The sequence below is a fragment of the Momordica charantia genome (genome assembly GCF_013281855.1).
Source record: "Momordica charantia cultivar OHB3-1 chromosome 8 unlocalized genomic scaffold, Mcharantia_2.0 BLBB01000008.1, whole genome shotgun sequence".
Classification (NCBI taxonomy): domain Eukaryota; kingdom Viridiplantae; phylum Streptophyta; class Magnoliopsida; order Cucurbitales; family Cucurbitaceae; genus Momordica; species Momordica charantia.
The window spans coordinates 24,855,219-24,997,612 of NW_028275166.1; the positions used below are offsets into that span (position 1 = coordinate 24,855,219).

The 142,394-nt window shown below is 32.8% G+C and overlaps 12 protein-coding genes and 2 non-coding genes across 28 annotated transcripts; 5 read left to right on the forward strand and 9 right to left on the reverse strand.

Moving 5' to 3' along the window:
- Positions 1-25,528: 25,528 nt before the first annotated feature.
- Positions 25,529-29,870, reverse strand: LOC111023852 (boron transporter 1). The gene is made up of 12 exons (XM_022301335.2): positions 29,309-29,870; positions 29,114-29,196; positions 28,766-28,958; positions 28,480-28,618; positions 28,194-28,359; positions 27,902-28,068; positions 27,629-27,802; positions 27,416-27,511; positions 27,145-27,282; positions 26,571-26,890; positions 26,218-26,485; positions 25,529-26,059 (listed from the first exon to the last, which is right to left on the reverse strand). The coding sequence occupies exons 1-12, from the start codon at positions 29,410-29,412 to the stop codon at positions 25,757-25,759; spliced, it is 2,151 nt and encodes a 716-aa protein (XP_022157027.1). The 5' UTR covers positions 29,413-29,870; the 3' UTR covers positions 25,529-25,756.
- A 14,422-nt stretch (positions 29,871-44,292) lies between these two features.
- Positions 44,293-49,347, reverse strand: LOC111023851 (GDSL-like Lipase/Acylhydrolase superfamily protein). Its single transcript, XM_022301334.2, has 5 exons — positions 49,002-49,347; positions 48,728-48,913; positions 47,989-48,161; positions 45,630-45,900; positions 44,293-44,609 (listed from the first exon to the last, which is right to left on the reverse strand). Exons 1-5 carry the CDS (start codon positions 49,285-49,287, stop codon positions 44,377-44,379), a joined length of 1,149 nt encoding a protein of 382 aa, XP_022157026.1. The 5' UTR covers positions 49,288-49,347; the 3' UTR covers positions 44,293-44,376.
- A 5,365-nt stretch (positions 49,348-54,712) lies between these two features.
- On the reverse strand, positions 54,713-57,117 carry LOC111023837 (GDSL esterase/lipase At1g09390). Of its 2 annotated transcripts, XM_022301317.2 has the most exons (6): positions 56,879-57,117; positions 56,551-56,708; positions 56,270-56,455; positions 55,992-56,149; positions 55,144-55,414; positions 54,713-55,056 (listed from the first exon to the last, which is right to left on the reverse strand). In XM_022301317.2, the coding sequence occupies exons 1-6, from the start codon at positions 56,884-56,886 to the stop codon at positions 54,824-54,826; spliced, it is 1,014 nt and encodes a 337-aa protein (XP_022157009.2). In that variant the 5' UTR covers positions 56,887-57,117; the 3' UTR covers positions 54,713-54,823. The 2 variants fall into 2 exon arrangements, with proteins under 2 accessions (XP_022157009.2, XP_022157008.2); XM_022301316.2 differs by lacking the exon at positions 56,879-57,117 and having other exon boundaries at positions 56,551-56,872.
- A 1,217-nt stretch (positions 57,118-58,334) lies between these two features.
- On the reverse strand, positions 58,335-60,630 carry LOC111023850 (Pentatricopeptide repeat (PPR) superfamily protein). 3 transcript variants are annotated; one of them, XR_015792861.1, is made up of 3 exons: positions 58,806-60,629; positions 58,633-58,717; positions 58,335-58,473 (listed from the first exon to the last, which is right to left on the reverse strand). XR_015792861.1 is itself a non-coding variant. In XM_088127649.1 (2 exons), the coding sequence occupies exons 1-2, from the start codon at positions 60,232-60,234 to the stop codon at positions 58,692-58,694; spliced, it is 1,455 nt and encodes a 484-aa protein (XP_087983775.1). In that variant the 5' UTR covers positions 60,235-60,630; the 3' UTR covers positions 58,536-58,691. The 3 variants fall into 3 exon arrangements, 1 of the variants encoding a protein (XP_087983775.1); XR_015792860.1 differs by having other exon boundaries at positions 58,410-58,473; positions 58,633-60,628; XM_088127649.1 differs by lacking the exon at positions 58,335-58,473 and having other exon boundaries at positions 58,536-58,717; positions 58,806-60,630.
- A 2,162-nt stretch (positions 60,631-62,792) lies between these two features.
- LOC111023843 (uncharacterized) lies at positions 62,793-64,220 on the reverse strand. The gene is made up of 2 exons (XM_088127007.1): positions 64,209-64,220; positions 62,793-63,875 (listed from the first exon to the last, which is right to left on the reverse strand). The coding sequence occupies exons 1-2, from the start codon at positions 64,218-64,220 to the stop codon at positions 62,793-62,795; spliced, it is 1,095 nt and encodes a 364-aa protein (XP_087983133.1).
- A 2,357-nt stretch (positions 64,221-66,577) lies between these two features.
- Positions 66,578-73,850, reverse strand: LOC111023844 (flowering time control protein FCA). 5 transcript variants are annotated; one of them, XM_088127708.1, is made up of 14 exons: positions 73,240-73,850; positions 72,705-72,766; positions 72,216-72,294; positions 71,468-71,550; positions 71,233-71,284; positions 70,893-70,957; positions 69,879-69,945; positions 69,375-69,454; positions 69,202-69,266; positions 68,418-68,471; positions 67,996-68,335; positions 67,442-67,603; positions 67,183-67,347; positions 66,578-67,003 (listed from the first exon to the last, which is right to left on the reverse strand). In XM_088127708.1, exons 5-14 carry the CDS (start codon positions 71,279-71,281, stop codon positions 66,941-66,943), a joined length of 1,110 nt encoding a protein of 369 aa, XP_087983834.1. In that variant the 5' UTR covers positions 71,282-71,284; positions 71,468-71,550; positions 72,216-72,294; positions 72,705-72,766; positions 73,240-73,850; the 3' UTR covers positions 66,578-66,940. The 5 variants fall into 5 exon arrangements, with proteins under 5 accessions (XP_087983834.1, XP_022157018.2, XP_087983835.1 ...); XM_022301326.2 differs by having other exon boundaries at positions 67,177-67,347; positions 73,240-73,848; XM_088127709.1 differs by lacking the exons at positions 72,216-72,294; positions 73,240-73,850 and having other exon boundaries at positions 67,177-67,347; positions 72,705-72,723.
- Positions 73,851-77,643: 3,793 nt separating this feature from the next.
- LOC111023835 (Zinc knuckle (CCHC-type) family protein) lies at positions 77,644-83,407 on the forward strand. 2 transcript variants are annotated; one of them, XM_088128085.1, is made up of 7 exons: positions 77,644-77,813; positions 77,966-78,049; positions 78,732-79,062; positions 81,143-81,590; positions 81,978-82,276; positions 82,460-82,830; positions 83,133-83,407. In XM_088128085.1, the coding sequence occupies exons 3-6, from the start codon at positions 78,760-78,762 to the stop codon at positions 82,805-82,807; spliced, it is 1,398 nt and encodes a 465-aa protein (XP_087984211.1). In that variant the 5' UTR covers positions 77,644-77,813; positions 77,966-78,049; positions 78,732-78,759; the 3' UTR covers positions 82,808-82,830; positions 83,133-83,407. The 2 variants fall into 2 exon arrangements, with proteins under 2 accessions (XP_087984211.1, XP_022157006.1); XM_022301314.2 differs by lacking the exon at positions 77,966-78,049 and having other exon boundaries at positions 77,646-77,813.
- A 2,607-nt stretch (positions 83,408-86,014) lies between these two features.
- Positions 86,015-88,367, forward strand: LOC111023856 (uncharacterized). Its single transcript, XM_022301338.2, has 4 exons — positions 86,015-86,233; positions 86,823-87,496; positions 87,732-87,873; positions 87,971-88,367. The coding sequence occupies exons 2-4, from the start codon at positions 86,926-86,928 to the stop codon at positions 88,044-88,046; spliced, it is 789 nt and encodes a 262-aa protein (XP_022157030.1). The 5' UTR covers positions 86,015-86,233; positions 86,823-86,925; the 3' UTR covers positions 88,047-88,367.
- Positions 88,368-89,060: 693 nt separating this feature from the next.
- LOC111023830 (long chain acyl-CoA synthetase 1) lies at positions 89,061-94,620 on the reverse strand. Of its 5 annotated transcripts, none has more exons than XM_022301306.2 (20): positions 94,301-94,620; positions 93,267-93,430; positions 93,057-93,120; positions 92,880-92,969; positions 92,723-92,779; positions 92,556-92,604; positions 92,033-92,109; positions 91,890-91,929; positions 91,721-91,815; positions 91,474-91,641; positions 91,264-91,374; positions 91,069-91,156; positions 90,902-90,968; positions 90,734-90,809; positions 90,535-90,652; positions 90,192-90,437; positions 89,952-90,091; positions 89,673-89,855; positions 89,392-89,511; positions 89,061-89,315 (listed from the first exon to the last, which is right to left on the reverse strand). In XM_022301306.2, the coding sequence occupies exons 1-20, from the start codon at positions 94,316-94,318 to the stop codon at positions 89,271-89,273; spliced, it is 2,016 nt and encodes a 671-aa protein (XP_022156998.1). In that variant the 5' UTR covers positions 94,319-94,620; the 3' UTR covers positions 89,061-89,270. The 5 variants fall into 5 exon arrangements, with proteins under 5 accessions (XP_022156998.1, XP_022156999.1, XP_087983729.1 ...); XM_022301307.2 differs by lacking the exon at positions 94,301-94,620 and adding an exon at positions 94,139-94,286; XM_088127603.1 differs by lacking the exon at positions 94,301-94,620 and adding an exon at positions 93,849-93,871.
- A 10,521-nt stretch (positions 94,621-105,141) lies between these two features.
- On the reverse strand, positions 105,142-107,455 carry LOC111023831 (insulin-induced protein). 2 transcript variants are annotated; one of them, XM_022301308.2, is made up of 5 exons: positions 107,066-107,453; positions 106,812-106,930; positions 106,531-106,719; positions 105,548-105,599; positions 105,142-105,447 (listed from the first exon to the last, which is right to left on the reverse strand). In XM_022301308.2, exons 1-5 carry the CDS (start codon positions 107,348-107,350, stop codon positions 105,328-105,330), a joined length of 765 nt encoding a protein of 254 aa, XP_022157000.1. In that variant the 5' UTR covers positions 107,351-107,453; the 3' UTR covers positions 105,142-105,327. The 2 variants fall into 2 exon arrangements, with proteins under 2 accessions (XP_022157000.1, XP_087983164.1); XM_088127038.1 differs by lacking the exons at positions 105,142-105,447; positions 105,548-105,599 and adding an exon at positions 106,322-106,389 and having other exon boundaries at positions 107,066-107,455.
- An 870-nt stretch (positions 107,456-108,325) lies between these two features.
- On the forward strand, positions 108,326-108,426 carry LOC148209843 (U6 spliceosomal RNA). The gene has a single exon (XR_015793353.1). It is a non-coding gene; the product is annotated as a U6 spliceosomal RNA (small nuclear RNA).
- Positions 108,427-116,711: 8,285 nt separating this feature from the next.
- Positions 116,712-116,814, forward strand: LOC148209844 (U6 spliceosomal RNA). Its single transcript, XR_015793352.1, has one exon. It is a non-coding gene; the product is annotated as a U6 spliceosomal RNA (small nuclear RNA).
- A 5,306-nt stretch (positions 116,815-122,120) lies between these two features.
- Positions 122,121-126,398, forward strand: LOC111023854 (gibberellin 2-beta-dioxygenase 2-like). Of its 2 annotated transcripts, XM_088128066.1 has the most exons (4): positions 122,121-122,623; positions 124,613-124,949; positions 125,045-125,176; positions 125,884-126,398. In XM_088128066.1, the coding sequence occupies exons 1-4, from the start codon at positions 122,196-122,198 to the stop codon at positions 125,896-125,898; spliced, it is 912 nt and encodes a 303-aa protein (XP_087984192.1). In that variant the 5' UTR covers positions 122,121-122,195; the 3' UTR covers positions 125,899-126,398. The 2 variants fall into 2 exon arrangements, with proteins under 2 accessions (XP_087984192.1, XP_022157029.1); XM_022301337.2 differs by lacking the exon at positions 125,884-126,398 and having other exon boundaries at positions 122,122-122,623; positions 125,045-125,615.
- An 8,697-nt stretch (positions 126,399-135,095) lies between these two features.
- Positions 135,096-136,364, reverse strand: LOC111023840 (transcription factor MYB78). The gene is made up of 3 exons (XM_022301322.2): positions 136,075-136,364; positions 135,835-135,964; positions 135,096-135,745 (listed from the first exon to the last, which is right to left on the reverse strand). Exons 1-3 carry the CDS (start codon positions 136,178-136,180, stop codon positions 135,283-135,285), a joined length of 699 nt encoding a protein of 232 aa, XP_022157014.1. The 5' UTR covers positions 136,181-136,364; the 3' UTR covers positions 135,096-135,282.
- Positions 136,365-142,394: the final 6,030 nt, after the last annotated feature.

The following is a 142,394-nucleotide window of genomic DNA, read 5'->3' on the forward strand; positions in this document are numbered from 1 at the left end:
AATAATATTTTGGTTACTTTTTTTTTTCTTTTTTTTTTTAGCATTGGTTACTTAAACTATACCAATTACTTCAATAATATTGTGCCCAAAAATGCTTTTACCTTTTTAAAAAATAACAAGAAAGAAGATTGCTCTCACATGTAGGAGAGAGAGTCAAAAGCTGAGTATATTTTATGGTCGTTTGATAACCATTTGAAAAACAAGCTTTATTTTTTAAACTCATTTCTTCACCTATACTCAACTTTTTTTTCTTTTTCATATTTATCTTTAAAAAATTTATTTTTCATTCTAAAATTTTTTTATTTTTAAATTTCTATCTCCAAACTTTATTTTTACGCTCTCTAAAATTTTCATATTTTGAATATTTATTATTATTTGTCTCTCTCTAGATATTTTTGTTTTTTTTCTAACAGCTTAGTTTCATTTTTCTCTAAAAATTTAATATTTTTACTAACTTTTTTCTCTCGAAAATTTCATATTTTATAACTTTTATGTCTCTTTATAATCTATTTTTCTTCTAAATATTATATTTTATTTTCTCGTTCAATTTTCTTTCACTGTAACTTTTATTTATCTTTGTATTTATTTATTTTATATAAAAATTATATTTTGAATATTGTTTTTATCTCGTAATTTGTTTCCACTATAATTTTTCTCTTTGTTTATAATTTCTTTTTTTTTTCTTTAACATATCTTTTACTCTCGACTTTATTTTTTTCTCCAAAATTTTTCTCTTTTTGTCTTTAACTTTTCTTTTACTATTTTTTTTTCTAAATATTTTTATTTATCTCTCTAAAATTTATTTTCCAAAAGTTTATTTACATCTATATTTTCATGTTTCTACATTAGGGGAAGACAAAAATTTCCGTAGGGTCGGGTCCCAAAAATAGAAAATGCACGTCCCAACCCCGTCCCCGATTCTATTTTTTAAATAATTATTATATATATTACACTTTTATATATTTAAATTCTAAAAATAATTAAAAATATTTATAAAAACGGATAATTTTTCTCGAGGACATCTCTCGGAACCAAGAACGAGGTGGAGACGAGACTAAAAATTTTCACGAGCCCGAGAATGAGGGAGAGCATCCTCACTCGCACCTACACCATCTCTACTCTACATAAAATTTTCTCACTCTAGCTAATATGTATTTTCAATTTTCTAACTTTTTAAAAACACAAAACTAAAAATGGTTACCAAACATGTTTTGATTTGTTGTTTTTAAAAACAAAAAATGAAAAATGGTTATCAGTTTTTGTTTTTTAAAAACAGAAAACCAAAACCCAAAAATTAAAACAATAAAAACAAAAAACCAAAAACTAAAAACAATAAAAACTAAAAACCAAAAACTAAAATGGTTATCATACGAGCCCTTAATAATCCAACATACATAGGCAAGGGTGTTAAAAAAAAATCGACCACTCAAAAAATTCGACCAATCCAATCCAAGTTGTGCAAATTGAATTGGATTGATTGGTCGAATATTTGGTCTAATTTAAGTTTAAGACAAAAATTTTCACACGGTTGGGTCCCAAAAATAGGGAAGGCATGCCCGGACCTCATCCCCATCCCCGATTCCATTTTTTAAATAATTAATATATATTTATTACAACTTAAATTCTAAAAATAATTAAAAACAATTATAAAACCTATAATTTTTCTTGAGAACATGTCTCGGACCCAAGAACGAGGTGGAGACGGAGACTAAAAATTTTCACGAGCACGTGAATGGGAGAGAACATCTCGCACCCACACGATTGTCATCTCTACCCTACATAAAAATTTTTCTCTCTAATATGTATTTTCAAAAAACAAAAAATGGTTATCAAAGTTTTTGTTTTTTAAAAACAAAAAACCAAAAACCAAAAACAAAAAACAAGAAAAATAAAAAACCAAAAACTAAAATGGTTATCAAACGGGTCCTAATAATAAACTCTAATTCAATTCAACATGAAAATATGTGAATTTTGTTTGGGGGTAAGCATACCCAAGACACGTGGAGGACCCCTATTAGTGTTTGAAGAAATTAGACAAAAAAGGATTGCTTAGGTCCACCTCGGTCCCGCCGAGGAGACCAGGTTTGCCCGCTATAAAAGACTAAGTGTGGGCACCAAAGTTCGATCTAACCGGGGACCGACCTGCTCGGAACCCGACAGGACCGATATGATAAAAGACATGTAACCGCCGGTCGTGTGTGCTGTCGGATCCATCACCTATAAATAGAGGAGTTCATTTCACGCTCAGGTATCGAATCTCACCTCGAACTAAATAAGGAGTCCGATCTATACTGACTTGAGCGTCGGAGTGCTTACCCTCTTGTGCAGGTCCACTCTAGTGTTCAGGTCGGAACTGAAGACCGGGTTCGAGCTCGATTCGTGAAGAACCGTTGTGTAAATTCCTGCATAAACATCACCCACTTGGATGGACCCAATCGTGGAGTTCATCATCGACGTACGAGACCGACCTGGCTAGATCGGTCCCGGTCGAGATCTTGGACACTCCTTCAATCTTGGAGCCAGATGTAATGGGGGTTGATACTCCATCACCCACTTGGATGGACCCAATCGTGGAGTTCATCAAAGGAAACCCACCGCAAGATCCGAAGGAGCAAAATAAGATGGCGCGAAGAGCAGCTCAGTTCACACTCCGAGAAGGAATGCTGTACCGACGTGGCTTCTCCCTGCCTCTCCTCAAGTGTGTGACTCCCGAAGAAGGCCTTTACATTCTTAGGGAAGTTCATGAAAGGGTGTGTGGAAACCACTCTAGCACCAGGTCGTTGTCGGCCAAGGTGGTTCGACAAATTGGCCCAGTGTCGAGCAGGATGCAAAGCAGTTTGTGAAAGCTTGTGACAACTGCCAGCGTTTCACAAACATTATCCATCAACTTCCCGAACTGCTCACCCCCATCTCGGCCCCATGGCCATTTGCGCAATGGGGGGTAGACATCATAGGTCCTTTTCCTCTGGGCAAACGACAAACAAAGTTCGCTGTTGTCGCTGTGGACTACTTCACTAAGTGGGCTGAAGCCGAGGCACTATCCCACATCACAGAGTCCAGAGTCACGTCGTTCATATGGACAAACATTGTGTGCCGCTTTGGCTTACCCAATGCTATTGTGACGGACAACGGAAAACAGTTTGACAATGCAAAGTTCAAGGACTTTTGCAGAAAACTGAGTATAAGTCACCTCAGTTCGTCCCCTACGCATCCAAAAGCGAATGGACAAGTTGAAGCAGTAAACAAGATCATAAAGCGAGGACTCAAGCTAAGGTTGGACTCCAGAAAGGGAAGATGGGCCGAGGAGCTACCTGAAGTTCTGTGGTCATATCGAACCACCCCAAGGGAGTCAACTGGCGAAACTCTGTTCTCGCTAGCCTTTGGTTCCGAAGCTGTTGTACCAGTCGAGATCGACATACCAACAGACAGGGTAGAACAGTACGAGCCAACAAAGAACGAGGAAGAGCTACTTCTTAACTTGGACTTATTGGAAGGGAAAAGGGAAATGGCTCAGCTACGCTTAGCAGAGTATCAGAACATAATGGCCAGACATTACAATGCCCGAGTTCGACCTCGAAGCTTCCAAGTTGGACATTTGGTCTTAAGGAAAATTCAGAGTCATGTCGGCACCCTTGACCCAAGTTGGGAGGGACCTTTCGCAGTCAAAGGTATAGTCCGACCTGGAACTTATATGCTGGCTGACCTGGAAGGAAGAGTTCTTGCGCATCCATGGAACGCGGAGCACTTGAAGCGCTATTACCCCTGAAATGTCAAAATAGTCCCAAAATGGGCTTGTAAAAATTTTCAAGGGGCGGAACTTTCAATAAATGGGGTTATTTAATTTCATAACTCCGAGTTCGATTAGAAATTAAATTGGGGCCACGGACTCCCGCAAGACTTAAAATCGGCAACCTCAAAAACCACGGGTTCGATGTGCGATGTCAAATTAATTACGATCCAAAATTCAATCCTTTGAACGCTTAAGTTAAAGGTGCGATGTTGAAGGTTCAGAAAATTCAATCCTCTAAGCCTACGAGTTCGAGGTGCGATGTGAGTATTAATTATGAACTTAAAATTCAAACCTTGGAACGCTCAAGTTAAAGGTGTGATGTAAAAAAGTTCAAATTGCTTGATTTTATCTTTTGGACTTACGAGTTCGAAGAGAAATGTTAAAGATTAATAAAAGACTCTAAAATTCAAACCTTATGAAAGAGGTGCGATGTGAAAAGAGTTATCTCACGAGCCTTTAAACTTACAAAAAGTTATGGGTTAGAAGTGCGAGATGAATCTGTTCCTTCATAAGTTCCTATTTATACAAGCAAGTTTAAAAAGATTCTTAAAGGGAAAAGCAGAAAAAGAACAGACAGAAATGGAAGTTTCATTGATTGAAAGGACCGAGCCAACGCTTATATACCTTGCAGCTCTGCCCAAAGACTTACAATATATATATATATATATATATATAAAGATTGAAGAAAATAGAGCCTCAGCTACTTCCGAGGTGGGACGATAGCTCGCCCTGGGACCCCAGAAGGTTGACCTCCTGAGATCCGTTCTGCTGAGAAGGGACTCCTTCTTGAGTGGTGCCGACCTCAGTAGGTTCCTGACTTGGGACCTCGTCTTCATCCAGTTCGGAGTAGTCAGAGTCCAGATCTCTGACATATTTGTCCACCAGAAATGCAAGACCTGGAGTGCCGTTAGGCCCAGAAGCTTATTTCTCAGCGTACCTCTTCTTCAGATCGCCGAGGTCAACCTGGAGGTGTGGCATATCAGCAGCAATCCCCTTCATCAAAAATTTGAAGCTGGCGTCGCTAAAATCTTTGGCAAACCCATCAAAATCTGGGTGTTGCCTGAAGGCTGCTTCAAGGAGAGCCCCGTTGGTAAGGCGCTCCTTCTCCGCCTTCAGCTCAGCATTGAGACGCCCAATTGCAGCGTCCTTCCCTTCAAGGGCCTGGAGCATGTCGTCCTTCTCCTTAAGGAGTTGGAACTTTTCCTTCTCCAACCCTTTTGTGATGGCGTGGGCAGCTTGGAGGTGGGCCTTATGCCTCTCATCCTCCCTCTTCAGCAGCTCGGCTTTGGCTTCAACCTCGGCCCTCAGTATATCCACCTCGCTCCGAGCCTTCAGTAGCTCGCCCTTGAGCGTAGTGGCAGCCTCAAAGGCAGCAGAGGAGTTCTCCCTCTCCTTCGCTGCCAAGGTCTCCCTTCCATCCAGCTCGGCCTTGATCATGACTGCTGAATGGATGGAGGCAGTGAACGCCTGTAAGACATAGAAGGCAAGCATATGTTAGACCAAATCAAGCTATAAGACGACAAAATAAGTGCTAAAGAGTAGGTCTTACCTCGACGGCGTGGTCGATAGTCCGCTGCAGCACGGACCCTGGGTCGCTCACAAACTTGGAGGCTCTCCTGAGACAGCGATCCAAGCAGGCAGCCGAGATGCGTGACACCTGGTCTTTCACCCCAGAGCTCAACGGTTCCATTCTGAACCGCATCTTCACGTCGGATGTGCCCCCCATCCGAGCTTCAGGGTCGTCTATCAGGTCGGCATGGCTTGAGGGCAGGGGGCCACGAGGTCCAACCTCCGAGGAGGTGGTGGCCTTCTTCTTTTTCTTTCTCCTCTTCAGAGGAGAGCCTTCTCTCACCTCACGAAGAGGTGACACGTCCAAGGCTTCGGACTCGCTCCTCGAGCGCTTCTCCCTGGAGCGTTCCCTAGTAGAATCCAACTCAATCACCGGAGTTGGAGCTGCAGAAGATGGACCAACCTGGTCTTGAGCTGCATTCTGATCCACAACATGTGTAGGTGGATCAGAGCTCTGAACTGTCTTAAGGGCGTGAGCACGACCCTTAGACTTGCGTTTCACGCTGCTCGTGAATCCACACACCATGGCTGCAATATGGATAAGATGAAATGTTAGACGTAAAAACTTGAAATTAAGATTGAGGTTGAGATCGAACACGGCTTACCAAGCTCGGAGTTTGGCCTCGAAGCTTCAATCGGACGAACTAAAGGATTGTAGTCCAATAGCCCAGATTCTAATAGCAGTTTGTCGGTGACCAAGGTCCCGATCTTCCGGCCCTTTGGGAAGTTGTCCTTGTAGAATTTGAGGGTGTCAAAAGTGGCTTGATCGAGCTCGGGAATCGGCTTGATCGATACTGCACAAAGTAAACAAAAGGTTCGAGTTAGATGCGAATATCAAGAAGCTGAAAGAAAAAAGAAAACAAGAAAGACTCCATAACTAGGTTCCCAAACCTAGCAGGCACGTCAAATAAGGGACGACCTGACTTATCCTTTGCCAGCCACTTTCCCGAGGCAAAGAACCACTTTCCTACCCATCCCTTGATGGAGGTCGGCCCCTTGACTATGCCACCTGCGCCTTTCCTTGCACACATATAGTACCGACCTGGTTTTTTGGCTATCCTCTTAGCCTCAAAACACCCAAGGAGCTGATCAACACTTAGCAGCTCGACCTCGTCCTCATCACGAGCTCGCAACCAAAAAAGAATGGCTAAAGCAAAAATGACACCCCACCCATTGGGGGCCACTTGAGCAGGAGCCAGTCCAGTTCGGTTTAAGAACTCCTGAGCAAAGGGATGAAGAGGAAGTCTGAGGCCGTACTCAAACATTTTCAAATAAAGAGTGACCCATCCCTCTGGAGGATTGTCAGCTCTTTCCCCTTCCTCCGGAATCCTAAGGAGGATGTCATTCGGAATGTTAAACCCCCTACGAAGGGGTCCAAGATAATGCTCGGGCATCCTAGAAGGGTACTCCAGACCCTGGCCTGAGGTGGAGGTATCGCTATCCTCTCCGTCATCTGAGAACCTAAAGTTCTCTATTTGCCTCAAGCTCAAACTCTAACCTACGAGCTAAGACCTCCCCAGAGTCACTTGGTTTGGGGGGCGAACTACTTATCGTCCGACCTACACTACCCAGGCTATCACTACTGGAGGGGGAAGATAAGAAAACTACCATGTTTGAAAGAAGAGTAAGAGCAAGGAGAAATGACTGACCTAGAGAAAGGGTTCGAGCTGGTTTCAGATCGAACTCCAGAAATTCAGGAAACGTAAGGTTTGACCTGAAGTTTCGGGACTATTTATAGCTGATCGGAAAAACCTCCACGCCGTACACGTGTAATCAACGAGCGGCTGGGATCTTCTCGGGATACGCAACGGCGAAACACTTGAGTGCTCCGACAACGTGGCAGGTCGAAACGTATTCCGCAACGGTCATATTCCCTCTACAAATGAAAAGTCGCCACGTGTCCAAAATAGATTCGAATAAACTTCTCTGCCAGGTTGAGATCGAACCTGACAGAGAGGGGGCCGATGTTTGGGGGTAAGCATACCCAAGACACGTTGAGGACCCCTATTAGTGTTTGAAGAAATTAGACAAAAAAGGATTGCTTAGGTCCACCTCGGCCCCGCCGAGGAGACCAGGTTTGCCCGCTATAAAAGACTAAGTGTGGGCACCAAAGTTCGATCTGACCGGGGACCGACCTGCTCGGAACCCGACAGGACCGATATGATAAAAGACATGTAACCGTCAGTCGTGTGTGCTGTCGGATCCGTCACCTATAAATAGAGGAGTTCATTTCACGCTCAGGTATCGAATCTCACCTCAAACTAAATAAGGAGTCCGATCTATACTGTCTTGAGCGTCGGAGTGCTTACCCTTTTGTGTAGGTCCACTCTAGTATTCACGTCGGAACTGGAGACCGGGTTCGAGCTCGATTCGTGAAGAACCGTTGTGCAAATTCCTGCATAAACAAATTGGAGTCACTCAGTTCGAAATAAATATTGTATAATAAAGATAGTAAATTTTAATATCTTAAATATTTATATACATATTTTCTAATATTTAATAAAGATCGAAGTAAATATTTATATGGTAAAAAGAGTAATCTAAAAACTTGAAAAGTTATTTTAAGGATTGGTTGAATAATAAACCATGCATAAATGATTATTGAATAAAAGAAAATTAAAATAAATATATAATATATAATTTTATAATAAATAAAATAAATTATTTTAAAATTAATAATAAATTCAGTCAGCTCAATTCATTTGAAAGATAAATTTTAGAGAGATAAATAAAAAATTTAGAAAAACAATAGTGAAAGAAAAGTCAAAGATAAAGAGATAAAAATTTTAGAGAAAAAGAATAAAGTCAAGAGGAAAAGATATGTTAAAGAAAAAAAAGAAATTATAAAGAAAGAGAAAAATTATCGTGGAAATAAATTTAGAGATAAAAACAAGATTCAAAATATAATTTTTAGAGAAAATAAATAAATATAAAGATAAATAAAAGATACAGCAAAAGAAAATTGAACGGAAAAATAAAATATAATTTTTTGAGGGAAAAATAAATTACGAAGAGAAAGAAAAGTTATAAAATATGAAATTTTAAAGAGAAAAAAGTTAGGAAAAAAATTAAATTTTTAGAGAGAGAAATGAAACTTATAGAAAAGAAAATACTTAAAAACTTGAAGAGGGCCGAATAGTAATAATTATTCAAAATATTAAAAATTTTAGAAAGAAAAAAATAAAGTTTGTAAAGAGAAATTTTGGAGTGAGAAGTCAATTTTTAGAGATAAATACGAGAAAGAAAAAAAATAATGGAATATTTAAAGAAAAAAATCAGATTTTAAAAAATAAAAACATGTTTTTAAAAATTATTATTATTATTATTATTATTATTTGAAATTTACATAGAATTTCAAAATTGATTTTTAAAAAATGAAAAAACAGAAAATTAAATTGATTATCACACCACTTTGATCTGAAAAAAATAAAAATAAAAAACTGTTGAGGCATGGATTTTGACCCTCCGACTCTTCTTCTCGCACACACTAACTCAATGATAAGGGAAGCGATACCTGCAAAATCAAACCGATCTAAACCGGCGTGACTTTAGTCACACGGGCTCCGATGCTTAAGTTAGCGATGGAGAGTTGAGAAAATAGTTAGCTACGGATAAGTCACTTGCCTCGTCAGGGTTGGATCTCACTGCTATTTATAGCCGTGAAAATGATTCTAGAACCTCTGTCGCCAAACCCTAATTCAGCGTTGCCGGGCTCGAGGGATCGTTGATCGCAGGCGGGAGATTCACGGGCTGGGACATGGGCCGAGCAGGGGTCGGGACCGAGCAGGGATCGGGATCGAGAAGGGGTCGGGACAGAGCCCTCTCGGGGCGATTGGTTCTTTGCAGGTCACTTTCATCGTTCTCTGCCTCGGCGTTAGGTTGTTTTTTGGGCTAGTCCCTTACGTTGCGGGCCGGTCTCCCCCAATAAATGATCTCAGATTTCAACTCCTTGTCCCGTTTCGGATCGTTTTGTTATCCATAACAAAAACCATAAAGAAAAAGTTATGAAACAGGTTGAATTATGATTATTTGAGTTCAACAATTAGGTAAGGTTAAAAGGGTAATTCAAGCATCCGTCATCATCATTACGTCATTAGTTTCGTGGGTCACGAAACTCCGCAGTACTACCGCATCATCTACCAATAACTTCGGTTCATTTTCTTTTACCCCTTTCCCAATAATTATTTTATTTGACCAAGTTAATTTCAATCGTTTAAAATATTATCTTTCTTTTTTTATTAAAAAATATTTTTGTTTCCGAGTAACGTTTTAATTCCTATAATTCAAATTCGTAACCATCTAATTCATGAACTAAGTAGGTAATAATTTAGTTTCGGTATTTCAAAATTTTCTTTTAAAGAAAATTCTTATCGCACAATTTTTTAATTAAAATATAATAATATTTCACGTGGATCGATAAACTAATAAAATAGATTTATAAATTCTAAAAAGGTTAAAATACATTATAAAAATATAATAATATTTCAGGGACTAAATCGTTACTTTTGAAAGTTGAGGGACTAAATCGTTACTTTACTGAAAGTTTAGAGATCAAATATCTATTTTAACCTTATAAAAACTAACATTATATTACAAAAATCGATACTTAATTTTGTAAGGACTAAACTGGTACAAAATTTAAATTATAGGAAGTAAATTGTTGGACTAAATTGTTATCTATGAAAGTGTATAATCACTGGAAATTAAAATTCACTAAGTAATTTTAACACCTCTAATTTTTTTTCAAAGTTTAATTAATATTAACACATTATAAGTTTCTCCTAAATACTAAATGTATGAACAACCACATTAATTATTGTCTGAATTAAAAGAAAAGAAAAAAAAAACTATTAGTAATTGCTTTTGAAGGTTAGAAAGTTTAAACTTTTATCTTATAATATAAAAGTTAACATTATTTTTTAAAATTAATTATTTTCACCATATTTCACGTTTATTGATCCAATTTCATGAAGATTTTAAATGTGATGAAAAATTTACGAAAATGTCGATGAAAATATTGATGTTGATAGATATTTCTGAAGAAGTTACAAAAATAAAAAATTCACAATAAATATTTAAATTAATACAGAGATATTTTATTATTTATAAATAAGTTAAAATTATTAATATTAATATTATGTTTATATTAATGATATTTTGTCGATTTTTTTTATATACATTGAACTCATAGACATATAAAAATATCGACAGGAAATTTTAAACCTCTAATTTCATGTGATTGATTAGTCAATTTATGAGAAAATTTCTAATAAATAACCTCTAATTGTTGCGCCATTCAACAATTTACATATATAAAAAGAATCTTTTCCTTTTGGAAAAAAAAAACATCTTTTTGAAAAATATGTTAAATGGTAGAGGGGGGGCCTTCGTGCGTGTCACACGATGGCAACATCGTGCCAAAAATATCAATTAGAAATAAAATTAAAATACTTACCTAAATAGTATGGACGTGTTCCTAAATCTAAATTACATGACAAATTAAATGCATATTTTCTAACTTTTTTTTTTCATGAGGAATAAAATAAAGTCAAAAGATGCACGACACGAAAAATTAAAATGGATTACTAAAGTTAGGGGGGAAAACAAACTATACACGTTGTGAAATATGTGTTCGAGTCTCAATTTGGACATATCGAGGATAGAGGAACTAGTAGTGTATTGAAAAGTAGAACTTAGCTGGGTCAAACTTAGGAGGAATATTATGTCAGCTAAAAATATGTTGACAATCGGTGTTATATCAATTTTGTTGGCAAAGAATCTCTCCGACAGCTGGTATAATAATTACTAAATAATAGGTACAGACATCCACATAGCACAACGCCAATTTCTAATGCCTCCTCTATAAAAAGTAGAATTCCACACTCTCAAAGATGCGCTATCTCTTTACCTTCAATTAAGCTTGGTTTAACACGAGCTCGAATTAATTACTAACTTAAATGTTAATGTTGGAGTGTATGTGGCTGAACATTTCTATAAGCAAGTCAACAACTTAAGAGATTATGAGTCATCTTGACTCGCATGATGACGTGTCAGCTGGAGCAAAATCCTACATCAACAACTTGCCTGGCTTAAAAAATGATTACTTACCATACGACGTAAAATATGTTTTAATTTCTAGTCTCTATTTAGCTATGTATTTTAATTTTTCTTAAATAAGTTTTCATAATATAAAAATCTTTTCTACTAAGTATCTATAATTTAAAAGTCTTGAACTTTGAATTGTGGTGTTGTAATTGTTTAATTCTTCCTTGAAAGTTGAAACACTACTATTATTGAAAGAGTTAAATTAAAAGTTTGGTTCGTGGGGATCCGTAAACTTAAAAAAAATGTATAATCAATAAACTTTAATAATAGCTCTCCGAAGAAAAAAACTTTAATAATATCTAAATAACTATTTTGTCTAATAAATATATTATTCTAGTAGATATACTTCTTTTGAAACTTTAAAGATTTATTATATACAAAAATAAGTTTTGTGTCTCATAAATTGCTATAAATTTCTAAATCTTGTGACTAGTAGGTTTTTATATTTAAAAAATATATATTTAAATAGGTTATTGACAAATTAAACAAAAAATAAAAATATATAGTTAAAGACAAGTAGCTATTACACTCTTTAAAATTCAAAAAAGAAATCATACACCTAAACTAAAATTGTTGCTCATGGAAATGTTGAATGCATGTAAAATATTGATAAAATATATGTTTCCATAAAAACATATAAAAATACAAAATTCATAAGAAATATTTAAACTAACAATAAAAATTTCAAACTTATTTACCGACTACTAATTAAAAATTCGTAGTTGTGAAAGAGCACAAGATAGGTCTTCAACGACCTAAATATTCTCAATAATATTATGCCTTTGATGCTTGGTCGATATTTTTTATATATATATTTCGTTGATATTTTTTACGATATTATCGAAATATTATTTACAGACATTATTATACCTTGATGCTTGGTCGATATTTTATATACATATATTTTGTTGATATTTTTTTACGATACTATCGAAATATTATTTACAGACATAGAAGAAAGTTTCGGACTAAACTTGTAATTTTCGCTTATAAAATATCTCTAAGAGGGCCTTTCCGGAAGCAGACTCGAAACTACACTTCGTACGGAATCCAAAATTACTCATTCCCTTCTGATTTCATTTTTCTTTCTTCCAAATCTCTCTTTCTCTCTGCAGAATTCAATCCGAGAGAATGGAGAGCTCCAGCAAGAGGAAGAGGATCGAGAATGACGACGGATCGGACAATGGCAGCGATGAGGCGGACATCGAGAGATTCAGCGAGATCGTCGAGAAATTCCGCGGTCCGTACGACTGGTTTAGGGCTAAAATGTCCGATTCCGCCATGGATTTGCTTCGCACTGATACGAATCGCGACGATCGGAGGCAGAGGAAGAAGAAGGAGAAGGCAATTGAAGACGATCCGAAGCGAGCCGACGTTTGGATGCCGTGTTTCCTCCTGGAAGATTTCGAAGAGGAGGAGGTGATCAAGTTCCGGAAATCCACGCCGCTGCGGAGATCGGAGACGGCGGCGGCGGCGGCGGAGGATTTAGTAACGATCGGCGGCAGAGGCGGAGGCGTGGAGAAGAAGGCGAATTGCGAAGAGTTAGACCTCCGACTCTCTCTTTAATTAAAATCTAAAACTTTTTACTGTTGAATTTTCCGAAAGGAAAAACATCCAAACAGGAATGCGAATAAAAGAAGCAGAAAAGGCAAAATCGACTAATTTTTAATTTATTCTTTCAATTTTTTTTTCTTTTTTTTTTCAACCGATCCGGAGATATAAACAAAAACATTAAGCTTAAGCATGTGTATATATGCTCTGTTTTATAAGCTTTATGCACTTTGGCCCTATATTATATTTTTATCCTCCATCTTTTAAAAAATATCTTAATTATATTTTACTCTCAACTTTTTTCTTTTAAAAATAATTATTTAAAAAGATGATTGTTTTTTACTTGTTGGAATTCTGATAATGTTGGCCATCTAACAAAATGACCATTTAAAAAATCTTTTTTTTTTTTGAAAATTAAACTAAAATAAACATGAGACTTTAATCTTATTTTTTTAAAAAATAATAATTTATAAATACATTGCTTTTGCAAAAAGATAGTTTGCGGCCAAATCCTCCATGGAAGTTCGAATTCCCTCCCTAACTTGTTATATCAAAAAAACTATTTCTAATTTATCAATATATAAAAATGGGATAAAAGTAATTAATAATTAAAAAATAGATGAACGGAAAATTATCATATTTGTAAATTATTTTTTGGTATGACATATTTGCACCTAAGCCAACTAGTTTTGTCACACATCGAAATATTTCTTTAATAAAATCTGATCTTTAAATTCTTACACATTTTCTATTCTAATTCTGACAACTTTACATTAGGGAAAAAAAAAAACTATCTGTACTCCTATTGTTAATATTTTTTTATTAATTTTTTCAGCATAAAGTCTTGATTCCTTTCAAAACCCGACCCAGCATCTACGAAACATTTACCTTCAAAGTTCAAACACTGTGTGACAATTGCGTCTTAAATAAATGAGAAAACAAAAAAAGAAAATGAAATTGATAAATATAAACGAAGGGGGAGTGAATTGGAATTTTGTTTTGTTTGGTATGGCTTGTGGTCGTCGTGGATGAGTCAATGCGGTGGAATGTTTAAAAAGGAATGAAATTTCCACTTTATTCCTTGAAAACGGAGCCGTTTTCCATATTTCCATGAAGCGGCAGCGTGATTCACAAGCCCCCTCGTGACGTCATACCAAGTACGTATGCAGAAAAAGTTTTTTGACTCCACGCTAAACGGCCGATTATCATATCTTGTGGGGCCTCATTTTTATAAAGGGAATTAGTACGGCAATTTTGAAATTATAATTGTATAAAATGATTGAAATATCTACCATACAAATTACTATCATACAAATTATTAATACATCCTTTTGTAATATTAAATAACTTTGAAAATCACATAATGATAAATTGGAAGGTTACAACTTAAATCACTTAAAATTTGCTTAATTGGTAAAATATTAAAACCACAAAAATCCTCAAAATCATCCATTTTCGAAAAATTTGAAACCCCTTCCCCCGACTATTCTGCTTTCTCTGTTTTTCGTCTTTGGCCGACCGTCTTTGACCGACCGTCTCTGCATTCCTTCGTCGTCTGGGTGCCTCCTTCTCTGATTGTCGTATCCGTTCTTCTTATCTCGTCGTCGTCTTCATTATTCTTATTCAAAAACTCGCCGTTTCCGTCCTCTCCTTCGTCTACGGTCGTCGTTCCTTCATCTTCGGTCCCTCTCCATTACCGAAGCAAATAGTTTTCTCTTTCAGATTTGTACAATGTTGAAAACCTTTTTTTTTCGAGGGTTGTAGTTGGAGAGTGAGTTGCTAACAGTGATTTTAGGAAGTTTATATGAAATTTAGTTTATATTCGGATATATGTAAGGAGAGGTTAGTGAAGACCTGCACCCCTCAATAAGTGGAATGGTGGGAAATATAGAACAAGAGAGAATGATTTGGATATTTTTGTAATTAATAATATTGGTAAATCAAGAGAATCAACCTTTTTGAAATTGAATGAAGGGATTAGTGTTGAAAATTTGTATGAGATCCACAATAATTAAAGTACTATAATAATAATTTATGGAATTAAATATTTTATATTTCTAAAAAAATCCAAATAACTATAATAAATGTAAATGCAATAAATAAGGATAAAATCGAAATTAAAATAAAACCCTACCTACATTTAGTAAAGAAAAATAAAACATTTAACATCCACATTTAGTTTATGCAAATACAATAATTAAAGAAACATTGAAGTTGGATTTGTAAAAGGTCAAATTTATCCCGAAAGACCAAAACATTAATAGCACTGATGTATGTCTGATATATACTTAATATATCTATTATTTACTATTGATATACCATTAATATAAAACCAATTTATTTATGGTATCTACTAATTACTTCTGATATGATTATATGATTTATCATTGACTTATCACTAAAATAATATTGATATGTGTCTGATATATAGTTGATACAGATTTACCACTGATATATTTATGATATAACTATGATATATGTGTTTGATATATACTTCTGTGTTTTGATACTCTTCTAATATATCTACTAATTATTTTTTAATGATATCACAATTATATCTAAGGTATACTTATGATATACTACTGATTTACTACTAATATTGTAGACGCCGTTATTGGTCCGGCTATTTTTATTATTATTATTTTTAAATATCTTCATTAAAAAAGATTACTTTATTATTGTTTATAAGCTAAAGTTTTAATTTAATTTTTTTAAAAAAGTTTTGTTTTAAAAATTTGATAAAATTACAAATTAAAAAATAAAGATTTTATTTTTTATATTAACTGTTTTTTTTCTTTCCCTCCCTTTGATTTTTTCTTGGTCAAGGTTCTACAGGTGTCATGCTTTACGTTTTCCCTTCTTTTTTTTCTCTCTGGTTTTACTTAACTCACGCATGTTACTGTTATTTTATTTGTGTATTTAAGGGACACATAGAGGCACACAGAAGGGAAAAAGGAGAGGAAATTTGAGGCTTTCATCGCTCCCCTACCTTCTCCTCTCATCTTCTTCATAATTCCTCCATACACTACCCCCTGTACTTCTCAATCCATTTTCTTTACCATCCTGGACCACAAAAGTTTGACGCGCTCAAATTTACCAATTATTGTGTTCTAGCCTACTCCTCCTCCACGCCTCAATTTCATCATCGTCGTCGGAATTGGCGATTCTATATGCGGGATAGCTACGTAACGTCTCCGTGTTTGGTCGGTCGATCGATCTCGGTTTTTATTCTCCTTCCTAAAGACGGCAGTGTGCTTGATTGGCGCGAGTAGAGACGATAGGCTTGCTTCTGGTGGCACAATCCAATGGTACAGTGAAATCCAGGATACTTCTTTTTAATAAAGATTTTATTTATTTATTTTTTCTTTCTTTAAAAAAAATTATCTTCTGCACAGATTTAAGAGGAGGAAGTAAAAAGATTTGAAGATAATCTTTTAGTTTTTAAAAATACATGATTGAAATCTTTTTAAATTTGTTAATTATTCTTTGGGGAACCTCAACAAATAAAAATCTATTTTAAATAAAACATTTTGTTGAATTAAGAAATAAAGTTTTCTTTCAAAAATCTCTTTAATTTCGAATTAAATAAAATTTTTGTTTTTATTATTTTTGTTTTTTTGTTTTAATTTAATAAAATTCGTTTTTTTAGTTTTTAAAAATAAATTAAAAACGTTATTGTTTAAAAGAATATTATGTTTACATCTTAAGATGTTGGTACAGTGGTAAGATGTTCATTTTTCAATGTACATGATCCAAGTTCGAGCCTTTCCATGCCTTATTTTTACTAAATAATTATTTTAAATAAAATATTCCATTTAGAGTTAGTTTTTCGTAAACGTCACGAAAGGTTGAGGCGCGTTTTTGGAGGGAAATGACGTAGTGTTCCGAATTTTTGACTTTTTGTGACGTTTTTCTAACCGTCACGAAATGGTCGTCAAAAATTTGTTTTTTTGTGACGTTTAAAAAATGTCACAAAAGGTTGAGGCGCGTTTTTTGGCGGGAAATGACGGAGTGTTCTGAATTTTTTACTTTTTTGTGACGTTTTTCTAACTGTCACGAAATGGTCGTAAAAAAGTTGTTTTTCGTGAGGTTTAAAAGACATAGAGAAAAAATAGATAAAAAAAGTAATTAATTAACTTATAGATATTTGAACCTAATTTGATGGAATATACTATTTTTTTAGGGATGGTTAGAATTTAAGTTAACAAAACCTAAAATTTATCTGGTAGAAATTCACACTAAGTAAATTTTGAATCCCATTAAAAATAAATATTATTTTTATATTTCTATTTCATTTTAAAAGAAAAAATATTTAGGAATTGGTCAATTTCCATTATTTTATATTAGTCTTTCACCCTAAATGTAACCCCCTGCATTCTCGGGTTAGTTTGCTTTTAAGATTTAATTTGTGCTTTCGGTTTTTTCACTAAGCTGATAATTTAAATCCTTCGATTTTCTAAATTCAGCGATAAATTTAGTTAGCTAATTTTACAAAAAGAATTTTAATCAAGTCTTAATTCAAAGTTTTGGAAATTTAATTTTTCCTTTTAGATTTTATTCTTCTTTTTTTTTAAATTAAATTATTCTCTTAAATCCTTTCCGAAACACTTTTTATTTTAATTGGATTTTTAATTTTAGAAAGAGATTAGGAAAGTTCTATTCCTCCTAATTTTTTAGAAAATTAGTCTATGGGTGGTTTATCATGGATTGGTTTCTTTTGTTAAATAAAAGAAAAGAAAAACAAAAAAAAAGGGAAACAAAATTAAATTGAAAATGTAAAACCTATTTCTTCTCCCCCAGCGGCCTACCCTTCCCCCCTCTCTAATTGAAAACCCAAAACATATTTCTTCTCCCCCAACCGACTACTCTTCCCCCCTATCTTCTTCTTCCTCTCCAATAGCCCTCGCCGGTGACACCAGCGGTGACCTAATCCAGCAGCGACGACAACCCCTAAAACCTCTTTCTTCTCCTTCCTCCCTTCTCCTTTTACTTCAGCTGCCCATCCCATTTTTTCGTGTTTTCCGGCGATGAGTGATCTCCCGCCCTTTGCGGCGTCCAGTGGCGGTATCTCGACAGCAGAAATCGACAGCCACGAACAACCCGAGCAGGAGTGACTTCCTGCAGCGATGCGGCGTGTTTCCCCGATGGCTTTCTTCTCCCCGACGCGAACGAACACACAAATGACTCCCTTGTTGCAGCGTAGCCTCCGACCTGCAACGACGCTCAATGAACGAAGCATACCTATGACGAGCACAATTCCCACAGCGCCAAACGTACCAAATCCACAACGTTGTATTCCTCGGCAGCATCTGCGAGCAGATTTGGCTAGATCCCAGCAGCACTGGCGTTCTACAGTGGTTGTGCGTGACCCTCGTTGCAGTGGCAACGCTCGTAGGTTAGGTGCTGCTGTCAATTTCATCGAATTTTATGGTTGCTGTAAATTTATGAATGACATTGTAAATGCTAGTGATTTTCTTCTTCTAGTTTCCTCTTATGAATAGTTTTTCTTTGACCACTTGGTGTAGCATTGATTCAAATTTCAGCTAGTGGTGGAAGATTGCAAGTTTTTACTTGCCAAATTTGAACACCATAGTAACCAAACCATGACGAAAGTTTAGAGGTATTTTTTGTGATTTAGCCTATATTTTATTTACCATATTTATCATTTTAATTGTATCTTCTTAATTTGCTATTTTGTTGCAAACATATGGGTAGGTTGATTTTGAAACGAGCATGAATCCTTGTTATATATTTCCTTTTGGTTTGTAATTGTGCATTAGCTAAGTTTTAGAGTGATTTTGTTGACCATGTTCACTGATTGGAATACTTTATTATTTGAATGGTAGATAATTGATGTAAAGTTTGTTAAGTGCATGAATCACACCATTAATTATTTGAATGGTAGATAATTGATGTAAAGTTTGATAAGTTCTCCAACAACCCAATATGCTCCAACATTAATCAATTATCATTGAAACTAATTTGATGTTAAACAATTTAACTCAAAGCTTTAAAGTAGTTGTCTATATGTTTGTGATTTTTTGCTGTTGCATTCTTCCGACTATTCTGTTAGACTTGCTAATTGTTGGAACTATTTGCTTGTTTATGGTTGTGATATTTGATGATTTGATCTCCAAATAGCTAACGATTTCAACTATTTTTCTTGTGTATAAGTGTAAAATGTTGGGCTTTAGCTAGATTTTTCTCGAGACCTTGTTTGTTAAAAATCTGGAATCAAAACTTATATTTATGTGTAATATTTTTCATTAAACTTAATTATAATTGAGTTTTTGTAGTTGTGGGGTATGCATTATATTGAGTTCCAGTTCTTCAATCTTGGAGTCTTTTCCTTTGACCTTGGTTCTTCGTTTAGCTCGTTATTTGTTTGTTTTGCTTTCTTATTCTAACTATCATCTTGCATCAGTCTTTGAAGTTAAAACGTTTAACTTAATGACTCATAGTTTTATATAAACCTTATTCCAACTATGTTCTTTCTATCAGTCTTGTTAGTCCTTACTGTCTGACCCATCTCCAGTATGAATAACTCTCTGAATACAAAGTTCATGATTTTACTAGTATTTCTGCTGCTCATAAATATTTGAATCAATTGCTTCCCAAATTTTATGAACCATGCTAAAATCAATAATTTAATGTGTTCTATTTTGTCATTTCATTGTTCATTCTTATACTTGTTATGTTTCTATTGATTGTCATGTTATCTTCATTACTATATATATATCCCTAGCTTAAGTACTCAGTCAATAGGTTTAGTTTAAAAAAACCACAGTGTAGCTCATGATTTCTTAATACATCACACATCAATGAAGCATTTGTCTACTTTTCATTTAACTAAGTTTGTGAGATAGATCTTGTCAGGTGATAATTGCAGTCATATTTGATCAACTTCAACCTGCTACAATTGCAACACTAAAATAAATATAACAAACCTTTAGTAAGTGAAAAATGTTAGAACAATTTTAGCAAGCAGAGAACGAAAGATTGTGAGCTAATAGATAAGGTGATGGACAAAGTAGGCAAGGGAAGGAGTTATCACCATGGTTTTGGGGTTGCAACTTCAAAATTTTTAGCTTGGTTCCAGGTAAACACCGAAGATTTGGCTTCGTAACTCAATGCATATGCGGTACTGTATTATTTAAAACTTTGTTTGGATGTTATTGTTTATGTCAAGTTTTTTGAGAAAGCTCATTTTCCTAAGTTGCTTATTATTGGTTTATATGACAGGAGCAATCTTCACACTAGAACAAGAAGTCGTAAGGATTTGAAATGCTTTGTCGAACTGCGTCCGGATGAGCTGAAGCATGTTGTGGCTGTTTCATTCAAAGTTCCATCATAACAAAAGTAAGCTATTTTAAGCTTTTTGTCATCATTCATACTATAGCATTTGAATATTAAATACTTATGGATTGAACTTATTATATGCTGGGACTATAGCTATATTATTAAGTACGTTTACAAGGAATACTGAATATTGATTATAGACGAGGAATGTACGTTTACAATTCCTCTGCTATACTAGCTAGTTTATGTTATATTGTTTAAGTTCATTTTGTGCTATGCTGCTGAAGGATATAGAAGAAGTGTTCGGTTATTTTTGTTATTGTAACCTCTTCTGTGATGTTGGAATTTTGTTTGATCATTTTGTTGGTTATCATATCATATTAATACTTTCCTTACAGGATGATTGTACTGATATTTTGTGCTACGTAATTTAAGGATGTAGAAAAAGTGTAGGCATGTCGTTTATTTGAATCGCGCTTCTTTTGTTTGGTTGTTATGTTGGTTGTTTTATTATATTATCGAGTAAGTTAATAAGGAAGACTATGAATGTTGATGAGTAGGTTGGTTTTTGTTTAAATCATTTATCTAACTTGGGTATTGTTTTTTCATTAGGTCTTTCTTATCCCAAAGATGTCAACAATTAGGAATGCAACTAATCGGTGGCTGAGCATCATTGTTGAGGTTCGTGTGTAAGGAATATGTTTAATTCTGTAATTATGTAATTTGTGTTTGAGAATACTAGTACATTCTAAATTAATATATTAGCTTCCTTGTTCATGTTTAATATATTTCAACTTTGTTATGGTAAATTAATATATTTACGTGTTCGATCGACAATTTGACAATATGATATTTATATTCCGCGACATCTGCAATCAAAATTAAATACATATTCAGTGACCCTCTTTTTATTGTCACAAAATAAAATCATTAGTGACGTTTTTAAACCGTCACCAAAATATTTGTTAGGAGGATTATCAAACGTCACGAAATACACTTTTCGTGACGTGTAAACACTGTCACGAAAGGATGTCACGTGACCTCTCATTTCCTGTTCAAGGTCTTTCCGTGACATTCTATAACCGTCACGAAATCATTTTTCATGACGGTTTATGAACGTCGTGGAAGTCCATGTCATTCATGAGGCTAATAAACCGTCACGTGTGCTAATTTTTGTGACGTTTTTTAAACGTCTCGTATACCTTTCGTGATGGGCGTATACGTGACGGCGTTAAAAACGTCACGAAAGATTTTTGTGACGCCAGAAAAACGTCACGGTAGACCGAATTTCTAGTAGTGAGTGCAAAGCCGGAAGTTTCAATATGAACGAAGAAGAAGATTTGTAACGAAGTCAGAAGTTTTAGTCTGAGCCAAAAGTTTTAGATTCAACTTGAATAACGATGATGAGTTGCGAAGCTGAAAGTTTAAGTTTAAGCTTCTTTAGTGATTCGGTTTGAAGAAGAAGATTTGTAAAAGTTATAAATTTTAGATTGTGTAGCTGTTTGACGTGAAGAAAAACATTCGTAGAAATTAGAATTTTCAGATTTGGAAAATGACAAAGAAATGAGAGGAAACATGCAAAATCTGAAACAAAATAGAGAATGGTAAATTTGGAATTAAAAAAGGAAAAATAATATTTCAAATAATTTTACCATTTTTGTAAAATCCAAAACCTCTTGCTATATTTATAAGAGGTTATAAAAATTGGAGTAATAAAATTCAATAATGTATATCAAACATAGATTAGATAGAGTTTTGCAAATATTGTTAAAGATATAGCTACTCAATGCAATTTCCCTTTTAATTTCAATATAGTCATTGGTTCATATATTATATAATTGTTGTTGAACATAGTATTTAGATTGAAGTAGTGTCGAGTTGATTAACAATGACGATGTTATGTAGCGAATTCACCTGTACTAGAATCGCACATGAACCTTTGCAAGGAAAAATAAATTTTTTTAACCTCTCAGTTATGTTGACACGGACATTAAATTTTGTTATTATTCTTAAAACTTTGGCTAAACTTACTATATTTTTTAGTTATCTAGCACACATGACAAGTTATTTGTCGACATAACAGATGTTTAACTAAAAAATGATGTCATACCAAACATAACTCAAATGGTTAAAGCAGCTATCTATAACTGAAAGATTATAAATTCAAACCCCTACTCCCACAATTTTTTAAAAAAAAAACTACAAGAAATGATATTTTATTTTAATAATATAGACGTTTTTGCTTAAATGGAATGATTAAATTTATTAAAATCAATTATACTTAAAACTTTTTTTAAAAAATCATTAATTCTACCATCATCAAACACACCATTCGAATATTTGATACTGTATGGATTTTCTTCACGTCCCTCCCTCGTTTTTCTCTCTTTTCTAAATCATATTTTTCACTTTAACTCCTCTTTTTTTTTCCCTCTCTCTCTTCTTTTCTTAATTTTGGATCGGAAAAAATATGTTTATTTATTTATTCAATTTATATTAATTGATTAAATTAATCAAACTTTTAAATCTATATTAATCAAAATTAATTAAAATATTTAAATTAAATTTGTAATCAATCAGATATATTAAATTAACATAATTAATTTTTTCGATTGTAATAAATTAATTGGTTAAAATATATACTTAACTAATTTTTATTTATAAAGATATATTAGATGAATGCAATTAAAGTATTTTGTTGAAAATTTTAATTAATTAATAATATATTAAATTATCAAACTATTTATTTTAATTAGTTAAATTAATTTAGCGTTAGGATTTATTTTTTAATTATAATTAATAATTCAAAAATCGTTCATACATTACTAATAATCAATTAAATTGTACTTATAACTAGGGTGTGGATTTGAAATTGTTTGACCTTCAACATAAGTTATGCTACTTTAACTAGTTGAATTATGTTCAAATTGACTATTATTTCACATTTATGGTAAGAATTCTAAAGTTCGAATGATATGATATGGACAATAATGAAATTTGTAAAGATACAAGGACTACTTTCAAATTCACGTCAATATATAAGGACTAAAAATGTAAATAAACTTGTAAAATAATTTTGAGGGAGGATATAAAATATGTTAACCTAGGTATAGATTAGAGCATAATTATCATGCATTAAATGTGTCATATTTTCTTTCTTTCTTTTTTCTGTTTTCAAGAATATGTACTCTTTAAAAATGAAAACAAAAAAATGATTTTTTACTTTAGATTATTGGAATTTCGTTATATAATAAAAATAGACGTTATTTTTGGAATTTTAAATAGAACTCTTTTAAAAAATTATTTTGGCAGCGCTAGAAGTTTCTAATAAATAGATATTTTTCAGGGGTTTATTTAGAAATTTTGTATACCTATAGTAATAATATGCTCATTCCTTGGATTAAAAATAAGGGAAAAAAAAGAGAAAAAATAATATACTATTTTTCTTTTCTAAGAAGAATTGGACCAACGTAAATGACAGAAAGTGCCTCGACTGAAGCCCATTGGGCCTGTTGTCACTATAAACATGAGAGTGAAGTCCATATTTACATCACTCTTAAGGAAATTTGAGCTTTTGAGAAATTTAGGGTCCGTCTGTAAGTTCTTTTTGTTTCCAATTTTTTTTAAGAAATCTAACATTTTGTAACTAATTTTTTTTTAGAATATTTTATAGAAATTTTGGAAACTAAAATAATTTTTTTTTATTTTCAATTTATTCCAAAACATAAATAAAAAATATTGTTTTATCATATTTGAATTCATGGATATTGGAGCCATGCAATTCATTTTTTATTTATTAAAAATGAAGAAATAGCAATGTTACCAAACAGACCCATATTATTCTAATTCTAATCACAATCCATAATAATTTTTTAGATCTATTAGATTGAAACTTCATTAATAATTAAATATTTTAACAAATTAATTAAATCTTTAAGATTCTAAAAGCACTTTAAAAAAAATCAACAACCCACAGCTCAATCCTCCATCAAAGCTTAATATCAAATTTTACATAAAATTGTCCATTTTTAACTAGTGGGTTTCACTCACCACATGATTTTTTTTTTTGGTGGGTCAACTCTTGTGTCTAATCCAAACCCTAACTTCTGGTTCAGGTTTCTTCACATGTATTCAAACATCACCCTTTCCATTTAAGATAGCAAAAAAAAAAAAAAATAATAATAATAATAATAATGAATTTTTTGTTTTGGAGGTTTGTGTTGAATTATATGTGAAGACAGAGATCCCAAAATCATTTGAAAGAGACCAAAAAGTCAAAATGGAAATGACAAAACCAACCTCCTTTTGTTTTCCCTCACATTCTTCTCGTCAATTGATTGTGTGTAGGGACTTGTCGTTAGAGGATTTCTGTCCACTGCTTTTGCTTCCATTATGTCTCTTTTCAATGGCTCTTCCCTCTTTTTGTGTTGTAGCAGAGAGTTTCTGTCATGTTTGCAACTTTGAGAGACTTTGGTATGTTGTAGTACTACTGTTGGAATTTGACTTCCACACTCACTTCTATAACGACGTTTCCATGTACCATCTCCATTGACGGGGTGCTCACGATTCCTTCGTATCCATGTAAATATTTGCTTTTTGGTATCTGAGTCTTGTGCTATTGTGCTATTATGATTGTTCTGCTTGACTCTCTATGTGTGTTAACCATCTGAGTTTTGCATTAGAAAAACTGATGTGATATATTTTTTTTGTTTGTTATTTACGTGATGATAGATATCTATAAGAACAAGTCTTTGAAACCACACGTGCTAGGTCAGATGACAAGTTTTAAAATTGATCTAAATTTCAGTACAGTGATTATCAAAAATATAACCTGACGATAGGACAACAAATTTTAGAAAATATAAAAGAACATTTGAATGTATATGAACCAAATATCAAAATTTGTCAACCTGAATATAATTCGAATTGGTTAAGATATTATACCATTGTACTTTAAGCTAAAGGTATGAATAATCATGAAAGATCAAAATTCGATTCAATATAATGCATTTTTTGTGCATGTCATTGTCTATAAATAATCATTAACGTAAAGAAAGAATTCTTTTTTTTTTTTTTCATCTTTTGTTGAGATAGAAAGAGAAGAAAAATTGAGTTGAAAGAATGACAACGGTGCTAAAAATAGTGTTGAGAGAGAGTTTTGATTCCACTTACAAACTTCCAACAAATTCATATTCATATCTAACAAAAACACACTTGAAAATGACTTCCTTTACTACAGATCTTAGAGAAAACAATAAACTCTTATGAAGAAATCTGTTCTTGGAGAGAGAAGAACCAAGAGCAGAAGAAATAAGACTATACAAAGATGCTAGAAAGGAACCAAAAAAAAAAAACTTGAGTTACAAATTAATAATAACATATCATCGAACTTATCTAAAACTTTCTTATCACATGAAGAAGTCTACAAGATTCTTTCTGCATCTACTTTGATGCTGTGTTATTAAGAGGGCTCTTTCCCAGACTGGATGGTTTAGCTTCTGCACTTCTCTGTCCCGGTGTCCCTCGTCCGCCTGCTCGAGGACTGTGCTCTCCTCTTAGCTCGCTCAACCGAGGGCTGAAAGAGCGAAGGCTGTCTAAACTCTTTCGGTCACCTGTTGGGGTTGCTGTGGAGCTTGTGATCTTAGGACTGCTAATATGCCTAAACTCGCCACGGCTTCGGGTGATAACCTCATCTAAAATCTCCCCGTCTCCACCGAAAGAGGCTCCAGAACCCAGCTCGGCTTCCTGTTCACAGAATAATATCGAACTTGTCGATCAGCTCGGTGATTAGTAATCATATAACCACATCAAAATGCATATAAATCGAAGAATCAAATCGAGTGGCAGGCAGAAACCATAGGATGAGTTTAAGGTGAAGTTCAAGTGAGAATAGGTAATGTTACCATTGCGAGATTGAATGGTAAAGCCGGTGCTTCTTCATACTCAGCAGCATCGAGATCTTGAAGATGTGCACCTTTGAAAAACTTGGGAAGAAGGTACTGTCTTACTGGGACGAGGAGCATGATCATCAGAGGAAACATGACCCCGGCAATCGGAACCCATGTTAGTCCAAAACATATGAACAAGTATACAGTTTGGAAAATGGTAAATAGTGCAATCGACTTAAACGGCACGGTTTCGACGAAAGTTGCGTGGTAATCCTCAAGAACTCTGCAGGTGACAAGGGAAAAATGTTTATTACTTGGTGAAAGTTATCAAATTGAGAAGTAGAAATAGGATTGGAAGTTTTCATTACTTGTATCTTCTGCTGGGTGCAGTAAAGAGCAACAAGATTCTTTCCCAAAACTGGTTACCAGGCAAGCTTTCGATTGCCATGAATGCGAAGTAACCCCACAGAACCGAGGTCGGGATCTTCTTCAGGACCGGCATGGCTGCAACGCATCCCCCCACCATCGCAGCTTGAAGCAGATTACTGACACGCTGTTCTTTCACCTCAACAGGCAAGAGATCATCAATTTCCTTCTCGATGTCAAATATTGTCTCGTCGACTGGAGCATCGAAACTGCCCATACTCGAAGCTGCTTGAATGGTTGTTTCTTTTAGCTCATTCAGTCCCTGGTCACAAGTTTTTACATAGCTTAGGTGCAGAACACTTGGTGTATTAAGTTGAATAGTAACTTTCCTTTTCGTTTTTATTTTAAAGCTACAAGAATGCGACAAACGTGCTTCACCGGAGGTGAATTACTTGTATAAGTTCGAGCATGTTCGAGACAACTTCCTAGATGATTAAGATTGCCATATGTGAATGGTTTCTCTTGACCATGTGCAAAGAAAATCATCAACTTAAAGGGAAAAATCCGGTAGCTTACACGAACTGAGGGCTGTTGGTAGATAAGGGGGGTCTGCATTTGTTGATAAGCTTCTTGCATATTTCCATACAACTGTCCCAAGCTAGCATTCTTTCTCATACTACTCCGTGCCGTTTCGACAAGTTTATTCCGTAACAACTGCAAAATGAAACAGAATCTCTAAGTAAAACACCCCTAACGAAACAATGAAGTTCTAAATTGACAGTTAATTATCTGACACAAATTATCTCGGTTTGAAAAGATTATTGGAACCAAACCGATCGTTGTTCACCTGGTGCTTGAGAGTTGCTAGGCTCTTTGTATGCATTGGAGATTGTGGGATGACTCCATTAGATGGAGGGATTCCAAGAAGACCACATAATAAGGTCTGAAATAAGAAGACGAGATTCAAACTGTTATATCGATGTAACGAGCCAGATACCAAAAAGAAAACATGGAGATATCAGATAAGTAAAATGCTGCCGGAGTGGGATTCATTTCATACCAAGAATCCCAATAGAAGTAAATCATAATGGTATGAAGATGGTTTCCTCAAATTGAACTCTTTCTGCTGAGCAAGTTGAGATGCAACGCTGTGGTCGAAATAGTAGAGCACTGCAATCATCGTGGCCGGGATGAAAGCTCCACAGATATAAAGAACTGGAACATCAAGCATATCCTGCAACGTTGTAGTGAAAAATCGTCGGTGTTGTAGTTGAAGGAGAGAAGAGGGGAAAATAATGAAGCAGAGATTGAGCAGAAAAGTGATCAGCCTCACCTTAACAACAGTCCAATTTTCGTATGCACCGGGAGACCATGGGTTCGGGCTGAAGAGTCGCCTTGGGATACCATGTGGGACACTTTGTGAAGGTATATACGAAATACCTGTCCAGACAAGAACCATGAGCGGGACTCCATAGTCTGCAATCAAGCTTCTGAGCCAACCTGTCAAAACAATCCACGAAAATTATAAAATGAGTTGACTTTTTCATCTACTTCATGAGACAAAATTTCCAACTATGAAGAACTTGCTTGAACATCTCATCTTTTAGTTTGATTCCTGATCATACCAGATCCATATCGCCATGACCGTGCTTTTCGACTCCGTAAGGCAGTGAGTAGAAGGCCAAATGACAGTACCAAAGCAAACATCCCATTGGCAAACCTCCAAGAAGGTATAAACTCAATCAACTTCGGATTCTCTCGTTCCGGGATGCGAAACTCATCCACAAGTCCCTAAACACAAAGTCAAAACCTCAACTTATAAACGTTCTTCCTCTTCTTCTTCTTAAAGATTTAATGTACTAAACAACAAGCCTGTAAAATCAACAACAAAAGAGGGTGCATATTTCTTACTTTGATCGCTTGCTGCATAAAAAGCATTGCGATGAGCAAACCAAACAATTCACCGGCCAGACGTGTGAACCTATTGATGATGGAGCAAGCTCCCAATATAGCCATCAAGAACAGCAAGGCTGCAGTCCAAACACACACCCTATATAGATTTCACATGTTCAAACAAAATTGTATCAACCAGTAAAAGAGAAGTGCAATAGCGAAAAGAACTACTATATTTGTATATTCGTAACGATTTCAAAGGGATGATTTCTACTTTTCTTTGAAGCCAGTAGAAGAAGCATACCATCCACTCCATGCTAGAAACAGATTCCGTCCCAACTCGGGTCGTTCCTTTGCAAAATTAAACATGAAGGTGTACATAATGACGGTAGGCTCAGCAACTCCTAATATGAGCAAAGGTTGACCTCCAACAATGGAGTGTATGATCCCACAAAGAGCTGTGGAAGCTAAGGTTTGAACTGCTGTCAGCACCCCATCTACAAAAATCAATGACACAACACTTTAATAACTCAAAATGGTCCCATATCTTAACAAATCTCTTTATTTTCCCCTCTCAAATTCATTATTTTCCCCTCTCAATTGACAGATCTGACATGATGAACTTTCACAACAGTTTCTCAGTTGTTCTCACCAGTACTTCTCTCCAATTGTTCTCCAAATGAAATGACAGGAATGGCAGAGGCAAAAAATATGTAAGTGGTGGGAGCCAAAATCCTATTAAAACCAGAGAAAAACACCAAGAATTCCACATTCAATACCAGAACCAAAAGTCAAAAGGAACCAAAATTTCAAAAACTAAAGAACAATGGAGGAGAGATAATTATACCTATAACCAGCTCTCAATCCACCAGTCCAGTCCTGTGTATAGCACACTAATCTGCCTTTCAGGTCATTCTTGATTCCACGAAGAGGAACAAAAGTTTCCTCCATAACTTCAATATGGGTCTTCTTTCTTTACTTCAAAAACTCTCTGTAAGTAACAAAGGAAGAAGAAGAAGAAGAAGAGGACAAGTATTTCACAATGAATGAACTTCAACTTCTGGGGATCTTCAATGGCATTGCGATTGAACAAAGGGGGTTCTGAGAACTCGAATGAAAACTTAGAAATGGCAAATCAGTTACATGATTCAATGGGTTGGAGAGAATGAAAGGTGATTGAGGGGAGGATTTAATGAGGAACCGAAAGTCAAGAAATGGAAAAAAACTCAAATCTCAGAAACAGAGCAAATGGGTGTGTGGAGAAACAAGCAACATTGTGGATTATATAAGCTACAAAACGAGTTTGAGAATTGAAAAGGGAGAGGAAAAAAATAAAGGGACGGTGGAGGAATGAAGAGAAAGCGGGTAGATTTGATGCAGACATGGAAGCGGGTCAGAAGGGGGTATGAAAATGAAGCTCACTGTGATTTTCTTTCTCCTTAGTTTAAATTATAATTTTGATTCTCAACTTTGAGAGCCTGTGTCTAATATGTTCTTCACTTTTTTGGTTCTTTTCCCTAAATTTTAGAAAATATGTAACAGTCTCTCACTTCAACTCCACCTTTAAACAAATTTAGAATATAACAAATTTTAATTTTTGGAACCTATTAGGTATCATAGCAAAATGTTAGAGATTTATTAGTTATTAGATATTTTAAAGTTGGTAAAGATTTATGTTAAAATATATTTATGATCCTCTACTTTTATTAATTTTATCAAAGTAACGATTTAGTTTATAAACTTTTAGTTATGCTAGTAAGAAACACGTGCAGTGCACGTGAAATTTCAAAATTTTTATTTCAATGTCTAAAAATATAAAATTTATAATATAATTTAGTTTTTTTATCTCTAAATGTTTACCTCATCTTTTAATCGTGAGGGGGAGAAAACAATATTTTACTATAACCCACAAATTCGTTCTCGTGGCCCTCAAAATAATTAGCATCATTTCTAATGTGTGACTAAGACTTTTTTTATTTTTTTTCCCAGCCCAACATCGTATTTCCATCCTCGTTTTAAGTGAGGAAGCTAATAAAATGAGATGAAAGGATTGTTTTGAACCAAAACCTCGATAGTTAAGGATTGCAATGAAATTTTTTAAATGATAAAAGTATAATTGAAACGTATTCTAAATTCAATGCATGGATCGTAATCTTTACCATGTGTACAACTATTTTACCTGTTATTTTCTCCCTCAATTTTCCATCCCCATTTTAACAAAAAAGTTTGCAGAATAGAAAATTTGAAACAAATTTAAAGTCTTGGGTAAAAATGTAACATTTTGAAGTTTAAGGATATTATTGAAATGTACATTTTCAAGCCAATTTCTATAATTTAACCTTTTTTTTTCTTTTCATTTTTTTGGAGAAAGAATCATCTGTATCTCTGAGCAATCCAGCTTCCATGGGTCCCTTTTATTTGGGTGATGCCATAATGCCATATCATCAGCATTTAAAGTTTCAAGGACTGCACCCATATCTTTACAAAAAAGAAAATAATAATAATAATAATAATAATAAATATATATATAAATAAAGGAATGAAGTATATGGTGGTGAGACTTTTCAGATGATCCTCTGCCAAAAAAAACAATAATAATAGATAAAAATAATATCCCCGATCGATCCGATGAACATTAAAAATACGATTTAAGTCGATGACTCTACTTTTAAAATATTTTTTTTAATTTTTGTATTTTAAGAAGGTGATTTTGTCCTTCATTTTTATTTATATCTTGTTTTTTAGACTTAAATTTTAACTCCATCACTAATTTTATTGAATTATAGTCATAAATTTGAATTAAAAATTACTATAGCGTATAAAATTTTACAAATAAAGATAAAATTAATAATTTTTTAAAAGTTAAAAAATTAAAATAGATATTTTAAAGAGTATATTACTTAAAAGAGGAACAATCCAAAAGTAAAGTTAAAATAATATTAAAAAAAAAAGTAAAAAACAGACACTGTGCGCTAGTCTCCACTCTCCAACAGTACAGAGCATGTCTAATATATTGTCTCTGCCAACCACAAATGGGTGAAAATACTAAAAGAACTTGTTTTTATTTATTATTGGTGTTATTAGTAACTATTTGTGTAATTTTTACTTTATTATTTGTTGGAAAATTAACGGTATAATTTCTCCTCCCACAGAAATATCTAAACACAATAAAAAATATGTAAATAGAAAGAAAACTATAAAAACACCGTAATAACGATACAGTAAATTATACTGGTTCACCATTAACGACTACGTCCATTCTTCCACTCAGACGTGGATAATTCACTAATAATTATTTAAGAATTGAAATACAAAACTCTCCCCAAAGATATTTCTCAAGGGAGGCTAGGAAGTGATATTGCTGGACCTTTTTTTTTATTAAAAGTTTTTAAGGGAAAAATTGAATGTTTTGGAAAATATTAAAAAATTTTAAAGACTAAACAAAACTTTTAGATCAAATTAGAACTTAGGAGTAAATTTTAGGAATCAAACTACCAGAGTTAAAAAGTGCAACTTTCTTTTTCCCCCATATTTAAGATTAGGTTATCTTTTTATGTATTCACTTTTTTCCAATCATGTCAATAAACATTAAAAGAATAGGGTGTGAAAAATCTAAAAATAGCATTTTTTATAAAAAAATTTATCTCAATCTGATAGTATATCAAGTTTTTTTTTTCTTTTTTCAGTATTGTATAATAAATGTAATATAAGGATTTGAACCTGGTCATACATCAAAGGAAGAAGTAGATGTTATTTACTGTTAAGTTATTTTTATGTTGGCTTATAAATCGATTTAATGGAAATAATGTTAAGGATCCCACGTTGGAAAGATAGAGGTCTAATAAAAGTTTATAATATACGCTACTATTCTCATAGTCAATTGATTTTGAGATGAAACTTTATAGTCATTGTTTGAGTTTGTAGGACTTTGATATGGATATCTAATAAGAAAACGAAATTATTTTAGTATTACTGAATAAGTAAAATAGACCAAACATAATCTTGATTATATCATTTATAGGGTATCTTTTGAAGCCAATCAATACACAAAATGGTCAAATCAAACCAAGAAAATTCTCTTCCCGGTGAACTAGCCTACCCTTCATGATTAATCATAACCTTAGATTTTCATCGATGATACTACCTATAATTTGGGTCGGAAAATTTAGGGTTCATTGGGTAACATTACCGTTTTTTGTTTCTCGTTTCCAATTTTCATGAGAAATCTAAACATCTTGTAACTAACTTTATTTTTCACAATGGTATAGAAATTTTGGAAACAAACAAAACAAGTTTTTCTTTCTTGTTCCCATTTCCACTTTGTTTCAAAATATAACTAAAAATGTTGTTTTATCATACTTGAATTCATGGATATTAGAACCATGCAATTCATTTTTCTTCATTAAAAATCAAGAAACAGAAACGTTACCAAACGAGTCCTTAAAGTCTGTTTGGTTGTAAATCCAAATTTTGTTTGGAATCATTGAACTCACAATTAAGTGGATATGCGTTCCGTATAGTTTGACAAATATGTTTTTGAAAATTATTTTCAGATTTTGTATTTAAACTACGAAAATTTTAAAAATAACATTTTTATGTTTTTAGTGTTTTAGGATTTTGAATTTGACATTTTAAAATGAAGGATTACATTAAAAAAAAAAAAGAACTTTGATAAATATATTATTTCATGTTATAAACTCATTTCATTTTTGTTAAAATGAAAACATGTAAAAAGTATAATATATTATAAATTACACAACATTGTAATATATTATAAACCATCATTTTAAAAAATTACAACATTGTAAAATAATAATTATACAAAATTTATAACAAAAATGTTAACAAATTAATTAAAGTTATTTTAGATTAGACTAAATATTTAGTCAGTAACTACGACTAGTTTACAAATATATATTGCTAAATTACTAAATACATATCTGAAAACAATGAATACAATCTCGTTTTTTCTTGAATTTATTGTTTTCATATTTTTGTTACCAAACACATCCTTATTGGCTAGTCAATTTGTAGTTAAATTCACTAAAATCCTTCAAAATATATATATATATAGTTGAAGACAAAAAGTAAGAAATAGGTGCTTAATTAATAATGGATGACTATAATGATTCATATGCTATGGTGAAAGTGACATTATATTAAAAAAGCACTTGTTGTTTGTGGCCATGAGATGGATCACACAGTCCAATAAGGAGAGGCCAATTTATAAATTTTCTAACCAATCTTACATTATTTAATATCATATATAATGTTTTAAATTTCGATCCACCATAGCAAAAATGAAAATTATGCAAGTGAAATGAGATGTATTGTTATATGTTATTGTATTTTCTTTATTTACTATACAATTAGATGTATTGTCATCGAGCCCGAATCTTGTGCAAAAAGTACAAAAAATTTGAAAAATGTGTGGAGATCGTCGTCTACAAGTTGATCAATTTAAATACATTCCACGAATAAATTACAAGGTGAAAAGATAGATGCAATTTAAACTAATTAGACTTTATCAGTTGAATCGTATCTCTATATGCATAAACATTTCTTCGCGAAAACCGAATCTACTGTAGCAATCAATTGAACCATTGAAAGAGAGGGTTTTTGGTTGCATCTTCTCTTTAGATTGTGTTTGGACATTCTTTTTTCCTTAGTGGAATACAAAGTAATCAAAAAAGTTTCAATAATCATATGAAAGAAGGAATATTCCTTGCTTGTATGTTATTCACTCTCTTTTACCTTGTCTTTCAGAAGAAGAAGACAAAAGAGAACAAAAATAAAAATAAAATAAAATACATATAGAATAGTTTGAATTTTGTGTGATCAATATTCGTTGCTTAAATAATGTGAAAAAAAGGAGTTGACTCTGAATTCAATTGGTTCAAACTCCAAGAGTTTCCCATTTGCTCACCAAAAAACTTCAACTATAATTAAGATTATATTTTAGAGACAATAATGTGAATATTATTATTGAGAGAATATAGTTCATCCCATGTGCTTTTTTGAACAACTCATTTTGCTATAATTTAAATTAAAGTTGTGTTATTTAGGCTGATCTCAACCTAAGATTAAAGTATTTATATTTGATAAGAAAGTCAAAATCTTCCGCTCTAGATGTTGTACTAAAAAATTATGTTATTTAGAGTGAATTTAGTATAATTTTTGAAATTGTGAAAAACTTAGCAGACTAAAGGTAGTATTTGATTATACAACTAAAAAAGAGTTAATGGAAAGTATTATTCATATCACCGTCACAATGATTGAATGAAAAATTACCTCATTAAAATGTTTTTTCCCAACAATTTAATAATCTTAATTAATAGATGTATTGAACATTTTTCTTTGCAGTTTGCACAAGTTTAATTTTATTTAAGTAAATTCTTACTTAAAAAAAAATGGCAAGTCAATAAATTAAGATGAATTCTTATTGCATAAATTAAAGGAGGTCAGATGGTATTTTTCTTTATTATTCAGATTTGAATGATAGAAGCCCATAACGTAAGCCATAATTGATTTATTAAATATGATTTACTATATATATTTTTTTAATATAATATATAATTATTATCACTTGTGTTTTAAAATGATATCGAAAATATATTATCTTATCTTATAGTTAGTCCAGCTTGGTAATTAAGACAATTAGAAGTGTGACGGTTGATGTAAGGCACAAAACAATATTGAAATGAAACGATATTATTTTATAGCATAGTACCAAAAATAAAATATTGATATAAGTCTTCTAATAACATTTTTCCATACGTTCTTAATTTCGATGGTAGACTTTGCAGTTTATTCGGTTTAAAATTGGTTTAAATACTATTAGAGGGGTGTATTTTCAATTTTAGTGAATTTTGATCTCTATATTGTTAAAATGTCTATTTTGATTTTTGTACTTTTAATTTTGTTCTTTTTAGTTCATGTATGCGGTTTAGTCTATGTGCGTTTTTAAAAGTGACCATTCTTTGTATTTATTAACAAAATTTTAACACAAATTTTATACACCCGTGAAAACTCTTTAATACAAATTTATCACTAAATTTATTGAAATTTAGTGAGACAATTGTCATGCAAAAATTTTGATTAAAATAAATAAGATCAAACAAAAATGAAGAGGCAAAATGATCATTTTTGTATAGAAACAAAAATGAACGTTTCGAGAGTATAGTAATAAAAATAAACAAAAGTTAAAAATATAAAGATCGAAATAAACATTTTGAGAGTGTATAGACGAAAATGAACCAAATTCAATATAAAAAGAGTAAAATAGTACTCAAACGCAAAAAAAGATTGCTCCTTTAATCTTTATTAAAAATTTGTCATTTGGCCTCCTAATATTCTCCTATTCTCGTATCGCATTTAAAATATATTTTGCAATCTCTGATTGGTTTTTTATCCATCAAAAACAACCAAAATTAATAAATAAAATGAAGAGTTTTAAGGATTTTTTTTACCCTTTTCTAATTCTTTGAAAAGAATTATTGAAAAGGGAGAATAAATGTACATGAAAATTGAAAAAAAAAAAGAAGCTTATTGGACCATGGTGGGATCATCTCCATCCTGCAATTGTCTTAGGAATTATGAATGTCTTAGCTTGTTAATCTAAAGTTATCAACCTCACCAAGATTGCTGAAGGAAGGTAAGACGACTTGAATTTCGAGCTCGCCAGCACACTCCATCATCAACGCACCATAACGGCAGGATTGACAGAGCGCAAGAGTGTCATCGTCAGACTGACCGTTCCATAATGAAAGGCTAGAATTTCGGACTCACCTACCAAATTCGGTAGCCCACTACCACCTATAAAAAGGCGAAGGATATTGGTACTCTGATATGTTCGAATCTCTTTTGATACGTAATATTTGTAGTCGAATTCTACTATTGACTTCAGCATCGGAGTGCTCACCTCTATTTTGTAGGGCGCCCATTTTTCTAATGGGCAATCCGTGTTGCTTGTGCAGACCAAATCCTTGCATGGACGTTATGGTTTTGAAGTTTGAGTTGATATGATTTATATTCGAATGCGTAGTTTCAATATAATATCTACAAGTTTTAGAATATAATATAACATATGAATATTTACGTAAGTCGTAAAATTAAACCAAAGAATTATCTTACCAACCTAATTCGTGAACCTACTATATATATGTAACTCCAGTCGTTTCATATTTCTTTCAATTATTGAGAAAATAATAGTTTTTAAAGTTCTCTTTATTCAACTAACCAACCTTTTGTTTTTCTCTGGATCAAAAAATAAAAATAAATAAATAAACAAACCTTTTGTTTTTCTTAATCCAATTATTAAGATCGGTGACATTGATTAATGATTTTTTCTGATGGCCATTAAGAAAGGTCAAGACTCGAGAGTTGCCGTAATTTTTATGTATAAAATAATCCAACAAAAGATTGTAAGAGCAGTGATTTGAAAATAATAAATAAATAAATAATGCTTGTTTTCTGCAGAAGTAGCTTTTTATTTTCTGATTAAAATTATTAAAGGCATAAAAGAGAAAAAGGGAAAAAAAATACATCTTTTTGCATCAAAAAGTTATATATCTGAGAGAGAGAGACTTGTTGTGTTTTTTTGCGTCATGCTAGGCTAGTGCATGAGGCAAAGAAAAAGGCTGCAATTAAAAGAAAAAATTATTTATATTTTTTACACTTTAGTTTAATTTAATTTTATTTTTTTGAGAGATTAACTTGGTGTGTAGCTTACAAAAGGCTATTTTTTTCATTTATGAATTAAAATGATACCCTATATTACTCCTTTACCGAAGAAAAAACGTAGTTAATGTTTATCTGATTTAGTTTATGAAGCTCTTGAGGACTTGTTTGTGAATGTTTTTGTTTTTTGTTTCTCATTTCTATTTTGTGAAAAATAACATAAGCGTTTGATAACTATTCACGTTTATGTTGTGTATTTTTTTTAAGAAACATTTTAAAAAACTGTGTAGAAATAAAATTATTATTTTGTCATATTAACTTATAAAATGCATAATAAATATTAAAAATAAATATATGACAACAAATTTGAATATTTAATTTTCATATAAAAATTGTGACCTTTTAATTTAAAATTCTAGATATCCAGAAACAAGAATGGATTACCATACATTTTATTTATTTATTTTCCAATAAAAGAAGAAAGAACAAGAAACAATCAAACAATTACCATAAATGCAATTCTGTTTCTATTTATTAAAAAGAAAATAGAAACAAAAACCAATAAATAAGCAATAGAAACGAGAAATAAAAAATAGAACCGAAAAAAATAAACAAGAAAGGAGAACATTTACCAAATGAGTCCTTAAATTCTTCACCTATCAATACTTACCATAGCCGCCAGAGTTGGTTTGACTAAGAGATTTATCCATTTTAGAGATGAGGAAAAATAAGTCTTCGTAGGACAATTATCACTGCTTTATGTACCATAAAACCCATGTTGCTGGGAGGACACTTGAGTGTGGTTAATTTAGTGGGAAATTTGATTAATATAGATGAAGAATCCGTTAATAAATTGGTTTTTTTCTAGTACAACATGTGAGAGTAGGAATTCGAACTCACGAATTTATGATCATGATCAGAAATAGGTATTTTAATTAGGAACTATGATTAGGGTTGGCACAAGTAAATTGTGGTTAGGAGTGAATGTCAATCAAATCAACAAAACTAATTGGTTACCTATACAATGTATTAAGGTACAATAGTTGAATGAACATTTGAAAGTAGTTGTCAACTTTGAACATAACTCAAATGATTAAGGTACCTATCATCGATCAAAAGGTCGTGAATTCAAATTTTCCCCACCGATGTTGTACTAAAAAAATATTTTAAAATAGTTACTCACAGGTTAATTAATTAATTTAAAATGTATTTATTTTCTTGTTTTGCACGTAAACCAATAAAAGTTATATATCCTACTTGACCTAGCTAGGGCTTTTAGCATCTTTGGGGATTTCTAAACATAATTAATCATAGATTTGCCCCTAAAATTCATTTTGTTTCTTCACCAATGGGGTTGTAAATTTCTCATTAACCATCATAATACTTATATAAAATGTATTACTTGTTTGCATAAAGTAAAAAATTAAAGCAAAAGCCTTGTTTGGTTATCATGCTTTCTAATTGCTTTATTTGTCACTTTCATTAACATTATATTATATAATATCAATATCTTTACTTAAAAGTCTCTACCAAATTGCTTTAGGGTTTTCTTTTTTGTTTTTAAAAGATTCAAAGGGTATCTACTAAACAACCCTTTAACTTTTGGGCATTATGCTCTAATTAAAGCTTTATTATTTTTGGTTAGCTCCCTTTGATTCCTCACACATACATTTATATATATATATACAAACCTTAATCATCAAGGTGTGGCCAATCTAAAATTTTTTATTCTATTCAATATTATACCTTATCGACATTTTCTCTCTGGAGTGATTTCAAGTCTATTAATGTAAAATAGAGAGAAGAAAATAACATTTACGAGGAATATAAACTCTATAATCTCTTTGCCTTTATATTATGTTAAATTAGACATTATCAAAGATAATCTTTCAATATATACTAGATGCTTGTTTTGTAGAATTTTGGAGGACGAAGAAGTCCCAGCTTCATTTCCAGCTTCAGAATTACCATTAACGGTTTGAACTAATTACCTAGTCACTACCTTTATTAATCAGTTGACGTTGTAGATTCATCCTTAATGCTAGTCACAATCCTTTCCAAGATAGCCATACTTTCAACCATCAAAACTTTGGGTTAAAATTTTTGAAGAAATTTTGAGAAAAAATACTTTGTTAAATTAATTATAATTATGCATTAGTGAAAAGTATAGTTAGGAAGACTAAAACTATAATTTGCCACTATGGGACAAAAGTGTGGAAGTGGGAGGTATAAAGATTGGACAAATTTTAGAAAATGAAAAGGAAAAAACATAAAGAAGTAAGCTTTATGCTTTAATATTCTAGATGCACATTATTGCCCTATTTAACAGTTCATATGTATATATTCAATCATAGAGTTGCATCAAGCACAAAATTTTTGGTCAACCCACTTGCTTTAATTTGTAGCCCTACCTATATATCTATAGAATTATTGCCTTCTAAATTTGTAAATTAATGCGTCTTTGCCCTTGCTAGAGAGAGAGCATTGTTGTACTTAGAATCTGTTTATTATTTTAGATTTACTGAATTTTCACAATATTTTTGTAGAATTGTTTTTAGATTTCGTGATTGAATAGTAGAAATCCAAAAACAACAATTTTATGTTTTCAGATTTTGAATTTAAAATTTTAAGAGATAAAATTACTATTTCATGTTATAAATTCAATTCATTTTGTTAATATTAAAACAAGTAAATTATATAACATTATTGTGAAATAATACTTGTACAAAATTTATAACATTATTAACATTATTTTATATTAAGCTAAATATTTAGTTGGTAGCTACTCTTAGTTTATAAATATATTGCTAAACATCATTAAACAATTTTAAATTGAGATTCAGTTTTCAAATCTGCTACCAAGAAAACACTGCAAACAAATAATACAATTCTCATTTTTATTGAATTCGTTGTTTTTAGATTTTGATCACTAACCAAACATACCTTAAACTTTTTAGATTAAATTAGATAATTGGTCACGAACTAACCATATTGTTACTTATCTTCTATAATTTTGAGTGATTTCAAATACTAATGGAGATTCCAAATGAATTATGTTGTTTATTATCCCATGAAGCTCAACAAATGTTGTTTATAGTTTAATAAAAAAAATAATAATAATAACAATTCCAAACTAAAAGATGATAATAATTTCACATGATTTCGTTAATTATAACATGAACTGTTGATTTAACCTTATTGTAATTTTCTACAATAAATTAAGATAAAAAAATATGTTAGTAAATTTATTATTTTGTTTTCTTTTTTCTAAGGACATAAAAAAAATACATTTATTTTAAATAAGATAAAGAATTTCAAATTTCAAATCATAGAAATTAAAAACAAAATAATGAATATCTTTTTTTAGGCAAACAAAATAATGGATATGAAAGAAAAGATTAAACCGAACCAGGAAAAAATCCCAACCCTAACACTATATAATCAACCAGTTAAAAAAAAAAATTTACATTCAACAATAATATCCAAATCTAACTAAAGAGTTATCTTACATGACAAAAAATAATTAGTACAAAAGAAATATATATCATCCGACCAAATAATGCTTGTAACTAATAACAATTTTTTTGGAGTATTAATTTCATAATTTATCTAAGTTTATAGTTGAGTTTAATAAAATTGAAAATTTAAAGTTAAAATTGATTCGGGGTAAAAAGTAATTTATTTTTCCCTTGATGAGGACTATTTTTAAAGTTTAAAATTAATCCAAAAACAATTCAACTAAAAATAGCTGAAGGGCTATTATTTGGAAAAAAAAAAAAGAAAAAAAAAGTTAACATTGGAAACAAAATTATTTAAGTTATCAAACATAGTTTTTGAACATCCATTTTCAAACCTCGCTTTTTTATTATTATTTTTTTTTTTTTGCAACGAATGGCTAAAGGTTTTAGATGAACAACATGGATAAAAATATTTCGATCTGAATTGTTTTATGAGTATGATATATGGGATATGGATTCGAACTTTCAATATCGTGGTTGGATACATGTGTCTTAATCTGATAAACTATATTTTCTAATTGGTTCGAGATCTCAAATATATGAAACTGTCAATGAAAATATGATAAAATATCGATGTTGGATAATCAATCGAAATTAATTACTACCTGAATGGCCACGATGAAAAGTTGGAGCTCTTCTGAAATGTCTCTTCAATTCTTTTTGATTGTGTGGTATTAAACAAACATAAACATTAATGTTATTGTCATAATCATGATTAAAGGGAAATTCCCCAAAAGTGGAGATAACTAGGGAAGGTTCAAATTAAATGGTGCAACACTAGCTCAAAGGTTGGCCAATTCATAAGTTTATTTCAGTCTCTCTTTTTTTCACTTTTTTTTTTTTAATCACTATGCATTTGAATGATTTTGTCTAGCACAATCCCTTTGCTTTTTTTTTTCCTTTCTCATTATTGTAAATTGTGAGGCAAAGGGAAATACAAATGTCAGTTCAAGAGAAGATCAATGGCCAGATTATTTTAAATAAATCTAAGCCATTCATTATGGTAGGTCGTTCTAATCTTCAAAGCAATTCTCAATTTCGTCTTACATCTTTAAAAATTTAGAAGTTTACGTTTTATGTATGGAAAATTCTCAATTAGGCTATTAAAAAAAGTGTAAGGATATATATAGTCCAAAATTTTACAAAATGAGAATTTGATGAGGATGAGTTATAGTAAATTTAATCATTTCATGGATATGATAACAAAACCAGCCAACAGTAATTTTGTTGACATTTAAAAAAAGAAGAAAATTAATTATATTTTTGTAAATACATATTTATTGTAATTTCTTTAATTCTTTTTTTAAAAACATATTTTGTTAACCTATTGGCATATTGAGCATGCCACTTAGATATATCTAATTGGAAGAAATAATAGATTTTGTTGATTGAGATGTTAGGTTTCAATGTAGCAAGTAACATCCGAACATCTTGCTAGAAAATGCTAATTATAAAAATCAAATAATTTAACGATCCATCAACTTTTACGTTAATAAATTATAACCACATTTTTACATAATGATCTAATTGAAAATTTTTAATACATCGAAAATAATTTAAAAAGATTAAGAACCAAATCGAGAATATATAGAAATATTTCCGAAGTAAACAACTATTGGGTTTCAATTCACATTATAATGTAGGGTACCCCAAACATTTATGACCATAGTGGGTAATGTTTTGGAGAATGTTTGATTTTGACATTTTTGTAGAGTTCATTATTATGGTACATTGATTTATTGAAGATAGCTTAGTACTTTGAATATGCTCTTGGGATCCGAGCAAATCTTTTTCTTTTCAATATGTGTAAATTCAAGTGATTATAAATTTGTGGTTTCATATTTATCCTAGAAATGATCGTAAATTGAAAACATGCCTTTTCCTTTTACTTTCTTATAAATAATGTGGATGTGGTGTTGTCTTCTAATTAGATATCATACCTTTTTTCATATTTTTGGAAGCACATATGTAATCTTGTGATTTAATGCAAGTCCTCTTTAACATTATATGGCACATTAACAAGTGAAGCATATCTTATAAATTATTAAAATCATATAATTAGGTCCACAATGGCTTTGATACATGTTTCTGACTAAGATGTTATAAGTTTGAATCTCTCCACCCCATTTGTTGTACTAAAAATGTACTAAAAACAATGGTTATGTTTAGAGAAAGGAAAAAAAATTATGTTTAAGTACTCAACTACTTAGATGTTTTGAGTAGTTATATGCTCTGCACTCGGTTTGAGCAAGATACGACTTACTTATTTGATTGAAATTAATTGGGTATGTGTCCTCTCGGTTGCCTTGACTAATCACAGATCCGCCCAACTAACAGTACCTGCCTTTGTTGCTCCCACTAGAGGGGTTTCCAGAATGCCGTTGTCATGATTTTGATCCGGCGCTTCTGCGACTACGACATCCTTCGTTTGAATATTTTGGAGCTAAGACCCTTCTAATGCTCCCTTTCACCATGCATAAACTGACTGACAACCAGATGCTACCAAAGGCAAGAATGGTTACTAAAATGAAAATGAAAAGATGGAGTTCCAAAAGGTAGTTTCCGTTTTTCCTATAAAAAAAACCGATTAATTGATTAAAAAAAAAAATTGAACCCTACTTTAGTCTCTGTCAGTAGTGACATAAGTCCCTCCCTACCACTCATAAATTAAGAATTCTCGCAACAACAAGGTCTACTCGACATGAATTAGGAGTTAATGAAACGATTGCAATATAAGATCGCAATTGAACAGACCGAACAAGTTCAAATTGATGTAACATGAAACCTATTAGTCTGAAAGCACCGTGGAGAGCAACAAAAGTGAGAATATGTATTAGTATTACTACGTGCAACCGTATGTGAGATTAGAGAAAGAAATAAACGTCCTTCTATTTTAGGTAAATTTACCATGCTTTTTCTTGAAAAAAGTGTTTTTAATTGAATTATTTATTATATAAACACTTTTAATATAGAAATTACATCAGTTAATAGCTTACTTCTATAGAAGCATTTTAAATAAATTTTATATGTTTTTAGGATTTTTCAAACCACTTTTGATTATCAAAAAAAGTAAAGAAACAATTTTAATTAATCAAAAGTACGTTTTACCACACTCTTTAAACTTTAACCAAACATAATTACAAAATGAGTTATTATTATTTTTTAAATCCCCTCCTAGTCATCCAAAAGACATGTCAAACACACCCTAGATCCATCATCATTTATACCACATTAACAAAAAAACTTGATTTAATTTGCGGTGTGACCATTAAATTAATTTTGACCGAGTTCTAATATGATCAGATAACTAAATACTGGTGGGGCACTCACATCAAAGGCTAAATACAGATCTATTCTAAAGTTCTTTTGAAACTAATAGAGTAATCTTTTCAATGTGAGATTCTTAACATGCTCCTTAAGATCGTGGTACGTTTTTCTCATCGATCTTAGTCGGATCCCATTTTTAGACCAGATATTCGTTTGAGTGTTTTGGATTCTGATATCATATCAATATTCATGGAGTTCCATATTAAAACCAATTGACAATGAGATGAGCTCCTCATATATATTATAAACCTTTGTTATGTCTCTCATCTTTTTAATGTGGGGTCTTTCACACAAACGACACGATGTCGATCAAAGTTTAGAGACTAAGTTTACGATTATTATTGATTATTATTAATTAAGTTGAAGAGTTACATTACACACATGACAATAATCATGGTAACCAAAATTGGTGAAGTGTGAGGTTAGGAGTAGAGAAATTGGAAGATAAGATAGCTGAAGCCACAATGCGATTGGCAGCATCAGTGAAATGAACTCCATCCCAAACTATGGATTTTGAAGGGTTGGCGCAGAGGGAGTAACCAGGTTGCCCACATGTTGCCTTCACATTGTAGTTGTTTGGTGGCCCTCCATACCCACAACATCCCATCAATGGATTCTCGAACCCTTCGTAAATTCACAAACCAAACACGTTGTCACTTTCGTCATCGTTCTATTCCATATATGCTTCGAAACAAAACGAGTGGACCAAAATTTTTGGTTTAAATGCTAGTTTGGTCCATGCATTTTCAACTTTTGTCCATTTTGATCATTTGGATACTTCTGCAAATTTATGCTTTGATCTCTGTACTTTTAAAAAGTGATTGTTTCAGTCTTGTTTGAGACAAAATTATAACTACATTGTTTCTAGAAATTTATGGGGTGTAATATCGTGCCTAGTCTTTACAAAAATTAATAAAAATAAAATAAAGGAACCCTAAATAGTCATTATTTTTAAGTTCAAGTACCAAAACAAGAAGTTTACAAAAGTACATGGATTAAATGGACAAAAGTTGAAACTACGAGAATCAAAATGGACATTTTGAAAATACATGAACCAAAATAATATTTAAACTTAAAATTTTCCTATCTTAAAAATGACTAATGAAATTAAAAGTCACAGAAGAGATCAAACCCTATGTTTCTTTTGTTTCCCATTTTCAAACCTACTAGTGAATTTGTAGATTTGACTTCCCTAACAAGGCCAAGAAAATTTGTCAATGTGTTCTACCATATAATCAAACTTCTTTTCCTTTTCTTCTTTTCCTTTTTTTTTTCCTGATTTTTCTCTTCTTTTTTAGTGTTTATCTCTAAGTTCCAACTCTAATCAAGTATATATATTAGGATCAACCCTAATTTTTTTTGCCCCATCTTTTTATCTTTCAACTCTTATCTCATGGAATAGTTGGCTAGCTAGCTTGACAAAGACCATTCCTTCTTTAGACTAATGAAATCTAGTCACATTTAATAGGGTCAAATCCCATAGCTTTTTAATTTCTCTATCTCTTTCTAAAAGCCTCATCTTATGGACTAAGCATCTTCACCCAAGTTTTATCCTCATATATATATCACATTAACTTTGCATATTAATTAACTAACATATATATATAACATATAAAAGTGAAATAATAATAAAAAAAATCATACCATATGTTTTGGGATGAGCGAAGAGATTGTACTTGATAGTGTATACGTCAACGTAAACAATAGTTGCATCCTTCAACTGAGATCTGAGCTGTTTGCACACATTTTTTAGGGCTTTGTTGAAGGATTTGGCAACTTGATTGTGAACCCTAAGGCAGCCAATTTGGTCAACGTCCCTCTTGTTGTGTGGATGCAAAGCCAACTCTTTTGGAGAACATCCAATTGGTCCTGTGTTGTGTATCCAAAATTTCCTCCCACCATTGCCATATAAATTCTGTGTGCAAATATTAATCCAATAACCACTTAACTCATTACTACAAATCTAGAAATTACAAAGTGATAAAAAAAATCTAGAAATTACGAAGCCCGAGATGGAGAAATTTTCTACTGGGAACTCACGAGCTGGGATTTAGGTTAAGATTGTATTCCTATTCAGTTTTGAGGGTCCGTTTGGTAACATTTGTTGGGAAATTGAAGACCGTGAATAATTTCCCCTCCCACAGAAATATCCAAACACAACCAAAATATATGGAAATAAGAAGAAAAATGTAAAAGCACAAGAATAACGACACATCAAATTATATTGGTTCACCACTAAGGGCTACGTTCAGTCTTCCACTCAGATGTGGGTAATTCACTAATAATTGTTTAAGGATTAGAATACAAAACTCTCCCCAAAAATATCCCCTAGAGGTCCCAACAAAAGCCCTCTAGCTTCTAAGTATTATAACACACTATACTTAGGTACAGTAATGAAAAACACTCACGAAACCCACCGGATACAGAATTCTTTAAGTCCCTTCTATTTGGATTCTGTACAAATGAAACCTTAACACAAAAGCTCTATTTATAAGAAGCCAAATATCCTAATTCTTATACGAAAACAATATTGTAATCTTTATAAGTCAACAATATTATCCTACTCCCAGTAGAAATTGGTGGAATTGGTAATAGTGTTGAAAAATCTTTTTCTTAATTGGATATGGTTTCCTGTTTTGGCTCCATAATCCCAATAACATTCCCATTTTTTGTTTCTGTTTCCTTCTTTTTAATTATAGAGAAAAATAGAATTGCATGACCTCAACACCCATGAATTCAAGAATATTGATAAAACATATTTCTGTTTGTGACGTGGAACAAATTGGAAATGAGAACAAGAAGGAAGGAAATTTGTTCTTGCTGTTTCCAGAAATTCTATACAATTTTGAGAAATGTTTTTAAAAAACGAGAAATAAGAAACCTAAATAGTTGTGAAATGCTTAGGTTTCTTAACAAATTTGCTTAGATTTCTATGTTTGGTAACCTTACCGTTTGTTCTTTATAGTTTGATATTTTTTGTTTCTCGCTCCCTCTCTTTCAGTCAAGAAAAACGTAACCAAATTTAGTACTTGTTTCTTGTTCTTTACTTTTTATTGAAAAAATAAACAAAAACATGTTTATGGTAATCCTTCCGTGTTTTTTGTTCTCTGAAATTTTAGATTAAAAAAATAAAAGTTATATGTGAAATTTAATTTTTCAAAGTAAATATTCAAATTTTTTATGTTACATTTATTTATTTTGATATATATTAGGCATTTTAAAAAATAAAAATGATAAAAATAATGTTTTTTTTATCTGTGTTATGGAAAAAAACTAGAACAATAAAAAAAATTTAAATCTGTGAGTGTGTCTGGGCTCGCTTACTAATCTAACGGGGCAACCGTCTGACCCTACAATATTTGGTGCCAAAAAACAAATAAGAATTTTTTTATTCTTAAGGTAAGTGGCTTATATCATGAGATTTGAACCTAGTCATCCCCTTTCAATGCTTTTTGGACCAATGAGCCGTCGATGATGGTTTAGAACAATAAACTTGATTTGGTTGTTTTCCAAATTTTTACACAATTTTAAAAACATTTCTTAAAAATAAAAAACGAGAAACATGAGCAGTTACAAAACGTTTATATTTCTCAAAAATTTTAAACAGAAAAACGAAATATTACCGGCTCTTTAAGTAGCTTAAGAATAGAATTCCTATAGCCCAAAACTATCAGATTTGGACTAAGGAAGGTGAGGGCCATTAATTGGAACATTAAAGTTCTTCTTTTTAAGTTTTTAAATTGATAAATTTGACTAGGATTTCATTGAACATGACCATAAGAACAATGACACCATACAAACTCATTTTCTAAAGAAAGATTAAAGAATGGGAGGAAAAATTAAATAAAATGATTCCTTCAAGACCAAGAATACTCAATTGCACATTAAAAAATACTTCACATGATTCCTTGTCAAGAAGCTTTATATTAAATTCAAAAAACAGAAGGCAATTTGTAATATTTTAGAAGTCGAATTATGAAAGGAAAAGAGGAAGAAGTTTCACCTGAATGGCCAGCTTGATCTCTGCAACAAAAGAAGGGATCTTTTGGACCACTGGTTTGTAGGTTAAATTTGACGCATAGAGGGCAACCAACAGATCATTTTGTCCAATGTCAATCATGTATGCACCATTCCTAAAACCTTCTTCATCCATCATGTAATTCTCTCTTTTATAACCTGCCGCAATTTACGCTTCGAGTTTTCAAATAATTTTGATGACCCGAAAAGATTTTATCGACTTGATGAGCACTCAAACTCGTCATTTAGATCTAGTTGAACTATAGACTTGTGTGAGTCAATTTTGGTTTAAATAATCTGACTCAATTACCAGGTGAGAACTAGCTCATATATTCGCTTGAAATTAATTTTGCGTTATCATTGTAAACTCTTGAAACTCAAACTCAAGCATATATTTAGATATAATGTCTAATTTTCCTCTCATTTTTATTGCTGAGATCGAGAGATGAACCATAATTCATAAATATTTTTTTTATATATTACGATATCGCAAAACTATTTAGTTCAACATTGAACTAACTCAACGATGCAAATATCTCAAATTGAACTAACCTAAATATACTAATATATAATTAGATTAGGTTAAGTCCAATTAATCACCCATCTAAGATCGTTCAAATTTGATAAATTTGTCTCTCAAACTCATTCAAACGAGTTCAAACCCATCTTTTAATTCGACCTAATCCACGAAAACCCGAAACCGGAAACAAGAACAACATACATACCCAATGATTGAAGCTCAAGAGAACGATTTTTGAAGTGAATGAATTGGCGAACTTGAATATCAAGAGCAAAAGGGACAAATTGTGGAAGTGTAGTAGCTCCACTCACTGCAAAGTTCACTCCACTTGTGAAATTTGGAGCTAAGGACTCCAAATATGGGCTCAAATAGGTCAATTTCAGCTCTTCACCTGAATCCCAAAACATTTATCAAACTTTTTTCACTCCCTAATCTCAAAACAAACCCAAAAAAAGACCCTACTCATATATGGAACTCACAAAAGAAGTCGATTATGAGGCGGCCGTCGCCGAGCCGCCCGGTGCCACGGTGGAAGAACGTAATGCCGTGGGGGAGGCTGATCGGGAGTCCCGTGCCAGCGAGAACACCGCCGGTATCGGAGTTCGAGTCGCCGAAGTTGATCAAGGTTGGAGGTGAGAGATCACTGCAGCTTGATGGAATGAAAATGGCAAGAGAAATGACACAAACCAAGAAGGGATTCAGCTTCTTCGGATCAAACGATGAATTTCTTGATCTTGATATGGTCATCTTCTTGTTTTTCTTCATGACTTTTTTTTTTTTTACTTGCTACTTAAATTAATGGTGGTTTTGATTTGTAAACCTCCACACATTTTATTTGTGTTTTTTATAATCAGATGATGGGTTTAGGGTTTAACCTAGTTGTGTGTTAATTAAAAAATAAAGTTATGTGCTGGCAGATGTTGACTTTCTGTCGGATTTGATTCAACATTGTCGGAATTTTTATTCATATGTGTTATATATGAACACTCTTTTCTTTCTTCTTTAATTCACACGATATCATATCACACCCAAAATACTAATCCCAAAGAAAAAAAACTAGATCATATATATATATAACTTGAAGATCGATATGTTTTTATATGTCTCTAGGTTTGAAAACATAAAAAGGTGAACATATATCAACAAAATATTATTAAAGGTGGACGAGAAGTTTTAAACTTTTTTTGTACAATAATTGGGGGATACGAGGGATTGAACTGTTAAGAACAACGGTACCCCAAGAACCTCGAGTGTCGCAATGTGATCGCGACGCAGAGCCACCGACATCCTCTTTTAAGAGTCTCTTAAAATAAAAGATTTTGGAGTCGTCACCAATCATGTTGAGGGTGTGATTGGTCACCCAATTAGAAGAAAAAGCAAATTGGTCTGCATAAATTAGATCCAGTTCGGGAGTGACTTGTGTGTAGGGGAGGTGTTAGCACCCTACAACACCCGTAAAAATGGTTGGCAGTATTTTATTTTTTATTATCCAATTTATTAAATTATTAAAGATCCACAAAAGTTTATTGTTAGGAGAATGTGAGAGAGAATGAGATATTCTTAGGAGAGGTAGAGAAGTTAGGTTTACATGGCTCTGATACCACTTGTTAAGGACAACGGTACCCCTTGTATCTCGAGTATCTCCATAATGGTATGATATTGTCCGTTTTGGACATAGCCCTCACGGTTTTGTTTTTGGTTCCACCCTAAAGGACTTATACCAATGGAGATAATTATCCTTTCTTATATACCCATAATCATTCTCTTCCCCTAGCTAATGTGAGACTTTGTTTACACTCTTTACAAACCCAACAATGATTGTTGGGAAAAAAAATATAAACCAATCGATCCTCCAGTAAGTTCTTTAAACAAGAACTATTTGATTTTCCCTCCACAGGCTAAGTGACAATAACAAAGGAATAAGAGAGAGGAATAGAAAAACTTAACACCACAGGGATTATACTGGTTCGCCCCTATCTTGGGACTACGTCAAGTCTTCTGCGAAAAAGCAATTCAACTATAGTTGGGAATATTACAATGGAGATCTCACTCAAGATATTACTATCTTGCTTCTAAGTAGCCTAACAATGGCTGCCTAGGATTACACAACTGAAAATACCCTCACTAAACCCACAAGATACAGACTCCATTTTTTTTCACACACTGTCCACAACCACTCAAGTCTTTCTTATTTGGATTCTGTACAAATGAAAACCTTAACAAAAGGATTCTATTCATAAGAGGTCAAATATCTCAATCCTTATAGGAAAACAATATTGTAATCCTTGTAAGACAATAATATCCTACTTTTTGTAGGAATTGGTAGTAGTGTTGAAAATCATTTTCCTCGTAGGACATGGATCATTTGTTTTGGATCCATCATCCCAAAAATCTCCCACTTGGAGACAAAAACATCGATATTGTCTTCCATTGCAACAACAGTCTTTGATAATCTTGGAAAACTCCAAGGCTTCTTCTGCAACTACTTTTGATCTTCTTGAAAAAATCTTCAAGACTTCTCGTGCAAGTTTTAAAAACTTGTAAAACAAAATATCCGGAATAACTGGTCTCATCTGTCTTTACCCTGAGGTCGGACAATCTACGTGGTCTTGTCTCCCGGACGCAAGAGACACAACCACGTGCTCCCACTCAAACTAAGTGGCGATATTTGAAGTTTCCTTCTTCGTTATCAAACACTAATTCTTGAAGAAAGAACTTCCTACTGATGACTTGACAACTCTATTCAAGCTTACTGCCAGAATTGAAATTTCATTCTTTACTCAGCACCTACTGAGTTCATCTTCTCTGATGCAACTATTTGCTTACGCGACTTTATCAATTCACTCATTCGTCTGACAACTGGGGATAATCTCTAACAACCTAAAGAACTTGTTCTCGTTCTTTGACTTCCCAATTGTTATTCCTGAATTGATGTCAAATCCTCCTAATCTGTTCTGGTTGTCTTGATTGTTGTCTTAGTCCTACCTCTTTGGATACCATCTACAACTTGCATCCGTTGTTTCAATGATCCTCTGACAACACTCAATTGCGACGTGTAAACTGTAGATCGTTTATGGCCAACTGCCATCAACTTGGATCCTTTGATGAGCTTCCATTGGTTCCCACCAAACTCACTCTGATAACCATCATCGTCCAACTTACCTGTAGATATAAGGTTCATTCTGATACTGGGTACATACCTGATATCTCGCAGTAATAACTCAGTCCCACTATCTGTCTTCAATCGTATATTTCCAATCCCTTTAGTCTTTCCTCATCCTCATGTGGTCGCAATTGCCTCTTCTAAATGATGTGAATAATCTTTTATTGGTTTCATGTTTCTGTGTTGCTTTCAACACAGACGAGAGCATCATCTACAACTGCATTTGTCTCTGCCATATACTTTTTCAGATCCCCTTTTAATATTCTACAGTCTTGATGTGGTCTTTTTTGTGGCAGTGAAAACATTCCACATCTCTCTTCCAATCTCTCCTACTATGCTTCTGCTTGTCATCAGACGCAACCTTCTCTTTACCTTTTTCGACAGTCAATGCTGAGTCTTGTTTGGAAGTAGATTCTTTTCCATTCCCCTTTCTGCGAATTTCTTCAGCAATTGCTGCATCACAAATTTCTAAAAATTTCAAAGATTTGTCTCCTAACGAATTGGACACTACTGTCTTCATCGTTTCCCAACTTTCAGGTAAAGATGTTAGCAACTGAATAGCATTCACTTCGTCACTAAAAATAATCTTAACTGATGCCAATTAATTGAATAATTTTGTGACCTCATTTATGTGGGAATTGACAGAAGTATTCTCTTCCATTTGAATGTTAAAGAATATTCTTAAGAGATATACCTTATTATTAGCTAAGGGTTTCTCGTACCTATTCTCCAGTGATTTTATCAGATTTATTGTTGTCGTTTCGTTTGATACGAGACTTGCCACATTCATCGACAAACACAATCTGATAAAGGCAACTACCTATTCATTCGTCTCTACCCAATCTTCATCTTTCATCCCTGCTGGTCGTTCTTTTATATCTTTATTCAACTTCTTGCAGGTTAAGTAATCCTTAATCTGCATCTTCCAATATCCAAAATTGGCCCCATCGAACTTCATGATTCCTTCAAAACCTGACTTCTCTGCTGATCTCATGATCTCTAAACCAAACGCTCTGATACCAAATTGTTGAGAAAAAAATATAGACCAATCGATCTTTCTATAAGTTCTTCAAACATGAAGTATTTGATTTTCTCCTTCCACAGGCTAAAAGCAGATAAGTAAGTAACAATAACAAAGGAATAAGAGATAGCGATAGAAAAGCTTAACACGATAGGGATTATACTGGTTCGCCCCTATCTTGGGACTATGTTTAGTCTTCTGCGAAAAGGCAGGTTCAACTATAGTTGGGAATATTACAATAGAGATCTCACTCAAGATATTACTATCTTGCTTCTAAGTAGCCTAACAATGGCGGCTTAGGATTACACAATTGAAAATACCCTCACTAAACCCACGAGATACAGACTCCTTTTTTTCACACACTGCCTACAACCACTCAGGTTTCTCTTATTTTGATTCTGTACAAATGAAACCTTAACAAAATGGTTCTATTTATAAGAGGTCAAATTTATCAATCATTATAGGAAAACAATATTGTAATCCTTATAAGATAATAATATCCTACTTCTTGTAGGAGTTGGTAGTAGTGTTGAAAATCATTTTCCTCGTAGGACACGAGTCATCTGTTTTAGCTCTATTATCCTAACATGAACCCTTACCCTCGAGAGAAATGTCAATTAATGTTGAGCTATGCTCATGTTGGTAATTTTTGAACTTTTTAAAATAGGCAAAATGCTTATTTTTCAATCTATCGATATTTCTATTAAATTAAGATGAGACATTTCTATCAACATTGATATTTAATAAATTTATACCAACATGAGGCTAACTTAGCTGTAAAGGCATTCACTTCTTTTTTAGATCGTAGGTTCAAATCTCTGTACCTACATTTAGTTGATAGAAAAATGATTTAATTTCTAATGCTATTACGAGTGATTTGAAAGGTTGCACTTAAAATTTCTAGTAGAAAAGGTAAAAGGCATTCTAATGCTTTGCATGTGAGAGGCACGGGGTTCGATACCTTGTATAATCTTTTTCCCTAAAATAATAAATTACAGAAGGAAAAGGAAATTGAAAATCTCTCTTTTTCCCCCTTTTTTAGATAGAGATAATACTAAACATACACCACATGCCAAAAAGAAAGACCTGGCGATTATAATCAAATTTTTCATCAAAGTGTTGACCTATTTTTCCGTTTATTTTCTTTGAGTTCTCTAAGTAAATTCATTGTTTCTTCCAGATTCATATTTTCAATTTTTTATTAAAAAAAATCTGATTTTTGTAGAAAATTAGTATATTTTTTACCTATAGAATCGTCCAACGATAGGTATATATGCAAGCAATAACATCAAGTTGAAATGATGAATAAATTTGCAACATCTACAAAAAAATCCCACTTGATTAAACAGAAATAAAACTTTTAGCGTGCCTTAAAAGAAACTAGTTTTTCTTAAATGTTTTCACACACCCAATTTAAGAAAATTTCGGCCTTTTTGTTACCATATTGCCCATGTTTTAATTATTATTATTATTATTATTATTTTGAATACAAGTACAAAATTTAGAATTGGAAATTCGAACTCACAATCTTTTGGTCAGTGGAAGATATGCATGTCAACTAGTTGAGTTAAGCTCAACCTTATTTTTTATTATTGTGTCATCCATTTCAATTTGAAAATTTAAAGTTATTAATTGATATTTCTATATCTCATTAATTATCTTCCATTATAAGGAATATGGATGATGAATTTTTTATTGTATTTTATATGTGTTTTATTTTATTTTTTTTTTTTTTTGGGGAACATTGTGTTTTTTTTCCTAGTATTTTGTATGTACTAAATGGGCCGCACTTGGGCCCAATATCTTGAAAAACAGCCCATTAACAACGCCATAGTGGAGTCATGAATATATATATTTTGAAAATATTGACATGTTCACTTACATGGTTTTTTAATGAAGAAATTGTCCCTTTTTTTTTCTGTTTTTGTTTGTTTCAATAATATAACGTGGGGGTGAAAATTTTAACATCTGCCCTTTAAAACAGAAATATTCAATACTGTAATCAATTTAAATTAAAGGCTTTCAAGAAATTATTGTTTGATACCGTTTGGTTTTCCTTAATTATAGTTTTGCCAATACTCTTCAATAAGACAGTAAAAAGAGAATGAATCCAATCATCACTTGTTACAGAAGAAATTGAAGTGAAAATTTGGAGTAGAGTATTCAGAAGAAAGTATCTTGGAGGCAAACACAGCATTTGCAGCTTCTGTGTAGTGAACTCCATCCCAGCTTATGTACTTCAATCCTTCGTCGCACACGTTGAACCCGGTTTGCCCGCACGTGATGCTCTGGTTGAAGTTGTACGGCGGTCCGCCGTATCCACAGCACACCATCAATGGATTCTCGAACCCTGCACAATGTTTAGGAGGCAACTCAAGTCAAGATGATTGGACAGAGTTCTTGTTTGAAGGTAATATGATGATGATGATGGCATTACCGTTCGATGCGGAATTGGCAATGAGGTTGTATTTGATGGCGTAGACATCGACGTACACGATGGTGGCATTCGTCAAAGCGGATCTTAGTTCTCCACATGCAGCTTTCAACTGAGTGTTGAATTCTTTTGCAGCATTGTTGAGGGCTTGTAGGCAGCCATGATTGTCAATGTCACTAGCATTTGCAGCTGTTGTAGCAAGCTTTTGAGGCATACATCCCAATGGCCCTGTGTTGTGTACCCAAAAGTTTCTTCCTCCATGTTGATATATACTCTACATTTGGATTGGAAAGCAATTATGGGGAAGTTGCAGAAGCAAAAACACAAGAATCAATTGTTTGTATAGGTTGAGAATATCCGGATCAAAAGATGCATTTATTTAGTGTGTGTTTGACATGCCTTTTGAAAGACGTCTTTTTAAGTGAAACATTCACGCAAGAAAACGAGTTAAATACTCTTCCTGAAAACACTTTAAGCACTTTTTTCTCTGTTTTTAGAATTTTTCACATGACGGTTGATCATCGAAAACTTCTAAAAATACTTTTTTAAGTTTTAATTAGTCCTATGTACTTTTTACTCCAAAATTTAAACCAGAGACCAACTATAAGCACATTAAAAGGCATGACAAAGACACTTTAGTATGTTATTAAAACATGAGATCCTAACTTCAAGCATCTATAATGTCATTTCTTTCATATAATTAATAATCAAGAGTTAGCCTCGTGCTAATATTTGAGTCCAGACGTGAGGTAGAGTGTTTGGAATAAAATGAAAGATTTATCATTACTTATTAAGTTAAGCTTTTACGTGTAGTAAAAATTTAACAGCATAAAAATTGAAGGAAGACTAACCCATATGGCATCTCTAATCTCAGAAACAAAAGACGGGATTCTCTGGATGACTTGCGGATAAGACAGGTAAGTGAATGAACCAGCAAGATCATTTTGTCCAATGTCGATCGTGTAAAGTGCATTCTTGAATCCCTCCACATCAACCAAGTCTTTATAGCCTATATCAATCAACTTGGTTTAGAAACCTTAGTAAATGGTAGATTGAAGAGATTCAAATGGATACATTAAAACTATTGGGTTATCAGGTAAAAATGTGTCATGTTGAAGAATATACTTACCTTTCGAAATAAGCTCAAGGGAGCATGATTGAAATTGAAGGAATTGCAGAACTTGAACGTTCAAATTAAATGGATGATTCCTTGGCAGAGTGGATGAACCAGATATTGCAAAGTTAGCTCCATCAGTGAAATTTGAGCCCACAGATCGAAGATATGGGGTCAGATAATCAGAACTCACACTTTCACCTGTTGAAGAAAATGAACTTTAGTAAGAAAATCAAGATTCAAGACATTCTGTTACACATATAAGAGATTTTGTTCTGTTGGATCAGAGTACGTACATAGAAAATCAATCATTAGACGTCCATCACATAATCTTCCTGATGGTTTGTGGAAGAATGTGCGGCCATTTGGGGGTCCAAATCTGAGTCCAAGTCCCTCAGAGTAGCCACCTGTATCGGAATTCGAGTCCCCGAAGTTGAAAATAACCGGCTTTCGGCTGCACTGGGAATGAACACGAAGAGGATCAGGCAGAGAAAGTAGGAAGAAGATGACAAACAAGGAAAAAGGAAAAGACTTTCTATTCTTTTCAGCCATTTCTGTAATCAGATTCATTAAACCGCTTGTTTATGGTAACAAATGATCACAAGGACTAAAGAACGAACAGACAATGTCATATGTACTGACTAGTGGGTACTAAAGAGCCCAGTTGTTCCATGTGATTTGCTTGAGATTTCCTTGTGACTTAGCTAGTTTTTTTAAGCAGCCGAAGCCTCTTAAATTCACAAGAAGACAAATTTAGAAGTTCTAAAATATCTTATTTGATCTTTTTATATCTTTCATGATACATAAGATTCAGCCCAATAAAAAAAATGAAAAAACAGCCTCATTTTTCATCCATCCAACTGACCAGAAGGCAAAATTTCAAGATCCATATAATCCCTCAAATACAAACATTTTAAGAGAGAGAGAGAAGAGGGAGAGGGCATTACTTTCCGAGAAACTACAGTTTCTGTCCGACATGGGGCAATTTCTCTAGTTCTAAGTCAAGTTGGTGACAGCTTTAACTTGTAGCAGACTGTAGAACATGAAGACAAACTGCAAATCCTGTCTTCAAACAGAAGTGAGAAAACACAAAAAGCTGTTGAATATTGTTTAATTATTTTGTTTGGTTCTAGGCTCGCACTATTCCTTATGGTAGTCCGTGATTGACAGATCCCAGGAAAAAATAGAGAGACAAACTATGAGTGAGTGAGTGAGATGAATCTTATCCTGAATATCGTATTTTACTATATTATTCACAAAATTGTCATGTTTTCTTAAATTCAGACAAGAACCTCAGTTTTGTCCATACAGTACAGAGATTAAAGCCATCTATAGCAACTTCATATCATTTAAAAAAATATCACATAAACATCATGTTGAAATATAATAATGTCATTAAGATATCATACTGAAATAGCAGACATACCAGTACATCCCCCATGTCAGTTGCCCAGTAAAAGCTACCTGGAAATTTTCTCAATAAAATCTATAAGGAACGCAAGTGGAAAGGGATTCCTACAAATAAGAATATCGTCCATGACATCATTATATTCTAAGAGAACATGAGCACCTGAGTAACATGGAGATATACAATAAAGTGTACAAGAGTCTCTGAAATTCAGATTAACTTGAAAAATCCAATTTCAAAGTATATCCTTTTCACTTCTCTTTTTCTTAAAGAGATGAAAGATATAAACGGTAAAATAATAACTTGACACAAAATATTGATGTCTTCTCCACAATCTCAAGTGATCATTTTTATTCCCAATTTTTCCTGATGAATGAAGCATTGACAATGCAATATCCTGAAGCATGGCTCTTGGACACGAATGTTGTAATAGAACGAATCAATTACAACAGGTCACTACCCAGAAGATTCACAGCATCGAGATCCCTGGAATTTTTTCTACAATTACACCAAGGGTTCCAATGTATTTTACAAATTAAAACAAAAACAAGCTGCAGTGTTGTAGGCGCTTGGCTTATGCAGCCAGCCTAGAACCTTGAGCAGGACTTGGCTTGGTGATACAATACAAATTTGGAATGGCCAACTAAAGCTATTCGAGAAAACTACAAGCATATCGACCACCAGAAAGAGTTAGTTTCTCTGCTTTGGTTACTGCATCTATTGGGATAGGGCTGAAGCTTCGAGAAGGACCATAGAAATGAGGGAAGCTATTGGAACCATCCACAAGTTCATAAATCAATCCATCACCAAGCTGCAAAGAAAAAAGCTCATGTAATATCAAGTATAGAGAAGCGCAATGTAAGAACATGGAGAATGGAAAAAAAAAAATAGGCGGATAGAAAGCTGTACAACATCCCTGTGATAATAATTTTTTTAGAAAAATAATAGACTAAAAAAAGTCTGAAATCACCTTATTCTACATGGATCCTTTTCCTTTAGCACAGAGAGTGCCTTGATTGTTCGTTGGTTTTAATTGAAAATTGTAGATCCTTGACCTATGAAAAAGATTAATTTAACATGTAAATGAATGATCGGTTGGACTACTCATCGTTTCGGGAAGGCATTTTAACGGATTGGAAAAACCTTCCATTTTCTTTGCCAAGTTCTGGAGAGCCTCATGCTTGTTTGCCAGTTCCATGAGTACTTTGATCCTTTTAAACGAGACGTTACTAGGCTTATGCCCCTTATCTACCATCTGCAGAAAACACATCTCTGCTTCCACCAACTTTCCCAAATCACAGAGAAGATCAAATAACTCCTCAGATACTAATATATAAGATCCAAATCCCCTTACTACCATGTCATTCCATAGCTCCAGTGCCATTTCTACCTTTTCATGCTTCTTAAATAACCTCATTAGAAACAAGCAGGACTGCGTATTAGGCAAGCACCCCGTATCCATCATTCGCCGGTACAAGTTCCACGAGCTTTGCAAGTCATTTGACCAGAAGAAGATCCTAAAGAACAAGTTGTATGTAGTAGCATTTGGACTCAAACCCTTATTCACCATTTCATCCATCAAATCAAAAGCCTCGCGAAGCCTCTTCGCAATGCAGAAATTTCGTATCGCAGCATTATAAGCTGCAACATCAGGATAACATCCATACTCCTTCATTTCCTTCAAAATATTTCTCGCTTTGTCTGGTTGACCGATCAACCCGAGTCCCCCAATGATACTAGTGTACGTAATCACATCAGCATGTATATCCTCATCCTGCATTCTCTCAACAACCTTGTACGCCTTGTCCATTTCCCTGTTTTTACAATAAACATCAACCAAACAATTATATGAAACAACATCAGGCTTGACCCCCATTTCTCTCATCTCATCAAAGAATCCCTCGGCTTCTTCCGAGGACTTCCAACCCGACAATAATATGTTAAACGTCTGCAAGTTCGGTCTAAACTTACTCTTCATACCGTGATACACATTCCTCGCATCCGTCATACTCTTCTCCTGGCACAGAGTTCTCAACAAGGCATTGAAGCAGGCCACATCAAACTCAGGAACAAACTTCTTAAACTTCCTAAAAGACTCCACAGTCTGTCTCACAGAGCAGACTTTGGCAATTCTTCCCAAAACAACCATAACAGTCCGCGGCGTGATTAACGACCGATCTTTAAGCTTAACATCAACCAAAACGTCCCAAATCTTTTCAAACTTCCGGCTCCTGCCTAAGATATAAAGCATGCTATCCACAGAAAACGCAGTGTGATAAAATCCCCTTCTTCTACCAGTGTAATTAAAGAACTCCAAGGCCTGTAAAGGATTACCGTGACTAAACCTAACCCTCTTAAGAACCCCATCGATCAACTCATTTGAGAGGAAAACCCTAGCCGATTTCAGAGAATGCCTCATATTTGTTGACGAGTTTGAACTACTAATTATGCGGAAAATTGTTTCTACTTTGCCGTTTAACGATTGATTTTCATTTGCAGATGAAAATGGATGCGAGAAGGAATTGGATAACGGAATAGGTGGGAAGTACCTGGGCGTTGGCCGGAGAATCATCGCCGTATGAAACTGAATATGAAGTATTCGATGAGAAGAAATTGGATAATGGGGTTCCTCTGATAGGTTGGCCGGATGAACGCGGTGATGATGACGGAGGAGATCAAGGCGGCGTTGAGACGGAGGAGGAGATTGCGAAAGTGGTGAAGTGTTTGGAAGGCGAAGAGCGGAAGAAAATGAGTGCTAAAAATGAAGTATTTGAAAGATGCGGCGAAAACGGGGGTTGTTGTTTGTTGGAGAAGTGGGTCTTCTACCCAAGCCCTCAAGCAATTCCAATTGGAACACCCAAATTTGTGGTTAACATTGTTTCGATTTAATTCCTAATTCCTGAACTTTAGTTTTCAATGGTCCGGGGAGGAAAATTACTTTGACAGGACGAGTCGAGAGTAGGTCTACCTCAAACCTTTCGAGGTGGATTACTTAGCCATTTTCTCTCTATTTTATCCATGTTAAGGGTTCGATCTCCTCCAGGATCTACCTACCAAATCCAACATATCCGATAGGGGTGTTCAACGGAACCGACAGAACCGAAAAACCGAACTGAAACCGAACCAAATTTTCGGTTTGACGATTTGGCGGTTCAGTTCGATTCAGCAGAAAAGCAGAACCGAAATATTCGGTTGGATTTCGCTTTTCGAAAGCAAAACCGCCTAAGAAATCGAACCGAAACCGAATACCTATAGTTTTATTTAATATATATATCTGTTAAATGTTAATATCAATAATATTAAAAAAATTACAAAGTAAACATAATAGTCAGCCGCAGTGCACAGTCTGCGGCAACGTGAGCCGGCACTGGGCAGTGGCAGTAGTGCACACTGCCCAATAATAGCCAGCCCCTGACCTAGCTATAATTTTTTTTTTTTCAGTTTTTCAATCCGGTCTGTTTTCACCATTTATTTTAGTTTAAACAAAATTTCAAATTCAAACATTCAAATTTCGAATTAAGTTTTTTTTTTCTGTTTCTTTATTTTTATATAAAATTAATAATATTTTAATAATTTTATATTTTTACAAAATAAAAATATGAATTAGCCAAATTAGGGTTTTGAAACTTGGGAAATTTGAATTTGTGACCCCTCCAATAATTGAAACGGGATAAATGATCTCATTTTTAAAAAACCTAATTTGTGACCCCTCCTTCTATTAATTATGACCCCTTTCAAAATATGACATAATGAAATTACCATTGTACCCCTATTTTAAAAAAATTCATCCCCCCTCCCCATCCTTCGGACGTTTCGTGGCACTCTCATCTCATCCCAAATAAAACCCTAAACCCCCATCTCGGAGAATCCCCGTCTCGGAGAATCCATTTCACACTCATCCATTTTTTCTGAAGATCATTCTTTCGCACTCATCTGTAAGCGTCGGATTCATTTAGGAGGCTGCAAGGTTAGTTTATATCTTTTACAATGTAAGAAAGTTGCTGTTCTTTATTGTATTAGCATGATCGGCGCTATCTGAAGCGACCGTATAGATTTAGGTTTAGTTTGACGTTGTCATTGTAAGAGAAAAAAAATCTCTCGAAGGTTTCAATCTCGGACTCTATCTCGTATTCAATCCCAGACCTCAGTGGTCCGAGATTGAATACTCATCGCATCCAAGATTGAAGCCTTCGAGGTCCGGGACTGACTTTAATCTCGGACTTGTCCCGGTCCGGTTCGGTCCGGGATGAAGGTCGATCCCGGACACGTCCCGGTCCTGTTCGGATTCGAGATGAGATGCAGGTTGAATCCAAGATTTAATCTGCCTCTCATCTCTGACCCAAACAGGACCAGGACGTGTCCGGGATGAAAGGCAGAATGCTGTTTTGTTTAGTTTTTTTTTTTAAGTTCCTTGTCACTTTAGCTTAGTCTGTATCTAATATGTTTTATTTCAACTTTGTTATGAACCTAGAATGGATTTTGAGACTCATCATAGATCGTAATGACTGGTTTCCGACCACGTTGACGAACTTTGCCCATGTTGATAAAACTAGTACTAGGATTAAGGCCAGGCTAACCCCAACTCAGTTAGACATGTTTAGGCAAACATGTTTCGGTCCTATTTTGGACATGGACGTTGTTTTCAACGGTCCATTGATCCATCACCTGTTGTTGAGAGAGGTTGAAGAGCCTAGACAGGACGTCATTAGCTTTGACTTGTTTGGGAAGAGGGTGTCTTTTGGTAAGCGAGAGTTCGACCTAATCACCGGGCTCAGTCATAGGATGAATAGGGTAGATAATCATATTCCTGGACGAAGACTTAGAGCACGTTACTTTAAAGACAGTGTTAAGGTTAAGTGTAGTGAGCTGGAGAAGATTTTTTTGGAGGACGTTTTTTACGACGACGAGGATGTTGTGAAGGTTGGCATAGTTTACTTCATAGAACTTGCCATGATGGGGAAGGAGAGGAAGCAGTTCATAGATACGGCCCTGTTAGGTGTTGTGGATCGATGGGAGGTGTTCTGCAACTATGATTGGAGTTCGATGATTTTTGATAGGACGATTTGGAGTCTCAAGAACGCCCTGAAGGATAAACTGTCGGCGTACCAACAGAAGGCAACAGTGGACCCCTCACACGTTGACCTTGATATGCTGTATACAAAAGCAATGAAATGCAGCAGGAAATACCTTGTCGATTGTCTTGCAAATGGCTTGATGTCTATCAGAAACGAAAACCAAATTATCAACTCCAGCGAGCACACGTTTTATTTGAGTCATAAACCACACCCATGATGCTACCGTCTCACCGTCGACAATCGCAAATGCTACCGGGTAAATCTGGTTATTCGCATCGACACCAGAAGCTGAAAACAATACCCCTCTGAACTTCCCTTTTAGGTGGGCCCCGTCAACAACCAACACTGGTCTAATACAATCCAGAAAACCTCGAATTGATTGACCCAATGTCATAAATACATATTTGAAATATTTGCCACCTTCTAGTTCTAATTCAAAAATAGTACCTGGGTTCATGATTTTCAAAGCTTTACCATAAGCTGGAAGTAGACCATATGACGATGCTGGATCACCTCTAATAAGTCGGAGTGCTTCTTCACTAGAACGCCATGCTCTATCATAACTTAAATTGACACCATACTCCTTCCTCATGTCTTGTATAATGTCCTTCGGTCTATACGTGCGGGAGACGTCTGTGAACTTCTCTTGCACAAGATGTCCAACCACCCAACTTTTGGCTTGCCTATGATCATGTTTTAAAGCTCCACCATAGCACGTATGGGTGGCACAATATTTTTTTATCTTGAACAAAGTGCATTCCTTTAGCTTGGTAGCTCGAAGTCTCCACGTGCAATCAGCATGAACGCACCGCAGTATATATAGCTTCGGCGTTGACTTCTTTACTTTAAACTGAAAATTCTTCCGCATTGCAACTAAATGCATTTTCAAACTCAACTCCTTCTTATTATCAAATACATCGCCCTCATTAACATCATTTGTCCCAGAAGACTGTACTATGAGTTGCAATTTCTCATCATTAGGGTCTCCGGTGAGACCATTACATCCCGGTGGCCGGACTGCTTCTTCATCCCTGCGAATCTCAGTGTGCACTTGTTCGACATCAGGCTCAAGCTCATCATCAAGCGCATCGTCATGCTCTTCGTTCCCATATTCTGCTTGAGAGTGTCCTTCTTCAGACTATGCCAACGGGTCATATGATTCACCACTTTCATCTTCGTTATCATTCCATACTCCCGGCACATCCCAATCACACACCCTATCATCTCCTAGATTACATGGAACAACATCTGACCCCAATGGTGTTAAACCCTCTACATCATGACCTATATGCCCGTAGGAGGGGTGTGGCTGTCGGGAAGAAGAGGGGTTCGATGATGAGGAAGGAAATGAGGGTATAGGATATGTGGGTCTCTGGAATGGGGGAATACAAGCTGCGGACATAGGAATCGAGGACACGTTTTGGCCTAAATAATATGGGAAAGAATGCATGTACGTTTCATTCCCATGTACCTGCTTCGGCATATTAGATATATATATAGGCAATTCAGATACATCCTCACCAGTCAAAAAAAAACGCAAGTTATCGTCATCAGTTATTTCCATCACACAAACTTTGGTTTTAAAATGATACACGCGTCTAATTATAATATCAAACTGTAGGGGGTTAATGTTACTCAATCTATACACGTGACCTAGAAATTCTCTGTACGTGATTGTACTATCCACTGTCAATCCCCTCGTACGACCGCCGACATAATCTTTTTCACTATCATTCCATTCTCCACCGAATGTTATGAAAACACGAGGCATCCTGCAAATAGATAAAACTAAGTGAGATAGGAAAATCAATCATTCAAAAATAAAATATTAAAAATTAAGAAAATAAAAAAAAAAGTTTCGGATGAATCTTGGACCAGTCTTGGTCCGAGACATGTCCCGGACAAATCTCGAAGCAAGACTGGTCCAAGACATGTCCCGGACTAAATATGCTTCGAGATTAGTCCAGGACATGTCTCGGACCAAGACTGGTCTGAGATACATTCGAGACAGTCCCGATACGTGATGCACCGGGATTGTTTACATTCAATCCCGGACCAGGTATAGATCCGGGATTGAAGTAATTGCAACAATCTAATTTTTTTTTTTTTTTGTCAACAGCCAAATCTAGTAGTTGAACCTATTAATGGGAAAATATTTCAAAAAAGTTCAACAATTATAGAGTACAAAAGTTTGTGTAAAGGTAACATACCTCAAGTGAAATTGTGGGGACAATGATTTTGGATAATGTGAGGACAAAGAAAGATCAAACACGTACGTAGTTGAGCGGATTTTGAAAACGGGATCTGTGAGTTATACATAATCTATAATATTAACAAGTTCAAACATATGTAAAATATGGGTTAACAGTTTGGTGAAATGGTTAGGTGGAAATCATAAATGCACATTTATTAACAATGAGGGTAAATTGGTCTTTTCCCATGAATAAAATATTTAAGGGATCGTAAATAAGGGGTGGAGGGGTCACAAATTAGGTTTTTTAAAAATGGAGTCATTTATCCAGTTTCAGTTATTGAAGGGATCACAATTCAAATTTCCCTTGAAACTTCTTCCATTCTCTTCTTCCTTTCATCTTCCATTCTCTTCCTCTCTACTCTCTGGTCTCTTCCTCTTCCATTATTTTCCAAACTTTTCTTTTTCCTCTTCCATTCTTTTCCCCATCAAAATTTTACTTTTATCTAAAAAATAAAAGCATCAAAATAAGTGCAACATTTTATTTTTCAATAGACATTGATACCTAATCACTTAAGTTGTGCTAAAACTCATAAATTAGTATACCACTTTATACAATATCTAAAAAGAGGTTTAAAATAATGCAAAGAAAATTTCTAAATTAAAAAATTAAAAGTTGATGTTGAGATACTCATAAATGAATTAAATTTACCCAATTCATCAACTTAAGCTTTTGAGTTGAGTTGAAGTTTATTCATCTTTTAACGGTCGAAATCTCCACCCCTGAGATATTGTTGAACTTTAAAAGGTTGAGAAAATAGAGCTAGTTCAATGGTTGAGAAAATCAAAAAAATAACATCTACATGATAAATAAAATGAAGCTATTTGCAATTTTTTGTTATTTATCTGGCTTTTCTTTTATTCAATCTTCCCACGAGTATAATGAAACAATTTACGTTAAATAAATTTATAAGAAATGGTACAAAGTATTCAATACGTGAGTAATCTAAAATCTATTTTTGTGAAAAGAAAGAGAGAAAATTGGTGACATACAACAGATCATATTGAACAGTTGATGGGAACCAATCTCCCCACTCAATTGTCTGTCTTTAAGAAAATACTGTTGTAGGCACCTGCATACCAAAAATAAAAGTCACCACTCCCCCTTTGGCATCATATATCTATCTCATTCGAGACTTAATTTGAAAATCATATTTAGACGATAAAACGAACATATTAACAGATATTCAACCACTCGATCCTCCAAGTTGATTCTCGTGCAACAATCACCTAATCCTTTAATATTTGGTATAAACCAATGAAGCATTTAAATCTTGAAGTATAAAAGTTTAGTGTGTCCTTTAAGCTGTGCATCAATGCCTTTCTTGGAGGGTGGTTTCTTTAATGTCTTCCCTGTTTATAATGTTAACAAGTTCAAGTATGTCTAAAAGATGAAGAAACCTAATTCAAATATAACACCACCTATAATCCAAATTAATTACAACTGCTTTCTCATCCAAGAAGAATCTTCATCATCATAGGTGCAATTCCATGAAAACAATTCAAAACTAATGAGAACCCTATTGTTATTTCAGTATAATTTCCAACATATTCAAAATCAGTCACAAAATAAACATAACACGGGGAAATAATAAAGTAATAAGGAACCTATAATGGATAAAAAAAAAAGAGTTATAACTACAGTTTCTAAGTATTAAATAACATATTAATTACCTTCCAGAAGCAGCAATTCCATGAATCACAAGCTAGCTTTAGCCTATCCTTTCATATATACTACACCAAGAGTTTTGAGGACCATTTAAATGGCTAGTAGACTGACTATATGGCACATCAGAGCTTTACACCAGCATTTTCAAAATCATCTTTAGTTGCAGGTCTCTTTGCTACCATCCTAATTCACTTCGACCCTAATTCACTTCGACGTTAGTTGTTAACAGGATAAACTTCAAAATTACCTTAAATAACCTTCCTAATAACTTAAAACAACATTGCTAAACACAGGCTGGACTAACAACGGGACTTGCTTTTGATTGAAGTCGCATACAATCCAATTCCTGCAAAAATTTCAGCATATCAAAGAATTAGTGAGAACTGAAATCCTGAACTTGAATTCCAAGGTGCCATCTTTCATCAACCTTATAAAATCGCATGGTCTAACTAAGTATAACTGGGAAAGATAATGAATGCATGAGGAAATGTATATGTAAATGTATAAATGAATACTGACTCGTACAGCAGAGGAGGATTGGACTTCAAGTTTTTGACTGAAGACATTTGGATGAGGCAGAACTTCTGGAGAAGAGATTGGTAATGAAGAATGAAGCTGATGGTTTTGTTTTTGAAGCTTTTCCTGCTTTAATTGTTGCTCAAACAAGGCAAACTCTTCTGGCTTCTCCCACTAAGGACCAATTTTCAAAGGTATCTATTAAAAATTGTACCATAAAGATTGGGACAACTGTGCCAGGACAGATGGCTGAAGACATAAAGCTTACCGAACTTTCACAGGTGACACAGTTATAGTAGTATTTGAAACCGTCAGGGCAGGTGTGTTCACTCCAATCGCACTCCAAGGAAACTTCTACCCGAGAACATGGACGCACCAAAGGTGAGTTAGGAACACCACTAAAGGTCTGAAGACCATGTGCTGTAGGAGGCTGCATAAAAAACATAAAAGAGAATACACACACAAGTCACGAAAACAAACTGACATTAAATTACCACCTCTGTAGTAACTATCTGTACAGTCAAGTTTCAACTTTTGTTTTATGAACAATACCTCCAGAGCAGGCGTGTTTCCCACCACTCAATTTTTGACAAATAGGAGAGAGGGAAAGAGAGAAGAGAGGCTTTTTCGTTTTTATCAAAAAAAAATAATAATAAATAAATACCTGTCAAAACTTAAGTGGTGGGCTTGCCCAGTGGTAGTATTGCTACTGTTATATTTCTCCTGGAACAGAATTAGGTTGCCAATCATAGCACGAATTTTTTTATTCTAATGTAATTTAACAGCTTCCACAAGGATTCTATGATTCAGATCATTTCATACCGTATTCTCATTAACCTGTGAATTCTGTTGCTGATACGAGTCTTTCCGGGGCTGTTGTTGACAATACACCTGATTCTGCATCTTAGAAAAATCAGGCTGTGTAGGAGGCTGACAAACTTGTTGTGTTGTTCTCATTGGTTGTGATGGTATATGAGCAAAAGATGATGAAGGTTCTTGTATTGGAGGGTGTGCTTTCTGTATGGTATTAGGAGCCAAAGGGGCATTGGATGCCACTTGGGAAGCATTTTTTGCTGGTCCTAAACTTGCAGAATTTTGTTGTGGGGGATATAAATTATTGGGAAAACATCCTCCAGCAGGGGCACCAAGAGGGGGCTCGGGTCTAGAAAAGGTTAAACCAATAAGAAAACAATTTATAAACATGAATTAATAGACAAGAAGGGAACAATAAATGCACAATGTACCTAAAAGGTTGAGGATGATGACCAAAATTTGGGCTGCCTGACATGCTGTTGCTTCTGTGCAGAGAGAGATTTTAACAGTTAAGTATTGACAAAACCAATAACAAAATAAGCAAAAAAGTTTATCATGCCAACTAACTATATATCATGCAAATGAAGGTATGGTCACAATGTTTGTCCAGCACAATTATGACACATACATAAATACCTATTGCCCTGATATAAGCTAATGATTGTTAGCTCACATCACAGCAGTAGTACCGTAAAGCATGTAATTCGGGGTGGGGCTATTACCTCCACATCTCTCACTATTTTCAAATCTCTACATGAGCACTACAAGAGATATCTATCAAGAGGACCCATCACTGTCATACAGGAAAACAGGGATATCAATGGTAGCAGCATATGATCATGAATCATGATCAGGTCTCATTGATAAGAACTCATTTTGGTCCCCATATAAGAAACGAACTCTCAAGTTGAGAGAAAGAGGGAGTTGGCTCCCTTATTTCCCTGCTTCCTCCCACACACTCACACATGACATGTCACATATATGATTATTTAATTTTTACTCTCGTGGAGCTCTACAGTTAATAAATAGCCCTTGATTGTAGTAAATGAGTTAGGTTTGAGGACAGTTATTCAATGGGTGCAAGAAGCAAGACTAAGGTCCAGTGATTGGTAATGTTTATCATTATCATCGTTATGACAGATGAGGAATCAATAACAAGAAATTATACTTCTTGATACCGGTATAAGAAAATAGTAATGTATTAGGAGGCTTAACCTTTGTTCACCAACCCTGGATTTCTTAGGGTCTGCAAGACGAACAATAAGTGGCTGATCACAACCCTAGTGATGTAGAAACAATAAATTAATGTTGCACTTAGAAGAGTAATTCACACATAAAATACACACACAGAGTGAGAGTATATAGATAAATATATAGACAAGCCCTACTCTAATCGTATAATTTCCATTCAATGCTTTGATTGCTGCCATTGCCATCTCTCTACGAGCGTACTTAACAAAGGCACATCCTTCAAAAGGGAATGACCATCAAAATCAGAAGCATAAATTGAGAGGTTGCCAAATTTAAAAATAGCTTTACAATCGAGATAAAAAGTTGTAAGCCTCAACGGCTGATCCATAACACATTGATGTTAGATGTTGGAAATAATATATCTCAGTTCCAACTGATTTTCCAACACAAGATGAAACTATAGGTACATTATTCATCAGAGTAGAGCTTTTACTCAACCATGGTCTGCTCATAATTTCATCCTGCACAAGTTTCATGACAAATATAAAGAAAGAAATTATAGGCATACGGGGTTGACTGGTTCTATGCTGGAAATTAGAATCTGATAAGTACAATTAACTATTTAAGAATCTGCCAAAATAAATTTTAAGGAAGGATCATGATCTTTATTATCTATTTCAAAAGCAAATAATATTACACACCACGGCTTTGCTTCAGCTCATCACGCATGATATAAATATCCTCAACAAAACCATAAGGCGAGAATACCTGCAATGAAATGTTCACAAAAACTCCTTAATAATAAAATAAAGTGACAGACTAACAAGTAACATAAATCAAAGCATTTTTTCTTTTTTTTTTTTATTTTTCTATTTTTTTTATGATTGGAGGTCGGAGCTTTCCTCACATATACCAGGAGCACCTACGCCCGCCCAAGACCTGGACCCATAAGACATCAAGAGTTTTTGGTATTAAGTTCACCGGAAAGTTCGAACTTGACACCTCTTAGCCAGTATAACCAAGCGACTCCAAGTCCTTGCCAACTGGACTGACCCTAGGGAGCAAATCAAAGCAAATTACTATTCTAGCCTCATTTATTTTATGATTTCCTCTATCATCCATTAGCTTTACGGCACTGGAGCATATAATATATATCAATTGTTTTTTACGGCACTGGAGCATATAATATATCAATTGTTTTTTCCAGTCTCTACGAAATCCTTTTATGCCCTCAAATAATATGCACCACATCTTCAGAGGCCACACAAAACACAATAGCCAAAACTTAAAATCAAATACATAGTGAGATGGGATAATGAGGAAAGCTTCCATGTAATTGTGGGTGTCGGACAAGTTTATTCACACCTAGAGGCTAGACTAATAACGAAGGACCACTACCAAACCCAGCTACCGAACTCGCAAATTTTACGGTTATGAGACCAGGTGGAGAAGGGAATCGAGGGGAGAATGAAGAAGGATATTTTTTTTTTAAAAAAAAAGTTAAGTCATCTTACTGCTATTTCCCTAATATAGCTAAAAATTAATGGTGGGGACTCTTTCAACGACTTCTCAAAACCTCAAAGACATAATTGTTAAGTTTTAAAAGTGGGAGTCCGGGTCCTAAGTGAAAGTTAGCCCAAACCTCATAACCAAAAGTGTAATTTTCCTTTAAAAAAATAACTCAATGTTGTATAAGTGTGAAGAATATTGCTTACCTCCTCAATTTCCCTTTTTGTTGTATTTTTATTCAAGCTACCAACATACAATTTTTCAAGTACTCCTACATAAAACATAAAAATAAAATATTTGAAAAAGAGGAAAGTGATGAGATAATTAATTGAGTATAGGGGTTCACTTTATAGGAAACAATCAGAGTGATCTGAGCCGTGGTCATGCAAAGATCAAAACTTAGTTGCAAGAATGAAATAGAAAACAATGGTTAACTACTGCTTCGCAAAGTGAAATAGCCTTGCTAAGATGTAAACAATATGGTATGGATAAAGAAGAAACACGTCCAAGTGATGCAACAGGAAATCAGGAATGCTATAACCTTACCTAGGCGCTCCCTCTCACCATCAGCATATTTCACATTGATAGGAGCCATTTCCTGTAATAAAAGGAATTATAAGAAAAATCATTATTACATCAATTGAATTACCTAACTATAATCAGAGACAGGAAAAGTGCCTTATTTATTGATTTAATTTTATAGGAAACAAAGTTTCATAATAAGAGCAAAAGTTCTTTATATATTATGTCCATCTATAATAGGCTATAGGTAATAACTTACTCCAGGAAAAGTAAACTGATTGTCCAAAGCTCCGATAGCCCTGTCTGCTTCAATAGAGGTTGCATACTTCACAAAACAACTACCTGAAGAGTAAATCCTAGATCTTCTTTAATATTAATTCTCTAATCTTATAACCTCAAATGAATGACAGCATAAAGCCAAAAGCAGTAATCAGAGAATGCATTTGCATTTTAACAATAAAAGGTTATCCAGAATATACATATCGAACAAGTATTTGAAGAAAATAAGATTAGGGAATAATTTTAGAACTGACATTTCAGCCATTGAACTTTAATTAAAAAAGATAACCATGAAAGAAGCACGATAAAATCAAACTTAAAGCAACAGAGCCATAGAAAGAATAACAAAACAGGTAAGATGGTGGAACTTGTATGTAAGAATTAACAAAACAAGTGTTTCTAAAAAACCATCCAAGAAATGAAATGACTATAATCCAATAAATTAGAGGTCACTTTGACATAGGATGCTTCAGTTTGGAGTCAACTGAGTACTTGCCACGATATATTATGTTCAAAGTGCCTTTCCCCATCCTATAGCCACTATCACCGGACTAAATTTTCACTCCTAAACACTTTCTTCTATAAAATAGTAAATAAACCACACAATGCAGATTTAACCTAGTTAGTAGTACTTCAGAAGTATAAAGATCAAAAGTATGCATAATGATGTGCTGGCCAACCCCTTACATGGCAGAACAATACGAAGGAACTTAAAAGGAACAGACTACCTTGCTGTTGGCCAGTTATCTTATCCCTTAATATTACAATTTCGACAATATCTCCATGTACTTCAAACAGGGGACGGATCTGAAACCACGGATTTAATAGTTATTAGTTATATTAAATCACTGACTTTAAGAAGTGCAGATGGCTTTAACATGATGGAGAAGCAAAATTAATAAGTAACGTGAATTAGCAACTTTTGAAGTTTTTCTGAGTAAGAAGCAAAATACTAAGAACAAAAACAAAAGATAACAAGCACTTTAAATAGTTACAAACATCTTGAGGAATAAATAAACATCTCAGAGACCCCAAAAGTAAGAAAATGAGGATAACATACAATCCCCAAACAAATAAAATTTATAAAACCCCCTAAATAATTGAAAATATGGAACCGTGATCCATGGAAAGATATAAAAACCTAGATCTTCCTTTCCAAATAACTCTTTCGCCTACAAAGTTACATGAATTAGAAAATAGTGGAAATTAAAACTTACAGCTTCTTCGGTTCCTGTCCGGGGAACTTGTGCAACATACAATTTGACAGCCTCGGCATGATCTGGAAAAAAATAGCCATCTCAATGACCTTTATTATGGAGTAATAGATCAATTACTCAAAAGAAGAGCAATATTGGATAGTTTTTAAAAGTTTTCCCTGCGCCCCATGTTGGAGAGTATTATAATGTTCCCAAAGATCATTACTTGATTGCAAAAATTCTAGTAATACTCGGAAGAAAAGTTCAAGAATACTGTTTCTTAACGCATTCATACAGAACCAAGGGGCAATCAGGAACTAATAGATTCGGGTAAAAGAAAAGAATAAGTCACGTTTTTTTTTGCAATTGGGAGTCGTAATATATTAATGAGGCAGCAGGTAAGAGCATTTGGAGAGAAATCCGTAAGTACAGTTCACAATCCAGCAGGGAACTATAAGCTCGGCTAGAATAAATATGTAGCTCAATTAGGTTTACAAGAGCAAGATATATTCGACGTTCTATATTAGCATCAGTTTAGCTATTTCCTGCACTTTACCTGAGGGAACTGTTCTGTTGGAATAGTTTCTCGGCCTTTTGCGCCCCAAATTAGCATTTTGATTGCCACAATTCGGCCTTAAACCGCCGTTTCCGAACCCCTCATTCGCCTCCCCGTTGAAGTGTGGCTGGTGACGATACTCCGGCTGATGATTGTGGAACTCCGGCTGGTTCCAGTTATTCTGCTGAGGCTGGTGATGGTGCGGCTGCGGCGGCGGGTGCTGGTGCTGGTGCTGGTTCTGGTATGGCGGCGGGTGCTGGTGCGGCGGCGGCGGCGGTGGCCGGTGCGGGTACTGGGGCGGATAATTAGGTTGGCAAAAGGGGGGGCCGGGATGGTGATTGGGGAATTGAACATAGGGATCAAATTGGTGGTTGAAATTGGGCCGGTGGTCATCGGAGGGCCACGGTGCAGAGGAAGAAGGGCGGTGCCTCTCCAGTTTCGCAGAAATTGGAATCACAGAAGGAAAATTTACTCGGCCGGCGTTGGAGCAGGCGATTGAGGACGAACAACGAGAACGGAGAAGCGGGGGAAAGAGAGATGACCACGGAAACTTCGGTACGGGTTTCCGCACATGATGATCTGAATTTACCCCTATCCGTCTTTTTGTCACCGGTGTAATAATTGATAAAGCTACCCATATTAAATATTGTAAATATCACGTTTTTTCTTTTTCTTTTAAATTTCCTACTTTATATCTATTTATTTAATTTAATTTCTTGTTTGATAATAATTTTTTTAATCATATTTATTTTCTCACCATTTCTTTAATACGTTTTCATCTTGAAAAATATGATAATAAGTACACAATAGAAACTACCTTTTTTCGTTTTTAAAATTCGACTGAAAACGTTTTTAAAATAAGTTGATAATAAGACAAATAAATATATTGGTGGATATAGTGGTTATAAGCTTAATTTTCAAAAAATTATATAAAACAAAAAATAAAATAGTTATCGACCAAAGACTTTTAAATGATGTAAGCTTATGTCTATTTTTATTAGCTACGAAATTTAAACAGGTCATGAGTTGGCTAGTTGATTATAAGTCAACTCATCTAAAGTGATGTAGAAATGTTATAAATAGTGATGGAGAGTATGTTGACCTTACAGACAACAAGAGAGTTAGAACACTAAGTGTGATTCGTTTGAGTATGATATTGGGCAAAGTTTTATCACTATAAGATAGCTTACCTTCGCTACTCTTTTGCCCCCTTTTCATAGAGATAGGTCAAATGAGTTGTTACAAGACACTATGTCTAAGGCCCTTAGCCTAGTGCAAACCCGTAAAATTTGGCTTGGACTTATCCGACGAATTTTATTGTCTTACTAAATTTATTATTTACTAAATAAATATCTATTATTTAATGATGAAATAAATAAATAAGTTAATCAAATAATTCGAATTCAACTTAATTTGTATTTGAAAAAAAAATAGTATTTTAGTAATGGCTCATATATCTCTCTATCTTTTATCTCGCACCATATTTCCATGGATGACATTATAATCACATAGAGAATCGAGAGAGAAAAACATGCAAAAATAAATAGTAAAAGTTTCGAGAAATTATACACATCATGGGATTTAGGTTGTTAATTGTAGAAATCATTATTTCTACTTCATTTTTCCCATAATCACAAGTACCGCTAGCATACTTGTATCAATTTAAAAACCACATTATTATTTATTTAGGAACAATTTTACCTGTCACAACTCACAACCTACAATAATGAAAAAGTCTATCACAATTTTTTCTTTTCAATTTTGTAATATCAATTACATTAATGTGATATTAAAATCAAATTTTAATTTTAAACACTATAATATCTTGTATCTTACTTAATCTTATTTTTCAATTATCTCTTCTATTCTTTTTCCCCATTTGTTTTCCTTCTTCGTAACTCGTCTCCTCTAATTTGTTATTTTTGGCCAATCGAAACACAGTAAAACAAATACTCTCAACCAAAAAATCAGATGAATTTCCATCCGATATAGTGTTGAACTAAAAAATATAATCACTTTTATTCGAAATTTCATCATTGTATATTTAATTGGTTAATCTATAAAAATACACACACAACTCAAATAAAAAATTATTCAATATATAATAGTGCAATGCGTGATGAAATTTATTTTTAATTTATTTATCATGTATATGTGAAGTATAGAGTTATTAGTTATTAATTTTGTATGACCAAACACTTCTACGCTCCAACCTACCTAATTCAAAGTAATTAATTGTTTAATATGAATTTAGGTATCCAATAAATCATGGATCAATGAGGAGATGAGAATAGAGAGAAAATGATACAGAAATTAACTTTGTTAATAATTGTGAGCTTTGTGATATGACTTAAAAATTAAAAAATAAAATAAAGAAATAAAAAGTCAAATTTACATGGTCAAATAAAAGTCAATAAAACAACAATATATTTGAATATGGATTGATTATACTTACTAACAAAGCTTAACTAGAATAAACCTTTTATACCTGATTTTTTTCACTAAGTGACAAATTCAACGTATCAATGCAACCAACATCAATTGACTTGACATAAAGATTACACAAAAACAAGTTTGATAAGTTGAAAACTTAAAAAATACTATACAATAAAGTGTCATTGTAGGTTAAAAGACACATATTTATCACTAAATTAAGGCAATTTCAATAAAATGCTACAAATTAAAAGGATGACTTTTATTCATAATCATTTAGTTACAATCTCTTTTTTGTCATGGACATCAATTGTCATCTTTCTAATTCTTTATGGATGATATCTACGTCGACTCATTTTAAATCTTTTTTTTTAAACAACGAAACATTGCATTAAATAAAAATAATATCACTAAGGGTTATATATGAATAGTGGTGACACATCACCGTCATAATCCATCAAGGAAAACAATTGTCCCAAAGGACGTAAAAACGATCAGAAATGACACACTTGTCCAATAAAACAGCTTGTATATTCAAAGAATTAGGAATAAAAATAAATTTTAGCTTATTGAGCACTTTCTCAAAAGTCGTCGGGGGAGAATCCTCAATTAATTAAGGTATATTGTCAATTAATGCACCACTATTCACAATTGGAAGATAAATAATTACATCAAAAGTTGTCTTATTCTCCACCGTGACAGGTAAGGAAGGATTAGGCAAATTCCCTAAATCATGCTGGTCATAAATCTTAATACAATTAAGACCGATAGCCTCCCATATTCCGAAATGGTGTTTGCACCGATTGCCGCTGCACCTTCGTCATTGCCCACTTGCTGCTTCGTCTTCCTTGCCCTTGAACCATGGAAGTTCTCTTTAACTAAGATGAACCAGAGATGAAGGGTCATCCCAAGAGATTGCAGGCGAGTGCCCTCTCCAATTCTGTGCATGATAACTCTTCAAAGTACCCAAATGACTAAGCCAATGACCATACATAACAATGTTGGTTTTGATTTTGTTAGCCACAACAACATGGTCAACATCCAACGGGGAGATTCCCAACACCCGACCATCGTCTACTGTCACATAAACTAGAGAAGAAGAGAGATCATCCATGAAAATTGCCTCCACAACAGTAAAAGAGGTCTCTATTATATTTAGATCCATACTATTTACTTCTAGAAAAAACCATGGAAGAATTGGAAAAAAGCAGAGAGAAAAAACCCTATGAAAAAGCTCAGTCAGAAAATTGAGAGAAAACATACACCTTTCACAAGGAGGAGAAATAGATGAGGGGAGTACGCCTCTAGCCATCCCCTCTCCCTTCTTTTTAGAGAGGATTGGGCGGGTGAGAGGGGACTTGGGAGGAGGAGGAAGAAAGATTTATATATGCTAAAATCTTAGTGACTGTAATTGATATTTCATCATTTTAAATCTTATAGTCAGTTGTAGTAGGACAGATAAGTATTATAATATAAAATTACGATCTAGTGTAGTCATTATGAGATTTTATGGGGATCGTGTGGTGTGATTACAATAATATAGTACATTACGAGTTATGTTACCACACATACATATCATTTTGTCACTCACTACTCCAAAACATAAAGTTTTCAATCCAACTTTAGTTTACTAGGATAACTCATCTATGTCTTCCCTAATATAACTATAATCTCGATTAAAATTCGAGGGGAGAGAGAAAGTAGGAAAGAGAGTAAAAATATATTTAATTTTTTTTTTAAAGTTTGAAGATTTAATTCGAGAAAGTTTGGAGAATCTAATTTTTACAATTAATACTGTAACTGTAACAACTATCATTATGAGAGTCCATACAATTTAAAAAAAAAAAACTCACTAAAGAAGTCACATTTATTAGCTTCTAGAAACTTCTCCTTCTATGCTAACGAGGACAAATACTCATTTCTCACCATTCTTGTGGAGAGGAGTCAAATGTCAATAGCCCAAATCAGAGGGGCATACAAGGAAATTTGCCAATATTCATCAAGCCCAATACTCTTCGGTTCAAACCCTATCGGAGAAGAGAGTAGCTGGTTTCCTTCCGCGGCAGTTCTAACCATAACCACAGCGCACCTCCCTCTTCGGCGGCAGCCGCCTCCGCCAGCTTCTTCACTCCGGCCACAAGGTATTCATCAGCTTCTTCACTCCGCATCGTCAGCTTCTACATTCCGGTCTCGATTACTTCCTTTTCGCTTTTCTCATCTCCTTCGTTTTTCTTTCCTTCTTCTGATTCCTGCTCCTCCTTCACGTTTTCCCTGAATTTGTTTTCGCTTTCAGCAACAATCTCTCGCTAATTGGCTCTTCTTTTTCTCTTCACCTCCACTCTCCCTTCATTGTCCTGGCGTTTTCTTTTCGATTATTGTTAGTATCTCTATCTCTCTCGAACAAACCCTTTTCTTCGCCCTATCGTTGTTCTTTGTATGTTTTCATTTTTACGTCAATCCTTTTCAGTTCACAATTCACAGTAGCTGACTTATTGGATGCTTCGACATTGCATTTAAAAAACAAATTATTTACAAATTTTTGCTGTATGTGGTTTTGTTTGCTTATTTAAGTGCGCAACCCCTTTATTTCGGCGGCTAAAAGGAGCTGTGGCGTTGGTGTGTGGGTTGTGTTTAAAACATTGCGCATTGAATTGTTCTTGGGAGTTAACTGGGTACCTTATATCCAAACCTGAATGTTTGAATTAGGACAGGGGTGATTGCATAATGGGAGACCCAGTGAGTTTTTCTTTTCCTGGTTCTGTTCATCATCTCAAAAAGAAGGTCCTGTGAGCTTTTACGTGCATATAAAACTACTTACGAGTGCTATGAATGGCACTTCCTCGAATATGGGATGTAATTAACATACACCAAACGTTTCTAAGATCTCGCAAAGTATAGTACAGTTTCTTTTTTCCCCATCTACTAGGTGTTAATATTTTTTCCAATTGAGGAATTTTTTGGCCTGCAATGGACCTTTTTCTCTATCTGGGATACGCTTAACTAGCCTGCTGCCAATTTTCTGGACATTGATTAGTGGAGGCTTCTGGTTACAAATGCAGGAGCTCAACTGAATTTGCACCTTTTGTGATGGCGAATTCACCAGATGTGGATGCAGATGACGACTTCAGTGAACTCTACAAGGAGTATACTGGTCCCCCTAGATCGACCTCTGTCACTGCACAAGAGAAGACAAAAACAACTAAAAGGTCTCATGCAGGTTCTGATGAGGAGGATGAACCTCGTGATCCCAATGCTGTGCCAACTGATTTTACCAGCCGAGAAGCCAAGGTTTGGGAGGCCAAGTCAAAAGCTACAGAGAGGAATTGGAAAAAGAGAAAAGAGGAAGAAATGATCTGCAAAATATGTGGAGAGTCGGGCCATTTTACTCAGGTATTATTACTTCTATAAATGCTTTATTAGTTTCATTAAGTTATTGCACATCGATTTTTCACGACTAGAGAGATGTGAGTTATGTTGTATAATCCACTTGTGATAAGTAGTCTTTGTACTCATTTGGAACATGGGGATAAATCTTTTTGAGGGGGAGGTTATGTTAGCACCAGACTACGGCCTTTTAGCATCCTATGTGACATTTGAAATTCCCTCCAGCATGTTTAAACATTGTTAAGCTCATGTTAGTACCATTTTTTTTTTCTTTTTTTAGTAAGAAACCAAATTTAAGGGCGTATAAAAAAACAAGCCCAAGAAAAGGGGACTGACCTATAAGAAGGGGTTGCAATCCAAAAGGATTACACCTAGCTGATAATTACAAATAACCTTCGAGACCGACACGCACAGAGAGGAATTAATTCTAACAATCTCCCAAACTTTCTCCCAAGATCTCTCAACCTCAAAAAAATTCTGCTATTCCTATCAAGCCAAACACCCAAAAAATAGCCAAATTATGCTAATGTCAGTATTTTTTTGATTTTGTTCTTTCATCTATAGTCTTCTTTCAGGTATAACTGTAATTGTTTTGTGTAGAACTTTTTGCTACGTGTTAGGGTTCAGACTTGAATAGAAAAGTTGTTATTCAATTGCTTGCTAGTTGCTATATAATCCTTAGGCAATTGAGAGACTTGAATCTCTCCTTAGTTATCCACTACTATCTATATTTGTTCTCCTGCCGGCTCTCTTTCGTTCCTTCCTAACTAAATGAACTTAACATATAAACTCTCTTGTATGTAATTATAGAACTGTCCTGTTATCCACCAACCAACATCACTTGGTAATGCTTGCTGCCCCTACCTAGACTAAGTGAAATGTATGGGCGATTCAGATGATGAATCAATAGTCACTGCCCAGACCTTCACCTTATCTTGAGTCTCATGCAAGAGATTGCTGATTCACAACTATGAAGGGTCAAGCTCAAGTAGCCTTATGCTGTTTAAGCCGCACCCCTAAATTAGCACTTTTGTCCCACTTGGAAGTCCCATCCTATTGAGGCTGTATGTCCAACATTGCAAAAAGCTCAACTTAAAATTCCAAATTGGGAGTCAATATTCGAGGCCATGCAATAAAAAGGTTTAATTTGTATTCACATCAATGATGCTACTTGGAAAGAAATTTTAGAACTTATTTACAAAATCTTTGTAGAGGTTTCAAACATTTTTTTTAGAGAGTATCTAAGGTGCAGAAAAATTATCTTCATCGAAGATTTCTTATTTCCAAAAGGGAATTTTTAAAGCATCACTAGCTCTTGTGACTCTTAAATTCTTTTGTATTATTTTTGGTAATGATTAGGTTGTGTTTCCATGACGATTTACATGCAATTTTTGAAGTATTGAGAAGAGTCATAAATGAATTGTACTGTTAATCCTTTTCATGTTGATAAAGTCTTATTTAGATGTGTTGTTGGAGAGGAAGTAAATTTATTTTGAAAATATGTGGTTGGGCTTTTGTGGGAGGTTTTTGTGTTAAATTTGAAATATGGAAGGACCAAATTCATGGGAGATCGAGAAGGGGGTGAGAGGAGAGAGATTACAAGTATTATGGACTAGGGAGATAGCAAGTGAGAGAGAGGCTACATACAATAAAACCTCCTCAAGCATTGCCTATAAATTCAAAGGTTAAATCTCATTCTCCCTCTCACATGCATGCATGCACATATACATATTGATACATGCGTGTGGGTCCATGCATGCGAGGGAGAGGCAATAGTAGTATTTACTGATTTGTTTTGTAGAAAGATAGTTTTCTTACGATAAGTAGACCTATGATGCTCGCTTATTTGAATTAGAATCTGATAGAACCTCGATTCTATTATTTATGAACAGAGAGGACTTACAAATCAAGGGAGTATTCGAATCTGATAGAACCTCACCCAATATCATCAGCTATTGCCCTCCTTTCCCTCTCTTTCTAGAATAAACCTTTCTAATGGGAGGCCATCAGAATCATAACCCTTTCTTCACATGAACAATTCTAGTGGATTGTCTATTTATGCTTTGAAATTTTTGTTTATGTGTAGGGATGCCCCTCTACTTTGGGATCAAATCGTAAATCTCAAGATTTTTTTGAAAGGATACCAGCCAGGGATAAACACGTGAGAGCAGTTTTCACTGATAAAGTAGTACAGAAAATTGAAAAGGATATTGGTTGTAAGATCAAGATCGATGAGAAATTCATAATTGTTAGTGGCAAGGACAGGTTAATTTTGTTAAAGGGAGTGGATGCTGTGCACAAGGTGATTAAGGAGGAAGGTGATCAAAAGGGTTCTTCTAGTTCTCACATGAGTAGATCCAGGTCACCTGAGCGAAGCCCAGTTGGCTCAAGATCACAACGTTCTGAAGTCCATAGATCACATTCTGGTCCTACAAATGCATCACAATTTCAACCTAGGTTTAGCAGACGGGAGAAGGTTGTTGAAAACCGTGTTCGTGATGATCTGCAGAAATATCCAAGGGGTTCGCTACAAGGTAGGAAAAGCATAGGATATGTTTACGGCATCAATAGAAAGCTGGTAATTCTATGTTGTAGCTTGTAGCTATCTTCGATTTCTCAATTTTTTGTATGAGTTATTCTTTATACCTTCTTAATAATGTTATTTGTTGCTTATTATTTGTTTGCAGCACGAGGTAAGTTCTTCTGTTCAAGCTTATATATGCGACTCTGAAGTAATTTTCAGGGATAGGGTCTGAATTGGTCAGATTGTCTTCAAAACACTAAAATTTTATGAAAGGACATCCGGGTTGTTTTCCTCCTATGGTTTCTCTATATGATTTCACGATATGATCATGTTTAATTTAACCACAACATATGCTACCATAATCTAATTTTGACATTACTCCTCATCTATCATGAAGCTTACGGCAACGATAGAGCTAGAGGTCGTTCAAGCCACTCAAAGTCTCCAGCACATCCGCCGTATTCTGGCAGCTCGTTCAATTCATATGATAGTTATCAGAACAAGAGTGCATATGGTAGAACCGAAGGATGGGATAATGAGAGAAGAGGATCTGATTTGCAATCTAGTCGTCAATTTGAGTACCCAGCTTTTCCCCAGTCTCTTGAAGAATTGGAGATGGAGTATAAAAGGGAAGCAACTGAACTTGGAAAGATTCGTGATAAAGAAGAAGATGAAGAAAACTATAAACACCGTGAGGTATGGATCTCCTATCATTGCAATCGTACATCAAATGGCACCTGGTGTACTTTTCCATTTTGCTTTGTTGAGATTTTTTAACCATTTGGATATCATTTTGGATGTCTTTACACGACTGAAATTCGTACACTTCATTATTTTAATTTCAAGTTTGTACTTTTTACTTATGGGTCTTCTTAAAAGACTATAAGGGAGATGAGAGAGAACTACATGAAGAAATTGGCTCATTTGAGGGGTACGCATGCAAAACAGTGGGATGAATTTCTCCAACTTGATGCCCAAAGGCGTCAGCAACAAGTGCACCAGCAAATGGCCGCTTCAGGTTTTGCTGGTTATAAGCAGCATAACTATTCTGAATATGATGGTGGCTCAGTCAATTCTCATTACGATGGGGCTAATCTAGCCACCCTCGACTCAAGGAGCAAGTACCCAAACCATATGGAGAATTACCCTTCAAGGCCTCATGGTAATTTCGGGGAGTTTCAACGACAGAGGCGTGACGATTATGGGAATGCTTACAAACGATACTAATTTGTTAACCAGGAAGTGAGTTGGTAAGTGGTCTAACTCTTCCTTCAGCCAAGTTAAAAGGATTTTAGTTCTCTTTATCTTTTTGGTTGTCCGGATAACTGGAAATACATGATCTTGCCCAATTTCATTTTACCCCCATAGAAGGCGTGGACTTGAGACCATGTCCATTAGCAGGTTATTTTGGCGTCTTCCATGTGCAATTTTAATTTACAACCGAAAAGAAGATCTAGTTAGCTTTTAAGATATGGCGTTTAGTTGGTGGCTAGGATTTTTTTCTTTTTCCGCTTAGCCAGCATTAGCTTTAATTTCATTCCAAAATTTTCAGGATTCAGATCCATCTTGGGTAGGCATAATGCATGGAGAAGCCTCTAATCAAAGGTAAGTACTTATCTTACGGTCGACCGAGTAGATAAAAGATAAGAATGGTATGCATTCGTTGTAGCCTACTTCAAGTTGTTTTTCTCGTTATCTTTGATAGTTCAGCTGGTTCGGAACTTGTTGTAAAGAGCGGCACGGGATGTCATCTTGAATTTATTAGTAGATGAAGTTCTCATGAACGGTTGAGATTTTGAATTAGTTATGAATTGGTACCTTGGTATACTTTTCTTCCTGTTTTAACCTCACTTATTTTTGGGTTGCACCGGCACGACTGAATTCAGCAGCATGGCTATTATGTTTATAGACCAGTTATTACGACAATTCGTGGACGTGAAGCTATGGATGGTTTACGGGTTATTTATGTTTATAAATTGGTTCTTATGGCTATTCACAGGCATGGAAGCTGCCGATAATTTACTGGTTATTATGTTTATATACTTATCTGAAACTGAAGTTTCTTGTCCAGAATCCCACCATGAACATAATCAGGAAACAATAGGTATGTCTTGTTCCCAAGCTCTTGTTGTGATTCATGTCATTAGCTGGAAAAAGAGAGAGATTTCTTGGTTTTCAAATCTAAAAATATTATCAACTTTATTCCATCAAAACTGGTGAATTTAGAAAATGCTTCTTGAAAATTAGTCTTATGTAATGTAAGTTGCCCGCAGGAATTATTGTCAAATTTACAGTTTAAATTGCCAAAAACCAAATGACGAAATTTACTCCATTGTTGGAAAGGAACTTCCAACTCTTTTGCTCATTAAAATGTTGGGATCTGAGGCCTTTTATTTTGCCTCCATTAACCTTCTTCTGAAGTTGTAAATTATTCATAATGTTCCATCAAATTAAATTATTCCTCAATGGTGCCCTTGTAAAATCCTGGGAGAGACATGGCATTGCGGAATGATTCTATAGTCTCAGATTTTGCGAGCTTGAAAATTTGCATTAATTTCAATAAGTGCCATTTATCTCCAACGTGAATTAGAATTTCCCAACTCGTGTACTCAAATAAATAAATAAGTTTCAGTCAATATACAGAAGTTTTGAACATAAGATTTCTACTTTGATATCAAATTAAATCACCAATTAATTCCAAAGTGAATTTTAAACTAATAAATTATAATAAATTTAATTTTTTAAATCTAGTTGAGTCATCTACCAACTATATTAAATTTTTTATTTTGGTATAAGCGGAGTCGATTTTGATCCATTTCATAAACTTAAAAGATCAAATTGCAAGAATTCAGAATTTGAAAAGAAAATACTTCTGAAACTTTAGAGATTAATAAGGTAATTATTTCTTTTTAAATACACGCACGTACATTTTAGTAATATTACGAAATTATTTAAATTACTTTTTTTCTTCTTCCCATCATAATCAAAGTCAAGGGCCCATTCCTAAAAGCAATGCCATTGTTTTTGTTCAGCTTTTGATTGCAAAAAAGTGTTAACATAATGATAAAAGATAAATAAGAATTCGGTGTCGCGGCAAAAAAAAAAAAAAAAAAAACGAAAAGAAGTCCTCTTTGTTAATTTCAAAATGCTCATCACGTTGAAAATTACGAGAATATAAAAAATCCTTCGACATCCCCTCATATCAATGTAATATAAAAATGTTTTATTTTATATATAAATTTTTTAAATTTAGACTCAAAGGGTGGAATTTTTAATCCTCCACGTTTAGACCAACCTCCTATGTATCGTACCATTTTTTTTATCTCGAGAGGGGGTCTTCCTTATGGAAAAATCCATAGTAGGATTCAACAGTGTGGTGGTAAGCAGCAAGATTTTCTCTTGTTGACCGACTATAACAAGCTCGCGTAAAAGAAGGACATGTTTTTATTTTTATTTTGTTTAGTACAACGAGTGAGGGGGAGAGATCCAAACTCATAATCCTAAAGTATTCTTTTTTTTTTTTTGAGTTCAATGAAGAGTAAGGAGTTTAGTTTTCAATTTTATAGGGAGTGTCTTATATGTGAGTTTTTTTAAACAAACGAGAGAAACTTTTGAGTTAAAATACTGTTTTGGTCATTTTAGCATGTAATTTTAGTTTTTTTTGGTCTATTTTAAATTTTTAATCATTATACTTTTAAACATTCATTTTAACTCGTATATTTTTAAAATCTTATCATTTTGGTTCATTTAATTTTCTTTATTATCTCTTGTTTTCTTTCATAATTTTAGCATGATACTTCATCCAATAAATTTATTTATCTAATAAAAAATTTGTATTTAAAGGTGTCTTATTGTATATAAAATTTGAGTCAAAACTTTACAAATATGGATCAAAATGTTTACTTTTAAAAGTACATGGGCGTTTTGAAAGTCCGCGTAATAAAGTCGAACAAAAGTTGAAAAAGTACCTGGGTTAAAATGAATACTTTAAGAGTACATGGAAAAAAAAAGAAGTAAAGTCAAATTACAAGTTTAGTGATCGAACTTTCAAATTTATATCTAATAAGTTTCTAAACTTTCAATTATGAGTTTGTTATATCTCTAAAATTTTAATTTTGTATCAATAAGTAGTCGATCTATTGAATATATCTATTAAATACAAAATCGAAGAGCTAGAATTTTATTAGATAAAAACTCTAATTTTATATCAAATAAATCTGTTAGATTAAAAAATGTCAGAACTATTAAATACAAAATTAAAAATTTAAAGATTAAATACAAGAATTATTAAAAACAAACTTGATTCTCGAAAAGAAAAAAAAACCTTGAAATTTAACCTTTTTTTTTAAACGGATTGTGATTTATTTATTTATTTTTAATTAAAGAAAGTATGAGAATTGGCTAAAAAAAGGCAGTTATAAAAAATACATGACGCTTTTTATGCGCCGCACCTCACAATTTCAGATCTGAAATTCAATTCTCTTCCATTTCGGGTTTCCCCCAAATTTCTTCTCTCATCTCGTTTCTTCGAGGGTTTATATTCAGTTTCTTTATTCCCCAGATCTCTTTCTGGGTTCTGTTGTTAGATCCCTCCATGGATTTTAGCTGTAAAATGGTATAAATGGCTTCTACTTGTTGGTCTACGATCACCCGGTGAGCCATTCTTTATTTCTCCCTTCCCCGCCCTTTTTCCTGATTCTGCAAAATGTTGGGGTAGGGCAGAGAGATTTTCCATGTTTATGTTTCTTGAATTTGGTGTTTTCATTCCGTGCGCTGTTGTTTGGTTTGATTCTGTTAATAGAAGTTAATAAAATAGAGAAATGAGCGTGCATTGATAGACAGAAATTAGGGAAGATAGAAATTTAGTGAAATGGAGCAATACTGCATTGTGCCTTCTTAGTTTCTGCGCTAATAATTTAGCCCTAATCTTATGCTTCTATTTAGTTCCTAGTATTTGTGCCTATTAAATAAATTTTGGTTATTTTGGCGTGTTGAGGCAAATAGCTAGATAGATAATGAGCGAGCCTGAACGACATTAAAGGACTAAATAGAAATATAATTCAAAATTTAAGAATACAATCAACAGCTTTCAAAGTTTAATGGCTGAATAGATATAATGCTCAATTATTTAACCTATATAAAAATCTGTGATATAAAAGGAGGGAAAAGAAGTGAGATTGCTCTCTTTTCTTGGTAACTGAGTTTATCACTAATTATTTTGGATTTACTTTTTCTATTAAAGGTTCACAAGAGGGTTAAGAAGATGAGAAGAAAGGAAGGCCCCTTCGATTCTGGATCCTGGTAGGATGAGTGCCCTGCCGAAATGGAAAGTGAAACCTCATTAGATGGGTGGTTTAAATCGTATGGCTACAAAAGAGAGAGAGTTGGTGATAGACCTTGAAGGTGGTGGTAGTAGTAGTGAAGAGGATTCGAACAATGAACCTGAATCAATATCAAAAGTACATTCTAGAAAAACCTTTGGCAGGCTTCGGAGTGGGTTTCTGTGCCCCGATGGATCTATAAGTCGAGGTTCTAGCTTTGCTTCCAGTAGTAATGCCACCAGGCTCAGTAAGCTTAGTGTTGATGAGAATGTGGAGTTGTTGATGGACAAGAGTTCAGAGGGAGAGAAGAGAAGAGAACTTGGGGCTCTTGTCGAGAAGAAGAAGAACCTGAAAGAGAAGATTAAAAAGAATGGAAAGATTCACAAGCCACCACGACCTCCGACGGGTCCATCGCTTGATGCTGCTGACAGGATTTTGGTTAGGGAGATCACAGAGTTGGCATCGAAAAAGCGTGCCACTGTTGAGCGAATAAAAGCTTTGAAAAAGATGAAAGCAGAGAAAACATCTTCATTCAACAGCAGCATACCTGCCTTATTTATCACATTGCTTTTCTTTGTAATTATCATCTTTCAAGGTATGGGGTAGTTAGAATTGTATATTTTTTTGGCCATCTTTTTGTTTCTTCAAGGAGAAGAAACAATCCATTGATAGTAAAATCCTTGTACATAAACAACCTAGGAGGAGATATCCTTCCACTTTCAAATATACTATAACTGCAAAGAAGCTCTCCAGTTGACATGGATAGAAAAGGAGAACAATAATTAAGCATCTAATGTCTGTCTGTCCATGTTGTATAAATCTTCTTTCAGGAATGAGTGCTAAAGGTAGTGCTATGGTGTCGGAGTCTCCTGTGCCTACTGTTGGTGGGAGCGCAAGCTTGATATCTAGTGTTCGGCATTCATCTCAATCTCCTCCCCAAAAAGTTAACAGACCTCAATCCCGCTTTCTCAAGTTGGTGTAGCACTGTAGCTCAATCTTTCCATGGTTTATTCCAGCAAACATTCTAGTTTTCTGTGTCATTAAACCTCAACCAATTTTTGTGATGCAGTTTTGCAGAAAAGACAACTTCTGATCGTTCTGCCGTAGGAGAAGCGAGATTGGTGGAAGATTTGAAGAACCACTGAAGTTCAGTGTTAAATAATCTGGTAAAACAACTGAAACTTTTCATACCTTATATAACTTGATTGTGAAGGCTTCAGACTGCTTTGGTGTCTGTATATATGCAAAGGCCTCAAAGCTTCCTATGATCTTTTGGTAGGCTTTTCTTGTACAGAGAGAGTTCACATTTTATTGAACCATATTATTTTTTTGTTCTGTTAAAGTCCAATTTGAAATTGGTATGCTCTCACCAGAAACCCAGAACGTTGAACTTACTCACATGGACTTCAAAAGAATTGATGGTGTATACAAGATTTATATAAATATATTGACATTTGGAGACACAATTTCAACTTCTTTCTTCAGTGAGACTAATACATATTTCATCTGATGACTTGTCTGTTCAAAGTACTGATTCCTATCAAAACTTAACCCAAACAAATAAAGTTCCGACCAATCTTACTTTTTGGGGCAACTTTTTGAAATGTAAGGCTGAAAAATGGAAGAGCCTATGCATTTGAAAAAATATGAACAAAATGGAGGGCAATGTTTTTTGAGTTGTAGAGTTTGTGAAAGTTTGGAGTCATGGATTGAACTTTTTTTTTTCTTTTGAGGTTCATAGATTGAATTTTGAGTAATTTCTTTGTGTTTTTCGATACTAAATGTTGTAGGGTCAGGTGGTTTTGTCTCGTGAGATTAGTCGAGGTGTGGGTAAGTTGGTTCGAACACTTCTCATTTATATATTGAGATATCCTAGACCTTTCTATTATTTTTCTTTGGAAATGATTTAACCAAGTACCCACATAAGTAACTAAGCTGAGGAGAAGTATTACTTTCTTCACTTATTTAAGTTTGGGTTTGAATGTGATAAAACTAAAACTTTAAAATTGAACTCAAATCATTCAACAAGTGTAGGTTTAAGAAGAACGAAAAATGTTCCTTTAAATTAATACAATTCTTGCTAACATGTAATGAGAAAAAAAAGAGAGAAGATTAAACCAAAACAATTCTATGAAATAACACACTATACTTGGAACATATTTCCCAAGAAATGAATATTTTGAAACTTATATTGCAACCCTTTCATACAATCAAGTCCAATGAAGCATCACAATTTCTATACTTTCATCGAACAGTGTGACTCTATATAATCACTCTCAAAAAGGAGAAAAAAAAAGGAAAATAAAAGAAAAAAAGACTCCATAGAATCTTTTATTTGCAATAAGAGAAAGAGAAGTTCATCAACTTCATCAACTTTTGGCCTCCAATTTTTTGTACACTGCATTGATTTCCACCTACAACAAAATGAAATCTTTTAAAATCTCAGTTTCGGAGAATTCAATCAGTGGAAAAACAGAGTTCCCAACCAACCTCATAGTACTTAAGCAACTTGTTTCTCTTCTTCTTCAAAGTTGCTGTCACCAGATCGTCTTCTACGTCGAATGGGTGCGATTCCAACACAACTCCTTTGATGTATTCGAAACGTTTCAACTGGTGCAAGCCATGGGGATCGAGTTCGAATGATCAGTACTTTTTTTATGAATCAAAACACAAACATGATCAAGTGAAAGAGAGAGATATCTGTGGTTTTGTAGTACTTATTCGAGGGTCGGATTGGATTACATTTTTCCGTGTTTTTGGCAGATATTTACCTTGTTCCTTTCTGCTGTGGAAGTGAGCTCAGAGAGAACATAATGCCTGACCTGATCAAGAGAACAAAGCTCAGAGAAAGAACACAAAAAACCATTTGACTTTGCCCATCTCTTGGTGTTTTCCTCATGTAGCACCACCACTGCAACCAGCATTGATTTGAAGCTGTTCCCATAGATCCAAATCTTTGGAAAAAAAGAGAATTCAAAGGAAACTCCAATCACCAAAACTATGAAGTTGGTTTCAGAAAGAAACTCAGAGGAATACAATATGAAACTTACATCTTCGACGATAGGGGTAATGGAATAAACGTTTTCTAAGTATTCGAGTGCTATGTATTCTCCTTGGGACAGTTTTATGAGGTTTTTCTTCCTGTCAATGATCTTCAAAACCCCATTAGGAAGCATTTCTCCTATGTCTCCTAAAGAGGTATCAAAAGAAGGGAAGAAATAAGTAAAATATGACGAATTATCATCCGAACAGAAATGAGAGATCAAGGAAGTGAAATGAACTAGAACCACCTGTGTGAAACCAGCCATCCTTTATGGACTCTTTAGTTAGTTCAGGATTTTTGTAGTATTCATTAAAAACAGTCTTTCCTCTTACACATATTTCACCACATGGAGGATCCCCGAGCGGATTGTATCCCATCTCTGGAACCTCTTCGAGGCAAAGCTCGTTGTATAGAGTAACAGCACCAACCGTACCGAGCATACACATTTCATCAGGAAACCCAATAGTTGTTGGTCCACAAGTTTCAGTCAATCCTAAAAGTACCATATCATGGAACATGGAGTATCTTAAAGGAAGGAATTTCCTAAAAGCTATCAGAAGATTTGTAGTTTGCAGGTAAGAGTTCTTTACCATATCCTTGGACAAAAAAGGCACAACATGTGACCCTCAAAAACTCTTCCACTTCTGCGCTCAAGGCTGCGCCCCCGGATATTATTAGTCGAATGCGACCACCTAATCTAGCTTTCACCTGAATGAATACAAGTTCCGAATGATAAAGTAGGTTGATACGAGAGTATGTAATCTACTAATTAGGAGAGTAGGATTCAACCTTCCTGAATGCTAAGAAATCTGCCAAAGGGGATGCATATTTCTGTTTATATCCGCTATTCAACCACGAAAGTTTGCTGCAAGTTCGGCATACGCGTCGTCTTTGAGCTTATAAGTGTCATATAGAATTGAAGTAACCACAAGATCAAAGGATAAAATATTGACTTACTATTTGTACAGCAAATCGAAAGCCTTTCTTCTTACTGGATTGAGTTCTTGTACAGCTTGTTTGATTCCTGAAATACAGGTCAGTCTTGCCATGTTAACAAGGTTATGGATTAATTAGTTAAACAGTAATGGAAATGGAATTACAGATAATGAGCAACGTTTTCGTGCCTTCGTGGATCCTTTCGAAGACTCGAGGTACACCTACTAAAACTGTCGGCTTTAACTCCATTAGATCCTCTTTTATTTCATTAAGATCCTTCATAAAAAAAGAATGAGGAATGAAAATGGAACTGTTTTGATGTCTGTTAAGCCATTCACTTATCAGAGAACATTTGTAAACCAAAGTTCTGAACAATGCAATACCCCATGGTAGTAGCCAACGGATGCACCCTTCCGAAAGAAATACTCCTCGACCGCACGGTCGAGGATATGAGCTAGAGGCAGGAAAGATAGATACACATCATCCTCTGTCATCTGTTCACGAAAATTTACATGTCAACAAAAGGAAAGCCTTGAAAGTAAAGAAAATGCTAGCTAGAAACTATCCGGGGTCGATAAAAGCGACTTGTCTACCTTGTCATCAAACTGCTCCAAGAACACATCAACTCCTCTGATAAATGTTGTGATGGTTTCATGTGTTAACACAACGCCTTTCGGAGTTCCACTGGTGCCACTTGTGTACATAATTGTGCAAATGCTGAGGGGTTGCGGAGGAACGATTTCGAATGGATTCTCTTTTCCCTGATTTAAAACAGATTTATGTGTCAATTATGACATATAAAGGAGGAAGATAAAGGAGCCATCTAGATTTAAAACGGACCGAATGAAGGAACTCGTCCCATGAGTATGGTTTTATCCCAATCTCTACTGCTGAAGTCTTCTCTTCCTTCTTCAGTGAAGTAAAGCAGACAACAACTGCATAAGGAACCGAGCTCGTTAAATTGGTTTCGATGGTTCTGCGAAAACCGTATTTATCTCATCATTCTCACCTTTCAGCCTCTTAGGATACGTGCTTTCAGGATTCAATAGCTGCAAAGAAAGCATATAATTTTAACCATATCTAGCAAGTGCCTCTTTTATTGGTCTAAATTGGGGTATGAAAGCATATTGTTAACTAGAAGGAAGTTCTTACTTCTTTCACTTTCTTATCTTGGACGAAAACGATATCGATCTCTGCGTGATCTATAATGAAATTAACAGCGCCATGTCCTGCAATTCATTTAGGGTCTTCTCTATTGGTTTAAGAATCAACAGAAAGTTCAACTTGAAGTTGTTACTTACAAAGAACTCGAGATTATTCAACATCAAAACAGAAGCAATCTAATGGATTATGAAGTAGAAACTAGTCAAACTGTGACTCTTAAACCATAAGAAAATGCATCAAATCAAAAGCATGAGAGGTGCCACAATGAGAAGAGCTCGGGATGCTTGAAGATACCATCAATGGTTATGAGTTCTAACTCCTGGGTTGAAAACTTAATAACTAAGACCCTAATGTCTCAAAGCTAGTCTTGAGGTTGGCAAAATATCGAGACGAATTAGTGTGGGTGAGCCATGAGCATAATGCAAGGAGTGAGGTCCCAATACCGACACCGACACCTTAGTTACAAAACAACCTTTATGGAAAGTGCAATAAGAAAAAAGGAGTACTTTACCAAGGGTATCATAGAGTGGCACACAAATCAAACTGTGAGCATTGCAAGCCTACACAAAACAATTAGAACATCTGTTATCTGATATCACAAACACTAAAACAGCCGCAGAAATGCTTTTAAAGCTAATAAAACATTCAGCACAAGATTGAAGAATATGTTATCTGAACCTCCATTGCAATTATCCATTGAGGACAATTTGCTCCGTAAATTCCGATTCGCGAGCCCTGTTGTGCAAAATTGTCCTATCTTTAGTTTCTCAGCTCTTACAATATGCTCCCATGTCATATCGAAAAATCACGAAAATGCAGTAGTATATATGCTTACCGGTTTGGCACCAACCGCTCGTAGTGCAGAACCAATGTTAAGAACATCACCATAAACTTCTTTGTAAGTTTTCCATACATAAGGCCCTGGCTAAACACCGAAAAAACCACAAAAAGAATCATTATAAAAACGATCAATCAATTTGAGTTCATAAACATTTCGACGATGAGAATTCACCTTCCCTTCCACAAATTTTCGCCATCCGAGCATTCGCTTTGCAGCATGCTTTTTGGCTGAAACACTGCAAACAATCCAAGGAAACAATTCCTCTGTTTCATTTTCTCAAACATGTCCAAAAAGACATTCTAACAGACATGTTTCCAGACATCAAACCATTCATTTCATATTATCATTTGAACACAAAATGAGACAAAATATGAATATAACCTGAAAAGGTCCCAAGATGTGCTCAAATCATCATATGGAGGAGGAAATTCATCTTTGGAAAGAAAGTTTCGATACACCGGTCCGATGGACGGTTTCCCGTCTTTCCCTTCCCTTCCTTCCTCAACCTTGACCGAAAAACTCTTCATTCTTAGCTGCTGGAAAACCTGTTGCATTGAACATTAATTGGACTCAAAGAAATCTCTCTATCTCAAAGCTATATAGGACTTGAGAAGTACAAAAAGTCAAAAATGACCCACCATTGACTCCCAATTTTCACTGACAATTTCAATGGGAAGAAAAAGGAAAAATATTTCTCAGCAAAATTTATTATTTGGGTAACGTTCTAATTTAACCTGGATAGAGTTATTATTCAGCTACCATCTTGCAGCCATTAAATGAGAGGCCAACCACCAAGGAAATTGGCCAATGCTTCCAATGGAAGACTGAGAAAATGAAAAAAGTCCAAACTTTTAGGGAGTTTTGAAAGAAAAACAGAAGCCAGAAGTACATTAGGGTCAATGGGTAGATCTAAAAAATTTCAGATTTTGAAGTGAAGTGAAAACAGAGTCAGTAGGGCTTCACCTGTGAACTTGAAGGAAGAAACAGACAGCAAAAAGCATAAAAAGAAGTGGTTTTTCCATGATCTACTGAAAATGGAGCTGACATACTGTACATTCTTAACTTTTTTTTTAATTTTTTTTTATGTGTACAATCTTTTAGTTTTGAAAATTTAGGGGAAAGTAGAAAGAAAACTTTAAAGTTTTTAGCTTTTTTATATAATTTTCTTAATCTAAGACCCTGTTTACTCCACTATGGTAGAAGGATCAAAATCCCTCCTCTAAAGAGAGATAGAAAACTTAAAAAATTTGAACCTTTTCTTTAATACAATTTTCTTGATCCAAGACGCACTTTAAACTCCTCTTTGCTTCCTTGCGATGCTCCTTTATGTCAAACAACTATAACTCCGTTCTCAAATTACGCAAAACAAGAGAAGATGGGGAGGGGGTTGGGAGGGTACTCCGAGTAGTAGGTACCTCGTAAAATCTCGACATAAAGTGGAGAGCGGAGAAGAGGAGAATCAGGCAATGGAAGGGTGGTGGTGGTGAAGTGAAGTGAATTGAATTGAATATAATGGAAAAAGAGAGGACAGAGATGTTAATGAGTTAGTTGAAATGGGATTCATTATGAGAGGAGGGAGGGGAGATTTCTTTCATAGCATCGTCCAAAACATTTATGTGAAAAATATTGATATTGATATTTCATTATATGATTTCCTAGGTACATTATATGTTTTAGTGTTATATATTTTTACTTTTATCCTTTTAGATGGGACTGGTTGAAGCGTAGGACAGATATCTGTTACCATTCTAAGGTCTATAATTTGATGTTCCACCCGTACAATTATTGAATTAAAAAAAATAAATTCAAAACTGTTTGTTATGGTGGCTCTTTTATGAGGTTAGTTTTATTATCATTATAATGGAGTTTTGGCTATTGACTATGATAAATTATTAAGCTTGGCTAGGGAAGCTAAATCCTATTTTGGACCTAAACTCTAAGGTTATTTTATGCTTTAGTCTATGAACTAAAAAAAAATCTTTCCGTTCATGAATTTAAGTTAGTAGATATTAGATGACAAAATAATAAGGTTTATAGGTTGAAATAGACATTTAGAAAGTTCGCAGACCAATGTTTTTTTATAGTTCAGAGACTAAAATGAGAAGAAACGATTAAAAAGATAATATTTACAGAGAATTAAGAACCGATAATATATTTGCTTATTTACGTGAGTACCCACTAATAATCACTGTAATATCGAATATTTTTTCTTGACAACTTAATTATAGTTTAAAGATTAAGATATTGACGAGTTCCTTTGGATTGAAAGTTTGAATTCTCTCCCAATTTAACGTTATCGTATAAAGATCACTCACTTTTTAAGTGGGATGTTAAATGCTTCCCAGGGGTGTCTTTCTTACAACTTTTCACATAATTTTGATAATTTTTTTAAGTAATAATTTTGATAATCTATAGATTGAAATATGACTTTAAACCAAAATTATGGATCACGAATGCCTATGAGGAGAAATTATTTGGCATGGCAAATAGTGACCGCTACATTTAATAATTTCTACGAGGGAAAGAGAGAAAGAAAGGGAGAAAAGACCAACAAAGATAGTTATGAGATAAAGATATCTACTCTAATGTTCTCGTTTCTTGTTTCTGTTTTTTTTTTTTAAAATTGGTCTCCAACACTAATATGGATTCAAGAATAATAAAATAATATTTTTATCTATAATTTAAAACAAATTGAAGACGAGAACAAGATAAAAGAGACTTGTTTAAGTTGTTTTCAAAATTTTTATATAGTTTTTAAAAATAATTTTTTAGAAAATAAAAAATAAAAAATATACATAGTTGTCAACGAAAACCAACGGGTTCTATAGTTTAAATCTTTGCACCCACATTAAATGGTTGTGTTTCTTTTCTTTACCAACCTTAGGATTTAACGACAAGTGTTGTGGAAATGAGAACAATATTTTATTATTGGAAAATGAAATTATTCCCTCTATCAAAATTTTTGTGATTGATTTGATTGGAACTTGCACAAATTAAATAAAAAATCTTCAAAATATAATATCTTTATCAATATTGAATTTTGAAACCTTGGGTCAACGGTTAAACAAGACCGCCGTGGGGAGGGGTGGGTCGTCATTACTCATTGATGGGGTTTATTCCATTAAAAAAAAAATGGTTTAAATACTTGAAAATAATAATTTCTCTTAAAAATTTTTCTTTTTATTTATAAAGTTAAAGGAACAATATATGAAAAACGAGAGAGGTAAGAAAATCCCGTAGAAAATAAAAGAACCGTCACTTGTGAATTGTACGCTCGTAAACCAATTACATTTAACAAGTCGCTCTGCCTGCCAGTAAATTATGTTACATGGACTTAAACTTAAGAACTTCTAGCATGATTGACATTAAGTTACTATTTAAGCTAAATCTTAATTTTTTTTAATAAGTATAACATATGGGGTGGGAGATCGAACTCACAACCTCTTGGTTAGACATATATACTAATTATCACCGAGCTATGTTCATTTTAGCTTAAGCTAAATCTTAGTTGATGGATTATGATGTGTTTAATTTTTTTTGGTACATATTTAAATAGCTGCAAGGAAATGGAGAATTTTCAAATATTTCAAAGTGGGTAAATAGGTTAAATTTAGTTGTTGCATGTGTTATTTTTTTTATTAATTTGATTTTTTGTTAAATTTTATAGCTCATGAGTCATAATTAAGACTGCCAAATATGATAGATAAATAATAGTGATATATGAATTATTGAAGAGGTTTGGTTGTTTGGAGAGCTCATCTAACTTTTGGATTTTTTTTTTTTTTTTTTCCTTATTGACCTTTGAGTTGGTGGAATATTGATTTTATGGGGCCTCTCATGCTTCCCTTTTCTAGTTATCTCTTGAGAGGACTTACATTCTTTGCACCCAACATTCCTCTTTTTCTTCAAAATTTTGTTCCAATTCAAACCACATAAAACTTTTTGTGGCCTATCTAATTACTAGAATGCTGACAACATTTTGTTTTAGGTAAATGAGTGCTTGCTTGGTTGATTTTGACAAATTTACCACCAAATGGTTTGAGTTTCCCCCCCTTTTTTCACTTGAAGCTTACGTTTTCATCACCGAGTAGATTTGTCTCTTTTCGAATATTTATTGTCCTAGGTGAATCAACAACTTCATCACTTGCAAAAAAGATTATATCTTTTTGATTTATTATACTTTTTTTTTTTTGTAATATAGAAGACTACAGTTTCTCCTTCATTTATGGATTTAGTAGATGGTACAATAGTTGGGGTGAATTGGTTCTAAACCTGGACTACTTGTGACATTTATCATCTAATTACTTTTACTATTTTTTCAATTAGGATTAGTCATTAGCACGTCTAACCATATATAGAGGTTAAGGAAAGTGATGAGGATACGTATATTCTACCAGGCTCGTATGAGAGCTTTCATGAATAGTGAAAATTACTTGACTCAAAACATAAATGGTGTAGTTAAAATGCATTAGTTATATATATATATATATTTTTATCATGTGTGCATGATCATATCATGAATGGACAAGACACCCTATCTTAAATACATGATAATGAAATAATGAAAGTTACATCATAATTGTGCAAGTAGTAGAATAAATCATAATGTACAAATTCAGGCAACACGGTATGTTGAAGCAAATTTTGGCGGGCCAATCAAACCGGGGGTATGAAGTTGACCGACGGGTTATGAATAGGGGAAGGACGTGATCTCTTGTTGTTTGGAAAATCGAGGGTGTCGATGATCTACACGAGACCTTGGCTCAGGAAGTTGAGGCAAAGGCGACCTGTACAAAAAGATGGCGGTTGGATATTGACGCGGTACCAGCCTGCCACACTTTGATGTTTAAGTCAGTATTTGAGTTTAAGAGAAAAGAAGTAAAGAGTGGAGAAGAAATGACGTACCTTGAAAGATCAGGAACCCTTTCTCTTTATAGGAGATGGGTAAGGCAAAGTTGACCTGCTGACGCTAACCTATTAGTCGAGCTATAATCGACCTATAACGGTAGCTGAGGTGAGGCATACCTATAAGCCGAACCTATAGTCGACCTATAATGGTGGCTAAAGTAAGACCAACCTATAAACTGTCGAATATGGGACGGAAGTGGTTGCACACCTATAAGTCGCCCAATATGGCGTGGAAGTGTCTACACATCTGCTCTATTTATACCCTATATCCAACGAACAATAGCTATGACTCCCACCTATATAGTACAACTTTAATGTATTCTTTGAGTGCATCTTGCAATATATTACTTTTAGCACATCCTTTAACGAGAGAGACTCACCCCTTGTTTCAGTCAGAATGAGTCCTCGAGATCCCGGGACATTGTCTCCTACCAACAATAATGGACTATCAAGGATCGCATCCCGCTCATATTTTACATTATAGCCTACAACTAATTCAGCTTCGCTTTTGGGAGATAAAATAGAGCTCGATTAGTTTCTGCTGGACGAGAAATAAAGAACATAACCAATACAAGGAACAAGGGAATACCATACCGTATCTACTTTTGCGCTATGACAATCTCACTCGAATTATAGGGACCTACACATATTAGTACAGGAAACCGGGGTCCCTAGCCAGAACCAGACATGCAAGTTTCCCTATGTGAAAGATGACTTTATGAGGAGAGATCTTATAGTTTAGCTCTTTTGGTAAATTTAGATTAAACTTTCTTTTTAATTATAAAATTATTTTGGGTCTATATTATATTCACCCTGCCATCATGAGAGATATCTTGATTATGTACTATAGGATCCGAATAAAAAGAAGAAGTTTAAAGTTGACCATAGAGTAGACAAGAAAAGATGAAATGACATATAACATAAAAGGATTATTTTCATGACAAGAGTTTGGCCAGAAGGGAAAGAATCTTAGACTATTTTGACAATATTCCTTATTTTACCCTAAGGAAGAGGGAGAGAGGGAGAGGGAAGGTCGATTTAATTCGAATCTTAGACTTATCTCTAAACTTCATCAACTTGCGACGAAATAATTAAAAGTTTCAATTTTGCCATTTGCTTTCATCAATGATATCCTTAACCTAATCTTTAATTTGCCCGGCCTTCGTTATATGTGGCCAAGTTAATTATCTCTTCATTTACAAAACTTGTGAGGGAATGAATGAGATAATTAAATTTTAGTGGGTAGTAATTCAAACGTGAGGAGGAATAGTATATGCACACACGTACATGAAATGAAAACAAAGCTTAAAATACCTATAAAACGTGAAACATATCTCTATCATAATTTTTTTTTAAATTGTAGCGAGCAAACTAGAATTCTAGGACTCCAATTGAACAATAGCAAATTGTGTGTGTTGATGCAGAAATTTTGCCTCTTGGGATTTCGTCAAATTCGTACCAATCTATCGCTGTTGCTCTTGCCACACAGGCTCCGATGCTTAAGTCAGAGTCGAAGTAGCTGAGTTTGAAGTGTAGAGAATTGTTAGCATACATTTAGGTTTGACTTACTTCTCTATAGGAGTTGAATCTATATCTTCTCTTTTGAATATAGGATATTTTCTCCTTGAATCTATCTTTCGTTTTGAATTCCTTAAATAAAGGGAATTTGAATGGTAAAAAATTAGGATTTTCTCATCCATAACAGTGTCAGAACAACTTTGATATATAAATAATAGTAGAGGTTAGTAAGTAGAAGTTGGAACACACCCAATAGTTATTAAAATACTCATTCATAGATGTCACAAAATTAATTAAATAGGATATATATATATATATATATATATATAATTTTATTTAGAACAAATTAAAAATATATACGTGTCACCTTATTAGACTAGGATTTAACGAAGTACAAATATTATATTTATGGATAGATTTCAATTTTGAAAACAGTTATTAAATTTTCATTCTAATTAATGAAAACCTACTCAAATGTAAAGCGATATTTTGAAATTGCATTCATTTTAGACCACAAAAGGAAAGAAAGGGAAACATGAAAGCTGTGACTTTCGGAGCTAAACAGCGATTATGCTTTAAAAAAACATTTATTTTATTAAAACACGTGGAGTCGAAATTCAAATTCACGACATTATCAACCAGTTCTATGACAAAATAATAATAAAATAAAATTTAGGAAAAGAAAGGTCAATTTCAATTTAAGAATGACAACTAATTTCCAAACTAATTGATCTGGAATAGTAAGTGGAGTCTCAATTAATCAAAGTTATCAAAATCACATGTTGTGAACTTTCCAACTACATGCTACGTGTCTGTATATATTTTAGAATAAATATTGCTCAAATTATAATTTAGCAAAAAACTTTCATAATCAACATGAGCATAGTTCAAACTGGTTAAGATACATATACGCACCAAAAGATTATAAATTCGAATCCTTACTCTCACGTGTTGTTGTACTAAAAAAATTGAATATATTTTAATAGTTGAATTTATCTTTAGTCTACGTTGATAACATTATTATTATTTAAATATTGAGTTGTAGCATGACACAAAGAGTAGGTAATTTGAATAAAATAAAAAGACAAATGAATATATAACTAGATTCCGTTTGATAATTATTTTGTTTTTAGTTTTATATTTTTGAAATTATACTTGTGTCACAATTTTTTTAGCATGTTTTCACTTTTCTTAAAAATACAGGTGAATTTTTAGTCAAATTTTTTTAAAAAAAAGTTTTTGAAGTATCTTTATTTAGTTTTCAAGAAATCTGGCTTAGATTTAAAAAACATGAATAAAAAAGTAGTGTTAACACGTTTAATTTGAAAAAACGTAAAACAACAAACAAAATATTCATGAAACAAAACTTAAAAAATTTGATGATGGACCAAATGAGTCTTACTTTTAAAAATTCTCTCAGATTTCCAAGCCCTTTCCTCTTGACAAAATGAGAGGCAAATGAGAGGTAATTGTTTTTTCTCTCTTTAAAAAATTTACCGCTTACTATTGACAGTTTTTCACGGCTTTTTTTTTGTTTCCAATTTTGTTAAAAAAACCTAAATATTTTACAATTATTTATTATATTCTTTTGTATGTTATTTTTTTTAGAAACATTGTCAAATTATATAGAAATTTTGTTATTTTCTATTTTATTTTTAATTTGTTACAAAATATAAATAAAAATATAATTTTATCATTATTGAATTCATGGACCATGTTGGAGACATGTCATTCTATTTTTTATGGTTAAGAAAAACAGAAAAAAAAAAATAACAGGCCTTCGCTATCATTAACATAAATGTTTTTAATACTCGAAACGATGATGATTGCATAAATGAATCAACCACTTACCAAATGGACCACCCAAATTGCCTTCTCTCAGTTCACCATCAAAGGAGAGAAAGTGAACCTTCGGATTGAAGTCTTGTCATTGAAACTCACCAATCTTGTCAAGTTTAGCATAAACTCTCTCAACTTTCTATCTCCACCCCATTTTCTTTTTGTCTTATTCTTTAAGAGAAACATCGGAAAATGTGGCCAAAGAGAGTATTTTTTTTTTACTTAAGCAAAAAAGGTAAAAAAATCCTACTAGGATGATCATGTTCTGGCTGACCCATCTTTTATCAATCGTGGTTAAAATTTTGGGAGGTAATATTTTCTATTTTCCAAAAAGATTGAAGAGTTGTCAAGTCTTTAGTAGCGTTAAAACCAATTTTAAATGTTGATGTCAATGAAAATGTCAATGCCTTAACTTTATCAAAATGTCAATGGAAATATGTAATGTCCTAGGTCGAGGGCATGTGCAACCATCTTTATCTGAGTTACTTTAGAAGAGTGAAGACCATCGTTATAAACCAACATGAGTTTTTTAGCATGCTTTGTCCTCACCTACATGTTTTCCAAAAAATCCCTTACGAGGTCAACCAACACAAGATTGCTACAAGTCAAACCTGCTTAATTTTGAAGTTTTTATAATTGAGTCACTGAAAAGAACGATCCATCTTGTTAGTATAGGTAGTAATTATCGCTCTTTTAAGCCTTTATTAACCATACTTCTATGATCTCATAATTTCTTTCATTCGGATGTGGTACTAATTCATCCATATACCCCTATCTCTATTCGGGCGTCACAAAGTATCGATAAAATACGGCGGTTGACGAATAGTTTTGAAAAGATTATAAAAATAAACAAATAAACACATTTTACCAAATATTATCAATATTTAATATTAAGTTCATATTAGTGATATTTTGTTTACCTATAAACATATATATTTATATTTCGTTGGTTCACTCTTCGTATCGAAACTATGAACATATAGAAATGTCAACATATCCCGTCTCTTACATACAGTAAACATCGGTACATGTTAAGTAGTCTCGAGGCCTTAATTTCAGACCCATCTTTCAACAGCAACCATACCATGCCCATATTTCACAAGAGCCAAGATCTGAATCGCAGGATTTGAAAACTCAACAGCAACAGAATCACAGACACAACAAAAAGTTCAAGAAAAGTACAAGAAAAAGTTAAGGCTGTTAAATATATATATATATATATATAATATTTATACTTTCATTTATTTTTCTATATGATGTTTAGCCAACGCTCCCCACCAGAGAGATGAGCATTCAGCTGAGTGGGCTCATAAAAGTTAGGCAATAAATGAAGCAAGCTTGCATTTAGCAGCCCTCTCATTTAAGTCGCCCACTGGCTGCAGCAAACAAAAAGTGAGCCAAAAAACAGAAAGGGAAATGAAAGACAACTAAGAATGGGTGTATTTTTGTATGAAAATTAAATAATGTGGCCTCTTAAACTGCAAAAAATTGTACTGCCAATTGGGTAGGGGAGTTATTAAAAGCACGTTCGGTTGGTGATTAGAAGACGGATCTAAAAACAAGGGAGGTTCGGTGAGAAGCATGATTGTATTATTTGTTTTCACGGTTTTTAATATGTGTTTCGGTAGAAGATTTGAAAGTTGAATCTTAATTTAAAAATTTGTTCAATATTTGGTAACTAATAATTACCAAGTAAATATTTAGTTTAATCTATTCTAATATTGATTAATTTATTAACAGTTTAGTTATAAATTTTGTATAATTATTATTTTATAATATTGTATAATTTACAATATGCTATATTTTACTTGTTTTAATTTTATAGATTTATGACATGAAATAATTTATCAAAGTTTTTATCTTTATTTTTTATTTAATGTAATTGTGTAATTTAAAGTTTCAAATTCAAAATATGAAAATACTGAAATTTCACAATTTTTAATATTTGGATTAGAATCTGAAAATAATTTTAAAAGAGTAAATATGTCAAACCATGCCGAACACATATTTACCAAATTTGTTTGATTAAATGAATCTAAAAATAAGAAATACAATCTGGATTAAATAAAATCTGAATTTTGGTGGCACGAGAAACAGAAGATGAAGATGAATGAGGAAGAGGTGGAAGGTGGGACTAAATACTAAAAAAGTACTGATTTTTATAGTTTTCTCTCCAGATAAAACCCACTTGCAGATAGGCCATGGATTTGAGTTTTTTTTTTAGAAAATTGTGCAAGTGAATGAATTTGCCATTATGGATTTTCTTTCTCTCTACTATTTTGGTTGGTTTGGCCATTTATTAGCCACCATCATGGTCAAAGAGTAGAACCGAACATAATTCAATTGGTTAAATTATTGAAGTTAGTGCAAACATACTCCTACATTGACCAAAGAAGTGAGTGATCCAAAACAGTTATATAGATGAGAACAATCATTTGAGAATCAGTGAAATCATTATCTACAGTACCGGAGTCAGGTTATAAACTTCAATCACGTCAGAGAAGGAGAAGGAGAGAGAAATCCAGTAGAACATCGATTTGGACTAAAATGAATTTGTGAGTAATAAAAGAGAAAGCCAGAACCATTCATTTTTTTTTCTCTCACTCCTGTGCTTGGTTTTAGTTCATATAATAAGATTTTTAAACAAAATAAGTGGAAAAGGTAATAATTACCTCTTAGATGAGTTTTTTCTATTTTTTATTTTTGGAAAATTTTGGGGCTAATTATGGACGTTCTCGTAAATAGAAATAACTATTTTTATGGGTGTTATTGAATATTTTGGCTGTATTGGATGCTTTTAAGCTAGGGTTTTATTGCAATTTATTAGTTGGTACAAAATTTATCAACTTGGAGATGATAATGCTGTGCCTGTAATGTTGAAATGAACTACTTAAAAGGGTACTAAATTATTTCGTGACAAAATATGAATTTGAGGTACCATTATGTAAGAGGTTAAAGCATCATTATTGAATCCGCATATTTACTACAATAATGGATTCGCAATCAAATCGAATTAATGAACAATAGTATATTGGTAGTTTGGTAACGTTCATGTTTTTTTGTTTTTTTTTTCTAATTTTATAAGTAATTTAAGTATTTCACAATTTATGGTTTCTCATTTATTTAAGCTAATTTTCGAAATTATAAAAATTTTGGAAACAACAAAACAACAAATAAGACAAAAAAAACTCTCGTTTTCTTTTTGTTCCAACACAAATAAAGATCTTATCTCCACGAGTATTGAGAGCCATGCAATTCTATTTTTCTTTTTTTGAGAAAACAAAAACAAAGAACGAGAACGTTACCAAATAGACTCAAACCCGCTACACAAACCTATCCATTGACTCCCCCACCATTTAATTGAATTAATGAACTACAGCACGAACTCAAGTTGGATTCCCCCACCAACCAATTTCTAGAAAATCAACACGGACGCAGCTTGGAACGAGAATCGTAGCATGGGCAATTGGAAAGGAGAGGTAATCAAAGCAGAATGTTGCAACATCGAGGACAAGGAAGATGTTAAAAAGCTCTTGAAATTTTGGCTATATGCAGTGGGCTACGAGCAATTCGTCCCTTAACCAAATAAGATACCGATATGACTACAATTTTATAGTCCGTTGTGCTAAAGATAAAGGTGTAGTTTCAATGACCTATATAAGAGGAGAGAAGAAAATAGTGACTCATGCTTTGGCGAAAAAGCGATGAATAGTGAAAGCGGAGTGGGGGGATTGTATCCCCAACTAGCTCAAAGATGTACTAAAGTGAACATATACCTTTCAAGTTTATTAATGTGTTATTTCTCAAAAAAAAAAAAAAAACTTTGGGGTTGCTAATGTTGCTTAAGGATATCATATCCTTTGAATTTATATTAATTTTATAGTGTTACAAAACAAACTATGAGAATTACAAATATACTTAATCAAGCACTTAAAAAAATTCGGCTTTGCATTTATTAACCACCAAAAACTTGATTTGGAAGTAAAGAAAATGAAGATTGAAATGAGCTTATTGGAAATGGAAAATCGTTTTGTGATAAATAAGAAATTGAAGCACCTTGATATATGACAAGTGTCCATTATGTACAAGGTATTATGCACAAAATACAAAGAGTAGGGAGATTAAAATGAAAATTAAATATTTACCTTCCAATCTGTTTGGCACACAAAAGATTTTACTAAGCAGATTCATCTTTCTTTACAGCAGCAGCATCCACCACAGACTTGAGCCATCTTGATAGATTAATCAAGAATGGAGTGTACACAAAATAGCAAGTGATTATCCAGCTGATTATCCCCTGCATTACACCAAAAAAATAATAAACTTCAAGATTTTCGGGGAAAGAATTTTTTTGCATTTTTCCCATCAATTTCTGATCTGTGTTTTTCATCGCTTACCTCCCCAAAGATCTCCACATTCGCTTGTGGGTAAGACCAGAGATGGAAGAACCTGCATAAGCATCAGATCAAGAAGAAGAATTTGGTTCCTGAAAACAGGATCATTTTGTCTTTTAATCAAATCACTTAAACTACTAGGGGTGTCGCATGATTTTCTGTAAGTTCACTTGAGTAAACTATCATTGGCCTCCATGGCGTACTCGGTCGGGGCTTGGAGGCGGGGTAGTTCATCCTGTTTTTGTTACATAAGGCTGGTGTTCTTTCATAGAAGTGGGAAGTTTCAATCTTTTCAACTTATTCTACCTTATATACTATTCTAATAGGAACCAAAGAAATATATACATAACGAAGAAAATACAGAAAGGTAACCACCAAGTAATTTGAGATTCTTCGACCCTCCTCTCTTGAGACCATTAAAGCCTAAATCAACTAAACCGATGCCTACCTTCATCTACTTCCACTCCCCCTAATTATAACCAATAACAACATATCCTTAATACCTTAATAATATCCCTGATTGCCACCATAATAGCGTTCCTATCATATTCTCATTCTTCTTGTATTAAAATAAATAAGGTCAAAACATACTGAGTTCATCTGCTTTTGGCTCTCATAAAGTTTTAACCCTCATATTTTTCTCTATAACAATATACTCCTCACAGATGTAATATAACAATTAAGTCCTTGATGTTCAAATTTCATTACAAATTCTACCAAGTAGCGAATTAGGTATCCAAAGCAAGGCCAAGTGAATAAATTAGATGAACCTCACTGTAATCCGAACTCAAATGTACTCCAATCATACACTCATTCATATGGCTCGTTCGCTTACAACAAAATTTCTAACATCAAAGAAAATAACCATTATAAGACTATGTTCTGAACCAAATTGTTATAACCAAAGTAAATCAACTGTAAGACTGTGTTCTGAACCAATAAACATCATCAAACTATAGTAGATGAATAGAAAAGAATTCACATACTTCATAATGGGAATCTCAGCGAGAGGACAGCCAAGGCCAACAACACAAGCCAGTGAGAAGCCAAGCAACGAGCTATCAAGAAATGCCCAAATCAACTCAGCCCCAGCAAACAAAGCATATGCCTCTATGTTGTCTGCCACTCCAGCTTTGTACATTTCAGCACTCAGTTCAATAAACAAAGCCAATGCTCTGATCAATAATGACAAACAATACAAGAATCAAGCACCGAATACTTTGATCTCCAAGTTTCTACTCAGGAAATTTAGTGAAAGAACACTCACATTAGGGATGCTACTGTCCTGCCCAAACTCCCCTCTGAACTATTTCGTGAGAAATTTTCATCTATGTAGAGTTGCATCAACCCAACAGTGGAGTAAAACAATCCCAGCAAGAAAGGAACCTAGTAGCATTAAGATTCAAAAACGATGGTGGAATCATCGCGCATCCTACGGATTGATCGAAGAGTTCGAATGGAGAATAATTAACGATAATGAAAACCTAATATCGAATTCGAATCCCGATACGACAATCTTACCCAGATGTTGGTGTGGAGCGGGCCGACGTCAATCGATCCTGTTTGATAAACCACGAGATTGACCCGCGAATGGAGTCCGTCGAGGAGAGGGCCTAAAAGAAAACCTGACCCGAATAGGGCAATGGAGATGGAGGGCCATGTGGTTCTGAGACTGAGGCTTGTTCTTCTGCTCTCGCTTCCATGGCTGCAGCGAGGTTTTAGCGGAGAATGTTTGGAGATCGAACGGAAAGGGAATTGGGGAAATTGGAGATAGCGGGAAGAGCCCAGTCCGTAGATTGATTGCATTTTGGGTCCAATGGATAACAGAAATGTTTGAAGAGTTCTTCATCGAAATCCCGAGAATTCTTTGAATTATGGTTTTAGAAGCTGTAATATTTACCATAATTGATGTATATGTTCATATGTCCGATGAAGATATATCCGATCCCTAACTTCACAGGTTGTAATCATATTTTTGGAAATTATATGATGAAAATTATAAATTATTTTCTTTTAAAATTATAAAATGAGAATAAATGTTAGTTAGAATGAATAATTTATTTGTTTAACTTTGACTTGTTTGATAACTGCCTATCGTTTCTTTAGAAAATTACTAATGAAAGAAGTTTAAGTCTCCATTTTTAATACTTTTACTTATACTTAAATGTTTATGTGATATATTAATTAAATTTATTTGTATAGATTTTAACATTAGAAGGAGGTAATCAAGTAAAATAAGATCTTAAATGTATTTCTATTTCGTATGCTTGTCTCATTGAATTTTTTAATATTATTATTTTATTTTATTAGTCTATTTTTATAGATCATGTCAATACCATAATATCATTTATTAGTCTAATTGATACATTATGATAATATTAATACTAAATTTAAAATTAAAGGTTGAAAGACTTATTAACTTTATAATAATTTACTGACTAAATAGGCCCATTATTAAATTTGCATTCTAAACTCTCAGGGAAGAAAAAGATAAATGCTTATCTCATATATATAATTAAGAAAGAAATAATTAATAATAAACCTATTCTAAAAAGTTAATTAATAAAAAACAAGTAATTAAAATGAAAGGTACCGGCGGCACATTTTCCCAGGGGACTAGTTTTCGACGTGTCGATCTAATTCAGTCTTATCAGACTAGACCTAGACTAGTACCTGTCAGATTGTGAACCAATTGTCGTTTGGAAGCAGCTATTTGTCCCACATCGGTCAGTTTTAGTTATATTTAACGCTTCAAATCAGGAGGCGCTAAAACCATATGCCGTCCCTTCGGGGACATCCGATCAAATTGGAACGATACTGAGAAGATTAGCATGACCCGCACAAGGATGACACGCACAAATCGAGAAATGATCCAAATTTTTTTTCTAGCTTTGTCCCTCCACCCAACCGGATATTTACGAATATATCCCTTCCTTTTGACTGTATTCCAACGTGTCTTTTACAATTATACCCCTCATCACTTATTCATTCAAAACTTCGGCTGGGTTGAAACGCAAAGACAGAAAGGTAAAAAGGTGCTCACAGTGTTTCACATCACATCTTTATTTTATTTATTTCTTTATTTTTATCTACGTACTTTATTAATTTATATACCATTAAATATTTAAAAATTTAGCCACTGATAATATTGGGCAACTGTTTCAAGTGAATATTGAGTAAATTTATTCTAAAGTTTAATTTGATAACAAGTTATTCATATGAATATAGTTTGATTTGTTAAAGTATTAAAAAAATACTAATAAATTAGAATTTAAATAAATATTTTAGTCCCTTAATATTATTTTCCATTTAATCCTTCTAAAATTTTAATTTAGTTTCTTACACGTAACCTTTTTAAATTATATAATTTCTTTTTTTTAAATAAATTATATAATTTCATTTGATATATTAAAATTAACCAGTAATGTTATTGTGACATGATATATGAATTGGTGGGAAATAAGAAATAAATTTAGAATTTAAGAGATTTTTTTTTAAATTTAATTCTTCCTCCCAATTTTCAAGAAATTTACCTAATTTTTTTTCCCTCCGTTTTCTTTAAGTAGTTTTATTCCTGGTCTAAATTTTTTTCAACTCATTCAGTATCGCAATATGCAAATTTATCATTAGTTTTTTTATTTTACAAATCATTCATATGTATTGCTAAGAACAAATTGAAGCGACTATCATGAGATTTGAATACATTCTCTATCAATTTATCCTAATCTATTTGGACCGATGAGCCATCCGATTTTATTCTTAAAGATGATTTTAACATTCATGTTAGAGATAATACACAACTTATCATTCTAATTATCGGTGGTTCAAACTTTGATCTCTAGTAATCATTGAACTAAACAAAATATTCTTGTAACATGTAAAGTATAATAATAATCATATCATTATTTTAATATTTAATAGTTTGGATTATTGCTATCTACAAATGGAAACTCAAACGAAGAAAAAAAATGTACCAACTGCCTTATTCATGTAGAGTAAATGTGATATATTCATATTGAGAATTTTCTTTTTTAGATAATACTAATTCTAAAATTATTTTAAAAATAATATAAATAAATAATGCTCCCAATAGTCCCTTTGCCAGTAGGGAGAAGGTCGTCACCGACGACCTTCATACGTGGCGTAGCATGTTGTCTCTTGACGTATAGTATGTCGAATCTAACTATTTTTTTTTTAAATCGTCTCACCACACTTGCTAGTCCAAGTCATTTTTTCTTTAAAAAAACAAACTTTAAGTTAAATCTAACAAACCGTTTAAAATAATCTAACAAAATCTTAAAACAAACTAATTAAAAAACTAAACATTAAATATTTAAACTAAATATAACTTAAAAAAAAATAGATCAAATGGTAATTCGAAACGGCCTTTTGAGTTGTCATTTTCTCTGGTTCATTTTTCATCAATATTGTTGAGAATAGACCTCATGATACAATTTGATCTAATTTTTTAAAGTGGTTTAGTTTAAATTTTAAATGTTTAATTAGTTAAATCAATTTAAACAAAATTGGTTTGTAGAGTTTGTTAGATTGTTTTTAAACGGGTTGTTATGCAGTTATATTTAGTTTAAATTTCGTTTAAAAAAAATCTTAGAAAACATTGGGACATAGGAGTTTATTTATTTATTTTTTTAAGAATTGATTGCAGGGATCGATGTGTAACACGTGGTGCAAATGTTTGGTTAGTCGTCTTTAAAAGAGTATATGCTACAAATTTAAAAGAGAGAAACTTACAACTACTCCACCCTCATGTTGAAGTAGACTTTTCAGAGTAATTTTTTAAACATGATTTTTTGAATAATTTGTGAAAAGGTTTCATTCAGTGGCATTATTTTTGGATTTCTTTCATAATTTCCTTAAGCATTAATTATTTATTTTTGGTAATTTTGTCACATGGATTTATTTGAAATTTGTGATATATTTGATCGAGAGATTTGAAGGATTGATTGTTTTCCTTATCTCATCGCCTTTCATTTGGCTAGTCTTAATTTTGATTGATAAATTGAATATTTTCCGGTGAGTGATTTTATTCTTTAAATATTGAAAGGTGGTTTAGACAAACGGATCCATATTTTCCTTACTTACTGCTTGATCCTTTGTTGGTGAAAACTGAAAACAAATTATTTGTTCTTTTTTAGTTATATATATTGAGAACGTACTTCGAATGAAGACGGCGAGCTTCATAAACCGTTGTTGAACACACTGAATCTGACACAAGGGGAGCATGTGCACATAGATCGTCAAAAGGATTGGAGCAAGGGATTGCGACATAAAAATAAAGAAGGGAGTTCTTTTAAATTTATGCATAAGAGAATATGTATTGTGTACTAATCTTTTGATGATCTATTTTAAATCTCTGGGCGTGGCCTCGTGGAGTAGGTTGTGAAACCGAACCACGTTAAAAATGTCGTGTGTTCATCTACCTTTTTAGCTTTCCATGTTTTTAGCATTTTTACAAGTGAAATTAATTTTCATTTATACAATAGAAAAGTAAATTTTACATTCATCGTTATCATCCCATCAAGTCATTAAATAACTTGGAAAATTAGGTCGTTTCAATTTGAAAAAAAAAATCATTGATTGTTAAGTTGTGGGTCCCACATCTCTTACGAGAAATAAATAATAATAGTTGTAAAGCATGGTTAATAATAGGCAAAAATACATTTTTGGTCCTGAGCTTTATAGTAGGTGTCAATTTGATCTCTAAAGTTTTAAAATAAACATTCTCTAAGATTTGGAGTAGGTGTCAATTTGGTCCTTAAGTTTCAGAATAAACATTTTTGGTCCCTGAAGCTTGAAAATTTGTTCTAAATGGTCCCTAAACATTCTCTGACCGTTAGTTGACTTAATGGAAAAATGACGTAGCGGTGACTGGACTTTTTTAATTTGCTTTTTGTGAGTTGGAAAAAAATATTAATTTTTAAACAATTTTATTAATTTTTATTCCCTTCTCTCTTCTTTTGATCTATTCATCTTCTTCTACCATCCACCGTCACCCATCGTTGCCCTCGACCATCGTCGTTGTCCACCGGGCAGAGGGAGGAGCTCTCCCTCGTTCCAGAACTGGAATGGGGAAGAGAGGGAGGAGCTTTCCCTCTCTACCGTGGGCAGCAACATCGGCACGACGGTGGGCGACAATGGCCCTGAACGGCGACATCGACGATGGTGGCGGTGGACATCAGTGATGGTAGCAAGAAGATAAAAAGCGAAAGAAAAAAAATTAATTAAAAAATGACACCTCACAAAATTTTTTTGTAAAAGTTTAATATTTATTTTACAAACTATTAAAAAAACAATTTGTAAATGTCCAGCCACCTGTTAATTGCTACGTCATTTTTCCGTTAGGTCAACTAATGGTCAATGAATGTTTAGGGATCATTTAGAACAAATTTTCAAACTTTAGAGATTAAAAGTGTTTATTTTGAAACTTAAAAACCAAATCGACACCTACTTCAAATATTAGGGACTAAAATGTTTATTTTGAAACTTCAGGGACAAAATTTGTTGGGTGTGTTGCCCTAAGCTCGTAGTTTGTATTTTGTAAAAACAAATTATATTCAATAAAGTTTTATTCAATAAATTTGTTGTTGAATTCATAGCATTGCATTGTCCAAAATCCAATAAACTAAACATCCGAGGTTATTTTAGTGTAACCGGGACAGTATATGTACTGTGTATATATTTGATATACTCCTGATATACGAGGTATATATTTGATATACAAGTGGATAATGTCTCGTGAATAACCTAAAGGGTCTATAGTATATGGATAAGGCTGGGTACCTTATACTGACAACACTATGGATACGACCCACTCTGTAAAGGTTACAGACGACTCGATCCAGGTCGTTCGTGTGGAGACATGCGAGTGGGGGTATCCTATACAATGAGTTTGTATAAGACCGGACCACGAAATAGTCAATCTTTAGATGTAACACCGTTAACTAATAGATTGCTGTTTGTTAGGATGACCAGACAACTCGTTCTCAATCCTGAGTGAGTTATAGACTCCTGCCCGTGAGGGCTCGTCCTTTGATCTGTATGGGTGAGAGTGGCCCAAGTTGCCGACTCAATATTCCTACCATTTTGGGGACGAGACCGAGTGGGGAGCTGGGAACATAACTTCACAAGATGGAATTCACTCGTCCCCGACTTTAGGAGAGTAGGTGAATGTTCTCTTAAATGCTGACTCCGGGACTTGAACAAGGGGCCCCACCCTCTCATTGGCCCGAGAGGGACTTTCAGTTATTGGTCGGACCATAACCGGGTTGTTCATTAGAGGAGTAGTGATATTTAAGGAGTAAGATGTAACTCAGGGGTAAAACGGTAATTTGACCCAACTTGAGTTACGAGCACTCGTGAAAGATTGACTCGTCATTAATGATCGTATATCCATGGACACGAAAACATTCTGCAGTGAGAAAAGTGAAACTGCGAGTCTTTAGTGGAATGACCCGTAGTTAACGAATCTTGATTAACTCGGTCAATGAGTTTGACCGATTAATCTTGCATCGTTGGAGCTTCTGATCTGTAGGTCCATTAGGTCCCCTTGCTAGCTCATAACGAGTAAAACGAAGATCAAGTTTTTGGAAGAGTTTGAATTGTTCAAATTACTTAAGGAATTATATGTATATTGATACATTATAATATATAGTTAATTATGTGCATAAGATGTACATTAGAACTAAGAGAATATGATTTAATTAAATATGAGATATTTAATTAAATGTTAAATATTTAATATTACATTTAATTAATTAATTATTAATATTAATTAATTATTAATATTAATTATTTATTAATTGATTAATAATTATTTAATATATTAATTATTAACTCCCTGCAATATTGTAGGGAGTGGGGAGTTATGTGACGTGGGGCCACGTCACTGGTTTTTGTGGGATTGGATAACTGTTCTGGAAAGAAAAGAACAGAACAAAGAAAAAAAGCAGATCTCCCAACTCTCTCAATTTGATCTCTCTCAAACTCTCCCTCACATTCCATAGATTTGCTCCCACAAGCACGATCTCGAGACCCAAGAGGATAGCAAGGAAGATCGTTTGGTGGTGTTCGTTGGGAAATCGTTGAAGAAACGTTCTTCAAAGGTAATTTTTCCCCTATGTTTTTCCTTCTTTGCAAATTTATTTTGTTTCTCAAATGTCACGAACAACGGTCCGCTTCCGCTCCGGGATTTACATCCCTTCAATTGACACCTACCTCAAACCTTAGGGACTAAAAATGTATTTTTCCTTAATAATAGAAAAAGGTTCCCAGTGTACCGAGGTGGGGGGAGTGGGTTGCGAGTCTCCCATGGAGATTTTTACAGTTTTCTTGGTTTTGAATAGTAGCGGAGTGACAGTGATTATAGTTTACTTTAGTAATAGAGGTTTGTAATGTAGTCATACACGTTTTTGATTTTTGATTTTTATTGAGATTGGGTCGGTATTCATCGTCAATACAATATCGAAAAAAATGCATAGAATTCAAGTGAGATGTGAAAGATAAAAAGAACGAAGGGAATAATCGACATGCTTTTTCAGCCCCAAAATTCATAATCAAAATTTCATCACTACATTAAAGACTTTTTTTTTTTAATATTTGAGTGGATAGATTGGTACCCAAACTATATCGAGTCTCGAAGAATAAGAAATTTGAATGGATTATTATTAATTTTTTTTAGATGTATGATTCCATTGTATTTGTAATTGATATATGTCAATTAGTTCTAAGCTATGCTCATATCGATATATGATTTTCTTCACTAGCATACCGATATATGATTTTCTTCACTATGAAAAGGTTTATTGTGATTAAAATCTATTTAATTAAAAAATGGAAAGTAAAATTTTATTTAAGATTATCGCACTGTTGTTGTAATTAAAATATTCTTAGGTAAAAAATAGAAAGTGTAATTTTTTTATATGCTTTAATGGAATTACAAATTGTCATGAATTTGGACTATTATAACGTGATATATTGATTAAATTAAAAATGATAACATAGCATTGCAGGACAAGGAGAAGAAGATAGAGATTTGATCCTATCCAAAGTTCTTGTAACTTGTAGGATTGGTGGCTTTGACATTTTGATAAAATAGGAATTCATAGGATAAAGAGTGGGTACAAGCTTTACATGCATCTAAAATGTAATGAAGCTTCTACTAGCAATATTCATCGAGGTGAGCTTTGGAAATCTCCTTCAAAAATAAAGATTTTCCTATCGAGAGCAGCTCATAAACACATACCAACTGCTCACAAATCTATATTCAAGAGGAATTGATATGTTACCTGCTTGTACTCTTTGTGGAGCCAAGTGTGAGAGTTCTACTCATGCCCTCTTCTTCTGCAAACGAGAAATTTGGATTTATGGCAATATCTCTCTGAATCCAAATGAAAAAAATTTGGTGGTTGTTACCTGTTGGGCTATTTAGAATGATCGCAACTCTTTCCTACATGGAAATCAGACATCCCCTCCTCAAATAAAGTGTGAATGGATAAATTCCGATCTCAATAATTATTTAAGGTATCTTGGAGGGCTTAAAATTGCAGCTTCATCCACCTACTCCCGAATTGAAGTCAAGACTCATTCTCAGATGGCAATCCGGCTAATTCAAGCAGATTTATGCAGCATGGCTGATGAACAAAATTGGTTGATGGAGATAAAATCCATAGCTCTAACATTCGATTTCATCTCCTTCAACCACACTCCTCGAAAATATAATTTCTCAGCCCACTGTTTTCCAAAATGAGGAGTTTCTTCTCATTCAACCACGTGTTTCTGGCATAATTCTTTTCCTCGTTGGCTTCTGGATGTTGTACAAGGAGATTCGAGAAGAATATTGAAAATAGGTGATTAATAAGATATATATCATTTATTAATTTAATTAATATGTTACATCAATATTTAATAATAGTATTAATGACAAGTTAACTAAATAATTCATCCACTGTTTCTTTAAAAATTAAGGCCTCGTTTACTTGCTCGCAATTGTAATTAAGGAATCGTAATCAAAATTTTCATTACGTTTGATTATGTTTACCAAAATAAATGAATGAGAATTAAACGTGTGACCCACTCCAAATTTTGGAATCACTCATCAAAAAATGTGCAATCCCATTACACGGCTGAGTAATCTCATTCCAATTCCTTAATCGGTGGGACCCACAATACATTTTTTGGTAATTTGACAACCAATGTATTTTCTCTCACTCACGATTTTTTGCTTTCTTTTAGGTTATTTTTCCATATGCTCTATTGTCGCTTTTCTTCTCCTCGTTTGCCGGTTTGTATTATAAAATTATTTAATTTTAGATTGAATGGATAAAAGAAAGTTTATTATAATAAATAATGTAATAATAATATCAAATAAAGTGGAAAAAAATATAGACTTAAATACGAAATATATAATTTATTACTATTAAATAAAATAATATAAGTATAAGTAGATCTAAAAATTATTATAAGTAATTATTTTTTTAATATAAAAAATCCCATAAACTCCTTTTTAATTAATGTAATTTTATATTAGTTATAAATATATAAGGGTATTTTGGTAATCAGTATATGTCTAATTACGATCCTAGATGGATGTAAACATCATGAATTGGTTTCTTATTTCAATTCCAGATATGTTCAAATAAATAACATCAATGGAATAACATTCTCATTCCAATTGATTTCATTACAATTGATTTTCATTACTATTGATTTCTATTACGATTGAATGTAAGTAAACGAGGCCTAAAGATTTAAATGCAACGTTTATATTCATTGTACTAAAAAAATAATAATGATAAAGAAGTATTATAATTAAAAATAAAAAATCAAGAATGTAATTAAATTTTTGTTAAGAGTTTGAAGGCTGAATAGAAAATCACACAATTTTCGGAGGCCAAACGCGTGAAGGAAAAAAAAGTCATGGTTACTTTAAATATTAAAAATCATATTTAACTAATTATAAATGAAGAGTTAAAATGAACGGTACCTTTCGCGCACATTTTCCCAGGGGCCTGATTTCCGATGTGTCGGACTAGAGTAGTACTTGTCGGCCTGTCAATCAGTTGTCGTTCAGAAGCAGGTATTTGTCCCACATCGGTCAGTTCTAAATACATTTCATGGTTTAAATAGGAAAGTGTTAGCGTACGCTAGCGTCCCTTCGGGGGCGTCTGATAAAATTGGAACGATACAGAGAAGATTAGCATGGCCCCTGCGCAAGGATGACACGCACAAATCGAGAAATGGTCCAAATTTTTTTTCCCAACTTTGTCCCTCCACTCAACCGAATATTTACGAATATATCCCTTCCTTTTTACTGTATTCCAACGTGTCTTTTACGATTATATCCCTCTTCAGTTGTTGTGTTCAAGACTTCGGCCGGGTTGAAACGAAAGGACAGAAAGGTAAAACAGAGAGAGCTACACGCCTTTATTTTTCTTCTCTATTTTTTTTAATTCCTTATAAATGTATTTACGAATATAGCCCTCACGAGATGGTCTGCGTGCAAAAATCTATGGAGAACAAGGGCATAGTGGTGCAGCTAAAATAATAACAGTATATAAATTAATAGCTTGTGTAGCTAAAATGATATATTTTGGGGCTTCTTACTTAGACCCTACAGAAGTTTTTCCTAATTTAATTTTCTCTTAAGTGATAATCTCATGGTTTGTTTATTTTGCTTTGTATTTTTAAAATGGTTCAAATATTTTTTTAACGTGCAAAATCTAAATATCATATTATATTATGTTGAAGAAGTGAAATCTGTAATAGTAATTGTAAATTCATAAATCACGTGGATATTCAAAATATCATGAGAAATTACTTCAAAATATCATGAGGGCATTTTTGACATAGATAAATATTAGTTAAATATATTTATTTTTAATATCCTTGGATGAAACATATGACATGATAATTAAGACACTGAAGGATATGGTTTTTAAAATTTGAATACACAAAATATAATCCTTGTTAAAGAAGATATTTATCATACATTTCAAATACAGAAAACTTAAACCGAAGAAGTTCCTTTTTTTTTCTTTTTTTTCTTTTGTGGAATAAACTATCATTTTTTCTACACAATTAAGTAAGTGTTTGAAGAAAGAAGCAACTAGAGTTTTTGATTTCTTAATTACTTAAATCAAAATTTTATTGCACTATTTTTTTTTTTACTTCTTTTGATGCATTGGGATTTACTAAATTTGTACCCATCTTCAAGAACAATAAGAGATTCAACGAACGTACAAAATAGAAGTGTTATACACCACTATGTTGCTAGCTCCACATACTCTGATTCTTAAGTCAGAATTGAGGTCTAACGTGAAGCATAACAATCACTAAGGTTTTGTCGCATACCTTGAGGTTTCTCTTTTTTTTTATAGATTTCAGAACCCAAGGGTTTACAAGATATCTTCTCTTTCCAAACGGCTTGGGCCTTGGTAATAGCCCTATTGTAGACCGAACGGTAAAAGAGAATGGGAACCAGCCCAAATGGGCTTATCGATGAAGCACACAAATCAGGCACGAACGCTGGTCGGTGGACCAACAAAACCTGGACAGCCGACCACTAGACGTGGTCGACAGAGATCTGATCAGTTGAGATCTGATCACGTTCTTGGACCTGTGATGTCGTTTGTCTGTCGGGTCAAGCTTGGTCTTTCCATTACAATTTCCATTATAAATCACAAGAGTAATATATAAGAAAATAATAATAACGTGGATTACATTTATGTAGGAAATAATTTTATTTTTGCATATTTTGATCAATAACCCAAATATGGGGTATGGAAATGCTCTTTGGTTTATCCTTTAGTAAAAATAAATAATTAATTTTTGGGTAATTGAGTATCCAAATTCAAAAGGATAACTACAATAATAGTATTTTGAAAACGAGTTTATGCCTAAAAAAATATTTATTACCTAACAAAGCAAATCATAGGCAACAAATTAGATCTAGGTGATCTGTATGTTCTAAAATAAGATAATATATTTACGATGAATTTTGATTGTTGCACAATACGCAATTGAAAAAAAGCATATCATAAAATTCAATAAATCAATTAATCGAATTTTCCAGACATGTGCACCTTAATTAACATCATCATAAATCACTTTAATGCTAAAAGATGGCTGAAAAAGAAATCTAGATAACGGGACTTTTGAAATAATTTTATCTATTTAAGTTATAAACCAAAGGTGTAAATAAAAAGACCTATTTAAGTTATAAACCAAAGGTGTAAATAAAAAGACGAACTATTATAAGAAAACGTCACGCTCTTGTAATCAAAATAGAAAATAGGAAATAGATTGATTGATGTTAGATGAAGTAGATATGCATACACAAATAAGCTAATGAAAGAGTTTATAGAAATTAAACATTTGGAGAAAAACCCCCGAAATAAGAAGGGAAGCTCCATTTTAATTAATTAAATGCCAATTTCATAGCTATTCTAAGATTGCTTTATATAAAAGTTAAAAGGAAAAAGGGAAAGATATGTGAAACTTTGTCAAATATAATCAAATTCTTTTGTTCTCATATTATAGCTATGTTTTAGAAATCAACTTGGTGGATGACAATTACTTTTACCATAATGGAAAACATAACTCCCTTTTTCAATATATTAAAGTTTTGGTAGTTTTTGTTTCTTTTAATGATCATATTTGAGTGAAAATGCTCATCATTCCTTGTAAAATAATTTTTCTTGATTAATGACATAAATTAAAAGGGTGGTATAGGTACAAACTTTTAGGTTTAAATCAATTTTTCTAGATCATAACTATTGTGACTCATTTTTTAATGGTTGTTTTTTAGGTCTCCTTTAATAACTAGTTGGTTTTTTAAAATTGAGTTTATAGACACTATTTTTACTCTCGAAGCAAACTTAAGTTACCGATAATTGACATATATCTCAAATTAACAGGTTGTAAATTCGGTCTTTATTCTAAATATTGTATTAAAAAAAAAAAGAATGTGTGAGGAATAAAAACATCATTTCAAAAACAGAAACAACACAATGAAATCATTATAAAATGAAACCATAATTTTTTCTATTTTGTATAAAAAGCTTACAAGCTTACAATAACTCAAATAGTATTTTATAGAAAGTTTAGTGGCCAAGATAAAATATTTGAAAGTTTACTGAGCGAACGTTTGAAAACTAAAAAAAGGTAATCTAAAACTTATTTTTGTTTTTAAAAGTGGACTAAGAATTCATGTGTTTTAAAGATATGGGTTGTGAAAAACATATAAAAAAATAAAAAGGAATCAAGTATAACTTTTGAAAAAAAAAATAAAAAATGAAACTATTATCTAAGGGACCATAAAATTAAAACAATTTTTTTAAATACAACATGTTGGGTGGGGATCGAACTCACAACCTCTTGATTGGATAAATATGTCAATTACCGTTAAACTATGCTCGTTTTGGCAAAAAAAAAAGTTAAATGAATTTCTTCCCCTTTTCGCCAAAAGCGAACATAACTCACCAATAATTGACATATATCTTCAATTGAGTTCCATCTCCCACCATCACATGTTGTACTAAAATAAGACTTCTCCCATTTTCACCCATCATGACTTATCAAATTAACCATAAATAAAAGAACACAAAAAGTCATTGTCGTGGCTTGAAAGAAAAACGTTGCTTTAAATATGTACTCGCAATTGACCACGTTAAAGGTCAAATTTATTGCTAGTTAACTGTCGTACCATTTTTTTCTTTTTCAGTAAAAATGAAAAGAACAAGAATAATTATTGAACATATTTTATTATTATTAGTATAAAATAGGAAAAAAGAACAAAGAAACAAGCTCTCTTGCCATAAATTTCCTTTCCAAGTCATTCCCAATAACAACATAATCACCCAAACAATTCTCATTAACAAGATAATTGTGACTAAATAAGAAAAGGCTCTCCTAAAAAGTGGAAAAGTATTGATTCTATAATCATGGTTATAAATATCCTTCAACACGTCGATATTCCTATCAACATATCTATCTTTTCATGGATTTGACATCGACATTTCCATCATAGTACAATAAAATTGACAAAACATGAAAAATATCAACAAAATGTCACCAATATATATATCATATTAATATTAATTATTTTTAACTAATTTAGAAATAGGAAAATGTTTATTTTTTAATTTAAATATTTTATACGATTTTTTAATTTTTCTAACTTTTACAGAAATATCTATTGACATCGATATTTTATCGATATTTCGATGAAATTGAGAACTCGACATTTCTATTGACATCGACATTTAAAACCTTGGTTTATCAAAATAATTTGAATATGGTGGAATTTTCAAGATTAAGAACGTTTTATTCAATGGTAGTTACAATAAAGTAATTAGAAAAATGTGAGTGTGAACAAACAAAAACAGCAAACTTGCCTTAGAAAAAAAAAAAACAGCAAACCAAAATCTCGTAGCTTGGTTTCAAAATCTAATTAAAAAAATCATTTTAGCCCTATTGTAGTTCATTTTCTTTGAATCAGTTGATAGTAGATAGTTAGATAAATAAATATATAAATTTTTTTTTGTATAATATAGGGGTGGAGGATCGAACTCACAACTTTTTAATTAGAGATATATATCAATTACTACTTAATATATTTATTTGCGAGTCAAATATTGGAAACTATACATAATACACGAGTTATAAAGCTGTTTTAACGTCTCTATATATTCTTTTTGAATAAATAATTAATGAAAATTTAATGGCAGGCACGTAGGTAATATGGTTTAATTTATTTCAGTAGGTCAATTTTAATCTAATTAAATTGGTCAAAGCATCTATTTTCGATAAAAAATCGTAAATTTAAATATCTATATCCAAATGTTGTACTAAAAAGAATATATATTTTAGTAGTCTATTTCAATTTATTTAATATGGAGAAATGTATTACACATTTATACTAATTTTTTTAACCATTACAAAAATTAGCATGTAGGCAAATATTTATTTTTTTACTGTTAAATTACTGGTTTAGTTCATGAAGTTTTAAGATTATATCATCTCTACCCCTATCCTTTAAAATTTAAAATTTTTCTAATAAATATCTAAACTTTTAAGGTAACCCATAGTCACAAAGTTTAAGTTTTTTGAACTTTCAAATTTTGCTTTTAATAGACCATTGTTATTAACTTGATTAGTTTAATGTTTATACTAACAAATGTCTAAATCACGCTTGCCATATAATTGTAAATAATACCGTCACAGTGCTAGCTACTTAACATTAAATTAACAAAGTTAATGCACGAAATAGAATTGAAAGTTAATAATATCATAAACTTTTTAAAATACGAAAACCAAATTTTAGCCCACCTAACTATCATAGGTTGCCTCAGTAATCCATAAAGCTTAGATAAATTGAGAGGAAAAGAGTTCAAATCCCGTGATGGTTACTTTTTCTATGTATCTCTCGACACTGTTGACTCGAGCATTCTCGAATAAAATAATAATAATAATAATAAAATTTAGTCCACTTGTTTCTCAAGGAGATGAATGGAAAATCTCTCTCTCGAGATGGTATAGTATAAATATAACCACTACATCTCAGGTTTCAAATCCCAACACGATTCCTCACATATTACTTCCTTATTCTCTTCCAAAAGCCAACGCAAAAATAATGGTGGTAGCAGAAGCCAATTCTTCCCCAACCAGAAAGATGAGCAACCCCAGCGGAGCCATCCCCACCATTGATCTCTCCCTCTCCGCCACCGACCGCCGAGCCCTCTCCGGCCTCCTCGTCGAAGCCTGCGAAGACTATGGCATCTTCAAGCTCATCAACCACGCCGTCCCCCGGGGCGCCATTTCTAGAGTTGAAGAAGAAGTGGCTGCTTTCTTCGCCAAGCCCACCCCCGAGAAGCTCGCCGCCGCCCCTACAGATCGTCCTACCACCGGTGGCGGTGGCAAAACCACCCGCTTTGGCTACGGCGTCAAAAACATCGGCGCCAACGGCGACATGGGAGAGATTGAATATCTTCTCCTCTCCGCCAACCCCTCCTTGGTCTCTCAACTCGCCCACTCCATCTCCAATAACCCATCAAAATTCAGGTTTTTTTCGTTCTCTCCCTCCTCAAAACAACATATGAAACTATTAAAATATACCTAACTTATCGGCTAAGTTTGTATAGATTTTGTATGTCTAAAAAAAACATTTTTTAAAAAAAAAAACACGTGCTGGCGGAGAATCAAATTCATAGTATTAAGGTTATTTTTTTTTCTCTTTTTTATTTTTAGTATAACACATGGGGTGAGGATCGAACTCATAACAACACTCTTGGTAGGAGATATATGTTAATTAACGCTAAGCTATCTTCGCTTTGACGTTATTTTTTTTTCTCAACTCTCTCTTCCTGCGAGATTATTTAATTAAAATCTTAGGTATATCTTTGTGGAATTCTCCTCCGGAGTCAGATTTCTTGATTAAATGAGGGAATTGAAAAAATAGCACAAAAGTAAATATGTACTTATATTTAAAATGCTAAAAGTTTAAAATTTATTTTTTATTACAATATGTAGGGCGGGATCGAACTCACAATATCTTTTAATTAGAGATATATGTTAATTACGGATAAATTATGTTCGCTTCGGCTAAAAGCTTAAAATTTATTAAAATGATATAAATGGTAAAACTTATATCATCACACAAAACCAACTAAAAGTCTCTTTGGTAATATATATTTTATTTTATCTAATTTATTATAGTTTTTTTATTAAATTAATGTTAAACTCATGAATGAAGTTTAAATATTAATTTCTATAATCTTCACCCTTGTTTGAACTAAAAGAAGAAAAACTTAGTGATAATTTAAAACTTTTGGTTTATTTTCAATTTATTACTATTACTATTATTTGTTTGGAGAATTTAAAAAGGGAAAAATTTGGGAGTACTTCTCAAAGTTCCCAAACAGGCTCCGGAGTTGAAGCTGAAATTGAGGGTTGTTTGGTTCCTAAATATAATTATTTTAATGCTTCAATTTGACCAAGTTAGTTTTATTTCAAATTAAATATTATTATTTTGGTGGGAAATTTGTTTTTTTCCCCCTTTATCCTATAACCAAAAATGGTTCACATGAAAACCACAAATAAACAATTCAATATTTTACTAAATAAAATCTATACCCATCTCTTCTGTTTTCTTTCACATCTATATTTAATTATAAATTATTGACTTAACATCAAACTTGAAAAATAGCACACATGACTTTTACATTATGTTTGAACCGTTGATTTAAAAATTTCTATATAGGGTGGCTGAATTTCCTTTCAATAATTTATTGGAAGATAAACATTAGATTCATATTTTAAAATGCTCAGACGTTTATTAGTTAGCATATGTCTTATTGACTACCACCGTTAAAAAAATGAAATTTGTAACGGGTAACTACAATATTTGACAAATATAACAACTTTTGAGTTTTGTAAAAATGGCAAAATATTTGAAATTTGATTTTCAATTCTTAGTTATTCTGATTTTACCCTCTTCAAGTATATTAATGGTATATCAAATTTATATCGTTGTCTGGACTCCAATTTTTAGAAAATTGAAAAGTAGTTGCTACTTTTGTAAGGTCCTTCAAAATATGATAACTTTTCATTTTAAAAAAAAATCGAGAAATATTTCTTTTCCTACTTTTCTCTTTTCTACATGTCAAAATTTTAACGGTGGTTAACAGAAAAATAAGTGATTTTTTATACCAATGAAATTCCTCATAACTCTAAATATGGTCTAAATTGTGGTGCCAATAGGAATAAATCACCAATAGGGGGCAAAGCCTTTAAAACCTCACAAAAGTATCATAGAACTAAGTTGTTCATATCTTATATATTGTATATATTCTTTTTTTTTTCCCCCTTAAAAAGGATTGCTAGATCCATCTTTCTTGATCTTTTATTTTTCTTTTTGTTTTCCTTCTGGTCCTTTTAAGCTTTGGATTAGTGGGAGACGAGTAATAATAACATTCTCTAATGCACATTCCAACCTTGAAACTTTTGGTTTTTACCCTTTTATCAACTTTTTTTACCTTTTTTTTAACGCAGTTGTGCTGTGAATGATTACATGGAAGCAGTAAAAAATCTAGCCTGCGAGCTCCTGGATCTCCTAGCTGAGGGCTTGTGTATTCCAAACAAATCCATCTTCAGCCGTCTGATCTCAGACGTCCAAAATGACTCACTTTTCAGAATCAATCACTACCGTCAATCACCCGACTTCGATAACAATAATATCGGATTTGGAGAACACTCCGACCCTCAGATCATGACCATCTTGAGATCAAACGACGTCGATGGCCTCCAAATCTCATTGGACGATGGCTCCTGGATTCCTGTCTCTCCTGATCCCACTGCTTTCTATGTCATGATTGGTGATCTATTTCAGGTATATATATATATAATCACATCATTTTCTTTCTATTTAATATTATAGTTCAAATATTAATATAAATATAATTTTTTTTTTTTTTGGAAATGAAGGTTTTAACAAATGGAAGATTTGTGAGCATAAAGCATAGGGCAGTGGCAAACACAGGGCCAAAGCCAAGAATGTCAATGGCTTACTTTGGAGCACCATCTTTGGATGCATGGATCTCTCCTCTACCACAAATGGTAAACCCTAATCAACAAAGCCTTTATAGGCCTTTCACTTGGGCCCACTACAAGTCTCACATTTACTCTTTTCGTCTAGCTGGTTCAAACATCGACACCTTCAAGATCAAATCTTAATTATCGATGAAAATTACTTAGATGCTTATCGGTCATCACTCATCTTTGTATATTCATCGACCACCGTTAAATTTTTGACAGGTAAAAAAGAGAAATACTTAAAAAGGAGAAACTCTTTTTTCTCTATTTTGAAAAAATAAAAAGTGTCAAACTTTAGTGGTTGTCCGTAGGTGCTTGCTAGGGTTTTATATATATATAGTTTATTTTAGCATATATATGAGTGAATGATGATATTTATATGTAAAGGAAAAGGAGTGATTGTGTACGTGGAGAAAATAGATTCAACATTATGAAAATATAGGCATGAGTGGATTTCTCTGTATGTTTCTTTTCTCTTTTTATTTTTATTTGTGCCTTCTCATCTATGATCTACTTCCATGACTTAATGGAAGTACCAAGTGAGAATGAACAGACAATTCACTATTTGTTAGAAACAACAGACCATTTTTTACGGTGGTACGGTATTGTTCACTTTAGTATAAGTCATCGTGATTTTGCTTGTGCTTTCTGTTGATAAATATATGTTGTATATGTAAACTGAATAACGCTGACAAACAATTTACAACCTAAGTGGCTACAAACAATTACAGATCTTGACAACTTGATGAATACCAACTTGATAAATATGGTCGAGACACTCTTCAATGCCGCTGATCTGAAGATAATTATTCGCTCTGCACAAGTTACTAGCAGACTATAGGGATCGTCTCAGTAGGATACCACGACGACTAACTCGGATAGAACTACGCAACCTCAAATTACTTGGATTTGGCAGAACTTTTAAATAATTGATGTCAACACAAACCAGAACAAAATAAGAGAGAATTCTTTGAGAGGAGAAGAAACTCAAATGAGGAAAACTACAACTATATATAGTCATCCAAAACAAGTGACGTGTCACAGTAATTTAACACATATAACAATTTATTGTACCAAAAGAAAAAGGTTGTCTTCTATTATTTTTTTTTTCCATAATGGATGCCCCCACATTTAAACATCCATCTAATATATATTTTCATCAACTCTTGAATATTTGGATGAATATTTGGATGTTGTAATGATGGAACAATGAGTATGACAAGCAAAAATTTCTCCACGACCCTAATTCAACTTTTGTAGGACTGGTGTGATAACGTTGTTATTTCTGGTTTTTTTTTTTTTTTTTATGTCTTCTTGTCAATCAAGAAAAATATAATTGCTTCCGTAACTATTTTTTGTTTTTTTATGTTTTGTACTTTATTTGGAAAAAAACATGTTTGGTTAACTATTTCTTGTTTCTTGTTCGGTACCATTTTAAATTAAAAAAAAAAGTAAAAGTTTTATATAAAAATTATTTTTTCAAATTAAATATTCAAAATTTTAATGTTATAAAGTAAAAAATGGTAAAATAATATTTGTATCTATGCTGGAAAAAAAAAACTAGGAACATAAAAAGAAAATAAAAACTTGATTTCGTTCTAAAAAATTGCAAGTAATTGAGAACATGGTCCACAATTGAATCATGGGTCAATAAAAAATTACTGATACAGATTTTATGGGTGGCGGAAGTATTTTTTTCAAACCAAGGAAGGAAAAATTAGGTAATTTTGCTCTACTTCCCTCCATCAAAAGAGTCCAACTGAAGATTTATTTCAACTAAAGAGTCCAACTACGATATTTTCTTTTATTTTTTAAATTTTCAAAAAGTAAGATTTTATGTGTTCTCAATATATCTTGTAAAAAATATGAAAAAAAAATTATACTAAATGACAGAAAATAAATATGTATTTATAAAATTATCATATATTTTTTTTATTTTTCTAAAAGAAATTATACACGTGGCTCTTAGGTTGTCTCACATGATTATATAAGTTTGTAATTTATGCTATTTTTATAAAAAGAAAAATAAATTAAACCTAATGTTATATATAAATACATATTTTTGTAATGCTATTTTTATAATTTCTTCAAAATGAAAAGAAGAGAAATTAAGACAAGAATATGAGATAATATAATCTAAATGGATCTTGTAATTGTTTCGAATTTTTACTCTTCCGTAATATTTTCTTAAACTAGGCTATAAATGTTTAAATGAAAATAAAAATAAGAGTATAGGAATGTTCTGAAATGTCCCCGGCCCAAATACCAGCCCAAACAATCTCAAAACCGCTCACAATCAGCCCAAAACTGGCCCAACATTACGAGCCCAATTATGACACCAGTCCCAGTTTCATTTGTATATTTACGGAAATGTCGAAATATCTATTTTAGTCGCTATATTTTTAAAAAATAACCAAATTCTTGCAATTATTCTACAATCTAGTATATTAATCCTATTTGATACATGCTTCAATCGACCGATGTGGTTCTAAATACATGTGTAGAGTCATTGGTTAAAACAATTAATAACGAAAATTAAAATCATTATCTTTTAAAGTTGAATGAACAAGCAAAGATATCCTAAAAGTTTCAAGATCAAAATATAATAGACAGAATGTCAAAATATGATAGACTGAAAAGTGTTAAGAATGTAAATAGAATAATTCAATTCTTTCTTTCTTTCTTATTCTTCTTCTTCTTCTTCTTCTTTTTTTTTTTAGAACTGAATAATTCAATTCTAAAAGTTCATCAATATGGGATTTAAACGTAAAATGTAGAGTTGGATGGAAGAAATTAAATATATACAAAGGTTAACTTATAAGTTTTGTTCTAGGACCTTTTAAAAGTTGTGTCAATAATAAATCTTCAACTTAAAAAAGAGAAAAAAGTATAATAGATCTCTTGAATTTTCTATTTTTTTATCCAATAGATATTGAACTTTCGATATTTTACTTAATAAGTCTCTAAATTAAAAAAAATTGTCTAAGTCTGACTTATAAGACATTTTTAAAAAAATATATTTAATGACATATTAAACAAAATTGTTCGCACAAATTTTCAGAAAAGTTATATTTCATGGAGTTGAACTTTGATTTTCTTGTATGTTTCTATAATTGATTCAATCTCTAGTCTTTACCCTATGATCCTTTCAAACTTGATGTGAAGTTTATGAAGATTGAGATGCTATATGCTTCCAAAATTTTCAAAGTCTTCTATTCGAATACTCAAGTCTTAAGGGAGAGTCTTCAATTATTTGATGTATAAATTCTGAGAATTTATGGACCTTTTAAAATGTGGAAACCTTTATATTTATAGAGTTTTACAGAGGCTGGTGTGATTTTGGATCAAACTCATAGAATTTGACTCTATTTGAGTCATGAGCCCGATTTCATTTCGAAAGATATAGGCTTGAGTTATTTTGACGCAGCCTAATTCTTTGGATTTAGACTTATTTAAATATGAGATAATATCTTGGATAAGTAATTTTGTAAACTTATTCTCACAAATTTTCAATATTTACAAATTTTACAGGTTTAGATTTCTAAATTTAAATTTTTTTCCAAATACCAAATTTACTCTTATTTATGACATTTATATTTATTATAATTCTTCTTTTATTTAAATGCAAAAGATTAATATTCCAAATTTGATTTCTGGGACCTAAATCAATCCTTCTCATAGTCCCCTAATTTACTCTTTAATATATTCTACTAAAGAATGAAATTTATTACAAAATATTCAATTATTATCATAATCCCCAAATTTACTCCTTAATATATTCTACTAAATAATGAAATTTATTACAAATATTTTTTCATTTTATTACAATTTTTGACCAAATTTCAATAATATAGCCATTATCACATACACTTACATGGAAATATATATATATTTATATAGAGATATAAATTATAACCGACTACCTTTTCAGTTATATGGAAATATAAACTATATCCGAATATGAACTTAAGCAATATACACTTAACAATGGTGATATAAACTATAGTCACTATAACATACACTTATATGGATATATAATCTATATCTGGCTATAAAGTATATACGACTATATCTCTCTATAATTAACAAACAAAGCAAATAATCTACAAACCTTCCGGTCGGCGACTAGATAATGGTCGGGATAAATGGAGGATTCGAATGGTCGACGGGTGGCCGGCGACAAAAAAGAAACCTCGGGATAAACGGATGGAAACAATGGACGGACGGCCGAAGACGAAGGAGAAGCTAGACAGATTGTTCCGACGACGAAGAAGAACGGAGACGGCGGCCGGAGACGAAGGAATGGATGGAAATAGAACGACGGAAGAAGAAAAAAAGTTGGAGGAACGAGGTTTTCGAATTTTTTCAATAAAATGATATATTAATAAATTGGGTGATGGGTACCATCTAGGTTGTTTTATGACAAAAGTGTAAATTTTATACAATTCAGTCATTTTATGTAATTATAGTCTCTAAATAGTATATCAATGTACTAATCCCTTTAAATATCAATCCACGGTGTTATGGTAATTTGAATTTCGGGGCCAATACCATCCAATCGATTTGTGACATAAATTGATTTTGCGCCCAATTTTGTATAACCCAATTATACCGATTAAATCGAATTCAGATGGTCCAATTAAAGACACTTCTCATTATTTGAGAGTTTATTTTGTATTTTTAATTATAGTTTAGAGATAGTAAAATATAGTTTTGCTGACGTGATCATTTATGATTAGTCCAAAATTTATGGTTCTACGATAACATTTAGGTCGAGTTTGATAACTAGTTTCTTTTTTGTTTTTTAAAATTATACTTATAAGCACTACTTTTACTCACTTATTTGTATGTTTTACATCTACTCTTTGAATTAATATTTTCAAAATCTAAGCTAAATTTTGAAAAAAAAAAAGTAGTTTTTAAAATTTATTTTTATTTTCGAAATTTGACGAAAAATTCTAAGATGTCTTTAAAAAAAAGTACTAATATGTTAAATAAATCAAATAAATAATTTCTAAAAATAAAAAAAAAAATTTTAACTATCGTCGATTTGGCTAAAAATAGAAAACTAAACATGAAAGGAAGTTTGAAAAATGAGATAAAAGGGAAGCTATGATGGGACATGGATGACGCCATTCCATTGAAAATAATGTTACATTGAATTCCGTTTGCTGCCTAATTTAATTTATATATCAAAATCACCAATCATACCCAATTTTACAAAAATAAAATATATCATAAGAAACAAAAAGCGTTTTCAAATCTTGCGGCACCCAATCCAACAATCCATTATTTATCCTATCCAATATTTTAAATTTCTATCCATGTTGCTATTTTTTAATCGATATTTTTATATAGTCTAAATATTTACGAATCGATATTTTTACTATATCGTAAAAGAATCGATAACATATAAAAATATATATATTAATACAATATTTTTAATGTATTTATAATTATTTCAAGAACATCCATCAACATCGAAATTTCAATCATTGATATTTCTATAAAATTGAGATATTAACGATATTTCCATCGATCATTGCTTGAAACACAGGTTTGATATCTATAGCTTGGGAATGTTAAGTCCATGATAGGTTTGGAGGTGTTGTGATGCCCAGATTGAAACCTATGTTTGGGGTGTAGAAATGTATAGCATGAGATTGGGTAACATGTGTTTAGGTGTAGGAATGTGTAGCTTGAGTTATTTTATTTTATTTTTCATTTTTTTTAACTATTTATCCTTTTTCAATATTGGTATTATATTTTAAATTAGCTATAATTTATGTATTCCATAGCTTAATTTGCTTATTTTCTTTTATTCATCGACCATGGTGTATTCTAGAATTTAAATTCAATCAAACCGTTCACAATAAATTGGAATGAAGTTTCATATGTCATATAGCAAAATATTTAATTACAAAATATTTTGACTTGATCTACTTAGAAAAAATGCATTCTTTAGATTGTTTTTAAATGATTAAATTAAAAATAAAATTTCATACATTTATGATGTTTTAATATGACAGTTCGAAATTATCATACACATGCTTCTTGTTATTTTGCCAATGGTAAATTTTAAAATCAAAGAACTATTTTAATTTGGATGATTTATAATTTAATATTTGAAGATTGAGTATTTTTTTTGTAATTTTAATATGATAGATAAAAATTAAATATAGATGATTTATAATTAAATATTTGAAAATTGAGTATTTTTTGTAATTTTAATATGATAGATAAAATTAAGTGTATATATATATTTTTTAATAGGAATAAGGCTAAAATTAAACTAATATTCTTATATTAAAATTACTTATTAGATGTCAAAAAAGTTACTTATCAACATTTAAATATACATTTCGAACCTTTATTATTCATGGATTGGGTTGGGTTGATGTACTGTTTACACTAAATTCGATTGTTCATATTGTAAATTTATTCAACACAAACAACTCTTATTAAATAATAAATTCAACCCAATTCAACCATAGAATATTTGGGTTGCGTTAGTTTAGGTTATTAGGATCACTTATTCAAAGTATTTTATAATAAAAAAATAAATGATAATATATCGTCTATTCAAGATTTGTAAGTCGCTTTTTATTTATATGGTGAGAAGATACACTCAAAAAACTTTAAGAAGTTTTTTTTTAGTCATGGTAGAATAAATAATCTATACATAATTATTGAAGGAAACAAAGTTAAAATGAATATTACTGTATATAATTTTAAGGTACGTAAAATAAATGGTTCTACAATTACTAATAAATTTGGGTTGGTTCGGTTGAACCCAAACATATTTTAGTAAGTCTTGAAACCAATCAAAACCATAAAATTTTCATTTATTTGAACCAAATTCAATTCAAACAAGTTTATAACCCAACTCAAGTTTAGGTTGAATCGATCGTTTTTTCAAGGCAATTGGATTTTCAAACCCGACAAATGAATATAATAATTTTTTTAAAGAAAAATATAATATTATTATTTATAGTAAACAAGGATTTGGCTTATGATGCCAAATCCACCTCATTCCAATCTCATTCCCCAAACACTCCTAAATATCCCATTACAATTCGCCAAACTCCTCCTGATTTTTCTTTCGGAAAAAGAATACCCCAAAAAGTCCAACATACCCTTTTGATTTGACTCATCCAATTCCCTCCCCATTCAATTAACTAAAGAAAAATTAGTACCAACTTACCCTTATAATTCTATATTCTTAACGTGTTGAAAGTTCTATTGTATATGCTTTTCTTTTTCAAACTAGGTTATGAGTGGAGTGGCTATAGTCCCAAAAAGATGCATTTTTTTTCCATTTAAAATTGTATAGATGATTTGAGATTAATTTTGAGTTTGAATATAGTGTTTTTAGAATTGGAATAGCGATTTTTAGATCGAGTTTGTGCAAGAATCCTATCTCGGGGCTCCTGCCATAAATAGGTTAAAGAGTCTGTATTTAAAAGGTGGTTCGGTCAAGAATAGACAAATTTTGAATTTTCAAGGGTATGGGGACAACGAATAAATTCCATATATGAAACGAATGATTCATTAGAAATTTGACTTCATTGTGTGGAAGTAGATAAATTGAAGTAACAAATGAGGAGAAAATTTTCTTACTCCCACGGTAGGAATGAGAAAAAAAATAAAAAATAAATGAGAAATGCGAAATTAACAACATAAAAAACATAAGAATTTACGGGAAAATTTGAAAAAAACGTGATCCATTAGAGAAAAATCCACCATGTCAAAAATCTTACAATTACACACTATTCTATCTCCCAACCACAATTACAGAAAACCCTCTTTCAAATTTTATATTATTCATACAACTAAGGTTAATATACCAAACTTAAGAGTGTTTAATTGGAATGGATAAAAAATCCAGTCATCAACCCATTATATAAAACTCATATAAGACATCCTCTGTACCTTTCTAATGTGAGATTTTGCTCTTTTAATGTATTATTCTGGAAACCTAAGAAGGTGAAGGGAAGAGGAAAAATTGGTCACATAAGCAAACAAATAAATAAATAAATATATATATATATATATATATATATATATAATAATCAATAAAATTTGCTACTCCATTTGAAAATTTTATGTCAACAAAGTGTAGTCATCAATTTCCTCTCGAAGCATATAAGTGGCTAACACATCATTATCATCACTCGGTCGAAATTGCATTGGGTAGCAAAATTTTTATACATATTTACAAAAATATCAACCTCTTTTTATATTTTACAAATATGGTAAAATATTTGAATTTTTATTTTCAAATTTTTATTATTCAAAATTCATCCTTATGACATCTGATATACATTAGATATACGTATTATACATCTAATATATATGACGTACCTCTGATTTATTTTATACTAAATATTTTGTAATGGATATACTAGTATATCAAATGTTTAATTTTGGTGGTATATCAGCTGTTTAAATTGTAGTTTATCAATACTATTTGTTCTAATATTATCAATATTTTTTATTGTTATATCACTAATATTTAATCTATACTAATATCAATTAGATACTAGATATAAGAGATGTCAACTATTTAAATTTATAAAGTATATCATATTTATTTTCTCATCCCCGATAAATGTATGTATGTATGTGTGTGTGTGTGTGTGTGTGTGTGTGTGTGTGTGTGTGTGTGTGTGTGTGTGTGTGTGTGTGTGTGTGTATATCCGGATTTGGCACTAATCGCCCCGACATTCTCCTGCGATCTGGTCAACATGCTTGAGTTACCGAAAAGGAAGGTGCACCTTGTTAGTATAGGTAGTGAATATCAATTCTTTTAAGTCTTTCTTGACCATTCTTCTATGATCTCAAGATACCTCTCATCCGTATATGGCATTGGTTCATTAATGTACCTCTCATCTCTACTCGAATGTCACATTATGGGAGTTCAAACCAAAGAAAAAGTGGTTAAATGCGCATTGGGCTTAGGCTTTTAAAAAAAAATTAAAAATGATTTATTAAAATTAATAAATATTATTATTATATATAAACTATAAAAATTAATAAAATATTAAATGTGGCGAGGTCAGGGATCCCGATTAAGATCCCTAATTTGACTCCGTCCTCGATCAAATCGAGGATTCCCCGACCCGACCGGGTCGGGTACCTGCTGGGATTGAGTCCCACAGAGTTTTTTGTCATCCCTATCTTAGGGCATATCAAGTATATATCACACATACATTAATAATAAATCAATAAATAGTAAATCATATAATCATATAAGAAGTTATATTATCAAAGGTGTATTAAGTATATATCAGTGTTATATTAGTACTACGAGTTACGAGGGTAAATTTGATATTTTATTATTTAGATCTCCGTTTTTTCTAAAAATTTTACTATATTTGCAAAACTAAAATGTAGGTGCTTAAATTTTTTATTTCCTTAAATTATTTTGCTATATTTGTAATGGGAGATGAAACCCAAATCATACACTAAAAAATGTAATCACTAACAATCAACTCAAGATAAACCTTGCAAATTAAATGTTACTTTTGAAACCTCAATAACCAAAAAGCATAATTTGCCCAAAAATTAGATAACATCAATGTTTCCTTAGGAGGAGCTTGTCTTAAAAAGATAACTCCCCCATCTTTCTATCATCTCAACCTATTTAATCTAATGATTTTTCCAAATAAATAATTTTAGCCTTTAAAATTTTCGAACTAATTTATTTACTCTCTCTCCTAATAACGAACAACTAATTGAAATGAATTCTTCAATCTATTTAGTAACAACCGACTAATTAAATCCTATTACCTACCTTAACATTTAGATAACAATGTCAATGACAAAAACTTATTAAAATCAAACAAAAACGTCAAAAGTGTAAACTAAAATATTTTTAAATTAAGAGACTAAATTTGTGATTAATAAAAAAAATCAACTAAATTCTCAAAAGTCAAAAAAGTAAAGAGAGATCACAATATTTATTATTATTTTCTCCTTGTCAATTTATATTCACTAGGAAAAAACAAAAGAAAAACACAAAAAGAATGTTTGCCACTCGGGCCCCACTACATCGCCGTATTTTCCGACTTTGTGAGAATTAAAAAAGTTGAAAAAAAAGACTTTCTTTTTTCCAATTTCCTAAATTTCTAATCAAAGAGCTGTTGCTGTAAAAAACTTATATTTTCTTCGGTCCACAAACTCTCTAATGATGAGTCCACTCCGTCTCCGTCCCACCACCCCGCCCCGAACCCGTCTTCCCAACCCGACCCGCAAACTTCCCCTGCGGTTACGTTCGACGAGTCGGAAGATGTCGCCGACATGTCGGTGAGGATGTCGTTGTTGTTGTTGTTCGGGTTTGCCCACGTGGACTCGGTATTAGTTGTCGATGCTGACGTGGAGCTCTCAGCCATCAGCGGCGGAGACTCACCAGAAGCGGCTGTGATCCGCTCCACCAGGCGGGGGATCCAGACAAGTCTCATGGCGTCTCGAAAACGCTGGCTGTTAACTTCGCAGTTGAGCTGTTTGGCTTGCTTTTGAACTCGAGTTCTCCAGTAGTTCTTTATCTCGTTGTCCGTTCTTCCCGGAAGAAATTGAGCTATTTTTGACCATCTAAAAAAGAAAGATCCCACCAAAACATTTAATATCACAACCCTTTCATAACATATATTTTAGTCTCTGATGTTTATAAAAAAACTCACCGATTGCCCCAAAGGGAATGGAGTTCAAGAATGAGCAGTTGTTCTTGGAGAGTAATATTCCCACGGCGAACATTGGGACGAAGATAATTAAGCCATCTCAATCTACAGCTCTTTCCGGTTCTCCTCAACCCTTTAAAAGCCAGAAGAAATAAACTATTTGTTACTTGAAGTATCTAAATATTGTTTTGATAAAGAATTCGAAGAGAGAACTCAATAAGTTGAAAACGATGGGGTACGTACCGGTGGAGCAGGCGACGGAGTTCCAGTGGCCGTTGCCGTGGAGGGTGACGTAATTGAAGAGCACAGAATCTTCTTCCGGCGTCCATGGCCCTTTCTTCACCTCCATGAAATATTGTTAGAGAGTATGTCTGGAAATGGGGGATCTCAACAAGAACAAAACACAGAGACTAGATTTCAGTGGATGGTTTTATTTTGGGGAGAATCAAAATGGCTAATATATATAAAGAGAGAGGAGGGGAAAAAAAACAAGGGAAAATTGAAGCAGCGTGTTTTGGGATTTGAGGCAAGTTGAACATGGGGGATTTAAATTTTAAATTGCGTTTTAAATTTTAATAATCGTTTTTTTTTTCTTTTTATTTATTCTAATTTTGGAGCAAGTGGGGTGTGGTGTGGTGTGGTGTGAGAGAGTCCAAATTTTGGGCATTTAAAAAAGGGGGTTTTCTGGGAGTTGACGTTGACTTCTTCTTCTATTTAGACTCAAATATATCCTTAAAATAAACAACACTACAAAGAGACAGAGAGAGGATGGCAATACCGACAAGATTGAGAAATGTTTTTTTAGTTTAGTTTTGTAGATGAGAGTTTCTCACACGTCTTCTTGTACTAATCCTAATCCTCAATTCTTTTTGTTTCTTGGTTCAAATATGATTGTTACCGCGTGCTAATTACTTAAGCTATACTTACATTTAATGGTAATTAAGAAATATATTAGATTAATTTTACACTTTTATAGAGTTGTTTGTGAGGTAAAATCAAGTAGGACATGTGTACTCTCTCCTGCTAAGATACATGTCTTTGGAAGCAGAACTCAACTCGGCTTCGATTTGGGGAGACTTCTGACTGGTGTTAAATCTGTTCAGCAGAAGATGATTCTATTTGAGATCTTCTAATTAATTGTTGGCAAAAAAAACCTTTTAAATAACATGTACAATCGCCAGAGTGACAAAGTAACACTTCTCCATGCTCCCCTTAGGTAGAGTCCCACTTTTTTAAAAGTACACAATCTTTTGGATTCAAACTAGATTCGACTTAACATCGGCTCAGACTATGTTTTTCTATCTTAAGCTTTGATCTGTAATGTTGGAAATATATTAGGGAAATATAATTTATGAAATAATAAATACAAACATTTAATTTAATAAAACAATAACAAAATATATACATAAGAAAAGCCTGTAAATTTTAGATTGAGGTACGTTCATAACCGTTGTCTGTAAAGAAGATGTGCCTCCACTGCGTTGAGTTTTTTGGCACTCCACTCCAATGATACAACAATCTTTAATTTAAAGACTTTGTGTAACAACTAAGTTCTCTTACAAATCCCCAATTACTTGTATGCTCAAAATCATAATATTAAAAACAAACTCTTTGTATTTTACACAAAACAACTTGCGAGAAACTCTACAATAACATACTGTGTATCTTAGACTGATACCCATTTTATATATAATGAAGCACTCCTATTATTAGGTAGTCTAAGTTTAACAAGTATGCAATCTGTCCCTCCTATTTATTAGCAAGAGTGGACTGGCCAAGTTAAATGAGTAAACAAAATAATAAATATAAAATCTTTAAATTTTCCAACATGTACATGATCGAGTATCACACAGCTGCGAGAGGTTGTATCTGTAGGTGTCGGCAGAGCCTACGTTCAAAGTCCATGTCAGATATCTTGTTGACATGTTACCTTGCTAGTATCACGTATCAACCAGAGTAATAATTAAGTTTATAAACTTTAGTGGGCAGCGATTTAGAATTTTTAAGTTAAAATTTATAAGGATTTAATTCATGAATGTTAATATGTAACAATAGAGTTTTTTTTTTCTTTTGAGTTTGATAATTGTATAGTGAAGATCGAATCATTGATCTCTGAGATGGTAATTGATGCATTATCCATTGAAATATGCTTGAATTGACTATATCAATCTAATTTTGGTTGAAATATTCATATATGAATTAAATTTATCAAATTCATCAACTTTAAATTTTTGGATCGAGGGGTGGTTTATTCATTTTAATATAGTATCAGAGCGAGAGGTCCAGAACTTTTTCGTTCGTGGACGACTCTTCTCTATTTTCTTATTTCAAACCATTATTATTAGATTTCTTATGAATTTAACTTCAGTCTTAATAAATATCAAACGTTTTATTTTTCCTTCCCGCCGCTCTGTTACTGGTGGGAATTGGGACAATTTATTTTTTCTTTTTCCCATTTAGAAGTAATTATTAATTATTATTTGTATGGGGGCTTACCGCTTTCCGCTGCTATTTTAAAAAAGCCACGTGAGGATGATGCAATTAGGAAAACTTTTTATTTTTATTCATATGTGCTCCACTTCACAACCTAATTTTATTTTATTAGTGATAATAACGAGCAGGTCGAGAATGCCCTCCCCATCTCTAGCCCTGTAGGGATTTTCAATATCCATATCCTGGTCCCATTCCTTGATTTGAAGGGTTATATTGACATTTGACGATCACCTTTCTAGTTTCTGGTCGGCAAATATTTTCTTTTAAAGACTATATATAGACCTTATTCGCTTTTACTATGTAATCAGATTTCGTGATTAAACGAAAAGTTGTACTTTTGCTGTGCAAAAGTTTAGAATTTATTTTGTCTTCGTCATTCTTGAATTCTTGAGTTTTAGATTTACATATTATAATAATGTCATTTAATGCCCTTATCAAACTATTGGGTGTAGAATATAATTCGAATCTTGAGTTTAAGAACAAGTTTGTTCTACTATTGATATTGATTATCAAGTAATTCGTTCTAGCTAATCTAAATGAATTTGAAGTTTTAGCATTTTAAATATATACAATCTACACTAGGTTATTTATCCACTATACTCTCCTTAACAAATAGTTTTTAATGATTAACTACCATAACCTTTCCTTAAGAATTAATGTGTTTTCCATGAATGTATGTGCGTATATAAAGGACATGTATGAAATTAATGGCTTATATTAATAAATTGGTTAAGATTACAAGCAAATGAAAAGTTTTGTTATTTCGTTAATAATAAATGGATAACATCACTTCAGGTATGTATATTTATGCACTTATGTGTGAGTATAAATTGAATAAAACAAAATATTTAGCATAATGAACTTAAAAATTAATGTATTTGTTTTTCAAGTCAACCATCATTTAAAAGAAAAATGGGCAATTGCAAACAAAGTCCATTTTTCTCTCCTTAATTCAAATTCGTTTTCTCTTTTTCTTTTTCTTTTTCTTTTTCCTTTTTTTTTTAGAAAATTTGACTTGGTTTCTTGTCTCACTATTTAACTCCACTAAACCCTATATCTAGAAAGACTCTCTTGTTTGCTAAAAATGAAGATGTCTTTTAACCACCTCAATTCACCAATCGAAAAGTTCAACAATTTAATAATAGTATAAAAATGCACATTTTAAATAAAATTAAAAAAATAAATATACAAAATCTCTAGATTACTTATTACTTTCAACCAATCATTTAATAAAAATAACCTACAACAATTTTTACTAAAGTATAAACAAGGATATTTTTTTTAAATAAAGATAGGACATGAGAGGATTTAAATTAGAAAAAAATTCGTCAAATTTTGGGTGGGTCCCACAGAGGAAAGATTCTATCTTTAGTAGTGTGATTAAAATGAGAATTTTTCTAGTATTACTACATTTTTTATTGATATTTTGACATATCATTGAGTGTTGTGTTCTTTGATTTCATGGGTCTATATTATATTAAATGTTGATCAGTTGGCCAATGTTGGGAGTAGTAGGAGAAATTTTCCCTACTCCAACTGTATAAATTTTCTCCATTCATAATCATTTTGGGATGACTTAGTTGTCCATAAAAGTCAACGAAAATAGTAAAGAATTTGGAGGGGATGAGTTCAAATCATGGTAGTCACCTACCTAGGTTTAATATCCTACCAGATAAACAAATAAATATAATAAAGTGAGAGGAAAAAAAAATCTCCATTAAAATATTATTACGTTGATATGGTGGAAGTCCACGTAGGATGGGGAAGGACCGAGTCAAAGAGTCTAATTTGCTGACTGTTTCCTTAGTTTCTTTTTTGGTCAACGATAGAAGCTTCTGTGAGCGGCCAGTCAAACATCTGAATGTGAAAGTTGAAATGTGAATGGTATGAGACTTAGTGGAATTTATTTTAATTAAATTAGACTTTTTTTAGTATTTATTATACACAAAAAAAGCAAAAAATAAAAAATAACTATTAATGTATTTTCACTCTTTTATTTTTCTTTGCCCTTCTAGAATCAATATCTATCTATTTTTATATTTAATTATTAGCAACCCTATCGACTCCATTTTTGACTAATTTTCTATAGGGTTTAGAAAAATTGTTAAAGGGAATTTAGAATTTCCAAATAAAACCTCTAGGTTTTAGGATATTTTGGATGGTTTGATTTGTTGACGTGTTGTTGAGATCGTTATAATATATGGATATAGCTCAAATTCTTGAGTACAAAGTTAAAACATTTATATATTTTTTTATATTTAAATAATATTTTAGTAGTACTTTTAAAGTTAGGTTCATTTCAGTCCTATAATTTAAAAAACATTAAACATTTATTTTGGTTGGTGTAATTTTAACTTTGGTTCATTTTAGTATCTCCACTTTTCGAAATGTCTAATTTGATTGTTGTACTTATAAAAATGGACCATTTTAGTCTTTCATTTTGATTTTTATCTCATTTCTTTCCATCATAATTTTAGTATTACACTTTACTCATTAATTTCTTGAAAGGTTAAATTTGTGTTAAAGGGTTTCTATATTGTATAAAATTTGGGTTCAGATTTTGCAAATAGGGACCAACTTTGACCACTCTTTTAAAATACACGAACTAAAAGTAAACAATATTTTAAAGTACAAGAACAATATTTAAAAGTACAAGGATCAAAATAAACAGAAGTTGAAAGTATAAGAATCAAAATGAAGGTTTTGAAAGTACAACTACCAAAGTATTATTTGAATCTCTACCTCTTCATTTGTGATGTATTTTTTTAGAAAAATGTTCAAATCTCATTTTAATCTCTAAAATTTTAAGATTATTTCATTTTATCCAATTTAACTTCGAACTATCTTGGTAGGTGAACTTTTAAATTTATGTTATTTCTGTTTTGAACTTTTGAAATATCTCTATTTTAGGCCTAAACTAAAAGAAAAAAAAAATTAATTTTTGTCTTTTACCATTCTTTTGTTTTCAACTAATGGATATAATATAGGCAGCTTGAAGCATGTACATTGATGTGCTAACATGGATATGTATTGGAACTGCATTAAATGAACGAAGGTGATTAGTTTGTGGAAGTATAATATGTGGGAAAATAATAGTAAAGACTAAAATAGTTGTTTTTTTTTTAATTTTAGACGGGACAAACAAATATTTTGAAGGTAGACCAATTAAAATGGTCGTTTATTTAAATTAAAAAATAAAAGGTATATTTTGAAAATTTTAGAAGCAAAATAGAAGAAGTACATAAAAAAATGAGTGAATAACCTCAATTTGATTCTAATTTTTTAGATCATCCACTAGACTATTACCATACAAATCGAGAATTACATAATTGTAATCATATCATGATTTGAAATTATTTGAATACATTACCAATTATAGAATATAATGTCTTCGATAAGCTATTTTGAAAATTTATTTTTACAAATGGTCCAATGTTAACAAAATTTTATAGTCTTACATTTCTGGATTTAAAACATTTTTCAAACGTCAAATTTGTCCTTATTTATGGTATTTATATTTATTATAATTTGTCTTTTATTTAAATGCAAAATATTAATATTCCAAATTTAATTCCGTAGTGGGACCTAAATCAATCATTCTCATAATTTCCTAATTTATTCCTTAATATATTCTATTAAAGAATGAAATTTATTACAAAATATTACATTATTATTATAATCCCCAAATTTACTCTTTAATATATTATACTAAATAATGAAATTTATTACAAATACTTTTTCATTTTATTACATTTTTTTTTGCCAAATTTCAATAATATAGCCATTATAACATACACTTATATAGAAATATATATATATATATATATATATATATATATATAATAAACTATATCCGACTACCTTTTCAATTATATGTAAATATAAACTATATCCGGCTATAAACTTAAGCAACATACACTTAACAATAATGATATAAACTATAGTCATTGTAACATACACTTATACACAGATATAACCTATATCTGGCTATAAAGTATATACGACTATATCCCTCTACAATTAACAAACAAAGCAAATAACATACAAACCTTCCGGTCGACGACTAGACA

Bases quoted from the DNA above. Each gene is read 5' to 3' on its own strand.
- LOC111023852 (XM_022301335.2), bottom strand. From the start codon at position 29,412: ATGGAGGAAACTTTTGTTCCTCTTCGTGGAATCAAGAATGACCTGAAA. The intron at 27,283-27,415 runs GTGAACAACGAT...TTCATTTTGCAG, and splicing joins TAGCAACTCTCAAGCACCAG to TTGTTACGGAATAAACTTGT. The intron at 26,060-26,217 runs GTAACATTACCT...TTCTGTGAACAG, and splicing joins TACCATTCAATCTCGCAATG to GAAGCCGAGCTGGGTTCTGG.
- LOC111023851 (XM_022301334.2), bottom strand. From the start codon at position 49,287: ATGAAGAAAAACAAGAAGATGACCATATCAAGATCAAGAAATTCATCG. The intron at 48,914-49,001 runs GTGAGTTCCATA...TTTGGGATTCAG, and splicing joins CCTCATAATCGACTTCTTTT to GTGAAGAGCTGAAATTGACC. The intron at 44,610-45,629 runs GTATGATTTTTT...GAATTTACGAAG, and splicing joins CGCTCATCCCAAAACATATG to GGTTCGAGAATCCATTGATG.
- LOC111023837 (XM_022301316.2), bottom strand. From the start codon at position 56,824: ATGAATCTGATTACAGAAATGGCTGAAAAGAATAGAAAGTCTTTTCCT. The intron at 55,415-55,991 runs GTTAGTCTTCCT...ATCCAAATGTAG, and splicing joins AGATTAGAGATGCCATATGG to AGTATATATCAACATGGAGG. The intron at 55,057-55,143 runs GTAATGCCATCA...AACATTGTGCAG, and splicing joins TGCCAATTCCGCATCGAACG to GGTTCGAGAATCCATTGATG.
- LOC111023850 (XM_088127649.1), bottom strand. From the start codon at position 60,234: ATGATTCTCCGGCCAACGCCCAGGTACTTCCCACCTATTCCGTTATCC. The intron at 58,718-58,805 runs GTTTTTCCAATC...TCTTTTTCATAG, and splicing joins CTTGGCAAAGAAAATGGAAG to GTCAAGGATCTACAATTTTC.
- LOC111023844 (XM_022301326.2), bottom strand. From the start codon at position 71,281: ATGGCTCCTATCAATGTGAAATATGCTGATGGTGAGAGGGAGCGCCTA. The intron at 69,455-69,878 runs GTGTGTAATATT...TCCCTTTTGAAG, and splicing joins TGAGCTGAAGCAAAGCCGTG to GATGTGCCTTTGTTAAGTAC. The intron at 67,348-67,441 runs GTAAGCTTTATG...ATTGGTCCTTAG, and splicing joins GTGTCACCTGTGAAAGTTCG to TGGGAGAAGCCAGAAGAGTT.
- LOC111023835 (XM_088128085.1), top strand. From the start codon at position 78,760: ATGGCGAATTCACCAGATGTGGATGCAGATGACGACTTCAGTGAACTC. The intron at 81,591-81,977 runs GTAGGAAAAGCA...TCTATCATGAAG, and splicing joins TCCAAGGGGTTCGCTACAAG to CTTACGGCAACGATAGAGCT. The intron at 82,277-82,459 runs GTATGGATCTCC...TCTTCTTAAAAG, and splicing joins AAAACTATAAACACCGTGAG to ACTATAAGGGAGATGAGAGA.
- LOC111023856 (XM_022301338.2), top strand. From the start codon at position 86,926: ATGGGTGGTTTAAATCGTATGGCTACAAAAGAGAGAGAGTTGGTGATA. The intron at 87,497-87,731 runs GTATGGGGTAGT...ATCTTCTTTCAG, and splicing joins TGTAATTATCATCTTTCAAG to GAATGAGTGCTAAAGGTAGT. The intron at 87,874-87,970 runs GTTGGTGTAGCA...TTTGTGATGCAG, and splicing joins CCTCAATCCCGCTTTCTCAA to TTTTGCAGAAAAGACAACTT.
- LOC111023830 (XM_022301306.2), bottom strand. The intron at 92,780-92,879 runs GTAAGCATATAT...TTTGCACAACAG, and splicing joins GAGCGGTTGGTGCCAAACCG to GGCTCGCGAATCGGAATTTA. The intron at 92,110-92,555 runs GTAAAGTACTCC...AATGAATTGCAG, and splicing joins GCCACTCTATGATACCCTTG to GACATGGCGCTGTTAATTTC.
- LOC111023831 (XM_022301308.2), bottom strand. From the start codon at position 107,350: ATGCAATCAATCTACGGACTGGGCTCTTCCCGCTATCTCCAATTTCCC. The intron at 106,720-106,811 runs GTGAGTGTTCTT...ATTATTGATCAG, and splicing joins AGGACAGTAGCATCCCTAAT to AGCATTGGCTTTGTTTATTG. The intron at 105,448-105,547 runs GTAAGCGATGAA...GGTGTAATGCAG, and splicing joins ATGTGGAGATCTTTGGGGAG to GGGATAATCAGCTGGATAAT.
- LOC111023854 (XM_022301337.2), top strand. From the start codon at position 122,196: ATGGTGGTAGCAGAAGCCAATTCTTCCCCAACCAGAAAGATGAGCAAC. The intron at 122,624-124,612 runs GTTTTTTTCGTT...TTTTTAACGCAG, and splicing joins AATAACCCATCAAAATTCAG to TTGTGCTGTGAATGATTACA. The intron at 124,950-125,044 runs GTATATATATAT...TTGGAAATGAAG, and splicing joins TGATTGGTGATCTATTTCAG to GTTTTAACAAATGGAAGATT.
- LOC111023840 (XM_022301322.2), bottom strand. From the start codon at position 136,180: ATGGAGGTGAAGAAAGGGCCATGGACGCCGGAAGAAGATTCTGTGCTC. The intron at 135,965-136,074 runs GTACGTACCCCA...TGGCTTTTAAAG, and splicing joins CTCCGTCGCCTGCTCCACCG to GGTTGAGGAGAACCGGAAAG. The intron at 135,746-135,834 runs GTGAGTTTTTTT...TTTCTTTTTTAG, and splicing joins CATTCCCTTTGGGGCAATCG to ATGGTCAAAAATAGCTCAAT.